Source organism: Microcebus murinus, chromosome 10 (assembly GCF_040939455.1).
Source record: "Microcebus murinus isolate Inina chromosome 10, M.murinus_Inina_mat1.0, whole genome shotgun sequence".
Lineage (NCBI taxonomy): Eukaryota > Metazoa > Chordata > Mammalia > Primates > Cheirogaleidae > Microcebus > Microcebus murinus.
The window spans coordinates 86,336,715-86,480,893 of record NC_134113.1 but is presented as its reverse complement, the minus strand read 5'-3'; the positions used below and the strand labels follow the sequence as shown (position 1 = coordinate 86,480,893).

The window sequence follows — 144,179 nt, the reverse complement described above, 5'->3', positions numbered from 1 at the left end:
ATTAAAAATTCCCAGTTGGAAACAAACAAGCAGTCACCGGTTCATGTCGTGATGAATCCTGCTAGGTAGGAATTGGTTCAGTGCTCTACTCTGGCAGTGGAGTGACTTGATTAGACACTGGTTCTGCTTTCTGGTTGGAATTTCCTGTGTATTTTCCTCCTGGAAAATATCCAAAGTGCCCTCTTTGGGGACCGCGCCACTTTTGTAGTTTGCTTCTCACTGGTGCAAATTTAGTGATCCCAACTTTGTTTTAAAGCACAAATAGTCACAGATATTTCTGCAGATCAGCCTTTGATTTCTTTGGAAATACATTCCTCAGAGCTCTCAAAAACAAAGTAGATTTCTGCTATATTTGCTCCCAGTCTCATTTGGCTGTGGCCAAATCCAGGGTTTTTTTCCTATCCATAGTGTTTCCACTTGTTTTATGTCTTTGCTACCTAGCTACCATCCTCTCCCACCCCCATGCTACCTTGCAGCTCTGTGAAACAATGGGCTTGGATGGGAAGGCAAATTAAGAATCTTTATGTCTGGGTTCTGTGACCAAATGGCTTTTTTAGCCTTCAGACCCTAATGTCCCAATTCTTTCTATTCTCTTCCATCTGTGTTTACAAACAGGTTAATTCTTACCTGAGTTTATCACTTCTTTGTTATAACTTGTAAGCTGTAAGGAGCAGTGCTTTCCAGACATTTCTCCTAAACCTACTGTTTCAGTAGGCAAGTGGTCTGCCTTCCAACTTTTTCAGGCAACTGTTTACAAAATGTTTTGCCAGGGCATACCAGGCATATGTGGCTTTCCCATCTCTAGCAGTTTTTTTTTTTTTTTTCCTGTTGCCCTACTGCTAAACCAGTATCACAGATTTTAGGTATTATAACGGTAGCACCCTGCATATGGTAGTTCTTTCTGCATTAGGTTAAAGATAGCAGCTATACAAAAGAGTCTAAAAATTACAATGGTTAAAACAGGCTATTCTTTGCTTAATCAGGGGTCCTCAAACCACGGCCCGCAGGCCACATGCGGCCCGCCGAGTACATTTATCCAGCCCGCCAGGTGTTTTTGCTGCCGCTGCCTGTCCTGCTTAGCAGCCGACTCCCGGACCCACAGTGCACATGTGAGGAATGTGCGCCACACTCTCCAAGGGCCCTCCAACGGTCTGAGGGACAGTGAACTGGCCCTCTGTTTAAAAAGTTTGAGGATCCCTGATATATCATCATCTGGATTCCAGCTTGGTAGATAGCTCCTCATGTATAAAATAAGGGACTTAGTTTCCTCTATGTTATTTTCTTACCACTTCATAGGTTATTGTTTTCATTTGCAGGATTAAAGCTATACCTCAGGGATGTAAGAGATTACGAAGGAGGCATGCCTAAAAGTGGGCACAATCACCTTCTGCTCACATTCTAATGGTGAAAACAAAGCCACTTCTAACTTAAAGGGAGTCTGATGGATGCGGTGTAGATGAGCAGCCTTTGTACAAATCTTTAATTGTATTACTGTGGAAGAGGTGAGAATGGATTCTGGTAGGTGGCTAGCCGCCTCTGCTAAGACTAGAAGAAGGGACCCCAGTTAAAAGCCTGCTGCAGTAATCAAGGTATCTGATGATCAGGTCCTTGCAGAATAGTGGTAGTAAAAGTGTTGAGAAGGTGTTAGACTTTAGATATATTTTGAAAGCCAAGCTAGTAAAATACACTGATGGATTGGATATGGGTATGAGAGAAGGAGATGACTCTGAGGTTTTTGGTTTGTGCAACTGAGCAGTGACATGTACTGAGTGGGGGAAGACTATAAGAAGAACAGGATTTAGATGGAGAAAATAATGAATTAGATTTTTGGACCGATTAGATATCCATGTAAATAGATCATGTAAGATATATGCATTTGGAGTTCAGGAAAATTATTGGAGATATAAATTTTGGGGCCCTCAGTGTGTAGATGGTATGTAAAGCCACACTCTGGATGATACCACCTAGAGAGTGAGTGAAGCTAAAAAATCAAAGAGGTCTAAGAACTGAGTCTTAGGGCTCCAGTGTTTAGAGGTCAAGAAGATAGAGAGAAACCCCATCTTCTCTGTTAGAAGATATACAAGGGGAGGCCATGGAGGTCGGGAGACAACTAAGAGTTAACATTTCCCTAAATACGAGAGACAAAAGTATTTCAGGAAGGAAAAAGTGGTGGACTCTGTCAACTGTTGGTATTTCAATGAAGTTGAAACCAACAATCACCCGGCAATGTGGAGCTCACTGGTGACCTTGGGATAGTTGTCACAGTACACTGGAGTGAATTGAGGTGAGAATGCAAGAAGAGGAAGAAAAGACCAAACATGAGCACATTTCCGAGGAGTTTGAATATCAAAGAGAATAGTGAAATGTAGCAGTAACTTGGGGGAGCCTGTGGGAACATGAGAGGATTCTTTTGATATGAATGATATTAAAACGGGTTTTATATTAACAGGAATGATGCAGTAGAAAAGGAAAAATACCATGATCTTAAGAGAGAGAGAAAATTGTTGGAATGGCCCCAAGAGATGAGATCCAGAGTTCAAGTGTGACTCTTGATCTTCAATAGGAATGTGCTTTGTCCACTGTCACGAGGGAAGGTGGGGTGAATGGGGGTAGATGCAAGCAGGTTAGTAGACACAACAGCACAAGTGTTGGGAGATTCCCTTCTGTTGGGTTCTGCTTTGTCAACCACATAAGAAGCAGGGTCATCAGCTAAGAGAGAGGACGAGGAGGAGGGATTGCAGGTTTGAGAAGAGACGAGAAGATGTGAAGTTGTGGTGCAAAAGAAGAGGGAAGCAAATGCAGTCTGCAAGTACGGAACTGTGGCTTGGTTTCCTTGATTATGGATATAAAGTGAGACAGTCAGAAGAATTGAATGTTTTCCTCCAGCCTTGTTGAGCTTGGAGGTTGTCGGTGCTGAGCAGACGAGAGTTGGTTTAATCAGCACAGGGGTTAGTCAGCGTCCAGTCAGAAGACAGAAGGCACACCATTAACTAGAGCAGAGAAAATTTAAGGTAAATGGCAATACACACGTGGAAGATGGTTAATGACTAAACACAGGCAAAAGAGAATGCTAAGGTGCACAGAGGTAGCAACTGCAGAGAATGGCTGCATTTCTATGTGCCAATCCATTGTGTCACAGAAGGAGGAGGAGGACGAAGAGGAGGAGGAGAGAGAGAGGGAGGAGGAGACCTCTTTTATTCTCTTCCAGCCTTGCAGTCTCCCTCTCATGCTCCCCATGGGCAGAGCTTATCCTGGAGAAATGTGTACAGAATCCAGCTCCTGTATCACAAAGCACAGCAAAGAGGGATGGGTTTGGAGCTGAAAGGCAATACCTCAATAACTGGCACACCCAGGTGAGCACAAGGGGAGCAGAGTGAGCCAGAAAAGGGAGGCTATATGATAATAATCATGGAATCTTATCTGGGTAAAGAGACAGGGAAGCAAGAGAGAGGGGAAAGGGAGCAAGAGGCAGTAAAAAGAAGTAGGATTCCAGGCCACCGTACCCTGTAGCCTATTTGAATGGCACTGTATAGGGGGCGCAATATATGACCTGCACAAGGCTCTGGAATGCATTGCAAGACCCGGTGGGGCCCAGGAAAGCCTTGGAGGAGGGTTCTAGAAGTGAGCAAATTCAATCTTGCTATGCCAGTTTTCAAAACCATTGTAAAGATCTACCAGACAGATCCTGTTGAAGAAAGTAAGTGGATAAATGAATTCCCACTCAGGCACTAGCATTTACCATTAAGGACTACGGAGAAGGCAAATCTTCACCTGAACTATCATTATGCAACATTGCAAAACTCAGGCATCTTTCAATGCATTTCCACTTTATTTTCTAAGCTAAGAAAGGGAAAACTAAGAGATGTAGTTCCAGTAATTTGTACAGCCAAACAACGGATGTATTAAGCGTGTTTTCCGTACTGCATGAAAATTCTCATATTGCACTTCTCTTTCATTGCCTCCATCTCATCTCCCTCCCACCCTCTTAAGAATCATCCACCTACACATGTAAACGTCTAATAGAGGAATTTCAGGTATCAGCAAGAGGCCACACAGGAAGAATCTCAGGCGTGAAGCATTTTACCCCACTAAAATCATGCTAGTTACTGACAGCCAACTCTGCCTGCCAGTAATTATAGCCTGTCAGAGTTCACAGGCTCTTGCATTTCACACGGATGTGTGAATTGCACATGTCTTACATTTCTTAGTAGGGGCCCACGCTGCGGCGATATTTTTACAAAATGACAGTTTTCAGGAAGGTATGGGATCTTATTTAAGTGAAAAAATAAATAATAATAATAGTTATTCTTCACTATAGGGCTACAAATGAGGCTGTAATTAATGAATTTCCAGAATCAGGGACACAGCTAATGGCATTAACTCAAGTTTGATTTTGAGCTGTTCGTTTACTAGTCATTAGAAGATCGCAGACCCATTTGGGGCAACAGGTAGTGTGGTCTTAATTCCTTTAACTGTTTTTTTTTTTTTACTTCCTTAAACTAATTTTTTTCTTATTTTGGTAAGATATACATAACATAAAAATTACTATTTTAGTCTACTCGTCTAGATATCTCAAGGGTAAGCTGCCTCTTTTTAATCTACCTATGCAATATGAAATTAAGAGCCAATTACACCATCATCAAATAGAGGAGGGCTTTTAAAAGATAACTGGAGAGTGATATCCAAGGTTTCCTAATCACTACACCTAATTGCAAAGAGGAGTAAAGAATTTTTCATCAGTATCTGAACAATAATTAAATACAAATAATCAACTACGAACTTTCCATTATTTTAGCAGTGTGTTCTCTGAGGCAACCGAATTTTCCCCAGGAGGAAATAGATTAGTGTTTGCTGTAAATCCAATATGTGTGGAAAAAAAAAAAAGAGTATTTAACAAGGTGGGAAATAAGAGCGATAAGACTACAGGCAAGTAGCTGCAGGAATTCCTGAGTCAGGAAGAGGCAGGAGAACTTTTGGAGGCCAAATGGAGAATTAAATAAAAGAAAAACCTAAATAAACATGAGGTTGGAGGGACAGGTAGGAGAAACAGGATAAAAAGGTGACATAGGGATCAGATATGTTAAACTGCTGGGGAAGTCTGGACTTCATTCAACAGGGACAAATTCAGCTTCTATTTTTTTTTTTTTTTTTTACTTAGAGCGAGTTGATCACGCTCAGAGTGGGCTTCTTCTCTGTCGTGGGAGTAAAGATTCCAGAAGGAAGGTTGTGCATTGGGGGTGAACGTGGGAAGTGGGAAAGTGTCCTTGCCCTTCTAAGTTCAGGAAATTAAGTCTCACTCATTCCTTACGTAAACATTTCTCTGACATTTCCTATGTTCTAGGCAAAAACACTTTTTCACGGCTGTGAGCAAGACCAACAAGTTTGTTCCTTTCGTGGTCCTTACTATTTGGCTAAAGAGAAAGACAATACATACACAGGCAAACAAGAAAATATCAGGTAATAACATCTGCAATGAAAAAATTACAGAATAATGGTGGGGGCCTACATATTCTTGTAGGAATGAATTAGTAGACACTTGTATCTTTCCTCCCTCCCTCTTTCCTGCTGTCCTTTTCTTCCTTCTCTCCTTCCTTCACACAGTGTATAGAGTCCACATTATATGCCAGGCAAATCTGGTTCATATTCTTATATTTCTCACCCAAGAGAAAAAGTACAGTATTTTGCACATAATAGGCCTTCAGTAAATTATTGAAAAGATTCAGTTGTTCACAAACTTAGACTATATGAAATGAAGAAGAACATAAGATATCAAAAGAGGAAAGAAAAAAAAATATAAGTGTAATTAGCACAGAAACAGGTTAAAATTAGATGACAGTGAGCCTTATTGGCACAAATAATGACTACATCAATATGGCATTTGAAATAGCAGGACGCCATCATTTATCTCACTTTTGTGTCTCATCTGTCTTATGAATTTGGAGAAAGCAAGGCATTTTGCCAAATTTAGAAGCAATTCAAATTTTATGTATTAAGGCTTTCGACTGAAACTTGTACATGTCTGTATTTGAGCTCTGATTGCTGGCAAGATAAAATTTCCTAGTTAAAAGAAAATCAGTTCTTAAGATTATGAGAGAGAGGGGGGGAGAGAGAGAGAGAGACCCAATGTGCAGAGTTAATTGTAAAGAATCAGAAACAGATGGACTGATGTCTTCTTAAGAGGTGGAAGGGAAAACAGAGGGGAAACGGTGAGTGGCAGAATGCAATTTGGAGGTCATTGCTTTTGATCACAGAGCCTTAGTATGTTGGGTAACTAACAAGCTTAGGCCGATTTTCCCTGGTAAAGAAGCTTCGGATGACATAAGCCAAATATTTTTTCCTCTTAATTCTCCTGGTAATAGCAATTTATCTTTTTCAAGCAGTGGTGGAAATGGAGGAGTGCACATGAATGCAGATGCTGGACCTCTCTGCCCACCTCATATGTAAATGTTGTAATAGGATTTACCTGACTTAGCAGTACAGTACAGTGGAGGCTCCCAGAATTCATTTTGATTCCTACCCTTGCTCACAAAGGATATATAGGTTTGTAGAAAAGATCAGCATTAAGCAGAAAAAGTCACAGCCACACTAACACTTTTGGGAAGTGTGGGTTTACCATAAAATACAAACTGATCTAAAATCCTAGTAAAGTTACGGGTGTCTTAGGGTGGCAGTGGCTTATCCACAATTGACTTAGGCAGATGTTGCAACTGGTATTATCTTCGTTTCAACACTCATGAATAAATTCCCTCAACCTAAGGCATATAAGTAAACACGCGTTCATGAAGGAACCCACACGACTCTCTTTATTTTTAGGAGATTACATAAAATATTTATGTCCCACTGTCCCCCCCCCCCCCCCCCCCCGACCAATTACTTGCCCTAAGGAAAAAAAAATAATACACATGAAATGTGATTAGAAATTTACCTTGTAACAAATAACTTGCAGTTAACTCATTCATTTCCACATTTCTTCGTTCTCGGTCACAGTTGGGATGTATTGTAAAATAACTATCACTTTTGAACCTTTCAAACTGGAAATACACCATATCCATGGTGGCAGGCAAGTCAAAACACAATGTAGATTTCGTATCAATCAGAATGTCAAATGATCTCATTAGAGTTTCAGGTCTATATGTGGGAGCATTTCAACTACTCCGCTCTTCCTGCATGGAAGTTTAGCAAAGATTAAGTCATTTACCAGAGACAGTTGGCTAAGGCAGCTGAGTGGAGGCTTTGATGAAATGTGTCAGTCATTTTCCAGCAACTCTGCCTTAGACAGTAGGCTATCGGGAGTAACCGCTGTCACAGAGCTATTGCCAACGCAGTTACAATTCTTTTGACAGAATATTTCTCCTCTAAATTTTGTCTTGAACTTGTTTGTGAGCCATTTCCCTTTATGGCTGTATTTACCATTAAAATTAACTTTCTGACCATCATAGTCTGGAATTACTTTTAGAAAAAAAACTGGGGGGAGTAATAAGCTGAAGATGAGCTTTAAAATTTGTATATTACAGCATAGTTTACTGAATAAAAAAAAAAAAAGAAAAAAAAATAAAATTTGTATAAAGATATAGCAATACATAAACAGTATATAGTTAAACAACGAATGTCACACAGTATCCTATTTATATAATATTTTGTCCCAAGTTCGAGTTAAATTTAACTACCTACTCTTAATTAGCTTAATACAGAAAATCAAATATTGTTTCTGTTCTTGTCCCTCTCATTAGCCTGAAGTTTATCCAAATGTCTGGTGGTGCTGTGACACAGTGTAAACTCTAAATAACTGCTTGTGGCACATTTATTTCAAGCAGAAAAATCGTGACCTTCCAAGGGTCTTGTTAATAGATCACTCCAGGAACTAACTATTCCAGCTATTTCAGATATTGAACTTTCAAATACAGCTACTTCTCTTTTTCTGGAAAATTGATAGTGATCAGATCCTAATAAAATTCGGAGTCTTTGAGCATAGGTACACAAGTATCACATAAAACGACAAGCAAATTTAACATGTAAGAAAATCAATTTGAAGTAATACCGTTTATTATTAAAACACTGATTTTACACAACCTTTAATTATTTTCCTTCTATTAAAAAAAAACTACTTTCAATTTATGTTATGTAAAAATCAGCACAAGGTCCATGATTTTTGTTTGAAAGTGCTTCATGGAATTCTTAGCCACACACACTGTTTTTAGCTAACACTTTGTTACAACTGAGTAGACTAATGAAACCCATTAACCTGGGCATCATTTCTGCCAAATGGCAGCAGAGGATCTTCCAGTTCAAAACCATCCTCTCAAATTATCTTGTGTGTATTTTCCAAAATTCATCTTAGGTTTTTAAATGTTGATTTAAGACTTTAGTGAAAGATATGTATTAAGGAAATGGAACCAAACAGTGGAAGCATTGTTAAATATTTTGCTTAATACAAAGGTACTTCATTTTGGGTTAATTTTTTTAGAGAGAAAACCTTACCTTAAAAAAATTTTAAGTTGTGTTTTGAGATCTTGCAAACTTTTTGTAGGTGAATTATCAAGTGGCATTGATTTAAGGAGGCAAAAGACATGTCAACAGATGATTATAATAAAATGTGATAAGTGCTATTATAAGGATTTGTGCCAAGTCCTCTGAGAGGGCTCCTCCCCTTCCATATGGGGTTTTGGCAATGACAGAATCAGGGTGTGGGTGAATTTGCTGAAGTGATTGCAATCAGGTCAAGGGATTAAAGAACTCTTGAAGTAGGGACTTAAAACAATCTTTCTACTGGTATGTTGAATATGAAGGAAATAATGTTAAATAAGTTTAAAAAAAAGGACATTATTAAGATTATCTAAGAACTCACTCTGGCATTCTAATTAAAATTAAAATTCCACCTAAAATGGAACACAGTTACAATGCTGAAAATTTATATAGCATTTTGTACTTTTCAGAGTAATTCCTCATTGTGTTAGCATTTGCTTTAAAAAGTAATTTCATTTTTAATATAGTCATTCATATACTATTCATTCATTCATTCATTCAACAAATATGCTCTGTGCCAGAAACTATGTCAGGAGTTGGCAATTCAAACATGAATAAGACATTGCTCCTGTGCTTACAGGATTGTATTCTTGCGAGACTGTGAGCATCCTTGGAGGGAAAGGTATTTGTAGCATCTAGGTACTCATTGTCTGTCCGTTGAATAAACATTTGAGTTCCTGAATAAAGGAATGCATGTTTTGATCAAGTTGGCAAATAAGGGATTCTTTTACCTAATAGAAGTTTGGGCAGGATAAAATAATAGGTACTGGAGCCAGAAGTCCTGGTTTTAAGTCTTAGCTTGGGTGTACCAGCATGACAGTAGAACATTTATTTAACCTTTTCCAGTCTCATTTTCCTCAGTTTGGGAATAAAATAACATCTCTCCCAAAAGGTCATTATGTGAAAGGGTGAATGTGAACCCGCTTTCTAGGAAATTGAACAAGAGCTAAGGAACTGGATGACTTTATAAATAAATGGGTATCATGGATGTTGCTTAAAATATGTGAAGACAGAAGTAATTGAAATGAGATGGGGCTTATAGGCAGTGGACTAGATGATGTGAATGATAATCACACTATTATTATTAGTACCTTCACTACCGCCAACACCAAAAATATGTTGATAGTTTACCAAACATTCTCCATAATCTCTGTTAATATTCATCAAAACTTGTAAAACACTCATTTTATTTTATATTCAGATGCATCAAGTGACTTGTCTAAAGCCATAGTGCAAGTAACTCGACTCAGCTCCTATGAAGCCAGGTCCACTGCTATTTCATACAAGAGGTCTGTTTCTTTATCCTCTGAAAGCCGGATGTCAGAGGGTGTTGTGCAGAGTGGACTGGGGGAACAGAAATTTTCCCTGGGTACTCAGCAGTATTTGCTACAGGATGCCTTACATTGTTTTTCACATATGTACATTTTCTCCCTTATGAAGTGAAAACTCCCTGAGAACAGTAAACACAATCTTATTCTCCCTTTTCATTCCATACACCTCCAAGGGCAGGAGACGTACCTAATAGACTGGATAAATACAATTTAGCGATTGCTAATGTTAATAATAAATAGCTATTAAAAAGTTTGCTTTCCATTCAAATAGCTTATTTCCCTCTTAGCCCATTTTTTTTTTTTTTTTTTTGAGACAGAGTCTCACTTTGTTGCCCAGGCTAGAGTGAGTGCCGTGGCATCAGCCTAGCTCACAGCAACCTCAAACTCCTGGCTCAAGCAATCCTCCTGCCTCAGCCTCTGGAGTAGCTGGGACTACTGGCATGTGCCACCATGCCCGGCTAATTTTTTCTATATATATTAGTTGGCCAATTAATTTATTTCTATTTATAGTAGAGATGGGGCTCTCACTCTTGCTCAGGCTGGTTTTGAACTCCTGACCTCGAGCAATCCGCCCTCCTCGGCGTCCCAGAGTGCTAGGATTACATGCGTGAGCCACCGTGCCCCACCTAGGGAGCCCATTTTTTTCCACATCCCTGCTGCTAGATCCCTCTGGCATACCCGTAACCAGAACATCGTGGCAGCCTCTTCGGGCAGGGCCGTTTCTGAGCATGCCTCCTTGCTACCATGCTGCCCACGACCGACCATGATCCTTTTTTCCATATACGTAGCACAAGGCACATCTAACCTGCAATGCATTATCTCATATTTTTTTTTCTTCTTGTTCTCCATTCTGCAAACTTCAATATTTGATTCAGCTTATTGAAGGAAGAAAAGACAGAAGGAAGAACAAAATAGGTTGACGTAGAAAGAGTGAAGAAAAAAAATTCTTAAATATATGTTGGACTTTAAAACACTATTTGTATTAGAAATTAATCAGTGTAGGTCAGTCTCCTTTAACAACTAGACTATGAGCTTGTTTATAGAATGGAAGCTTGGGTGAAGCCCAACTGTGGGAGAGATGCCCATTTTTGTTGTGTATGATGCTGCTTCTGCTAGTGTAAGATCTGTCTGGCTCTTATTAAATTTTATCATGCCAGGCTCTTTCTCTCCTGGTCTGATCTTCTTAGAAAGCAGCTGGCAAGGGCTTCAAAGCGTGGCCCGCTGAAACTAACCATACTGTAGGCTTCTGACTACAAAAAAATCTCTACCCAGTAGTTCTCAATCAGCAGGCTCTAAACAAAAGACCTTGGGAGCATCTTCAACTCTCTGGGCCCACTCATCCTCCCTCCAGTGAGGTTTTAGAATGTCTAGTGGGGCAATGGACATGTGAGATTTGGAAACGCTTCCTAGTTGGTTCAACTCCTCTCCTTATTTTGCTTGAGAATTGCTGGCCTAGTGGTTAAGAACATGGCCTTTTGATTCAGTCACTTCTGAATTCAAGTTCTGGCTCAGCTACTTGTTGGCCCTGTGACTTTGGGAGAATGACATAACCTCTCTGATGATCTTGTTCTCTCATTTGACAAATGTAGTTAATAATTCCTCAAATATTTAGGCACAAATTTATTGAAATATGCACAAGACCTGTACACTAAAAACTAAGAAACATTGCTAAGAGAAATTAAAGAAGATGTAAATATGTGAAAGGATATATTTCTATTTTGGAAGACTTAATATAGTTAAGGATAATTCTTCACGAATTGGTCTATAGAGCCAATCCAATGCCAATAAAAATCCTAGTATGAGTGTGATTTTTATAGAAAATGGCAAGTTGATTCTAAAATTTATAAAGAGACATAAGGGATCTAGAACAGACAAAAACAGTTTTGAAAAGGAGAAAAGAAGATGGAGAACTTACACCCCTGATCTCAAGACTTAACATAGTACTCAATATAGTATGATATTGGCATAATGAAAGGCATATAGATAGAAGAGAATAAAGTCCATACATATATTGTTAATTGATTTTTGATGAAGGTGCCAAGATAATTCAATAGGGAAAGAATAATATTTTTAACAAATGGTGCTGAAAAACTGGCTATTTGTATGGGAAAAAAAGAATCTCCACTGACTTCAGGACATACAATAAAATAAACTGGAGATGGATCAGAGGTCTAAAGACAAGTGATAAAATTATAAAACACCCAGAAGAAAAGATAGAAAAAAAAATCTTTTTAACATTGGGGTATACAAAAGTTTCTTAGGCCACAAAGCACTAATCATACAAGAAAATAGTTTATAAATGGATTGCATCAAAATGAAAAGTTTCTGTTCTTCAAAAGACACCACTTAGTAGATGAAAAGGAAAGCACCAAACTGAGGAAAAACTAACCAATGTCTAATAAAAACTTGAATCTAGAATAGATTAATAACTCTTATAATTTAATAAGAAGACAACCCATCAAAATGAGCAAAAGATTTGAACAGATAATTAAAGAAAACATTTAATGGCCAATAAATACATGAAAAGATACTCAATATCATTAGTCATTAGGGAAATTCAAATGAAAAACAAGATGAAATACTACTTTACATCCATTAGAATGGATGAAATGAACAAAGACTGACAATACCTAGTGCTGATGAGGACGTGGAACAATTAAAAATCATATTTTGCTGAGGGGGATGTAAAATAGTACGATCACTTTGGAAAACAGTTTGGCAGTTTCTTCTAAAATAAATATACACTTAACAATATACCCACAAATTCCACACCTAGGTATATATCCAAAATAAATGAAAACATATGTCCACCAAAGGGCTTGCACACAAATGTTCATAGCAGCTTTTTGAAAGTAACAGTCCCAAACTGGAAACAACTCAAATGTCTGCCAATAGATGAATGGATAGACAAATTGTTTCATAGACATACAATGGGATATTATCATTCTGCAATGAAAACGAACTTCTGATACAGCAACAGTGATGAATATCAAAACATAATGCTAAGAAAAAGAAACTAAACACAAAAGACTATGTTCTCTATAATTTCATTTTAGTGAAATTCTAGAACATGTAAAAGTAATCTCTTATAACAATAATAAGATCAGTGGTTGTCTGGATGTAGAAAGGGAGCAGGGTTGACCTGAAAAGGCATCCAAGGGAATCTTTTGGAAATGTTCTATATTTTGATTTCGATGGTATTTATATGATATATTCATTTTTCAAAACTCATCAAACTCTGCACTTACAATTGAGCGCATTTTATTGTTTAAAATTATACCTCAATATAGTTGACTTTAAAAAATCCAGCCTCCCATAACTGCTATGAAGAAAATAATTTATATGCAAGCACACATGATATATACATAAATGTGATTACTTGCTAAGGAATATATATATGTGTATACACACACATGTGCACACATACACATACAGTTGACACTTGAACAATGTGGGGATTAGGAGAACTGACTCCCAGTGTAGTCAAAAATCCACTTGTAACTTTTGACTCTCCCAAACTTAACTACCAATAGGCTACTGTTGACCACAAGCCTTACCAGTAACATAAACAGTGATTAACACATATTTTGTCTGTTATACATATTACATACTGTATTCTTACAATAAAGTAAGCTAGAGGAAAGAAAATATTATCAAGAAAATCATAAGGAGGACAAAAGTATATTTCCTATTCATTAAGTGGAAGTGGATCATCATAAAGATCTTCATCCTCATCATCTAGTTGAGTAGGCTGAGGAGGAGGATGAGGAAGAAGAGAGATTGGTTTCACTGTCTCAGGGGTGGCAGAACCAGAAGCTGCATATAAGTGGACTCACACAGTTCAAACCTGTGTTGTTTAAGAGTCAATGTGTGTGTATATATAATCCATGTATGCGTGTTATATATATATGTGTATATATACACACACACACACACATAAAATCTATATGCAAAATACTATACTTGCTAAGGAATGTGTGTGTGTGTGTGTATATATATATATATATATATATATATACACATATATATGTATATATATATATTTTTTTCTTTGTATCTCTAAAGCCTGGAAGTAAATCCAATGTGTAGAAATCACAATGTAGGAGATTCAGACTTGACCCATTATATTATGTGGTTTTTAAATGTTTTGCCTTTGCTGGAGTATTTCTGAGAAAAAGGGAGAACTCGCCTTACCACAAGGTAGCTCATTTCTTCAATGACTGGCTCTACCTGTTAACAGTGAGAAACCCCATCATAGTTAAGAGAAGACTCTATACTTTGAATTCCATCTCTGCCATGTACTAGCTACATGACTTTGGACATGTTGCTTAACCTCTCTGAGTTCATTTTCCCCAACTTTACAATGTTACTTGCCTCATACAGCTTTTGTGAAAAACTAATACATACATGATACTTAGAACAGGATCTAGTAATTAGTAAGTGTGCATTATACGTTAGCTACTACTTATAATTATTGCCTTTCAGGGAAATTGAGATACAGATTTCTTTTTTTTAAATTAAATTAAATTTAATTTAATTTTATCATATTATGGGGGTACAAATATTGTTAGGGTTACATATATTGCTCCTGCCATTCCTCCCCGCCTTACCAAAACATCCATCGTGTCCTACCCCCAGGTGGTGCGTATCGCACCTATTTTGTAAGTATAAATTCTTCCCTTCCTCCCCCTTCCCATCTGCCAACCACCCGATAAAAGTTTGTTTTTTTTTTCTTTTTTTATTTTTGGGTTACATTATATATCTTTGCCTTTCCCTAGGAAGGGTTAGAGGTATTCCCTCCTACCCCCTCCCCCAATGCTCACTACGACCCTAAGATGTGTACCTCCCCCTCCCCCAAACCCTGGTGGAGATTTCCGTGTGAAGTGAGAGGTTGGCCAAGATGATCTCTAAAATGTCATGCATTTATATGTTTCAGTAGGTTCAGCATATTGGGAAACACACTTCTTTTCAGAAATTTGCAGATCACTGAAAAGTGATCCCCAGCCTTGATTGTGGAATTATCTTCCATGCAAATTTCAAAATGGTAAACTTCATGTGGGTATGATTTCACATTAATTTTTTAGGCCAGTTAAAATGCTTGACGATGAGGCTGAATTTTCTTTCCAACAAGTCCTTTATCCATGTTCCTGGGTCACCTTTCATGCATGATACTCTCACTGAGAAAAAAAGAATGAGTCATATGTCATTTTCTGTTTTTTTCCCTTAAGCATTCTACTAAAGTGTGAAGGGCATATTCTGTGTTATGAGAGTTTATTAGAACATATTGTCTAACAGTCTGAAATAGGTAAATAAATCTCTACCCAGCTATACATCAATAAATATTTATTGAATACATACTGTGCTAAGCATTGGAAATCATATTCATCACTTAATGTCCAAATCAAACACTACTTAAAAAAATATCCGATCCACATAAGCATCATTACCCATTGCTGTGTAGCAAAACACCTCCCAAACTAATGATTTTTTGTGTTGGGCTCAGCCAGGCAGTTCTTCTCATCTTGGTTGTAGTCAGCTGCACCTTGGGCGGGCAGCTGTGCTTCTGGGAGTAGGTTGGATGTTGGCAGCAGTTATTGGGTGGCTGGGCCACATAGCTGTCATTTTTCATCAGGCTAGCCTGTGTTGTTTTTTTGCAGAGGTAGGAGTTTAAGAGAAAAAAGCTGAATGTACAAGGCCTTCAGAGCCTAGGTTTAGAACTGGCACACTATCCTTCTCACCAAATCCTGTTGACCAAAGCAAGTCACAAGCCTGTCCCAGATTCAAGAGGTGGGGAAAGAGGTTATACTACTTCATGGGAAAATCTGGAAATTCATATTGCGAAGAGCATGGAGACAGGGGAGACAATAATTGGGGCCATTGGTATAAGCGATCTACTGCAAGAGGCAATCTTCAAACAGATCGATTGATTATAAAGGCTAATGTAACCCTGTTATAGAGTCAGACACTCTGCAAGATGTTGTAAAAGATTAACCACATTTACTGTATAAAGCTTCTTGGAAGGAATGGCTGTGGTCAGTGCTGACATTTTTTTTCCATGTAGACAGTGTTCCCAACATATGTCCAATAAGCCGACAGTTGTATAAAATTTTTAAAAGAGCAGATAATATCAATTACAGCATTGTAGCACTCAGAGTAATTTAAGCAAAGGTACCAGAGTAAATAGCCAGCAATGTGAATGTTCTAGAGGTACGAAGATTAATGATACAGCGTGAGAACCAGGGACTTCTGTTTACAGACAAGGCATTAAACTCTCACAGCAGCTCTAGCGAAGACTTCGGAATTAATGGCTAATTTCAAACAAAGCATTTAATGTCACCACTTGAAATGTTTCAGTAATAATTCAAATGGTTTAATTCTAAGCCACTTATGATTAAATTTCAAATATGCTAAGGTATTATTAGACATTTATGGGAAAAATCATTTTTTCCCCCTGAAAATTAAATGTTCTTCTTTGACAATGATTCAAGTTATGATGGGGATTCTTGTTTCCTTTTAATTATAGCCCAAACACTTACACGGATAAAGCAGCAATACGATCACTATTTCATTTTGGAGCCATTATTACCGAAATGCAAAATATCTCCATCTCTAACCCTCTTCCCCCCGCCCCTCGGTTTTCTTTTTAATCCCATAAAAGCATCTGTCTTTGATTTCAAGTGGGGTACCTGCTGTGCAGGATGCAATGCAAATCCAATTTGTGTGTAACAAAACCAAATGGGCTGAAATGAACTCTGCATTTTAAAGATGTTTTTGTTTAATCATCACCATCACTCGTCTTTAATGAATGCATAATCAAGTTAAACTTCAGGCAAGAAATGGAATGGCTCTTCTTGAGACAGAGAAAGCAACTTCTCGTGCCATCTCTCATTGCTGATTTGCTTCCTATTCCTGTGTTGGCAGGAAAGAAAGCGGAAAGGTCTTCCAATGCATGCTATGGCAAGCTATTGAGAGCCATGCTATGAGCAGTATCACTGCTCATTTTTTTCTGCTTTCGTGGTGTTTAGAGCAGAAAGCGAGGATGCAGGATTCCTGGCTTCCTCCCTTTTCTGCATCTCACAGAAGACAGGAGGTATAAGACAGTAGTTTACGGGAGGACACACCATCAGGCATTTCTGTGCTACATATATTTAGTCTAAATGTTGGTATATAATTTCTTAAGTACAGAGGTTTGTTTTGAAAGTGAAACATCCGTGGTTCTTTCTTTTAGAAGGAGAGAATCTCTTACAGAGATCTCAGCGTGCTGGATGACTTTTTATATAGTCATAATGCTATTCAGATGGATCGATTACAAACAAGGAAATGAGATGAGAAAATATTTTATAATGATAGATCCTTATAGATCGCCTAATTTACTCATTTTCCAGATGAGAAAGCCAAGCACCAAATGAGCATCGACTAACAAGGGGTCAGACGGTCAACGAGTGGGAGAGTCTGAGCTGGAACACTGGTCTCTTGATCCTCAGTCTTTCCGAAGCTCTGTTAAAATGTATCATCCTGTTACTACAGAGATGTGTTACAACAGAGGTGGCAGAACTCAAAGGAAATATATTCTAGAAAAATCATTAGGGGATAAACTGTCTACATGAACTTTGTATTCAAGGTGAGTGTGGATGACAATTGGGTTAGGTACAATGCATGAAACTCAAAATACTGTTTTCAAGCAAAAAAATTTAGGGATTGATAAGGGTGTCAGAATGCAAGACTTTGTGTCTTCTGATTACTTTTAATGGATAAGAATTGAGATTGATTTTATTTATAGCTGAGTCCTCACTATGGGATTTGTAAAACTCTGAGATGGACAGCTTGCACACCTGCCTTTATGCCTGAAATTCCAACATTGCAAGTTATTTTTATGTACTATTCTACTCTGTTAGGAAAAAATTCCTCTGGAGAAATAACGCTGTGGACCAGCATCTGTCCTTTACCCTTTAATTTCAAAAGATTCATCAATTTCCTTTCTGAGTAGGAATATCTCTCTGGGAACAAGGTCTTGTGATTGCATAAGACTGTTAAGTCTTGATGATTGATGGAAAAGATAAAGAGGTTGGAGAAAGAGTTCCAGTACAGGCTTGGAGGTTCTGCAGTGAGATGGTGTAGGAGGCAAGAGGATGGACCCCAACTGAGAAAGCCTCAAAGCTAGATGCAACTTGTTTGACGGTGGCTGCCCCTGAGTTAATCAACTTGGAGAGTGATAGATCCATGTATGTTCCTTTGTCCTTAACCTGTTTAGCTTTAAAAATTTTTAATTTTAATTTGTGTTTTACCTTTGCCTGTCCTACACAGATAAGGATTTAAATGTTGGGTTTTAAATGGTTTTAAAATTTCCCATGTGATGGGGAAAAAATTACAAGCATAGTAATTAAATTGCATTCTAAGAGAATATCATTTATGTTTTATCTTACATTGACTAAATCATTTCATCTTAGAACGCCACCAAGTACCTTTCAGTAACATTATTCGAGAGAGATTAACAGACACACGTGTTCTTTCCACACTGAAAGATTGGAATTCCCAAATTGCACTAGGCAATGAGACCTCTTGACCTCTCAAACTTTTTCGCTTTTCTTCATATTGAAGAAAAGGAAGACTCCTTTCAATATTGGTGTATTCTGTGCACCCAAGGCCAAAAGGTCATTCATGTAAATGGACCAAGTCAAACAATCTATTATGTGCAGATTTTCTTTTTTGGAAGAAGTTAATGTCATTGGGTACTTTGCTTTAAGGTGGTAGATAATTTTCAACAGTGGACTATGACCTAGCTGTCCACAAATGAGATTATACTGGTTAAATGAACCCTAGATGCAAGTACAGTGGCTACCAAAGGGTTCCATTTACAATAATTAAAAAATTATTAAAACCTGATATCTTTTAGGACCCTTTGCAGTATAAGAGTCGCTATCAAAATCATAACATATCTTTGTACTGATAATTCAGTTGTTATCAACCTACATGGCCACTGGATGTCCCCACTCTTCCTCAAATGCAGCCACGGCATCACTTAACTGGCAGTTATAAAAACAATGCATTTTCCAGGGAACCTTCAGAAAAATCCTGCAAGAGTTCTGGGTGTGCTTAGCAGGATTGCTTGCTCCTGGCAATAGCAGGACAGATTAGAAACAGGTGACTTAAGAGACTGAGTTCAGTGGGAGGAATTCTTTGGCTCATGTCACTCTGTCATTGCATATTTACTTCCATAATTCTTTTCAATTCCCAGTTTTTCTAAAAAAGCTCTAAAAGGGGAGGAGGTCTGAGGATACTCCTATTGTAATTAGTGGACGTGAAAAAAGTATGAGTTGGGAAGGGTGACAACATGGGCGAATAAGAAGGCCAACTTTGCAAAACACATGAGAAATTGCCTCATGGGAGTGAAGGATTTAAGTATACAGTATTCTTTATCATGGTAAAAGGTCTGAATTTTGATCACTCATTTTTTTCTCAGAAGTTATACCTAACTGGTAATAGCTATGCAGCAATTGACTGAATGTTGGACTTAGAGTTAAAAGACTGAGATTTGAATCGTATTTCAATTACTTAGTTGCTTCATGACATTTGGACAAGCATACTTTGTGTCTCTGAACCTCAGGCTCTTGTCTGTAAAATGGGGTAATATAGCACTTTCCTTAGATTTGTCAAGAAGCCCAAATGATACTTTTTATATGAAAGGGCCTAGGACACAGGGGTTACAGAATAAATGTCAAATTTGTTAAGAATTTGGGAGGCAATTAAAAGTTAAAAAAGGATTTTAAATCTTCAGAAGATCTTTAGTCTAGTTAAAATGGAAAATGGATTTAGTATTACTCGTGATATATTTTATGATTCATTCAGAGTTAGTAAAAATTAATTAACTATATCAGCTCCCCCTTCTCAATTGTCCAAAAGGGAGAATTACACAAAGCTAATGAATATGTCACCTAAAAACAAAACAAAACAAAACAAAACACCCCAAAGCCTTGGAAAGCAGAACCTTCTTAAAAGAAGAGCGCTACAGATAATTAGTTAATTCTTAGGATTTATGGAGAAGGAAGGAGAGTTCAAATGAAATGAGTTTCTTAGCTGATGAGTGGCTCAAGCACAGAACTCCATGCAAAGTTGAGGCAAAGTGTGACTTTGCCCCATCAGTCATGTCATGCCAGTATTGACATCAAATTAATAGGACAAAGTGTGGTAGAATTTATGTCATGTGTTCTTTGCCTAGGGTCTGAAACAGTCAGAGGATATGGAAAACTGAGGATTTTCTTCTCTGAACAGGTTCGGTCAGGCTCCTAAACGAAGTCTCGTTGCTGTCATTCCATTCTACCACCAGACTATTTTATTTTCGTTTAGGGAAAAGAATAAAACTTGCTTGTAACTAAGGAGCATCTCAGCACTCAGTTCCTGCTGGGAAAACAGCACTGGAGCTTATCTGCTGGGAGAGTGCTCGTGCTCACTTCTAAGCACCGACTACAGCCTCCTAATTAGTATTTCTCAAAGGAGGAAGCCTACTTCATTTTTTGGCCATGTGTTCTCTACAATAGTACCAATGTCACTATACAGATGAGAAAAAAATTCAGATAGTACTTCTGGCATTGGTAACTTAAATAAAAGTTAACTCACGGATACAGCCTCACTTTAATGACTGAGAGTAAAATTCAAGGGTTTTTATTAGCTTTGGCTTGGCTGATTCAAAACTGCAGAGAGGGTTGGTAGTTCAGGAGTTGGGTGGATGAAGAAATCATCCAGTTGGGGTCTATGCCAAGGCATAACTCTCATAAATTGGCTTTGGCTGGCCTATCAAAAGCTATTACTGACCATATTTTGTAAAAAGAATGCACTTATGATGTAACATGCGAGGTTGTGCATGCAGCAGATTACAGGCCCGGCTGCCTTTATGATCTTTGGATTTAAGACATAGACATGAATTTACCAAGAACTGGGGTAAAGTCTCATTGATGTTTTCCTTCTTTGGAAACCAATCCTACACCTTGATTATAATTTAAGCACTTTTGCTCATTCAATAACTGCCAATGGGAGAGCAATATTGTCTACGGGGAATAAAAATGATGCAATTGAAATTAGTTTTTCAGTTTGGGTAATAGCTTGACTTTATCCAGACTGTTTCCCCATGCCCCCATGTGTTCTAGCTATTTTCAGTTTGGAAGATGGCTAAATAAATAAAGGGTCAGAGTGGAACTGCCAAGGATAGTTGGCTCTTCTGTTTGAGAATTGAACTGCAACCTAATTGGCTTTAACCAGCTGAGTTACCAATCACAAAAGTCTTACCTGAGTGTACCAGAATCATTCAGGCTTGTTTACAGCACAGAGTTTGGGCCTCATTCTTAGAGATTTTGATTCAGTAGATCTACGGTAGGACCCAAAAATCTTCATTTTATTTTTCTTTCTCTGGTCTTTTTTTTTTTTTTTTTTTTTTTGAGATAGTCTTGCTCTGTCACCCCAGGTAGAGTGCAGTGGCATCATCAGAGCTCACTGCAACCTCCAACTCCTGGGCTCAGAAGATCCTCCTGCCTCTGCCTCAGCTTCCTGAGTAGCTGGGAATACAGGCACATGCACCACCATGCCCAGTTAATTTTTTCTACTTTTAGTAGGGATTGGGTCTCACTCTTGCTCAGGCTGGCCTCGAACTCCGGAGCTCAAGCGATCCTCTTGCCTCTCCACCCAGAGTGTTAGGATTATAGGTGTGAGCCACTATGCCTAGAAAGAATCCATATTGTTAATGAGTTCTACTGGTGATTCATTCGCAGATGGTTCTTGGTCCAAACTTTAAGAAACACTGGTGAATGGTGCCTGAGTCATTTGAATTCACTGGAGGAGACTAGTTATGGTGCTGGAGGAAATAAAACTTTACCTTCCTCCTAAGGGAAGAGAGGTGATGTGGAATGGGGAAACTGAGGGTCAAGGGAGGCAGGCAGGACACAAAGTTGGGTAGGCGTCTGCAGTATTGACTGCAGGAGTCAAACTTAGGCTGGTCCCAGAGTCTGACTTTTGGCTCTGCCACTTATTAGCTGTGTAACTTGGGCAAAGGACTCTGTTTCTTCATCTGTAAAATGAGAATGGTAATAGTACTTATCCCATAGAGTTGTTGGGAAAATAGAATGAATGAATGTAAGTAAAAGTGCTCAGAGCAATGTCTGCCTAGTAAGTGCTAGTTACAGGTTAGCTGTTACTACTTCTACTTCAGTGCTTTTCTGGGAAGGACAGGGATACAGGTAGAGTTGGAAAATGAGGCAATAGAATGGGGTCATTTGGAACAGAAGGAAAAAATGCGGAGTTTGTGAGCCCTTAAACTGTGCCAAGCCACTTTGTGTCTAGACTTTAGTTATTATAAGATATCTCTATCTTATTAACTTGTCTATATTTGAACTTCTACATTTTCAGATTTAACTTTGGATTTTGGTTTGGTTTTGCTTCTTGGGAAAGCCTGTATGAAAAATTTCAGCATTGATATAAAGGAATTAATGCCCCTTAGCATTAATTCTTGGGCTTCAGGGGGTCTCTGAAATAAAATTTTGCCTATATTAGGTACTTAAGTGCATTTGTGGATCCCAGGTAAAATTCTATGACCCCAGGGGCTTGGTGCTCAACCAAGGGCAGTTTTGCCCCCTTCTCCTCCTGGGGCATTTGGCCATCTCTTGAGATATTTTTGGTTGTTATAAATAGGTAGTGCTAATGGCATCCGGTGGGTGGAGGTCAGGGCTGCTACAAAATATCCTATAATGCACAGGGAAGCCACCCACAACAATGGATTGATTCTCTAGTCTAAAATGTCAATGGTGTTGAGGTTGAAAATCTTGCCTTAGAGGTAAGAGGTAACATCTGCAGAAGCCCCACTGGGGACTGGAAGCAGGTCTGGTGAAACTGGGCACTTAGTGGGGAGAAGTGGCCAAGCTGGGGACAAGGGAAATCAACATTCCTTTCCTTCTGGGCTGTTCCTTTAGCAATGGTGTGGGCCTCCTGCCAGTGCTATGTCAGAGGCCAATGGCAATGAATCTTCCTTTCTGTGGAGATAGTCCTACCAATATTCTCTTTGGGTCTTCGTATCTTGGTAGTATGGGGGCACACTCCTGCCACGTTGAGTCTTACCACTTACTCCACTCATAGGTCAAGTAGTGGCCTCGCTTCAAATTTAGATGTTTGATTCAGAAGCAGCACATTTAAATTTCTTTTTCTATAGCATAGACTTTATCAGGGGAGACATTTCCTCACTTGGCTAATGGAGTCCCTATAATAATTAGCGCTAATTGAGATCCAGGTAGGCAGCTTAAGCAGAAAGGCTGACAACTAAATCACTCATGGTGGTGACCTAGGGGACTAATCTCACAGGTCCTCATTTAGTCACATGAATGGAGAAGAGGGAGGCAGAATTGAATGAGATTAGTGAGTTAGTTTTCAGGAAGCATTACATTTGTTATAAACAAACAGCAAGATATTTATTTGAGCTAAATGCTGTGGATGAAACACACACACACACAGACACACACACACACACACACACACATACACATACTCTTCTCTCAAGGAGAATCTGATCTCTCCATAATCATAGACAGGGATCACAGGGTCAGCAGGATTATTCTTTGAATAATATATAGGTTGAATAATATATAGGTTCCATCCAGCCGCCTGGGGACAAGATCACATGGGTCCCAGTTGTGTCCATAGAGTGTCTTTGTGTGACTCTCACTTAACTTTTCTTCAGTTTCTACATTATTAAAACAACCTAAACTTGTATTATTCTTTGTTCTGTGGAATCCTTTCCCTACCTCTCAATAAGTACATTTGTAGGTGAGGCCAAAAATCAGAGAGAGCTATGAAATGTACAGACATGTGAGTTCATTAACTTTCTAGAGTTATTTGCTAGTTTGTGGGGAAAATACAGTGGGTGTGAGAGAGCAAGTCATTTAGAAAGAAAACATCCCTTTTAGACAGTCATAGATGAGAAAAAATGCAATGAAAAAAACTGGAAGATTCTGGGTACCTGCTATGGAAAACAAGATGTGCTCTGTGAGACTTTGGCTTTGTTGTGTAGATCTAGGAAAGAGAAACCAACCAAAGTTCACAGGATTTTGACAGTTTGTCTCTAATCTTTCTCATAAGAGTACAAAATGAGAAGTGGTCTGGATTGTGAGGGCAAGTTTTCTATAATCCAAGACAAATATGGCAGATGCCAGATCTATAAGAGTGTTACCAATCTTTGCACTATTGTTCCTAGGGATTTTCCAAGAGGAGAGAAAAGAAAAAATCATCTGGACTCTACATCCAGCTTTGTCACTCACGGTCTGAAGGAAAGGTTTCTTCATATGCCACAGAGAAGGGATTGAACCAGACAACATTTAAGATCCCATTCAGAACTAAGTTTTTGTAAACTCAACTCCATGATGTTTCAAGAACATTAAATTCAATCCAAAACAATTTTCTATGACAGAAGTTTCTATGAGAAACAAAATAACATTTCTGTGATCTGGGTATAACCCTGAAACTCCTCAATCCTGAACAACAAGGATCTCAAATCTGACCTTATCTCAGCCAAATTCATCATTAGAATTAATTTACTACTAGTGAGTTCCAAGCTTGAGCCTACATTGCTGCCACCTCAGACAGTTGGACACATCTGCTCCTGTTGTAAAACCAAGCCAGTGAGGTCACCCACCAGGAGCCTATTTGCACAAGAGACCTGCCAACTGTATGTGTTCTCTGTCTTGGAAAGAAATCTTGTAGAAAAGTGTGCTAGGCACTCAAGCTTGCTCTAACTACTAGCCTTGGTAGTCAAAAGAGTTTGTGTTTTTTTTCAGAGTATGATGGGGGTACAAATGCTTTGGTTACATAAATTGCCTTTGCACCACCTGACAGGAGTGCCCATCCCCCAGACAGCACATATTGCATCTGTTAGGTGTGGATTTACCCATCCCCTCCTCCCCCCTCACGTGCCTGACACCCTATGAATGTTATTTTCCATATGTGTACATTAGTGTTGATCAATTAGCACCAATTTAATGGTGAGTACATATGGTGTTTGTTTTTCCATTCTTGTGATACTTCATTTAGGAGAACGGGCTCCAGCTCCATCCAGGATAATATAATAGGTAGTTAGTCATTTTTTTTTATTGCTGAGTAGTACTCCATAATATACATATATCACATTTTATTAATCCACTCATGGATTGGTGGGCACTTGGGTTGTTCCCACATCTTTGCAATTGTGAATTGTGCTGCTATAAACATTCTAGTGCAGATGTCTTTTTTATAGAATGTGATATTTTCCTTTGGGTAGATGCCCAATGGGATTATTGGATCAAGTGGTAGTTCTACTTGCAGCTCTTTTAGGTATCGCCATATTACAGAGGTTTTATTAGTTTGCAGTCTCACCAGCAGTGTATGAGTGTTCCTATTTCTCTGAATCTATACCAACATTTGTTGTTTTGGGATTTTTTGATAAAAGCCATTCTCACTGGAGTTAAGTGATATCTGTGGTTTTGATTTGCATTTCCCTGGTGATTAGAGATGTTGAGCATTTTTTCATATGTTTGTTGGCCATTATTCTGTCTTCCTTTGAAAAGTTTCTGCTCGTGTCCTTTGCCCACTTTTTAATGGTGCTGTTTGATTTTTTTCTTGCAACAAAAATAAATAAATGGGAACTGATTAATTTAAAAAGTTTCTTCACAGCCAAAGAAACTATCACTAGAGCAAAGAGACAACCTATAGAATGGGAGAAAATATTTGCATGCTACACATCTGATAAAGGGCTGCAAACTAAAATCTATATAGAACTCAGGAAAATTAGTCAAAGAGTTTTGCATATGTACACAGTGGTGTCCATTATTTCTAGTTTACTGTTTCCGCTAATACCTCCACAAGACCTGAGAATGCTTGGCTACTTTGCTTTGGCACTTGGGTGGCAGAGTGGAGGACAAAATGGGGAAATCCTTCAATTAGGGAGAAAAAGTATGGCTTCAGCAAATTGAAGGCTTCAAAATACAGGATGTAAAAGACTCTAGCAGAGTAACAATGCCCAGAGCAGTCAAGGCTCTGACAAGGTTGTCTGGTAATGGCAGTACATGATGGGGTGGTCTTGGGATCCCTGGGAAGCAGGACCCTTATAGTTTGTGGCCTTTTCATTGGGGGGGGGGTTGTGCTTGCTGCAGCTGTGCTAATAGGACCCTCTTAAGTGGCTTTTTAGGGAGTGTGTGTTTTGTGGAGGCAGAGGAGGTGTGATACAATGGTGGTGTGCTTCATATAGAGTGGAGAAAATTATTCCATGGGAACTTATGAGCCAGCTCTGGGTGAGATATTGAATAGTGCAAAAGGTCCACTACAGCATGTCCAGGGGAGAATCTGACAGACATAGTGCATAACTATGAAGGGGCCCCCTGTTTTCACTCTCCCTTCTCTACCTCTAACCCCCAACCTCCTTCCACTAACCACCCCTACTCCTAGGCTGGTATCCTGAAAACCTCTCTGTCAGAGGTGAAATCTCATGGGAAATCTGAATAGAACAGAGCTAAAACAGTTGCACTACTGGGTACTGCAATGTTTGACAGCGATTCTTATATATAAGTAAGAAATAGTAATGATTTGGGGGATCCAGGATAATTTGATGGTAAATTTGAAACAATAATGGCTAGAATGCATGGAAAATGCTCAAAGAAGCACCCAAATGGACTGTCTTGGAGCAGAATTTGTACACAGATCATAACTTCTTGGAAAAGAGCCATAGCATATGTTATGCTACACAACCTTACTTAGTGGTCCTGGCTTGGAATAGAAAAATAATCAACATGAAGTTCTATGACTTTTTTCAGCTCCAAAATCAAATACAGTTGCTTAATTGCACTAAGCCTCCTATTCTGACATTCCCGATCAGAACCTCTGTAATGGTTTCCAATGTGTATTTTATTTTGTGTCCTGGCATCCATTTACCCTGCTTTTGGAAACTGTTCTCCAGTGTTCCTCTGGTAGACTACTCTGTTACTCTACTCAACTTTCTGTTCACGTTCTTCCTTCCTGTGGACTAGTCTCCAACTCCAGCTTTGCAGACGGGCACTGGGATGGAGCCCTGGGTAATTAGAGAATTATATTGCTCTGTTCACAGTCATTAGTTCAGACATGAGCTTATGACCCACGGGAATCTGTGAGATGCCCATGACAATTGCTGGAACTTCTACGAAAGGAGCTCTATCTAGCTTGTTTTTCTGCAGCCGTTTGGTGACCATGAAATGTAAGAGCCTGGCTGAGAGTACAGCCAATGTGGGGGAGGGTAGGGCAGATAATAAAAAAAGAGGGACCAGGCTCAAGATGTTATCATGAGCTTTCCATAACCCCATATCAAGGGGCCAGGACTGGCCTCATGGTCACATGTCCTGTGCAGTTACACAGGCCCTGGTGATCAGAAGTTCTGCTGTTGCTGCTGTGTTGAAAATCTTAATACATCTTATCTTTGAACTTGTGTAAGTGAAGTACAATGGGACCATGTCTCATGTGTGTGAACAGAGGAGTACATGTATAAGCATGTCTGCCATTACTTGCCACACCATATGCATTTAGCATTCATAGTAACCCATGAGCACAAAAATTCAGGGGACTCCACAATGTACAGAGATTCATTGAGACTCAAAGTCAGTGCAAGGTAAGCCAGTTATGTCTGTAACTGGGTATGGGGGTTACTGACAGCCCTGAAAGCCATGCTTTCCCCTTGAGTCAGAACTTGCTTTGAATGCAGAAAGAAGACAATGATATTCTAAAGTCTACAGTGGCCAAGATCCTTTCTTGCATATTAGTACTCTGTGTTGGTGAACCATTTGCACTGAAAATGATAACATAGAAAAAAAGGGAAATAAAGGACAACCCAGAGTTGCTTTTCCTTTTAGTTTTTCCTTAGCAATAAATCTAGGATAGAGAGTGTTGGTAGAATGTGTGTGTATCAAGAAGTGAAATAAAAAGTCGAGTTAGTTTTTGCAGCTTTTTCACCATTTTTGGTAAGAATACTATACGTATATGGAATACATATATGAGGTATAAAATACGAACTGTGGAATTTTGGTGTTCTGCATGTGAATTAAGAGCTCTTATGTTTGCGTTTAAAACTGGCATTATACAATATAGGGATGAATGCTAAAGTTCATGTTAATAATTTAAATTTAAATTTTTCTTTGCTTAGGATTATTTAAATAACAAAAAATCAAAACCAAAATATCCAAGCCCCAGAAAACCCAAACAACAAATTCACCATGACAAATCAGAGGGAGCCCACAGAAGGAGGGAAAAAAGCCTTATATTTTAGAACATGGTTGCACTTTTCCTCTGCTTTCTGAACTAGGAAAACCACCTTTTCATTTTTCACTGCACTTTGCAAATTATCTAGCCAGCCCTACAAGGGATTTGTATTAGTTTGATGGGGCTGCCATAAAAATATACCATAGATTAGGTGGTTTGAACAACAGATACGTATTTTTCCACAGTTCAGGAGGCTGGGAAGTCCAAGATCAAGGTGCTGGCAGGGTTAGTTTCCTCTGAGGCCTCTTTCCTTGGCTTGCAGGCGGTCACCTTCTTGCTGCTTCTCAGCGTGGTCATTCTTCTGTTTGTGAGACCCGATGTCTCTTTGTGTGTCCACATTTCCTCTTCTTAAAGGTCACCAGTGGGATTGGATTGGGGCCCATCTGTCCGTATAAGCTCATTTAACCTTTACTATCTCTTTAAAAACCTTATCTTCAAATACAGTCACATTTTTTGTGAATGAAGTGCTGGGAATTAGGGCTTCAACTTATAAATTTTAGGGGGCGACACAACTCAACCCATAGTAGTACTTTTCAATGGCGTGAACCAATAAATCCTCTTTTTCTTTATGTCAGGTTAGGGTGGAGCTTTTTTGTCACATAGAACTTAAAGGAGCCTGATTGAAGCAGCTTCCCAGTGTGACCCCTTCAGCATCTACTCCTAGGTATTGTGCTACCCATGGACAGAATATTTTAAACACTCTTAAGTAGCTTGGAAATGAGGGAAAAGAGACAGCTAAAGTTGTCATGAAATGGAACCAGATGCCTGTGAAAATATATCTTCTCACTTTATCCATGAAACTCACAAAGTATCAGTGCTGGTGGAGATTGGGTGTCAACCCCTTCTTTTTCCCAGATAATAGCACGAGGGCCTGGAGAAGTCAAATGAAATCCACAGAGCTCAGAAAGCAAATACTAAAACCCACAGCCCCTCCTGGCTATCTCAGGATTCTTTCCAACCTACCTCGTGGAACTTACCTCAATTTTCCATAATACAAAGATGAAGGGCATAATTTTGATTTCTGAGTTGGTTCATCTGTTTGATTAAAAGCTCACATCTCAAGTTGTCTTTGTGTCTTTTTTAAACAGAGGATCATTTGATTGAAATATGCATCAGGATACCAAGATCCTTGCTAAGTCCAAACTAGCAAAATAAGTGCTGTAAAAGAATGTTTTCTTATTTAAACAACCTTTAAAAAAATAAATAAAAGTAATGCAAATAAATGCATTTCTCATTCAGGAAAAAAATCACAAATGCTGCAATCTAAACTGAGATCTTTGTAGATGTGACTTCAATTACAGTATGTACGAGGTAATCAATAATTATAGAAGGCAACTTCTCTAAGGCAGTAACAGGCCTCAGAACTAGGATCGGGATTTGAAATTTAGAACACCCTCTACCATTCCCTAGAGTTAATTCCACATGCAGGGCATAAACTTTTGGTCTCAAGAACTAACAAGGAGCAGAAATAACACTATTTTACTTGCACAATTTTCTAAAGCGGAATCACGTACGGGGTGGCTGGATATTTTTTATTTATCGAATGTTCTCAGCATTTCTCATTGGTGTCTCTAAGCAGCAGAACTAAGATCAATAGGAAGGCATAAAGTTGCAAGATAGGAATGAAAAATGAGATTAAGAGTAATGCTTGTAAAAATGCAAAGATACTTGCTTGAGAGACAGTGGGGGCTGCGTGACCCAGGCTCTCTTAAGCTCTCCTTGCTTCTTGCGTGACAGTACCAATGCTGCAGCCCCTTGGAAAAGGCTCTTTTCAAAGTAAGAAGAAACAGAAGGTGCAGTGGAGATAGAGACAGTGACAGAGAGCATGGCACTTCAAGGCAAATGACTGTTCAGAGATGAGATATTTGCCATGGTCTATTACATACACACAAGTGTAAAGTCATGTGGCTGTTTTCGAGTTGTTTCTTATTTTCCAACAAATATTATATACAAATGAATGTTTTCATTCAAAATAGTTACCATGACAATGCATGTATTGCAACACACTAGCCATTGCTTAAAACATCTTTGGGATTGCCTTTATTCTTTTAATATATTTAGAGCCAATAAACATTTGTCCATCGAGTTTTGGAAACTACCAGAAGCCTGCAAGTGCCAAGTTCAGTGGATGAAGCCATGATTTAAGTGGATCCTTCCTTCCTCCCTTCCTTCCTCCCTTCCTCCCTTCCTTTCTTCTTTCCTTCATACCTTTTGTAATTGGTAATCAAAAATGGAGACTCAATATAAACTAATGGAATCGATTTTCTTGTATGGTTTATAAAATGATGCTGAAGGCTTCAGAAAGAGTTTGAACAATGACAACATCATAAATAGAGCCTCCCAGGGTGACTATTCTGAAGGCTCCAATATTCAAGTACATTTGATTATGTTTGTAAAACACACACACAGAGCTTGTGTACATGTTGCAGCATTTTCAAGCATCTTTGTTGTGTGAAAAAGGTAACTTTATTTTATATAATTCAACTAAATGTACATTCAGAGCACTGTTACTCTGTGGTCATAAACAACACAAGCCAAGTCAATTCTGAGTTTTCTCTATTTCTGATCTAAACTCCACCAAGTCATAATTTCTCCTTTTTCCTGGGGCTAATCTAAACTGTGAGGTTTGTGCAGTCTCACGGCAACAGTGAAGAGAGAGATGCTATCTAGTCCTGCCTTGGGCTCTCCTGAGACTTACAATTCTCCCATTTGCTCCCCTGTGCTGCTTTCTGCTGCGGGGCCCTGCATCAGGACTGCACCTCCATTTGGGGGGCATTTCTTCTCTTTCTCTCATGCTGTTGCTCTTATTCCTACTCTTCTCTCTTTTAAAAGAGCTTATTTCTGTGTCATGTAAATGTGGGGAAAAGGGTTAGGGTCAATGTGTCACTCATGCATTTTAGAGCTGCTGGAGAATTGGGAACATCTTGGACTCTCTGCCCCAGACAACTCACAAAGCCATTTGGCTCCATTGCTGCTTTGCTTTGGTGGTGTAGGAAAAAACACCAACATCAACCCTATAAAGGCATGCCTAGCACACAAGAGAATCTCTATGAACGTTCACTGATTGGCTGGATGAATGAATGCAGATAGCATTTCTCAGTGTTCCAGAAGAGAAGTAGGCTGCATGTTTTCTCTTCTTTTGGATATTATGCAAGGATTGTATTCTCTTCTCCACTCTCTTTGAAACTAATCCTGGATGGGAGTAGAGAAAAGAGGGTAAGGCCCCTTCTAAGAGACCCTGCAGGAATAATTGCAGATCTCTGAGTGACTTTCAGTAGTTATTCAAGGAGGCTGCCACATATCCCACTTTGGTTAAATTCTCCTCTTTCAGGTGTCAGATGAGACCTACTCTTTTATTTCTCTTTAGAGTATATGCTCCATGAGGAGTCTTTTATGTCTCTATCACCTTTGAATTACTAGATATTATATTTGGCATATCAGGTAGTCAATACTTATCTTTAATATACTTAATGTGAATATTAATAATTGAACTTTTTTTTTTTTTTTTTTGAGACAAAGTCTCGCTTTGTTGCCCAGGCTAGAGTGAGTGCCGTGGCGTCAGCCTGGCTCACAGCAACCTCAAACTCCTGGGCTCAAGCAATCCTGCCGCCTCAGCCTCCCGAGTAGCTGGGACTACAGGCATGCGTCACCATGCCCAGCTAATTTTTTCTATATATATTAGTTGGCCAATTAATTTCTTTCTATTTATAGTAGAGACAGGGTCTCGCTCTTGCTCAGGCTGGTTTCGAACTCCTGACCTCGAGCAATCCACCCGCCTCGGCCTCCCAGAGTGCTAGGATTATAGGCGTGAGCTACCACGCCCGGCAATAATTGAACTTTTTGAGCCAGACTATTTTGACATTTGTGAATATCACTGGTATTTTCTAGATTTTGCTAGGTTAGTTATCTCAGAAGACTGGAAATATTGTTTCAGGACTGGCTGCATCTTTGCAAACCTGGAGACAATAGGTCAAGAGAGGTTACAATCCCAAGTAAAAATCTCTTATACAGTCCAAAAGTTAAGGGTATGATCTGGTTTTAAGATGTCATTTATCTAACTTTTCAGATAGTTGCTTAAATTTTTTTCCCACATATTTAAGGTCCTATTAGGGTGCTTTGGGACAGCTTGAGATCTTATAGAGTCAGTAATCATATGTAAATTTTTGGTTGTATAACCAACAATCCATTTCTTATAGTTCAGATTCCTTGGTGACCATAAATGACTTTGAAAGGAAGAGTACTCCTCACCAACTAGTACAGAGAAATCTCTAATGGACACTTTGCACAGTGAAGATTAGGAATGGCTGGTAAATCTTTAATGGACAATTGGCTCCATTCTTCATGGGTTTATGAGAACAGCTGCACCAAACTTTCTAAATTGAAATGTTCTGCATTCTGCTGGGAAGGGTTGGCTTTTCTTTTCCCTCCCTCCCTTCCTCCTCCCTTCTTTCCCTCTTGCCTTCCTTTCCTTTCCTTCTTTCTCTTTATTTTCCTGATTATGTTTCTAGCCACTGTGTCTTAACCTAGTTAACTAGATTTGCACAGAAGTAATTGTACTTAGGATTGACACGTGGGGGTGAGCAGAGTACCTATTTCCAGCTGTTAAACCTTATCCATATACAATTATCCATATCCATATCCAATTCAGCTATACATAGGAGCTAAATATTTTAGGGAGAATAAAATCCAAGGAAGATGCTAATAGTCTGGGACTTCCTCTGGGTACATGTCTTCTTTTCATCTGATACCAAAAAGTTATTTGTGTTCATCACAGCGTGGTAGCATAGTCAATAGAAAGTATGGGAGTTAGAAAATATTGGTTCTTTATCTTAGATTTGGGGCACGTTATTTAACTATAGTTTTGAAATATGGGGCAAATATACATTAAATTTGTTTTTATTTCTTCTTCCCTTTCCCATAATTTTTTTTGTTTCAGCATATTATGGGGGTACAAAATGTTAAGGTTACGTATATTGCCCTTGCCCCCCCTCCTCCCTCGGGTCAAAGCTTGAAGGGTGTCCATCCCCTAAATGATGCACATTGCACTCATTATGTGTGTATTATACCCATCCCCTCTTCCCCCTCCTACCTCCCCGATACCTTTCCCATAATTTTGAAAGTGGATCTTACAAATACTAGATTAGAAAATTGAATTATCAAGAAAGAAGAATCTGTTAAGTAGTTTCTAATTGTATATATCATTAACATAATGATATATAACATTTATAGCATATTAAAAAAGTTTTTATTATGGAATATTAAAACATACACAAAACTAATGAGAATGGCATAATGAACTTCTATGTGCCCAAATCATAACTTCAATATTTATTAAGTCATAGCCAATTTTGATTTATCTAAACTTTCACCCACTTCCCTTTACTCTAAATTATTTTGAGGCAAATCCTAGACATCATGACATGTCATCCATCAGTGTTTCCATGTGGATGACCAAAAGATAAGGATTCTTTAAGTAAACACACAAAATAACCATTGTATTATTATTACACTTAATAATTAGCAATAATTGTTTAGTATTATCACATATGTTATCACTGTTCAAATTTACCCCATTTTTTAAACATTTATTATTATTTTCTCTTTTTGAGTATTAGTTTTTAAATTTTTATTGCAGAGTATTATCGGGGAACATTTGTTTATTGAATGAAGATCTAAATAAGTCCAAGTATTAGAATTGATTGATATGATTTTTAACTTTCTTTTACTCTAGAGATGACCTCTCTTTTTTTATTTCAATAAATTTGTGATCAGAGATTGAGTTTTTCATCCTGTGAGTCTCCCTGAGACTTGATTTTGCTGACTGCATCCCCGTGGTGTCATTTAACATGTTCCCACATCCCCTGTGTTTTCTGTAAATTGATAATGAGATTTGGAGGCTTAATCTACTTCAGAGATAGTGATGTGTGCTTCTATTAGGTGACGCCTAATGTCTAGTTCTCTTTCATTTTAGATAGCATACATTTTAACACTTGATCATGCAGCTTATTTTTTATTCATTTTATTCGTGAATATCCTATCTGCCAAAAGAGGTTTTAAGTGCCTTTAGAGTGAGATTGGCTTCTTACATATCCTGTTTTAGTGCTTCTCCAAGGCTATACTCACAGCACGTGGCCTAGGCACTTTATTGACTTGCTCCCTGCCTTCCAAACAAGCATGTAGGGCATGAACATTGGCACACATGGCAGACAAGTGGACCTGATGTCACTTGTTATTAAGAGGCTTAGGCAGGAGGACAGATGAGGACAGAACAACTGCTGATCATTAAAGAGGAAAATAAGTTAACTCTACCAAGGGTTGCATTATTTTTAAAGAACAACTCTTTTCCAAACACTTAATGTGCAATTGAGACCTTATTTATTTTTTTGCATTTTATATGGTGATTATCTGTATGATGCTGTAACTCCATTTTTAATTCAATTATGAGTACCAAGGAAGAAGAGATCTGTTAATTGTATATCTAGAGAATTTCTAAATTTCATAGTGTGAAGACTTGTTATGATGACTTGATAGGGACTTTTTATTCTGATAAATGAGATTTTTACTTCTTCATTTCTTCTAGCCCCCAAATCAGATGCATTTAGGATCTGGTATCAAGGTGGTTGGTATTAATGGATAAAAATTTTGTTTGCAATAAAATAAATAGGAAAGATGGATGCTTTTAAATAATGGCGAGGAATGTGATATTAATTAATATATATTCATGAATGGGTTGGGTGCATAGAAGATATACAATAAATATTTGCTGATTGAGGAGGAGAAAATATAGTGACTAATTTGTATTGACCATATCCACGTCTGAGGGTCTTTGCCCCATGTGTTATATATGTTAATGTACAGAGTGCTGTGATGAATATATTCTTACAGCATATATATTTAGATATATTTTGGAGATGTGGAATCTTAAGCTTAGAGAGGTTAAATAACATGCCAAAGGCTTCCCAGCTACTACCTGGTGGAAATATTAGTTCAAGTCCAGTCCTGTCTGATTCCTGAGCCTATGCACTTTCCAACTACCGGCTTTTCTAGTGACGACTAGTGCTGATAACGTGCTCCATGAGTAAAGGATTACGCGTGGCCCTATGAATTTAGAAGACTCTGAATACCAAATCTCCTTTTTAAAACAATTTCCAAAGTACATAATAAAGTTTATGAGAAGTCCTATAGAAATCAAACTAAATTAAGTTTGTGAAATCTGGCATTTGATTATTGATACTTTTCTTTTTCTCTGATAACTCTTTGGGAAATGAATACTGAGCTGGACCGAGAGTCAGGAAACTTCCAGCACTATGAAGTCCTGGAAACTTTACACGAGCTATATAGGTGTTTACTTACGGATAAGTCACATTAGGACCTGTATTTCCTAATTCATAAAATAAAAATGTGGCTATTTGTTTCTTAAGGTCCTTTTTAAGTATAAATGCTTGATGGCTCCAATCCATTTCTCTATGAACCCATTATGCCTCATTTAGATCACCAACAGGGTATAAGGAGTCCCCACTCAATTTCCTACAGACACCACAAATTCATTATGTACGGACACGTTCTTCTTCTTTCCTTTCCATGTCCTCATCCTCCTGTAATTCTTTATCTCTAGCACATTAACAGCCACTTAGTTGTTTAGTCCAGAAACCTGGTAATGACCTGGATGTCTTTTCCCACGTCTCCACCACATCTGATCAGTATAGCTTAGTAATTAAATGTGTGGGCTTTGGTGTTGGACTCCATGAATCTTGGCTCTACCCATGGGAAAGTAAGCAAGTAGCTTGACTTTTCAGTGTCTCAGTTTCCTTATATATAAAATTGGGACAATAATAATTGCAAGATATAGATTTATTATGAAAATTACATGAGATAATTAAATGCAATGTGGGTATTCAGTAAATGCTTTCTTACCATTATTCTACCTTTGAGTCTCTCATGCTCTTAACGCTTGTCCCTGCTGAGAGCTGCCACCCTAACCCAGGCCTTGTTATCTCCCACTGACATTGCAATGGTCACCTATTCGGGCTTTCTAAGGCTAGCTTAGTCTTGCCACTTTATCCTTTACATTTCTGATTGAGTGACCTTTCTGAAATAAAATCTGTCGTATTACCCTGCCACATTTGGGTGCAGTCACGCCAGATGATTTGAGTTCCCAGAAAAAGCTGTGCTGTTTTTCACACTTTGGTATTTTGCTTGGGCTACTTCCTAAGGTTACCTGAGATGCTCCTGCCACTGCCCTGCGTTTGTCTTGCTGATATCTATCTACCTGTCTTTCAATTTAAGATGTCCACAGCAACATTTCTGGTCCCGGATAAACTTCTAGAAACTTGCTACTTCTCTGAAGAGTTGGAGCCTAACCCCACCCTTCCACTCCTTTAAATCTAGACAGAACTTTCTGATTGTTTCAACAAATCGAATGTGGTGGGAGTAGTGATACTGCATGGCCCCTGAAGCTAAGGCATAAAAGGCAATGGAATTTCTGCCTACTTGCTTTCTTTTTTGGGATGCTTGCCCTTGGCTAGCAGCCACTGAACTCCGAAGAAGCTTCAAAGTAGCCCATGTAGGGAGACAACATGAAGAGTCCCATGTGGAGAGTCTCCTAGCTGATAGCCGGCATCAACTGCTGGCTGGGACTACATATGTGTGTGTGCGTGCATGTATATGAATATATGTATGTGTATATATATGAATATGCATATATGTATATGTGTATGTGTACATATATGAATATGTATATAAATGTGTGTATATGAATATACGTATGTATATAGATATATGTATATGTGTGTATGTGTACACATATGAATATGTATATAAATGTGTGTTTGTATTTATATGAATATATGTATGTGTGTATGTATGTGAATATGTATATGTATGTGTACATAAATGAATATGTATATAAATGTGTGTTTGTATGTATATGAATGTATGTATGTATATATGTATATGTATGTGTACATATATGAATATGTACATAAATGTGTGTTTATATATATATGAATATATGTATGTGTGTATGTAGGTGAATATGTATATATGTATATGCATGCATACATATATGAGTGTATATATAAATGTGTGTTTGTATGTATATGAATATGTGCATGTGTATATGTATGTGAGTATGTATATATGTATATGTATGTGTACATATATGAATATATATAAATGTGTGTTTGTATTTATATGAATATATGTATGTGCGTATGTATATAGATATATGTGTATGTGTGTGTGTGTACATATGTGAATATGTATATAAGTATGTGTATGTGTGTATCTTCACAAAAGTCTCTGCCTTCATGGATCCCATATTCTCTGTAACCTTGTGGCCACGTGTAGGAAATGAGGCTACTGTAGTGAAAAAGACGTTTCTGATGAGGCAAGAAGAGCCAACTCAGGAAAGTATCCTGTTAGACTTACTAATGTGGAAATCCATTTACCATTTTAGCATGAATTAGAAGAGAAAGCTTGAAAGAGAGAATCCCTTTGAATTTCTCCACCTGATCATGGAGGCCAGTGAACTTCACGGTCAATTCCACATTCAAGCTTTCCTGCAGTTTAAACATTCTCTCCGCGTCGCATGTGGCAGTCTGGGCCGGCTGGGACGCGACTCCTGCTTCCAGAGTAAGGATAAAGTTTCTAGCACTCGCTGCCGCCGTTGTGGGAAGCAGACTGTTGTCGAAGTGTTGTTATTAATGAGAATGACTGCTGGACAGCTTGAACTGGAGGATAATTTATTCTCCGTGAACTTCTAATTGCAGTAAAGCGGTTCATTCACTGCCACGCTTGTCCATCTTGCTTGTGCCTGTCTTTCAGGCACGGTTGGCTGCAAGGAAATAAAGCAGAACCCTGCAAGCCAGGCTAGACACAGAAGCCGCATTTCTGGACACACCTTGGAAACTGGTTAGACAGGTTTACCTTGAGCAAGAGAGGCTTGGGAAAAAGCAGTCCCGCGTGCTCAAGCGGGGCCATAATCAACTCGTGCGAATCAAGACGCCTACTGTGCGCTGGGCGTGATGCCAAAAGGGAGATCAGCGTTTCCAGATGGCCACGCGCTGCTCTCACTTTTGCAGTTCACACTTCCCCTCTGGCATTTCTGATACAGAGCTTTGCCCCTTATTTTAAAATTCAGCATGCCCACCCTTCCTCATTCTCCTTCTCATTTTGCTTTAATTGATAGTTCTGGGAAAATGAAAACCATCCGTGGGGATGAAGTGATGTCTCCTTGAGCATATCTTTGATGGTTTGGTGTCTACCCCTGATTTTTGCCCAAGCTCCCCTTGATGCCGTTCTTCTCCATCTTTATCTGCCTGGTAGAGCCCTCGCCTTGCTGTCTGCATAAATGTCACTAAATGTGCTCCTGACTTGCTGCAGCCATGGCAATAGACACTTGTCATAGGCCAGGGGACCTCAAACGTTTTAAACAGGGGGCCAGTTCACTGTCCCTCAGACCACTGGAGGGCCATTGGAGAGTGCGGGGTGCACATTCCACACATGCGCACTGTGGGCTAGGATGAGTCGGCTGCTAAGCAGGACAGTCAGCGGCAGCAAAAACACCTGTCGGGCCGATAAATGTCCTCGGGCGGGACGCATGTGGCCCGCAGGCCGTAGTTTGAGGACGCCTGTCACAGACTATTGATTCATTACTGTGTTTGTATGAGATTTGGTCCCTTGTGGTTTAGGACATTTAGGAAACAAACTGATTCCCACTAGGAAATGTATTCAAACTTATCTGTGATGGATGATAGATTAGGGTTTAGGTGCTATTATTAGTTAATAAAGTGTCTGTGTGGACTAGTGACAGTGCATCACCTGGGGAAATGATCCCAGCAGTTGAATAGCATCCATTCTACTGTCAATGGCCTTAGTTGGACACACAGCCAGAAAGAGAGAGAGAGAGGTGGAGACAGAGAGGAAGAGACAGTCTGGTCATCACTATCTCTTTGATTATCTTTGATAATTTTACATTCACCGGAGAACAGGGCTGGAGGAATCCCAGGAAATGTCTAGAATGTCTATGTAGATGTTAGGGAAGCAGAAAGCCTAGCTACCCTATGGTTCCCATCTTGATCTAACTATGACTGCTTAATATAAGAAACAGATGGCTTACATTGTGATTTGAGAAACACTGGAAAAGTACCCCTACAACCATTTTTAAATAGATGTGACCACTCACCGCCACAGAACCTGAAATTTTGCCCTGAGAGCCATACCTTTGGGTCCCTTCCCTCACTTCTTCACTGTTCACACCATTAACAAACTCTTTTCCTTGCCTTATCATAACAATTGCTGCCTCAAATTACCCAACTGCCTGTCTCCTCTCATCTTCCTGGGTGTTGCTGGTAAAATATTTATTCTTTTCATAACATCTGTCTACTTTCACCTGTAAGCAGGATATAGTAATTGTTCACAAAAGGAGAGTGAGGACACAATGTAGGGATGTTGAGAATCAATGTTGTTTCAATCCAGTAATTACTGATGGAAGGAGTTGTGTTCTTGTGTATTGAGACAGAAAAAGACTGCAGTTGATTGGGCTAAGGCATTGTCTTCCTTGGAATTCCCCTGGGAACAAAGAAAAACCTGCTGTAGGTAACATCTGCACAGAGAGGCAGTTATACAGAGAGAGCCACCCCCAGATGGTGCAGCCGGACTCCCTGGGGCCAAATCTCGACTCTGCCCATGCTGCCGTGTAACTTTTGGAAAGTTATTCACTCCTCTGTCCTTCATGTTCTTAGCTATAAAATGGAGTTAACCATTGTACTTAACTTACAGGGTTGTTGTGATGATTAAATGAGCTAATATACCAGCAAAAAAAAAAAAACAACAACAAAAACTTAGAACAATGCCTTGCACTTAGCAAGTACTACAGGAGTCTTCACAATTTTTAACAATATTTTTTGAGTAAAATTCTTTTTCTCAAATAGCTTTTTTTTCTAAGGCAGTTTGATATTGACTGTAGCACCTCCAGGTCATTTTGATGAAAGGAGAAGGAAAGGATGGGTTTGAGATTGAGACCCCCTTCCCTGCCAAGGTGTTCAGTCTGGGTAGGTGCTTCTGATTGCCTGAGGTCCACGCGAGGACAGTGCGTGGCCCCACAGGGACAGCTGAGCCAGGGAGAAGAGATGTTAGAAAAGTTCTTGCTTTTGTTAACCATTTTGTCCGGGTTTCTAACCCTGACATAATCTTCACTCTGATTCTCGTTTCCTTTTGGATGATGTAGAGAGGGTTTTGCCTAAGTAGTTGGGGATGACCCGTTCTTGGTGACATTATGAGTGCTGTTTGTAGAAGGAGCTGGTACTTCAGTGACAGGCAGACCAACATTCAAGTCTTGTCTGTGCCACCTACTATCTCTGTGACTCTTGAGATAAGTCACTTCATGTTTCTAAAGAGTTGCAATTCCTCATTTACAAAATGGGTGTGCTAAAGTGTGCCTACCTCCCAGCATGGTAGTGCTAATCAAATGTGATGATGTGTGTGACAGCAACTTGAGAACGTGTAAAAGGTGACATAGATATGAGTTGTTACTATTAATTGTTTAACTTCCCAGCTTTCTACAAGCAGACCTGAATTTTAGCAGCACCTGTGTGCTGTCATCGCTTGGCTGCTGATTGTATTTGAGGGCTTTCCCCGTAAAATTGTGACCGGTAACTAACTATATGCTGGCTTCTCTTACAGTGGAGAAGGGAGATGCCCAGTTGCCACACCGGTTCACGGTACCAATGCAGAAGTTCTGTTTCCATAGAAGAAGAGATCTTAATAGTTTTCAAAAGAGATTATTCTCTCTCCTTCCATTTGTAAATCACACAATTTTAATAGGAAACTTTCTGGAATCATGAGCTGTTATTTGGTGATGCTGTTACTCTGCTAGTTGATAAAACGCTTTCGGAAACCATGAGAATTAGAGGTTGGCCAGGGTGGAATGAATGCTATAAATCAAGATTACCTTGAAGGGGATGTGAGAGATACAGGATTAAGCCAAGTAAAGAGAAAAAAAGGAAAAATTTCTAAGGAGCTTGGAAAAATGTACTCACTTCCAGGAGCAGATAGCTGAATGTTACTGTGTGCTATTAAAAAAAAAGTCACTCTAATGAAAACATTTTCATTTGTAAATTCATGTAATAAAAATATGGTTTTCTAAATTTTGTGTACAGGCTCAATGTAGTGACTTTTGGCTGCACTGGATTGAAGTGTTACAAGAAAAAAAGAAAGAGAAAAGAGATGTCGCAGTCAGTTGTGGACAGAATCAGATGGGGTCAGACCTGTGTTCTCTGGGTCACAGAAAACGTTTTCAAATACCTTGCCTTTCAGGCCTTGATCATGGACAGGAAACAGAACACAGAAGGCGCTTCTTAGGGAAGACTTCACTTTCCCAACCTTTCACCACCAGTGAAAAATGGAGCAAATGAGTGGCTGGGTATAGACCCTTGGCACCAAGTGACTGGAGTAAATGGAACACGGCAGGGACCCAGAACTTTGCCTGCCACTGAGCATATTACCAGAGAAATACAGTACGGAACCCAGCAGGCTTCTGCAAACAACGCATCCCTTTAAGTTAATTGGTGTTATATGGAAGCTGAAATGCTCTGCTTATTTACAAAGCTACAGATTTATGTAAAGCAAAACCAATTACACTTAATGCCTAAACTATTCCAGGTGCTCAATGATAATGTTGCTAGGCACTAGAGAAGAAACTGCTGTGTGAATGCCTCCTGTTCCGAATGGAAACCTGCATAGTTACTGCAATTTAGCTAATCGCGAGTGTCAACGCCAATGTGAGAATTCTAAGCTCCTTTGGTGTTCGCTTTGGGTCAACTTTGTAATTCTGTACATCTTTCTTCTCTAAGGACAAGGGAAAGCATAATGAGCACCTTTTCCTATTATGATGTAGAAATTAGGCAGATGAAGGCAAATTGGGGGTGGAGGAGAAGACAATGAAACAGACTCTTTTTTTCTAACAGGGAGAGAGACCGTTTCCCACTTGTTCTGATTTGAGGTGTTTAGAGGTTTCTTGATCTTTTGGGTGTTATTTATAAACCCAAATTGCAAACTTGGCATTTGACCTTTGCATCGAGGAAAGCTTCTCAGGCATACCAGGGATCTGCCTTTGCTGTTTTTCCCGGGGAACAAATGCTAAAACAAAGGCGGATTTGCAAAAGTTGTAGGCAAAGAATTTATGCCTGGTAAGAGCTAGTCTTTTCATTTGTCCTTAAACAAAAAATAGTTTGAGTAAGAGAAACACCTGGTGCTTTACAGCTGCTCTTTTGCAATTAAAAATGCATATCATACCTAATCAAGTTGAATAAATCTTTTATTCTACAGATCTAAAATATTTTATGTATACACAAGGGAGGTGCTTAATTGCAGAGTCATTTGCAGTCAACTGATAAACCCACCTATCCTATCTAGCATGATTTGTCCCAGAAAGCAGTGGTTCTCAAACTTTAGGGAACATAAGAATGATTTGGGTGTGCTTGTTAAAACCATCAATTCCTGGGCCCCAATCTGGGAAAAGATTTGGGTTAAGGCAGTCTGTGTAGGGGCCAGAAAGATTCACCCAATGCAGATGGTCCTCAATCAAATGTTGATGAACGCTGCTATAAAGGTACAGACGTTAGTTTTACTTGATTATTTTAAAAATTGAATTTATACATTTCTTTGCTTATAACAAAGAAACTCTTTTAGAAGCTGATTTTTTGAGTGTGTCTGAATTGGTGGTAGAGACCAAAAGATGTCATTTGTATAATTCCTTTAAACATTTCTATTTGGTTGGGTCACTTACCTTCTCGTCCTTTCAGAACTCAGTTTATCTTCCTTAATTTTATCCTTTCCTTTTATCTCAGCAATCCCATCATTATAATAACTTTTCATCTTTTTCAGTATGTGGATATTCTCTTATGCTCTTTGTTAAGGACATCTGTCTTAATAACATTGCTTCTTAATTCAGAGACAATTTCCTTAAGTCATATCTTGATGGTGTAATATCAAGATTAAATATAACAAAATCATATAAATGTTTATTATTTACTCAGATGTGTACAGTATATGGTCACAATGCCTAGCATGTAATGAGGATTCAATAAAGGTATTGAAAGAAAGAATATTAACATATTGTTATTTATTTATTTATTTTTTTGAGACAGAGTCTCGCTTTATTGTCCAGGCTAGAGTGAGTGCCATGGCATCAGCCTAGCTCACAGCAACCTCAAACTCCTGGGCTCAAGCGATCCTACTGCCTCAGCCTCCCAAGTAGCTGGGACTACAGGCATGTGCCACCATGCCCGGCTAATTTCTCTCTCTCTCTCTGTCTCTCTCTCTCTCTCTCTCTCTATATATATATATATATATATTAGTTGGCCAATTAATTTCTTTCTATTTATAGTAGAGACGGGGTCTCGCTCTTGCTCAGGCTGGTTTCGAACTCCTGACCTCGAGGAATCCGTCCACTTCGGCCTCTCAGAGTGCTAGGATTACAGGCGTGAGCCACCTTGCCCGGCCTACATACTATTATTTTGGTTCTAATGACTCATAAAACTGAAAAAAAAAGTCATATATGTTGTTTTTAACAGCGAACCATTGTAAAAGTTTAAAAATACCATTGGTGTATAGAAAATCATCATTTTTCTTGTCATAATCACTTAGATTTTGAAATTGCTTTATTAATTCTAATGCTTGTGGTGTTAATGCAAAAGTATAACAGAATACTAGAAAGGCCATCATTAGTTTTCGTAAATAAAGTACACAGATAATATTCATAAAGTCATGCCCATATACTTTGGCTCTTACACTAAAACACAGAGAGTGTTCACCCAAAGAAGAAAAGGAAGAATACTGTGCTCAAAAGACAGGTAGACTCAAATATCATTTCATAGGGCTGTCTCCCAAAGATCAATACTTGAAAAAAATTCCTGTATACTGCCATAAAATTTCAGAGACTTTTCGTGGAGGAGAAGTGTTTCTTCAAGATTACTTCCACTGATGTTCTGGGCATTAAAATGATTTACATTACAATATCTAAAAAAGAAAGAAAGAAAGCTTTTCTTAGGACCAGATGCAGATGACTTGATAAATCATTTGGTCTCTCCCTGGGCTTGTCTACATTTTATGATGGGCTCATAGATACTGGCACAACACTGATGATTATTTAAGAGCGCTGCTCACTGAAACAGTCTTTATAACAGGACAAAGGAGTGTTCCTTTTATAGAGTATAGAACAAGGTGTCTCACAAAGACCTTTAGGGGGCGCCCTTTTGCAAGCTGCATGGAGACTGCTTCACAGAGTTCATGGCGGCCAGGATTCATGAAAGGTTTATCAGATACACTGGGGATTTGTACATTCAGTGCCAAGACTAGGTGTAAAACACCATTGTCAAAGAATGAATCCATGAATATATTTCTAGAATGTGCATTCTCCACCCTCAACCCTCAGATAAACCTACTTTCCTGTCTTCTAAGTACCAGGCACCATGCTAGGGTGGGATGGAATCATCCCATTTCACGGATTGGGAAACTTCCAAGAGGTTAAATAACTTCCTTAAGGTTCATATAAACAGTGGTTGGTAGAGCCTGGATTTGGAACCAGAACTCAATTATTCTGAATCTCGGTCTTTTTCATCTGTGGCACGCTGACTCGAAAGGCACTGATTTTCTTGAACGCTTTGGAGTAAGCTCCATGAGGATAACATTTGAGACTGCTTTAGTCACTGCTCTATTTGCAGTGCCTAGACCAGTGCCTGATATATAATAGATGTTTAATAGATATTTTTTGAATGAACCAATGAATATGGGCTATATGTTCAATTTTATCATATACACATAAGTCTCTGGGGTCAGCCATCTATTTTTGATTTGTGAAGGTTTCAGAGCTAATTTTGCCCTCTTTTCCTTCTCAATATATTGCTAAAAATAACTGTTAGTGTAAGAGAATGAATACTACCTGAATAACTCCGGTCATTTGTCTCTGATTTATGTCACTTTCAATAATTGTTACAGCTTATGCACAAAAGATTACTGGTATCTTTGACAAAATACGTGCAATGATATTAACTTTTTAAGATATGTTTTATAACATTGGAGGGACAACAGTGCCAAGTTATAAAAACAAACATTCTCCTGCTCCCTCCCTCCCGAAACACCTATAATTACTTTTTATTTTAGTATCCAGTGTGGGATACATATTTATATTAAGCACTGTAGACATATTTACTCAATCCCTTTTAGCAAGGAAAAGACATTTCATCTGCCTACTTCCTTCACTCCTAAACTGAAGAGCCTCGGGTATGACATGTCACCATTGCGCTATTTCAGATTTGATCATGGAGGCTCCAATACAGACAATGGCAAGGCTGGGGTTTTTTCGTTTGTTGTTTTTGTTTTTGTTTTTTTGGTACATGTGAGAAGTAAATCTGGTTTGACCTTTATGGATAATTGCTAACTGTACTCAGCTGGGCATCTGAGGTGATGTTACAGTAACCCTGACAAGGTTGGTTTGGTTCTAGGACTTACGCTGGGATTGCGTTATCACCCTAATATGAGCCTGGTGGGGGGAGGGGTGCTTTGGGTGCTAACAGAGACCTAAATCTATCGGTACATTGGTGAAAATGTTGTTTCTCAGTGAATCCACTGTCCTTGGAGACAAGAATATGTCGGCACTCCCCTGTTCTTGATAGATTTGCCACCATTACCTGGCTCTGAACAGATAAAACTTTGGGTTTGATGAAGATTGGATTGTGATTAGATGTGTACTAAGATTAAATACTATTTGACTTTTAAATAGTATGTTTTAATAATCTGTCCTGGGGACACTGGTGCTTTCTCCTATTTTCTTTGCATGCTTGCTGTTCATTATTGCTTGACAATAACAGTCAATATATTATAGAAATAAATTGGAATCACGCACTCCTCATTGCAGACGCTGATCTTTCTCCCCCAGGTTCCATACTGTTTCTTGCTGAGCGTTTCTGACTTGGCCTGTCCAATCCCAGTGGCCAATAGATCCCCAAGGCAACATGTGCCTTTGCACTGATGTCATTGGTGCTAGTTAATCTCTGGAGGCAGATTTTCCTTTCTTCTGACATGTGACACCCATTCTTTTCCTGTGGGGTTCTTGATCAACAGTTGGTAGTGGGTGTAGTTACTTTAACTAAAGAGACTAGTCTTCTCCCAACCCACCAGAGTTATGGATTGTCAGAGAGCAAGAAGAGGGCTCTTCTCAGGCATTTAAAAGCAACACGGTATAGACGAATGGGAGCATGAGCTTTGGAGATAACCAAATCTGGCTTTGAATCCTAGTCATGTGAACTTGGTCAATTTACTTAACTAGCTTTGCATTTTAGTTTTCTTATTTATAAAGGAGAGTGATAAGGTCTGTGTAACAGAGAGGTGGTAGTGATGAAATGTGGTTATTTGTGTGTGCAGAGCATGCTGCCCAAGGCACAAAAGGTGCTCAACATGTGGGAAATTAATTTCTTTCGTTCTTGCTTTGGTTCTTCCTCTCTTTTTTCCTTCCCTAAGAAAGTATGTAGGAGAAAAGAAAGTAGACAAGAGATGGAGAAGATTTGGTAAGAATCAGATTTATTTCTGAATAAGCCCTATATTTTCACTTCATCCCTTCTCATCTATGGGTCCTTGAATCTCTGGTGCTTTGTATATTTTTATTCTTACCTCCTTCTCTGTACCTCATACCACATCTTTCACTTCTTTATAGGAACTCCCTTGTTCCATGATCACAGAGAAAGAATCACACTGGAATATTTTAATTTGGGCCCTAGATGTTAACTCCATGTAGGACTGGCACTTTGCTTGGTCCAACTCTATGTTTGTAGTGCCTGGAACAATGTTTTAGCAGGCTGGTCCAATGAGTGCATGAATGAATGAATGAATGAATCCCTGAGCTAATAGATTCTTGTTCCAGTCTAGTTCTACCTGAGCTCTGTCCATGGTCATGATCATCTTGGCCACACCTCAGCAGAAGTCCAGGAGGAGAAGAGAGCATAAGGCTAAGTATGAGACCATTATTATTGCTATTATTGCTAACATTTTGGAGCAATTATTCATCCTCACAACAACTTTATGATGCAGTTACTATTCTTACTGCTTCCATTTTACAAGCAAACAGGCTTAGCAAGGTAAAACAGCTCACTGAAGTTTGCAATGCTAGTGAGTTGTGGAACTGGATTCAGCTGGCCTGACTCTAAAGACTGCCTTTCAATAACTTCATGAAAGACAAGGGTCAAACCTTACAGGAGGATACAAAGTAAAAATTGAGAGACAGTACGGGGTCTGTGAGAATTGGCAGGTGGCCATCACTTATATGTCTGGGGGCAGTGGATAGAGTCGGGAGAGGCCTTGCCTTCAGCTTCGGTATTCATTGCCAAATCCATTTTCCTGCAAAGCTGAGGAAATTCCTATTGGATCTTCCTGCAAGACTCTCTGATCCCTTAATTTGATTTTCAATCTAAGAATGAGTCCAGCATTTAGGACAATTATACATTGTGGAGGATCAATCTGATATTTTGGAGGGTAGGAAATGTAAACATTCAGGGAGTCATTAAGGCTTTTTATATTGCCATCAATTCTGTCTTGCATGGGGTTTAATCCTCCCTCCTCTGCTGGACTGTAAGCCCTATGAGAGCACGAGCATTCGTGGCACTAAACATTTACTGACTTAATGGCTGTGCATCCTTCTACTTCATGGTGCTACCTAGTACATGGCTGATGCTCAAAAAGAGATTCGTTAGATGAACAAAATAAATAGTGATTAGGCAAGGGAGAAGTGACCATATATGACTAAATGACTGAAGAGATAAATGGATGCAAGGAAGTAAGGAAAATGAAAATCTGTTTAGTTCCTGCTGCGTGACAGACATCGTGCTTAGTGCTTTATCAAAATTCATCCCATACATGGTTGGTACTACTGCCTTTATTTTACATGTGTAAAAACAGAGGCTTAGAAAGACTAGACAATCTTCTCAAAAGCACATAGCCCTCCAGGAATATGTCAGGGTGGAATAGGGAGAGAAAGAGAGAGAAGGGGAGAGAGAGAGAGAGAGAGAGACAGAGAGAGAGAGAGAGAGGCTGGCAATGGATGGATGGTAGATGATACGTATTAAGCCACTGATGGTCTCAGGTGACAAGCTAAGGGATTTTGCACAGTTTGTTATTGACCTTGAAGTGGTCACTGCTGATTTAAAAGACCTGAATGGGATTCGAATATCAAGCATCATTAGATCCCTAGCTATTTGTTTAATGATATTTGCTTTTAATGGTAATGACTCATTCATTCTTATTATTAATATGGTTATTTCTAACTCTAAAGTGGTATTATATGGTGGAGAAAAAACTCTTGTTTTAGAACATGTTTTAGAATTGAGTAAAGTACTATTTTATTATGAGAATCGATGGGAAATGTGGAGTCTAAATTGAAATTTCTTGCTCCGAATAATCTGTTAAATTTCTGTAATATGCTCATTTGTCCAGTCATGGCATATGAAATTCCCGGTGGCTCAGTGATGGTTCCCAGACCAATATTTCATGAACTCAGAAATTGTTCATCTTACCATACACCTACCTTTGTGAAACACTCCAGAATCCCAAGACGTTCAACAATGTTAATGATGCCAGGAAGAAGAAGAAGCTTTCTAAATTGCCTTTGTTTAATGTGTTTGGAAACCAATTGCCTGTTTGGAACAAATGTAATTGTTATTCAACTGCAGAGTTGTAAGTTTCTGTGAATATTTTATCATTCCACAATTCATAGAGCTTTATTCGCTTCAATAATATCTACAAAGCAAAAAAGCTCATCTGAAACCTCATTGTCAAAATTCATTTAATTCTGTAAAAAGTAAAATAATAAGCAAAGCACCCCAACTATTTTGAAGGTCAACAAAACTCCCTTAATTTGCGTCGTGCAATTTAGATGGTGTCAGAAGAGCTGAGTTGTAATCGTGATTGTGCTAGTATTTGCAGCCACTATATCTGTCTTATTTATCATTATACTTCTAGTATCTAGAACAGTGCCTGGAACACAGGGATTATTTGGCAAATATATATTGAATGAATGAAAACATTTTCCATGACCAGATAGTCTGTTGCATATGCTAATTGTAAGGCTAGTGAGATAATATATGGAGGTAACAGATGTTACATTATTTTGACAACTGTAATAAATCCAGGGTTACCTTATAATAATATCTATTGGTCTCTGTTGGTCAAATTAATTGCAAATGTTGATATGTAGATTTTCTTTTGAACTGACAAGTAATTCCTTCATTTTAATACCACCAAATAGAGTATCCCCCACTTCCTTATGTTGTCATGCTGAGTATATATGAAACTATTCAGCATTCAAGGTAATTGGCTTAATTTGCTCCTAAATTTTGACTTTTGCTTTGAATCTTTGCTATAATTTCCTTTCTTTCTTTTCTTTCTCCCCTCTTTCCATGCCTATACCTATATCTACCTATATCTACACACACACTCAATTTTTCTTCAGTGGGTTTTGAGGTACTATTTAATATCTTATATAAAATATAATGCATTATATTATATATTTATATATGTAACACTTTTTAGGCAATACTTTAAAAACAGCAATGAGATCTAGTACTGCCAAATTATATTACAGATATATAATATTACAGAATGTTTAAAAGGGAAAATCTATCTTTACAGAGAGAATTTAATTTCATTGTTGCTCTGAATGGGTAGAATATTTTCTACAAATGTTAGGCATTATGAGGACAGGAACTGATCATGTTTGAAGATTCAAATGCCAAGGTTTTGGCATTTCCTTGCCTTTTGATAGGAACAACCCCTACAATGGGTGGTGAAGAGCAATGGGTGGGGCCACAGCAGTCAGTCAATGTGCCAATAGAGTTGATCTTCAGTGCTATCTGTGGCACATGGATTGTGGGTTGCTTTCTGAACTAGAAAGTGGTTCTTGGCCTCTTTCTTGACTTTTGAATGGGATTTGAATTAAACACTCTGTTCAAGGTTGATAGCCAGCAAGTGCATACTATGGCAGTTGTGATTAATTGTGCCATTTCCATTTAAAGCTGTTTCTCTTCTGTCATTTAACTGCCCAATGACCATTATTACAGATCAGCTATGAAAATTAGCTGCGCCCATTATAGTCTTAGACCCATACTTGGAAGCTAGTACTGAATTTACAGCTATTTTATAAGTTTCACTTCCACATTATATTTATATTCCACTCCAATGGAAATTTATAGTTTTACCGCTATATTGATATGATGCCTTCATCTGGTGTTTAGATGAGTAGATGATATTCACTGAACGTTTCTCTATATGTCTGTCTATTGGATATTGTGTAGCTCTCTTACTATGTGTGTATGATGTGTATGAACTACACATTTGATTGTACTTGAATGGGGGAAGTTGAGGTGGAATCCAAGATAAGGTAAGATAACATCCCACTTACTTTCAGGAATAACTAAACCATCTTGCTAAGCCCATTCAAACAGTCCTATTTTCTTTTTCTCTTGAATTAGTATCCCAGTCGTATTTCTGCCCTTTCCATTTCACATCAGCGCTTTGCATGCCATGCGACTATGCCATTTTATCATCGTGTTTCTCTGGCCAGAGGAAGAGGAGTTTGCACAGAGTATGTGGAGCCTCAGAATTAACATGATGTTAATAATTCTTGGAGCATGAATTTTGGTCTATAATAAGTAATGGAAAAGACAATCTTTATATTATAAAAGTGTCAGATGAGGGATAAGAATATACATTTTATAGTATCTTTAAAGGTAAAACATAACATTTCTAAAAAAATGTGCCATTACAACAAATGCCAGCATTTTGGGAGACAGCATGCTCCCCCTGGGTATGGTCAGCAAACTTGTGTTTGTCATTGGGGCACCAATGGTGCCCTGTGACTTGTTAGGGGATGTGGGGTGACAGAACAGGAGGATGTTGTACTAGAAAAGTTAGAGAAAGGTAGTGGAAATTTCCTGGTATACAAAACACATTTTGTGAGTGGGGTTATTTAAAAAACAAAACTAAAGATTGTCATGTCACCTATTCAAACTCTTCATAATGCTCCTGTAATCCTTCTTTTTTAGATACCATTTTTAGTGTTTGGTTTTCTTTCTAATGCTGATCTTCATTCTAGTCCCATATTTTTTCCTTATTGAGATATAATTTAATATCCTCTGCAGAGCTAATTTACATGGTGAGCTCCATGGTAAAGAGAACCATCACCTGTGTCGGTAGCATGAAACAAACGTGAGCGTCAAGTGGCACAGAAAGAGTCTTCTTAAAACCTAAAATTGCTTTATTTATATAGAGATTATTTGTCTATGCCAAGAGACAGCCTTTGCTATAAAAAGATACAGAAAAAGTGTGGGCTTTGGAGCCAGACAGACTTTTGAAGCCAAATCTTGCCTCTTATTTAAGAATTTTTTTGTTGGGCAGATAACTGGGCCATGTGAGCCTCAGTTTCTCCTCTCTGAAATGATGACAATGGTACTTCCGTCCCCCACTGAGTTGTTATGAGACGTGAAAGAGATAGCAGCTGTCCAGGGTGGGACACAGAGGAGGCACTCCACGAACCTTAGATTCTCACCTCCTCCTGCTCCCTTTATAGGTAGCTCACACAAAATCATGTTCCCCGAGCTTGATCACGGGCCTGTTTCCCATCAGATATTTCCTCAGGTTCCATGTACCGTTTTTTTTTTTTTATCGTTATCCCAGGACTGGTTGTAAAATGTTCCATTTAACATTGTCAGTTGACTCAGCTCTTAGGTACTATAACTTTATTTTAGTAGCTTATAAACTTTTATTGTCATAATTCACATTTGTGCCGTTTTTCACCTGACATTTCTAGTAGCTGATTGAAGTCAAGAGCATCCTTGCAAAAGGAGACAAAGTGAAGGCTTTAGGTCTAGAATGGGACTAACTAAACATCTCTAGATCTCAGCTTAGGTGAACAGGAACACGAGAAAAAACATGCCACATAAAGTGGCTGGTGGGTCATTCATGACATGCCTTTTGTTAATGCCCACTGTGAACCCTAGTTATGTACTTTACTACTGTAACCAGCTAGTTAGTAATGGTGCTAGATTGTTGAAGTAATAGAGCACTCGTAAAAAATTTGGCATTTTTCAGAATTCTCCCACGTATCTCTTGCTCGGCTAGATTTATTCGTTCACTTGAAAATCATTCTTTAGAAGTTTTCATGTACCAGAAAGTGAGCACTCCAGGTTGCTTAAGGAAAAGAGTTCATAGAGTAGTAGGGGACATATAATTTCATAGTAATTACTATGGAGTCTTAGACCTTATAGATACTAAATAAAATATTTCTATTTATCTTAAATTATCACAGTCATTTTAGAGACAAAAGGACTGTAGAATCATCTGGACTATTCTTTTATTTCACAGATTAAAGACTGTAGGCACAGAGAGGTAGAGTGACATATCACTCAGTAGAACCCTCACCCTCTTGCCCTTACAACAAATGCATGTGTGTAGCTCCACTGTTGGTGTTAATGGAACTACCACTTTCGTGACTCTCCTTAACATCTTCACAACAGTTTAAAAACATCTAGTTAGCAGTCTTTGAAAGAGCTTATCCCTGTTTTTTTTCTAAAATACCGAAGACAACATTTCTACCCAAATCCTGGGACTGACATCCCAACCTAAGTATGGGATTCTTAGAGTAATTTACACTCAATTTAAGATTTTTGAAACTGGATTGAGAAACATATATGATGACCCACACACGCTATAATACTATAAGAAGCACAAATTTGCTAGTAGAAAAGAGAAATGCACAAGCTTTTATTTCTCTCTGATCTAAAGCCTGTATTGTAGGGCTCGGCATTTCATTTGCCCCACTGGTGTCTTTGAGCCTCACAGAGCTGCAAAGGCCTAAGCGTGTGTTTCCCTGCTCTCATTAGATATACTCCCCACCCAGAGGGAAGGGCTAACTGCCTGGCCAGTTCCCCTGCTAGCCGGAGCAGCTGCACTCCATACCCAGACCTCAGCCTAGCAAGTTTCACTTCCCTGCCAGCCCTCAACCTTATTCAAGCAAACCAATCACACCCTCCTATGGGGACAGGGGGTCACCTCAACTCTTTGTTACAACAAAGCCTGTCCTCCACAGACCCTGCTTGTTCAGTCTGTTTCCAAGTGGAGCCCTGCATGACATGCTGTATCCTCCTCTCCCGGGCTGTGAGTGTGTGGAGCTGATAAACCGTTGTCAGTCTCAGCTGTCCAGGGTCAGGTGCATGCTTTCTACAGTCTCATACTATCTAGGGTAAGGAGTCCCTCCCTTACTAATGGGGTGAACAGAAGATGACCAGAACATGCCCTCAACACAGAGATCAAAACCAATTCTAGACAGAATATTAGTAATTGCTTCTCTAATGCATAATCACTGTTTATTTGGAGGTGGAGGGAATCCTCCCATATATTCCTCTGTCTAGACCACTACCCAGAATCAAGCACCTCTGTTTCTAAACTACATCAGGGAATGAAACACCCACAAAATCACAGGACAAGAAATAATGGGAACAGATATTTAAGGTGATGGATATCTCAATTACCCTGATTTGATTATATTTAATGTATCAAATTATCACATGTACCCCCAAAATATGTACATCTAATAGATATCAATTAAAAAAACTGAAAAAAAGAAGTAATAGAAACAAGACACAGGCAGGTTACATTGCATCCAGGAAGTGCTGTCACCAGAAGTAAAACATTATAGGTGAGTATGAGTTCATTTTTTTTTTTTCTCTATATAGAGAACCCATAGTTCAGTTTTATTCAGAGCAAAAAGAAACTTTCGATCATACTAGAAGAAAGTCAACCATAGGTTTGGAATCTGTACTCAAACTACACATGCGATGAGTATGAGTTCTGAGGAGTACCACAAAGCCATGTATGTTTGAGACTTCAGTCTATAGTCCCTCCATCTGACCAGAGTGTTAGAAAACTTAGAAATTGTATAATTTTCTCACTTCACCCCAGCAGTGTTCTTGTTGCAGTAACTTGGGTTTAATGGGGCACTTTAACTGTAGACTTTAGCAAAAATATGTACACACACTTAGTTGGTAAACATTGTCTCTCAGTAAATCTGTTCTTTAGAGGATGAGTAAATAGAAAAAAGGCCAATGGGAGAAGGGAAAGTGACTATAATACATATTATAACTATTACTTATAGGAAACAGTCTTAATCCAGAATGACAAAGCTTAATATTGTAATAATAACAACAATAATAATAGTGATAATAAAGAGTGAGGAACTCATAAGACAAAGACAAAAATAAAATAGTGGAAAATACTAATGCCAAGGCAAGTTGAATTCAAGGGAAAAACCATTCAAAGGGAGAATGATTTTTTTATATTGATAAACACACAATCCAAATCAAGGATATGCCAATGGACATCCCTTAAGTAATAAAAACATGACAGAATCTGTTAGAAATAGAGGTAGATAAGTAATTATTTTGAATGATTATATCACACTTTGGTCAGTTTTTTATCAAATAGGCAAAAAAGAAAATGATGTGGAAAATTGAAAAATGTAATTAGTAAGGGGTAATAAAGATTACAACATTATTTAGTACAGGGAAGGAATCTATTCTCTTATGGAAGTTTAAATAACATCAGTAACAAATCAAACCTCCTAAAACTGAACATACTGCTCCTAAATAACTAATTGATCAAGAAGGAAATGAAACCCACAGTCATGGAGTATTTAGAAATGAAGAAAATGAGAAAATTGCATTTATACATTTAGGGATACAGAAAAAACTCTACTCTGAGGCATATTTAAGGGCACACATGTTTTCACTTTTAAAATAAGAATTAAAATAAACGAACTAAATATTCAAGATAGAAAATTTAAGAAATGAATAAAACAAATCTAAGGTAAGTAGGAGTAAGAAAATAACACAGATGAGAACAAAAATTCAATATATTAAAGTATATTAAATTTAATAGTTTTAAGAGCTGAGTCATTGGAGAAAAATATAACACAATAAATAAATGAAGCAAATCCAATCAGAATATATAACAAAAATACAGAGAAGATAACAATGTTTAGTTATAAGTATGCTATTATAGTATCAAAAAACATGTGGAAATGAGATGATTATTTAGGAAAACATTAATTGCCAAAATTGAATCAAGAATAAATGGAAATATTTAATGGCCAATAATAGTGTGTAAAAGTTACAAAGAATGAGCTTTAAAAGAGAAATTATAATCCAATTAAAAATTCCAATGACATTTTCACAGAAATAAAAAAAAAATCCTAAAATTCATATGGAATCACAAAACACCTCAAATAGCCAAAGCAATCTTGAGCAAATAACAAAGATGGAGGCACCACACTACTTGGCTTCAAAGTATACTATAAAACTACAGTAATCAAAATAGCATGGCATAAAAACAGACACACAGACCAATGGAACAGAATAGAAAGCATGATAAATAAATCTATGCATTTACAGACAACTGATTTTTGACAAAGCTTCCAAGAACTGGGAAGAGGAGAGTCTCTTCAATAAATGGTGCTGGGAAAACTGGATATCTATATTTCATTAAATTGAATCCTTATATCACACCATATACAAAAAAATCAACTCAACATAGAGGAAAGGCTTAACTGTAAGATCTGAAACTATAAAATTACTAGAAGAAAACACAGGGGGAAAACTCCATGACATTGGTTTGGGCAATGACTTCTTGAATATGACCAAAAAAGCAAAAATAGACAAATGGGATTGCATCACACTAAAATGTTCCTGCACAACAAAGGAAACAACAGAGTGGAGAGACAACCCACAGATTGGGAGAAGATATTTGCAAATGATTCATCAGGTTAAGGGGCTAGTATCCAAAAAATATAAGAAATTCAAACTACTCATTAATAAGAAAGCAAATAACCTGATTAAAGGACCTGAATAGACATTTCTTAAAAGAAGACATAAATGGTCAATAGATATATGAAAAAATGCTTGACATCACTAATTTTCAGTGACATGCAAATTAAAACCACAATGAGATATCTCCTCATACTTGTTACCATGGCTATTATGAAAAAAAAGAAAGTGTTGGTGAGGATGTGGAGAAAAGGAAATCCTAGTACAGTATTGGTGCAAATGTAAATTAGTACAGCTATTATGGAAAACAGCACGGAGGTGCCTCAAAAACTAAAAATAGTACTACCATATGATTCTGAAATGCCACTACTGGGTCTAGATCCAAAGAAATTAAAATCACTATATTGATTGAAAAGATGTCTGTATTCTCATATTTATTGCAGTATTTATCACAATGGCCAAGACATGGAAACAACTGAAGTGACCATTAATGGATGAATGGATAAAAAGAGGTGTCAATGCACAATGGAATAGCATTCAGCCTTAAAAAAGAAAGAATTTCTTTCATTTGTAACAATGCAGATGAATATAGAGGACATTATGCTAAGTGAAATGTCAGGCACAGAAAAACAAATACTTTATCATCTCATTCATATATGGAGTCTAAAAAAGTTAAACTTATAGAAGCAGAGAGTAGTATGGTGGTTACCAAAGGCTGAGGGGTAGAAGGTGGATGGAGAAAGGGGAGATGTTGGCCAAAGGATACAAAAGTTTATTAGATAGGAGGAATTAGTTCTGGTGATATATTGCACAGCACGGTGACTATGGTTAATAATAATGTATATCTCAAAATTGGAAGAGTGGATTTTAAATGTTCTCAACACTAAGAAATGATAAGTACGTAAGGTGATGGATATGTTAATTAGACTGATTTGACCATTCCACAACGTATACATGTGTTGAAACATCACATTGTAGACATAGACATATCCAATTACTATTTGTGAATTAAAAATGAAATGAAATTTTGTTTTTATTTATTTATTTTTTCTTCCCCCACCCCAAAAATGAAATTTTAAAATGGAGAGACATTAGACACCTTTTAATTTTCACAGAAGAAATGGATCTTTCCAGAAGATTATCATTGCTACCAAGTATTGTTTATCACATGTACATAAAGATGGCTTAACATTGAAAAATTTATTAATTAAATATGTCTTAGTGATAGGTCCAGAAGAAAAATCATAAGATGTTAGTTAACTTAAGAAGCATCTAATAAAATTTAACCTGATTTGTTTAAATCTTAGAAAACAAGAAAAATTTTTCTTATGACAAAGAGTGTCTTTTAAGATTGCCTTTATGAGCCTACAAATATACTTAGAAAAATAAGAGATGTCCATATTAAGATCAAAAGCAAGATAAAAGGTGATGGTTTTCTGACATTAATATTGCCTTATAAGTCAGTGTCCTGAGAAAGGTGCAGAGCATAGGAGTAAATATTGGAAAAAAGGATAAAAAATTGTATTTATTTGAAGATCAGATAATTTTGCTGAAAACTTAAAAGGATCAATTCAAATACTCTTACTAGCTTATTAAGAGAATTTAAGAAATTGGATGCAGATGAAGACATAAATATTAATAAATAAATATTGACAGTCTCCCTATAGAATGCTGATAAACTCAGTGAGTTGTAATGAGGGAGAATGATTCAGTTCTTAACAGCAAAAAGAAGAAGTAGCATAAAATGTCTATAATAATTTCAACAAGAAATGTTCAGGATTTACATGAAGAAGAGAAAATCTTATTGAATTGAATTTTGAAATATTAAATTTTAAAAGCTATGTTATGCACTTAGATGGACCACTAAGTATTGCAAAAACTTCAGTTTTTCTAAAATTAGCTTATAAGTTTTACTTATTTTATTAAAATAAAAATAGGATTGGGGAAGAATGATAAAAATTCATCTGGAAGTGTAAACCATAGAGAATATGGTTGTTATAAATGAAGAATAGTCATAAGGAAAAATGTGATTAGTGATAACTGATATATCTATCATACAATTAAATTATAATAATTTAAAGGATGATCCTAAGCTAAAATAAAGAGGAAGCTGAAAGGAATAGGACACAAAGATAGCCCTGAAACAGTCCCAAGGTCATCTAAGAGCTAAGAATATGTTATAATATGTAAAACTAATTAGTTTCATTCCATTTATGCTACGGTTGTGGAATATTTGTGGTTTAACCAACTTTTCACAACATATATCAAGTTATGTTGTGAAAATTGTTATTTGACTCAAGTGTTTTCTTTTATAACATCAAGATGGAATCTATATGGATGAGAAACTAAATTCAAAATTTTAAATCATTAAAGTTCTACGACCATAGAAAAATGGAGTGAAATTAATCACTATGAAAAAGGCTGATAGATTTGATTACATGTATCAGCAAAACTTGTATAAAACAAAGTCATTTATAAAATAATATGTTGAGTTAAACCTGGGAAAATATTACCAATAAATATGACTAAAGGTTATTATTTTTAAAGTTATAATGAGCATATGTAAATTGACAAAAAAAAATCATGAATAGACCAAAAGAAAAACAAGCCAAGAACATGACTAAGCATATCATAAAAAAAGATAAAAATGTTCTATAAACATTAAAGATTTCAATTTTACATTCTGAAAAATACAAATTAAAGTAACAATAGAATACACTTTTTTCCAATTAGATTGACACAGATCAAAATATTATCATGCTTGGAGCTGAAATTAATAACTTGATTAAGTATTATCCTTTCACAATGGTTGTATAATTGATGCAGTCTTTTAGAAAACAATTTTGCTGTACTTCCCAATAGTCTTTAAAATATTTATCCTCATTGAAAGAATAATCCTATTTCCAGGATTCTATTCTAACAAGAGAATAAGTGATGTACCTAGAGATTTATTAAAAAATGCTCACCTTAGTAATATTTATAGCATGGAAAAATTGGAAACAACTAAAACATTACATAAGAAAGGAAAGGAACATTATATATGTGTGTGTGTGCATGTGCGTTTGTGTGTGTGCAATGAAATATACAATATAATCGTTAAAAGTGAGATTTTTTTTTTATTCCAAATGATACAGACATATGCTCACAATATTATTGAAAGCAGCAGTCCCCAACCTTTTGACACCAGGGACCGGTTTCATGGAAGAAAAAATTTCCACAGACTGAGGGTGAGGGGATGGTTTGGGGATGATTCAATCACATTACCTTCATTGTGCACTTTATTTCTATTATTATTACATTGTAATGTATAATGAAATAATTATGCAGCTCACCATAATGCAGAATCACAGGGAGCCCTGAGCTTGTTTTCCTGCTAATAGATAGTCCCATCCGGGGGTGATGGGAGACAGTTGATTTATTGTGGTCTCTGTTATCTCTGCTAATGATAAACTGTGTTTGCAGCTGCTGCCCAACGCTAGCATCACCACCGCAGCTCCACCTCGGATCATCAGGCACTGGATTCTCACACGGAGCACGCAACCTAGATCCCTCACGTGCACAGTTTACAGTAGGGTTCCTGCTCCTGTGAGAATCTAATGTCACTGATCTGAAGGGGGCGGAGTTCAGGCGGTGATGCGAGCCATGGGGAGGAGCTGTAAATACATAGGGAGCCTCCCTTGCTCATCGGCTGCTCACCTCCTGCTGTGTGGCCCAGTTCCAACAGGCCACTGACTGGCCTGGGGTGGTCCATGGCCCTGGGGATTGGGTACCGCAGATTTAAGGGAAGAAGAAAAAGATGAGGACTTCATACACATTCTTGGTTGAGCATTCAGCAGGGTTTCTTCAGACTCTAATTTTGTTTAACATCTACATATTCATATATAAATTTAATAAATACACACACATGCACATGCCCACAAACAGAAAAATACTGGAAGAAAATTTACCCAAATAATATTTGCAAAGTCTTTCTCTTTCTCTTTTGTCATTTGGATTTATTTGATTATGTATTACCTTTACTACGACAACAACAACAAAAATTTAAAACCGCTTCATCAAAAATCCTGGAAAAATTTGACTTCCAAAAATTATTTCTGATTAATGGTAAAATGACAGAATGGGGTGGTTTTCTACTACCACCGACTCTTCCGCAATTGAAGTACTGGAGAACAGGCTTGTTATTAGCAGTCTTGATACTGTAACTTGGAAGGTATGTGCTATTTATAAAGCTGTCCTAAGACATTATTCTAGAAATCATAATTCCCCAAATAGCAAGAACTAGTCAATTCTGCATCCTAAGATTCACTCACTTCAGTGATATGTCACTTCTATTTCTGACTGAAATCACACATTTACCAGATACCTCAAGGATGCAGGGCACTCTGTGCTATAGCATATTGCTTTTGATTCGAGGCAGATTTCTGCTTTCTCTTTTTAGAGGAAGATGCAATATTTCCCCCTTTTTACTAACTACTGTTTTATTTTGAATGTAATGGAACTTTGAAAATCTTAAAATGTACCTTATGGAATTGCTTCAAAAGATAGTTGGACACAGTGAGCAGACTACGTTAGATTTTAGAGTTTTTTATTTTAAAGATATTTTGTAGTGCTGGTAATCTAGCAAGAGTCCAAAATTGTTGAGACAAAACTAAAATGGGTTTCATCGTCTGCTTTATTTTAGGCACACCTTTCACTTCACTATGTGCTTTCGGCTTGGGAGTGAAGAAGTTTGCAATGAAAAGATATAACAGTTGATCTCCAGGGTGGATGTGCTTTTGTACCACGGGAAATAAACCCAGTGTAGTAAAAAGAACTTTGGAATCAAGAATCCACCCTTACTATATGATTTGGTCAACTTATATAACTTTCTGAGCTCATTTTCCTCTTATATATGATGGGACTACAAATATCTAACCCCAAAGAATTGTTGTGAAGATTTAATGAAATAATATCTTTGTGAAATGCATATAGCAAGGTCTGCGTATAACTGACACTTAATAAATGTTAATTTCTTTCCTTCCTCCTTTCAGTAACCTGATTTAAATGCTTCATTTGAGATTCATAGCTCTCCTACCTGATTTAATTTTTAAAACACATTAATTTTCATGATACCTGAAGGAAATAATACCTAACAACTGTATTCTAACTTTGAGTTTTCTACCATTTTTTCATATTTTTCTAATAAGGACTCAAATTATTATTACTCTCAATTTACAGATAAGGAAACAGAGGCATAGAGTGGCTGAACTGTTTGCCTAAAGTCATCTAAAGGGGACAGATGCAACTTGCTCATTGGGACGAAAAAAAAAAATAAATAAAAATAAAGGGGACAGAATTAATATTTGTTGAATGAATGGTTGAACAGAGATTGCGCCCCACATCCACGCATGCTCCATGCTTTGCTCTAGATAATAATGCCTGCATAGAAACTTTAATTTGCATTTCCAGATCTTGGGAATTGTGGATAAAAATGAAGTCAGGTTGCTGTTTCCAAGAAGGGACACTGTGTCTTTCAAAACTGTAGAGAAATTGCTAGGCATTGTTCACTTGAATAGCTCAGAGAGCAGGCATGGGTGATATTTGGCATAACCAGCTTTCTTATAAGGGTGAGTTCATTCTCTTGAGGAGCACTGGGAGGTAAAAACCCATCAAGATAGTGTGTTCTCATGATGATTTCAATGAATTATCATGGAAATGAGTTTTAGAAGAGAGGTAATGCTTTGTGATAATAGCCCGATAATGCCATTAGCTATGAACTGTAATTGTAATAGCATTAGTCAAATGAATATATCTGATATTAATTTGAGTGTCAAATATTTCTATAAGGTTCTTCTTGTTAATTAAACATCAGCCTTGGTATTAATAATTTAGCATCTAGCCAGTGCATGCACATAGTAGGAACCCAATATGTATTTGTGGACTGAATTAATAAATCCATCTCTAAGTGGAATTATTTAAAATAGTAAAATATTGAATTTAAATAATTCCATGTATATAACAGGAACTGATTTTTACCCAGCATCATCTTATTTGTACAGTCTGGTCTTCATTTGCAACTCCAGTTGCAATGATGTAGATTTACCAATTTCAGAATTTTCGAAGAAAGCTTTTCACATTTTTTTGCATATTTGGAGGCAAACAGCCTTTTACTCCAAATTATTTTAATTCAAGAGTAGAGTTTGTGCCTTTCATCCTGTATTTTGTAGTCTTCACACCATTTTAAAATCTACTGGCCATCTTCATGTCTGCATTGAGTTTCTGAATCTCACTGACCAAAGTCATGCTTTAGATGGCTTGGTGTCACTTTTCATAATCAACAACATCAACTGGGCTGTCCCCACGGCCAGCAGTCTTAACACTTGTCTTCTAACCCATCTTTTCCTGTTCTCACAATAACAAGTTCTGATATCTCTGCTTTTCCTACTCCTCATTCTCATCCTACTCCCCTTTGCTCTCACAGATGGCTTGCTGCATACCTGATAAAGAAAACGGGGGTGCCAAAGGGAGGCTCCAGTATTAGAACTACATATCCTGTGCCCATCCTCTCCTTTCTCTCTTGTTTCAGTGCAGGAAAGAAGTGCCCACCTGCCAATAAGAAGTCTGTCTCTCTGGGTTAGTGCCTGACTGAGTCTCCCACTCCTTTCCCTAGGACTTTAGCTCTATCAGTTCTCCCTTCTTTCTCTTGCATGTTTAACTTCTCCCTTAAAGCAGATGTTCTCATCAATCTCTTAAAAAAACTCTTAAAAATAAATACACTCAAAAATCTCTTAAAAAATAAATACACTCAAAAATCTCTTACACACGCACCTAAACTTCCCAGATAAAAATACAGAGTTCTTAGTAAAATTTGAATTTCAGAACAATGAATGATTTGTTAGGATAAGCGTGTGTAAAGCATGTATATGTTCCCAATATTGCACGGGACAGACTTAAATAGCAAAAAAAATTGTTTGTTGTTCATCTGAAATTCAAATTTAACTGGGAATCATGTATTTTTATTTGCTAAATCTGGCAACTCCACCCCCTTTCAGGCATCACTCTATCTCTTAAATCTTCTTCAGTCCCAAGTTTTTCAAAAGAGTTATTTAAACATGATGCTTTTGTTTCTTTACTTACTAGATATTCGCTACTCCAATTGGTTGTCATCTCACTACTGAAGTGGCTCCTATTAAAGTTATCAGTGAACATAATATTGCTTAGGGACACTTTCCACTCTTCATCCTACTTGATTTCATGGCAGCATTTGACACAGTTTACCATTCCCTGCTGGAAATAATCTTCTCTCTTACCTTCAGTGACCATATACATGCACATACATATATATACATGCATATTTACATATACATACATATGTGTGTATACATATATTAATTCCCTCTCTCCACCTCTGTGGTAGCTCTGTGTCTCCTTAGACAGGCTATTTCTTCTCTATCCAACCTCTAATATTGGGGCTTCTTAGGTCTAAGCCTTGGGTTTCTTTTTCTTCTCATTCTCAATATTTGCACTAGGTAATTTCATTCAGTTCTAGGATTTCAAATGTTATTTTTGTGCCAAAGAGTTTCATATTTATATATCTAATCAAGGTCTTTTTTCCCCTCTGTTCCAGATACTTCTATTTGGATGTCTCACAGGTATGTCAAATTTAACGTGTTAAAAAGTGAATGAGTGACAAATTTTAAAATCTGTTCTTCCAGTCTTTTCCATTTAGTAAATGGAATCTTTGCCCACTCAGTTTCTCATGGCAGAAGCTAGGATTCTTCTTTGATACCACCTTCCTTTTCCTGTATCCTACTGCCTCCTGACATTTTTTTTTTTAGACAGGGTCTTACTCTCTTGCCTGGCCTAGAGTGCAGTGGCATTATCATGACTACAGTAGCTCACTACAGTCTCAAACTCCTGGGCTCAAGCAATACTCCTGCCTCAGCCTCCTGAGTAGCTGGGACTACAGGTGGGCACCACCATACCCAGCTAATTTTTCTATTTTTTTGTAGCAAGAGAGTCTCACTATATTGTCCAGGCTGGTCTCAAACTCCTGGTCTCAAGCAATCCTCTCACTTTGGCCTCCCAAAGTGCTGGGATTACAGATACGTGCCAACCATGCCTAGCCTGCCTCCTGACTTTACCAAAACTAAGTACTATTGATTCTACCTCTAAAATATAGCTTATCCATTCACTTCTCTCCATCTGCCGACTTCCTCTCTAGTTCATCACTATTCTAGACTTGCTTGGATTAATTCAACTGTGCCTTCCTGTTTCTCCCAAATCATTTTCTCCCCTTCCAAATTGTACTGCATTCACAGTGACCTTCTTAAAACACCAATAGATCATGTCATTCACCTGATATCTTTATGATTTCTTATTATATTAAAGTAAAAATATATCTCTGTAGTAAGCCAAAGGTTCTTCATGATTTGCCTCTGTCCAACTTTGCAACTTGACTTCATCTCATTTTCTCCTTTTCTGAATATTTTCAGCTTACTGGCTTTCTCTGGGTTCCTCTTATGCACCTATCAATCCTCTACTTCTGGGCTTTGGTATATGTGCTTTCTGCCAGAAATTCTTCATTCTTTTGCTCACCAAGATCAATACCACTAATCCTTCTAGTTTCAGCTTCAATACTATTTCCAGGAACCCTTGGTATGAACATGCGTAAGTCTACCTAGACTTATAATTTGCCATGCCTAGGAAGCTCCACTAATGACCTGGGTCTATGAGGACAAGAAGAATCTCAGGGTGCTGCTTCATTTCATCTCATCCCAATCTGGACCTGGAATTGATGTTGAACAGTTCCACTGAGCTCTGCAAAGAATACATTCTTTTCTGGAGAATTATGAAAGTGCCATACCAAAACATCATATCCATGATACTCCTAGTCCATTTGGAAGATGTTAAGATCCCACTCAAATTACAGTAACAACAAAATCATTATTTGGGGGCACCTACATTTATCTGGTGATTTATATGCATTTCCTTTAGCCCTTATAAAAATCTTGGAAGGTAAGTTACCAGTGAAGAAGAAAAGGAGAAACGAACTCCATTTTAGAGAAGGAAAAATTGAGACTCAGAAAGGCTAAGTGATGAGCTCAAGATCTTATAGCTCATTAAGGGCTGAGCTGAGTTTGAATTAAGGTTTGCTGACTCAAATGTCTGCCCTTTCTACTTCTTGTGAGCCAACATTAATGGATAGTTGCTTTCCATACTGAAGAGGATAATTTTGGCTCTGCCCCAATACTGTTATGAACACAGAGACCTCTGCACAGCTCCTGGGGTTTCTGTGGAGTTAATGGTTGAGGCTACAAAATAAGTTGTATCTGGGATACATAACACTATCAATGAGGAAGACTCGGCATCTAATTCTGACTGAGGACCATGAGCAGGGTTTAGCTATGACAGCTGTTGGCACCCTGCTGAGTCAGTCATGGGAACAATGGCAGGAAAACAGTAGACAAACTAGTAGAGTACAGGCTTGGCTGGAGATGGATTATGGTAGTAAGCCACTACTTTTCCCTCTGGGTCCAAAAATCTGTAACCTCAAAACCCATATGAAGTTGGACCTGAGGCATAGATCTGAACTCGAGGAAATAATCTTTTAGAAAATAGGCGTGGGCTCGTGAAACCCAGTTTGAATACTTATCCAGATGCATAAATATTGTCTTCTTTCAAGTGTACTGCAACTGCAAATTCCTGTTTAAAGAGCAACTCAGTGATTCATACTGACATGGCTGTCAGCGGCTCCAATAATCATAGACATTTAAATGAGAATTTTAGAAGATCTCATTTTTAATTTAAAATGATCTTGATGGGAATTAAACAGCTAAATTCTTTGCTCCTTTCTTGAATTCTGAGGAGGAGGGACTAAAAGGGACAAGAGGACGTACAGCTCGACCTCTTGATTCTGCCCAATTATCCTTTTTCTCTTAGACATTTTGCTTTGGATCTTTCAATCACCTGCTCGTCCATAACTAAGATGTCATTTTTCACCGCGATTTTTGTTATTTTTGTCAAAAGGTAAGTTTGAACTCATGAGTGTGAGAAAATTGATCTTGTCGCTAATGGGATATAGTTGAAATAAGCAGTTTGACTGACTTCTTCACTCCCTTATATTAGCATTGCTACTTTTAGATAAACTATTCCTGAAATGATTAGTGTAGGAGGATGGGTTTAGTCTTGTACTTCTCCTTTAAAGCACTCAGAGTTAGAGATCCCAGAAGGATCAGTTTTCTCACTTGTACTGAAAATGTCACTCTAACAGTTATCTGTCTGCACAGTCAAGTTTTGAGAAATCTTTTGAATTTACCCCATTCACACCATTCTCCATCATGGTGCTAAAAATGACTAATGCAGCTTGGAGACTGGGAGACTGTGATAGCTGATCTTCTTTTCCAATCATACACTAACACTCTCACACACTCACATGCACACATGCTCAGCTGACATGAATCCTTAAAGGTTGAAAATATCCTATATGCTAAATGAAATGCTGAAAGATGTAAGGTGCCTGCCTAAATGTATAGTTATAGTGTTGGTTGGTTCTGTCGATAAAAACCCTGGTCTGGTTGTTTGATTGAATAGACTGATCTTGTTTTTAGCCAAGTAAGTCATTATAATGTGTGTGACTTAACCTTATATTTAAAAATAATCCCCGGCATTGAAATTTTCAAATACCTTATTTAATTTTATCCTCTCATCATCGTTGAGAAAAGTGAAATGCATCATTTCCTTTTAAATTAGGAGAAAACAGTATTAGAGAGACACTGACTGCACCCCAAGTCATGCTTATGGTCACTTTCTTTTAGAGCCCCCTGACTAGCCATTATTAGCCAGCAAAGGATCACTAGAACCAAATCACCTAAATGAATCTCATCTCCTTTCTTGAGGACTGCTAGTATGAAGGCTAAAGGGACTGTCAAAACACGGACTTATCCTATTCCCAGAAAACATATGATAAAGTCTCCTGTGATGTCATTTAGGGAATGATGGAGAAAGCGTGTGGATTGAATGACAGTATTTAGGTGAATTAGGAGGTGATTACATCCAAAGGGATAGGATTAACGAAGTAATTGTCACTAACTTGCCATGAGATCTAGGAATTTTCCATAAGGCTCTGTTTCTGGTCCTGTCCAATTCAACGATTTTATCAATTACCTGAAAGAAGTCTAGGAACTTGCTGGCCAATTTACAGTTGACAGAATCTTTACTTCTAGTAAAGAAGTAAAGATTAGTAATTCACTAGGTGACATAGAATCAAGTTTCAAGCATGTCTATTTTTTAGGATGATGGATTGACATTTATTAAGGATAAAGATAATGCCCTGCATTTAATTAGAAAAAAATGAGATGAGTGGAAGTGAACTGAGAGCAACTGCTGGAAGTAAAAAAAAAAAAAAAAAATCAAGTTTTAATTGACCATAAGCATAATGGAACTACTGAAAAAGTCCACATAATCCTTTCTGGCATTCAGAGAGAGACAGAAAGAGAGAAAGAGAGAGAGGCCAGGTTGATAAAAGTGATCTACCTATCCTAGTTGTGCCCATCTTGAGTATTATGTTCAATTTTGGAAACCATATTTTAAGACAAATACTGACAAGTTGTTGTTTGTTTAATGGATGGAGGGGCCTTCATAGTGAAAAGTCAGGGAAGGAATTGGGCTGATTTGTCTATAAAATAGAAGGGGATCATGATTGCTATCTTTATTGAATACTTACTGTGTATATCGATTACTTAATCCTCAGAACAAAATGATAAATTATGTATCATGGTTGGCATGACTGACATAGAAACTAAGCACACAGCTAGACTATTTGGATTCAAATTCAGGTGGTCTGACTCCAGAACCTATTCTCTTAACCATTATAGCATGTTATTTCTCTGAGTATTTATTAAATGTTTGAGGAGTTGTTATGTGAATGGAAAATTAGACCTAGCCTGTAGAACGTAGTTATCAATAGATGGGAACACTTGGGTTATATCTCAAAGTAGAAAATTTTTCTGGACACTGGATTATGCTAGTACATCTTCTATTATTCTAATATTTTGTGGTATAATGTCAGACTAGATGATCTCTAAGGCAACATCCACCTGTAAGATTCTAATTTACTGAGATATGATTTTATGTGACAAAACATTATTACAAATAGAAAAAAAAACCCTTAAAAGAAGTAACTTAAATTGATTAGTGGTGTTTTAAATGGGATTCTCTTGAGCATAAGTTTAGAAAGTACCCTACCCCACATCCCATCTTGCTAAGATAATCCTTACCATGTGTCCTTGGTAACTTTTCTTGTGATGGGCACCAGAGTTTACCAAAATTATATAACTTTTTGTTTCTCCATCTTTGTACTATATCTAAAATATTACCAATATTATCTTATATGCAGACCTCCAACCAAAGAGGTTATATTGCAACAGTAACAAATGTGTAATTTCATTAAAATGTCCTTACATTCGAGGACTCCCGGGTCAGTAGTTGCTTGGTGAATTGTATTGTGAATTGTATTGAAATCAATGTTAGAATTCATTTCAGAATGCTAAGAGGATTAGAACTCTATTAGATACTAATTGTGATAACTGGAATACTTTATTTTTTATGCTTTAGGTATTTCATGTAAAAAATAAGGATAACAATATTATCACCTTTACATCATTGCAATAAATTCAATAATGCATGTAAAAGCTCCTACCATACTACTCCGACTTTCAATAAAAATTTTAAGTTTTCAGTGAATTGTTTTTACAAGAATAGCCGTGTGTAAATAAAAAAATTGCCTGGCCTGGTTCCTGGGTGTAAATTCTAAATCCTTTGAATTTTATGAGTGATTGTATTTTTGTTATTTATGGTGGGACCCTTAGACTCCTCCTGACAGTTTATGCTAATGAGATGACTCTGAATGTGGGGTGGCCAAGAAGGAAGTCCAACCATGTGTTAGAGGATTGAGGCTTTGAGCCACTGATATTAGCCCAACTTCTGGGGGGAAAGGGAGACTGGAGATTTAGTTCAACTATACAGCCAATGATTCAGTCAATAGTGCCTATGTAAAAAAGCCTCAATAAAAACGCTGAACACTGAAGCTCAGGTGAGCTTTCCTGGTTGACAGTATTTATATTGTCATACACTGATGTGTTTGGCAGGTATTGCATTTTTCTGAGGATGAAGGAAGCTTTACTTTTGGGATGCTCCTAGACCTTACTCTGTGTGCCTCTCCCCTTGGCTTATTCTGAGTTGCATTTTTTTCTTTTGCTATATAATAAAGATATAATCATAAGTATTGTACTTTCCTGAGTTCTGTGAGTCATTCTAGCACATTATCAAAACTGAGAGAGTTTGATAATTTGGGGGCTATAAATCCCAAATTTATAGCCAAATTGTCAGAAGTGATGACAGCTTGAGAACCTCCAAACTTGTGGCCAGTGTCTAAAGTGGGGGCAATCTTGGGGAGAACTTAACCTAAGAAGTTCGGTCTAACTCTCAGTAAGTTGCCTAAGCATTCATATGAAAACTTTAGAATTATATAAAAGATGAACTGGTAGTGATATTTGACTTTGAAATTCTTCATGCATATATCCAATGTGATTTGATGATAGAATTTTTATTTTTAGCAAAATTGTAGAAACATCTTCACTGAAGAATGTGAAGAAAGGAAGCTTGTTCAACACCTAAAATGCTTTAGGTACAGATGTGAGTAAGACTCTTCCAGATTATATTATAAAATCTTGATGCCAGTGCTTTGTCTGTTGTTGACATACAAAGAATCTGATCACCAGAGAAGTCAGCTAATTGCAGCAGTTCAGTTAGTTATGGCAAGTTGGATTTAAGTTCTTGGAAAACTTGAACCATATCTCACATAATTCTGTGCAGTACACGGCATAGTATATAGTAAATATTTAATACATACTTTATCTTAACTTTCTCAGATAACTAAGGAAAGGATAGGGTTCGAACTTGTCAACCATCAATCAAGTATTGGTAGGTTTGTTCCCTGGAACTCCATTATACCTGACATTGTGTTTTTCACTTATAATGTTATTGCTTCCTGTACCCCTGGAAATTCCATGAGGGCTCAGAAGTTTATTTTGCTTGCTATGGTATCCCCAATGCCCAATATGGTACCTGAAACAGAGTGGGCCCTTGATAAATATTTTTTTGAATGGAGCCGTGGTGTTAAGAAGAGTTTCTTGTTCATAGAAGTTAATTTTTTCATAGTTAGAAAACAGGTAAATTAAATTTGTTTGTTATAAGAGAACACAAACCAACACTGTCTTTACATATTTTTAAGTGTACAACTATAAGTGCTTTTGAAAGCAGCAAAAAATAAGCTTGTGATATTTTCTGCAAAATAAGCAAATTAAAATAAAATTTAAGCATTTAAGTGGCATTTTAGAACAAATAAAGGAAAAAGTCTGAGGAATTAAAATACAGCCAGAGACATTTCACTGGGACAGCTAATCATTATTGTCATCTTGTCTGATTTTTTTCACTAATATATGTAACTAATGGATAGTACTTTAATATTTGCATCTGAATTTTTCAGTTTTTTTTTTTTCCTTCTGACCAAAATCTTCACTGGGAAAACTTTTCAAGATTGTTTGTTATTCAACTCACAATTTCTCTTTGGTTGCATAGACAATATTTGTGGTGAATGATGAGGAATAAAGATCCTCCAGGTACCCAACCTTCTTATATTTACACAAGTCTTACCTTTTCTGAGGATTACCTATGCCAGCTATGGGGCATTACTAAATACGGCCTCATTGAAAGAACTAATAAGAATATAATGACTAGTTTGCTTTAAAATACACTAAAGAAAGACAGTAAGACAGAATCTCATGAGAAGTGACATTCTGTAATTACCTCCTCCCATCAAAAGAAACACTATTTCTAGAAATTAATGAATACAGCAAGAGTCTATTTCCTATCTTACTTCTATCTTAATTACAAAAGTGGATCAATTAGAAAAAAAGACTACACTGGCAAAGCCCCTCTCTTAAGGTTTGGTCTCCCAGTTCCCCAGTCATCAAATCAATGCACATAAGAATGCCGTGAACCTATTTTTACCTTCTGAGATGAGATACAGCAACTCCACCAACAGTGCCCCTGTGAAACACCCAAATCCATTGAACAGTGTCAAAAAATTCATAAACGTTCCTCTGATGGTGCTTGGCACAAATCTGTATGATATCATAGAGACTGAGAGAAAAAGAGAAGGTCAGAATTTAGAACATTTTCCCTAATATACTTTCATAGATACTGTTCAAATTAATGTTGATCATACATCAAAGAAAATTTACTGATCCAGTTAAAATTTGGGTTAGACTTGTTGAATTTACCATAGTAAGATATATTCTGATACAATTTACAGATGTCTTCAAGGAATAAAATATGGCAAAATACACCCTTGTACAGCTACAAGGAGAATTTGATTACTTGATTGTTGAGTGTCCTAATATATTCACCTAAATTTGACTTTAATTTGAATACTTCTGATGAATTTTGGATGGAGGTGAGGCCTGTGCTAGGTAATATCATGTCAATCTATCAATTCTGTTTTTGTGTGTAAAAGATTGGGTTCCTTATGGAAAACTTGAAAATATGATATAAAATTTGCATAGAGGTTAAGAGCATGGGCTCTGGAATTAGACAAGATGTGCTAACATCCCATCAGCCCTTTATTATTTCTGTGATTTGGGGTAAGTTACTCGTACTTTCCAAACCTCAATGTCCTCCTCTATGAAATGGAGATAATATTACTACTCACTTGCAGAGGTGCTGGGACATTTACCTACTATGACATATGTAAGGTGTTTAGTGCAATGCTGACTTGTAGATCCTGAATGGAGGTTAGGTGTTTTTAACACTATTAATCTTACCAATCAAAGAGCTCCTATTTGTGTAAGGCACTATACAAAGCCTTTTATATGTATTATCCCATTTAAAGAGAGGGCAACTAAAGTGAGAGACAATAGCTAAAGCACTGGGTCTACAATCTTTTCTTTCCACGTTAATGTGGGGGGTCTTGGTATTGATGGTGGCAATAGGTTGAAAAAAAGCCATAGGGGAAAATTTTTAAAAATTTTCAATTTAAAAAACTTTTTTTGAAATCTGAAATAGATGAAAATAGGTATATGTGATGTTGTATATGCCATATTAACATCACTATATTAAAATATGCAGGGCAATCTTAGAGATACTTGTTAAATATTTGATTATTTATTATGATATCTGGGATTTGCTTCAAAATTATACCATAGGGAGGAAGAAGGTATGTGAGTAAGGGTAGAGTTAAAACAAATTTGGCCTTGAGTTGAAAATTGTTGAAGCTGGATACATGGGAGTTTATTATACTAATCTCTATATTGTATATGTGTGACAAAAATTGTTAGGAAATACATGAAATGATATTGACAGTCTTAGCTTTGGGTGGTTGAATGATTGGATTTCTAGTTTTCATCTTGCTCTTTTGCGCTTTGTGAAATCTTTCTGCAATGAGATCGCAAATACATTAAAACTCATTTGCAAAAGGAATGTGATAATGGAGTACAGTCATGGTGTCGCTGAACAACATGGATAAGCGCTGAGAAATGCATCCTTTGGCGATTTTGTCATTGTGCACATGTCATGGGGTGTGCTTATGCAAACCTAGATAGTACAGCCTACTACACACCTGGGCTCCGTGGTGTAGCCTATTGCTTCTAGGCCACCAACCTGCACAGCATGTTACTGTACTGAATACTCCAGGCAATTGTAACACAATGGTAAGTATTGTATATCTAAACACAGAAAAGGTACGGTAAACAATATGGTATTATAATATTGTGGGACCCCTGTGGTGTACGTGGTCTTTTATCGATGGAAACGTCATTATGTGGCACATGATGGTATAGCAAACACTAAACTTTTAGTTTCCTTCTCTATAAGAAGAAAGAGGTCATATCATCTCCTCCTTTCTCTCTCAGGAATATTTCACTCCTGGCTTTCTTGTACTTTACTCCAATAAAACTCTGTGTTTGCCCAGCACTTTCACATGAACTTACTAATGCATCCGCGTTCCTTCCTGCATTAATTTAACATTTCTGTTTTACTGTCTGTGTATCTTGCACATATTTTTTAAACATTTAAAGGAGTCTCTATTTGTGTTCCAGGAAAGTCCCTATTTGTGCTTCTGAGTGCTGGAGCTGAGAGATGGGAAAAGGTCTCGGTTTATCTTTCTTGGACTGTCAGCTCTGGAAGGGCAGAGAGCAGAAATATGTGCATTACACAGGGCAGTGCTAAACAGGCACTTAATACTGACTGGTGATGAAGATAATAATAATAATAGTGATAAGTAAAATACTGTGGAGAAGAGCTTCAAATCTTGGTGGCAAGGCACCGATCACCAGCAGGAGCCTGAGGCCACGCCTTTTGAGTACCTCCAGGAAGGTCCAAATGAGAGTAATTTTGAAGAGGCTTTAGGAAAAAATGATTCCTAGTTATAAAAAGGATTCCAGGCCTGGCTCTGTGGTTCACGTCTGTAATACCAGCACTTCGGGAGACTGAGGCAGAAGGATCTCTTGAGGTCAAGAGTTCAAGACCAGCCTGAGCAAGAGTGAAACCCCATCTCTAGTAAGAATAGAAAAACTTAGTCGGGCATGGTGGCATTCGCCTGTAAGTCCCAGCACTCAGGATGCTGAGGCAGGCTCATCCCTTGAGCCCAGGAGTTCGAGGCTGTAGTGACCTATGATCACGCCATTGTACTCAAGGCTGAGCAACAGAGAGACACCCTATCTCAAAAATAAACAAACAAACAAATAAAAAGGATTTGGCTTATAAACCTTCCTCTCTATAAATATGAGGAAACAAACAACGGGCAGAGAGAGTAAGTAGGCCTGTTTCTTTCACTAAGAAAAAGCAGAATGTACAAGCCCATTATTACTCTGCTAGTTAATTATTAATCCTACGCTTTTCTCTTGCTAGAACTTCTGGTATGGTATATAATTCATGAACATACTTTGCCAGCTCTCTGCCTGCTGGTTAATTTCTCTTTGGTGTCATTTTAGTCGTTTTTGAAAGCCTCCAGTTCCCTTTTATAGGACTTAGCTTTTCAAGTCCTCAAATCTCTTTTTTCAGGTATCTACTTGCATGTTCTGATCTTTTTTCAACTTTAGTGATCATCAACATGATTTTTTTAGGCTCCAAGATACTTCTTTTAGCCCATTATATAGTATAGATATCATCAACAAGTCTGTCACTATTCTAAAATTCCCATTTTACTATGAAGACACAATAAAAAATATTTAACGTGTATGTGAAAGCTGGTCTTCTTGCCAACGAGAGCTAAAAATGTGCCCCCAGGTAGTAGCTGGTTAGCGTTTGCAAAGATGCCACATCACAGCTTATGTGGAATCTACAAAATATGGGGCCATAACCACCTTCCTAAGGCACCTGGTACTGGGGACTCATTGCTGGCATTTTAAAAAAAATTTTTATTCCAGTTGTTCTTAAACAGAGAAATGTGTTTATTGTGTTTGGTGAAAAGTTATTTTGCACATGCGGAGAAGAAGAATCACAGTCCTAGGAAGTGAAACCTTATCCCGGTGCCACTTTTAGACCATCATTCCTCCCTTCTCCCAAAACAACCTCAGCTTCGAATCTCATGTTATCAGGTTATGTCATCTGTTACTTCGCTTTTGTGCTGTCATCTGTCAATCTCTGGGATAGTTTCTTCTATTTCTCACAGTTGGCAGCTCCTCTCTCATTGTTAGGCTGTCTAGTGCTACTCCTGCCTTAAGCCTCAATTCTTGGCAATTTTTAACATATAACGTAGATCATCCTTCCCACTTTCCATCTTTCCAAATCTTGGTTTCTTAGTTCCTTGACCTCCCATGTTCTTCTTCTCCACTCTCCGCTCATGCCCATGGGCCCGGTCTGTACCTTGCACCCTAGACCAAGGGTGGGCCAACTACGGCCAGATAATGTCCAGCCCACCACCTGTGTTTTATTGGAACTCAGCCACACCCATTCATTAGATGTTATCAATGGCTCTTTTTTGCACCACAGTGACATAGTTGAGTTATTATAGCAGCAAGTGGCCTGAAAAGCCTATTTACCATCAGACACTTTACAGAAAAATTTGCCAACCCATGTTCTGGATCAGTAACTGTAACTATTACATAATTATAATTTTGTCTACCGTCCTCTGACTACCCCCTTCCATCTTCCCAACTTACTCTGTTCTACTCAAGCACAAAAATTCTGTAAGTTCTACAGTGAGAGAAATATTTGTCTTTTTTTTTAAAACCTGATATGTCTAAAACTCTCAGAGCAGTGTTAGGCACAATGAAAACACCCACAGTGTTTTGGGAATAAACAAACACAAGTTATGAGATGGCTGGGGTATACACTGCTACAATTAAAACAGGTTAAAAAGTTTTCCATTTTTTTTTCTTTTTTTCTAGCTTATCTCCAATGTACAACATGGTTTATTAGGGTAGAAAATATCCCCTGACATTTGCAGAGTGATCCACTGAGCTTCCTTGCTTAATGCCATCCATGTAGGACATTGGCAATAATTTGCATAATATATTTTTATTGTGATGTATAGAAATAGCTATAGATTTCATTCATTCACTTGTTTATTCAATCAGAATATATTTATTGATCACTTACTCTGTACATGCACTTTTCAGGAAGGAAGAACACTGAAAAATATAGGGATGAGCAAGGAAGACAAAAAGTCCTGACTTCAGGGAGAAAGGTGAAATGCAGGCAATACACATACAAATATAAATAAGGTAATTTCAGATTCTGACAAGCGATATTTAAAAAAAAAAAAAGAATAGGATAATGGAATGGAAAGTGATAGAATGATTAGGAAAGCCTCTATAACGAGATGACCTTTGAGAAAACTCAATTATGACAAAAAGCCAGTCATTCAAAAAAACAGAGGAAAAAGAGTTCCAGATAAAGAGAAGAGTAAGTGCAAACACCTTGGGATAGAAATAAGCTTGGCACCTTAGAAACAGAAAAATGTCCAGCAAATTGGTCAAGGGGCAGAATAAAACAACATATCTCTGGAACAGTATGCGGAGGCCAAATCACGTGCAGTCTTGTTTACCACGGTAAGGAACTTATCTCTAAAACCCTATTGGGAAATTTTAAGCAGGGGAATGACAGGCCTCATGTTTTGGAAAGAGCATTATAGCTGTTTTGAAGAGAATGGACTCATGGGGCAGGAGAGGAGCCAGAGAGACAAGTTTGGAGGCCTTGGTCGAGCTGGGGCTGGAGATGATGGTGCTGTAGACCCGGAGGATAGCAGAGGAGGTGGGGAGACATGGCCAGGTTTAGCTTTTATTTCAGAGTAAAGACTAAGACTTTCTGTTGGATTGCCGGAGAGAAGTAAGGGGAAAGAGAGGGATCTAGGATGACCCATGTGGGGAAGACAATTTTGCTCATACCAGGTCTCCTGGCTGTTCGAGTTGTTTGTGATAAAGAGCTGGGACACCCGTGCCCTCGTCTGGCACTGTTAGTTGACGTGAAAGAAGATGATATTAATAATAACAACATGCATTATAACTGCTAATTTTTGAATGCTGTATATATACCAGGCACTTTGCTTTTTGCTTTACATAAAGTATTTCCCTTAGTCCTTTGAACAATTCTTTTCCATTTTATAGATGATGTGAAAAGCCCAGAAATGCAGCATAATTTTCCCAGGGTCACATAGCTACTCAGTGGCAGAACTAGGTTTGAACTCAGTTATCTCTGATTTTAAGACCATCGATCTTAACTACTGTGCTGTACTGCCTCCCAGAAGAGTAATGCTTGATTTTGCAGTTCAACACACCCTGTCACATTTTGTGGCATTTGATTTTCAAGGAGTAGTCTCTCATTCCCATTGATTCTTACCCTAATGCTGTGGTATAAGAAAGATGTGCTCACTTATAGCTTGACTCAAGCGATTCATGTAGCCAAAAACATTTGTATACCCATAAGATTTTGAAATTAAATACAACAACAACAACAAAAAAGTGAAATAATAATCATTGTTTCAATTTTAAAGATCAGAAAAGTGAAGTTTGGAGGTTAAATATGTTCCCAAGTTCACATAGGTAGTAAGTGAAAAGCTGGAAATCAAACCAAAATCTTCTGGTCCTTAGTCAATGACCCCTATAGCAGATGAGTCAATTAACTACTAGTTTGACCTCAGTTTCCCAATCAGTTAATCAAGGAGAGGTGGACTAAGTGATTTATATTACATGATCTACCTTTTTAACAGTCAATTATAAATACCTCTCCAGCTTCTGTATGTTGAACCACTGTTGGTAAGTTGGCCGGGAATTTTCTCCCTGTATTCACTCATTATCTTCACTCATTACTTTACATCTAGCTCAGGAAATGTTGGCTGACTACTTCCAAAAGTTTTCTGGAAACAACATCAGGGAAGATCACAAACGTTTGTGTAGTGGCATACAGTTACTCATCTTTTGTATTCCTCACAGCGTTCAACAATGGTGTTCCCATCATAGAATCTTATACGATAATTTATTCATGCAAAATATGTAGAATGAAGTGATTTAAAAGTATAATAAAAGAAGTGTGACACACATATATATGATTATAACTACCCAATTTTATTTTTCCCTTTTTAATGTATTGCTTTGGTATGATATATGTGTATATATATATGTGTGTGTAAATACATATTTATTAAGTATATATAAGAAATTTGGAAATAACTTTGAAAATAGTAGGATTATTGAAGATTTTAGACACAAGAGAATGAATTTGAATTGTCACTTAGGATAATTACTGTAAAGGTTATGGGCAGGTTGATGGAATGGGAAAGATATTAGAGGTATGAAGATAGAAGTTATAAAAATATTATCAATAAGGTATAATAGAGGCTTGAGTTACAATCAGGGTTCCGACTATAGGAAAATATAAGGAGGGTAAAAACATAAGATGTGAGAGATTACACTGATTAATGTAGGCATACACACACTACTATATTGCAGGAAGTTACTGAAATATTGTGATACATTTTAAAGTGGTTACTTTAATTAATATAAGCAATCTAGACAATTCAGAAGCCCTTGATATTCAATAAACTTATTTTGAACCTGTCTTATGAAACACTAGTGATTACATTTAATCTAGTGTCATTTAATTTAAAGACATTGAGTTATCTGGAAAATTGGTGGAAATTTTCATTTCATTTGCATGTTTATACACTGTCAGAGCACATCAAATGTCGTTTTTTGGAGGGAGTCTATATGTGAGTTTGTGAATGATAGGAACGGAGGAGGAAAGGGAAGAGAGAAGAGGAGAGATTTCATCTGAGTGTTTTAGAGTTGTCTTCTAGGTTTAAGCAGTTTCTTTCCCCTCCTGTTGTGTATCTGACCAAATAGTTATTGCCTTTAACCAGTTAGTAAATCTTTTATACCATCTACATCCAGGCAGAATTAATAATTGTTCTGTATGTGGTAGAGGAAAGAAGAGAAATGAAGCGTTTTCAAAAATGAGAGTGATGAATAGGCTTTCTGGAAGCATTGGGGAAATCTCCAGGTGGTGATGAGGTCACCTATTACTTTAATTGTTCTCGTCGAGTTGATGTGTTCTGTCTAAAGAATGCATATTCTAACGTTAGTTTAAAAAAATTAGTTACTCACAAGCTGAGTTGACCAGTGTTTCAGCCACTCCAAGTAAAATGTACTGAAGAACCAGGTAGGAACAAGGCATGGAGGAAACAGTGAGCACTTTGCCTAAAAGAAGCTGCTCCACTGGAGGGAAGCGTTTCCTTTGTATTTCAAAGAAGCCGGCTACCATCACAGAAAATGCAGCAGAAAGATTGCCGGTAACTGAAGGAAAGGAATGCAAAAGAAAAAAAATTAAAGAAAGAGCTAGAAATCGGTGTAATAGGCCATAGCATTTCTTATACATTGATATTAGGGGATGTTTCCTCAACATTTTTTTGCTCATGTAATATCCAGACACTGGTTGGCTGTGGTGTATAGACAGGCCACCCAGTGGGCTGAATTGACTCCAACAAGGCCTGATGTATTGGCTATGTGACCTCAAGCCAGTAACTTAAGCTCATTATCATTTTCCTCAGCTCTAAACTGGGCTTCGTAACACTTACTTGGTAAGGTGGTTGTGAGATTGAAATAAGACAACTAGTATCTATGGGGAGTTGGTTCCAGGACCCACCAAGGACACCAAAACATGGGGTGCCCAAGTCCCTGATATAAAACGACATAGTATTTGAAATGTAATCCCTGCACATCCTTCCATATACTTCAAATCATCTCTAAATTACTTATAATCCCTAGTACAACATTCATGCTATGTAAATAGTTGTTATACTGGATTATTTAGGGAATAATGACAAGATAAAAAAGTTTGTACATATACAGTACAGAAATAACCATTCATTTCTTTCTCTGAATATTTTTTTTGATGTGAGGTTGATTGAATCTGCAGATGTGGAACCCTAGGATTTAGCAGCAATTATTATTGAATACGAAAAAGTGGTTTTGAACTTTTATCCTCAGAAACGATATATAATTCTAGATAACTTTTTTTAGATATATATGAATCAAAAATGATTTGTGGAAAGTTTAAAATAAAATTATCTCTTCATATAATTTTAATTATTATTTTAAAAATGGTTCTGGCATAACCTTAAGGGATTATCAGTCCTTGGTTTTCTGTCATTTCTCTAATCATATCAGAAAAAGTAAAGCAGCTATTATAGAATTAAAGACTAGAAACTTTTGTTTAGGAAAGTATGTTTTAAAGAGTTGTATTAGCTAGGTATAAATAAGAGTATAAAAGCAAACAATTATAGTGGTCAAACTCTTCCTTTTACTTTTAAGGAATTATCTAAGAAGTTTTTGAGTCAGGATTTTTGTTACAGAGTCTATATCTACTGTAACCATTCCACTTCTTAATTTATCATTCATATTACTAAACTTAATCCTATCGTTAGAACTGAGGCAAACTTTAGCTTGATGGAATTTACTTGAAATTTAGAGATAGTCACATTTTGCTAACTTGCATAAAATTTTAGATAAGGCAAAGCTTTCAATTCAGGAAAATCAATCTAATGTTTAAATAGCTTACTGTTTGTTTTGGTTGATGGAGAAACTGGTACGCAAATTTTTTGATTATATCTCAGCATTTAAATGTATCCATAAAGACTGCTCTTTACTGGGTCCCCAAGAAATGGAAAGTGTAAAAAAATGAGTAAATCTGAATAACTGTTCAAAAATTTCAGGAATTTTTAAATGTATTACTATTTTAAATTAAGTTCTATAAAGGCCCATTCAGAGTGAAGTAGAGATTTTGGTTCCGTAAACAGCTCATATAAAAAAATATGAATTTCATATATCTGCTTTTAAGATCACATTTATCTAAATTACTTGGCACATTATAAACTCATCAGGAAGAGTGCTAATATGTCAATTCAATTTAATGTTTACTGTGTTCCCAATGTATGCAAGGGAGTATGCTAAGCCCAGCAGGAGACAGAAGATTAAAAAGGTCTGTTCTCAGTCACTGCACACTCTAATTCTATTGGGGAATATAAGAAGAATTTATTGCTAGTTGGAGAGAGGAAAGACAGCATTTTATACTTTAAAGAAAGAAGGGTTTCAGTAAGAAAAGGTGAAGGCGGCACAGATGGTGTGAGCAAAGGCACAGAATTGTGAAAACATCAAACAAATTTTCAGGATGGCTAGAAGCTCAAGGTATTTGGGAATCAAGGGAAAAGATAGATTGGGGTCAGATCTTAAGTGGCATTTAATACACTCTTGAGGGAATTTGGAAATTACTTTGAAGATAATAGAATCATTGAAGATTTTAGGCACAAGTGAAATGATTAGAATTGTCATTTAGGATGATTATTTTAAATGTCATATATTGGTTGATAGAATGGGAAAGATATTGGAGATAGGAAGATAGGAAGTTATAGAAATAATATCGGTAAAGTATAATGGGGTTTTAAGTTACAATCAGGGCTTCCACTTCAGGGAAATATAAGGAAGATGGAAACATAAGATGCTATAGAGTCCTCTGGTAAAACCATAGTAACAGAAGCAAAGAGCAAGGAAGAAGCAGGTGCCAATGATGCATATGAGTCTAGGTGACCAATAAAATTGTAGTGATAATAATGTAAATAAGACCCATAGTAGACATGGAGAACAAAAATTTAATTTTGAGTTGAGTTGGAGGTACAAAGGAGTCATCTAAAGAAAAGTGATCCCAAAACAATTGAAAATGTGAGTCATAGCTCAGGAGATTGGTTGAATCAAGAAAGAATAATGAACTATCTGCTTAGAGTTGGAGTTTGGATCAGGTGAAATTGAAGGAGACTTGAAGAGGGAAAGAAGAGAATGCCTAGGCCATGTCTTGAAGCATGTTTGCATTTAGGACAAGAAAAAGAAGTAAAATCACTGAAAGGTCAGAAAGAGAGTGTTTAAGGAAAGGTTTTAAGGAAGAGAATACACATAGCAGAACTTTTTATCTTTTCCTTTAATTCTCCTTCACTCTTCAAATCTCTTCCAAATGTGGGGTCCTCTCTCTTCCTGCTATGCCTCCAAATGTACCGTTAAATTCTGCAGATTCTATTTCCAAAATATAGTTGACCCTTGAACAACAGGGTCTGAACCGCACAGGTCCTCTTATATTTGGATTTTTCTTCCACCTTTGTCACCCCTGAGACGGCAAGACCAACCCCTCTTCCTCCTCAGCCTACTCAACATGAAGATGAAGATGAGAATAAAGACCTTTGTAATGATCCACTCACACTTAATGAATAACAAATATACTTTTTCTTATGCTTTTCTTAATAACATTTTCTGTTGTATACCTTACTTTATTGTAAGACTACAGTATTTAATACATACAACCTACAAATTATGTGTTAATCAGCCATATATCAGAAAGGCTTCTGGTCAACATTAGGCTATTAGTAGTTAAGTTTTTGAAGAGTAAAAGGTTACACGCAAATTTTTGACCGTGCAGGGGTACAGGTTGTCTGTCCCCCTAACCCTTGCATTGTTCAAGAGTCAACTGTATATTATAAATCAATTTGCTTCTTTCCATAGCCACTACTGTCGTTCTAAGGCAAGCCATTCTCATTTTTAACCCAGACTATGCGCAACAGCATGTTAAATGGTTTTCCTGTTCCCACTCTTGTCCACCTCTAACCTATTAAGCACCCAGCAGTCAGAGTGATCTTATGTAAATGCAAATTGAATGTTACTCTTCAGCTTAAATTCCTTCTATGGGTTTCCATGCAGTTAAGGGGAAATTCTTAACATGGCCTGTATGATCTTCCTTGTGCTTGTTACTTCACTGTAATTGCTTGCTACTTTCTCCTCTCTGCCCATGTTTCAGCCACATTGATCTTTGTCTTTCTTGAACATCTTAACTCTTTCGCACCTTAGGGACTTCAATTTGCTCTTCCCTCTATCCAAAGCATTATTCCCTACTCTACCTGCCTATGTGTCCTTCAGGAAGCACTTCATAATCTAAATTAGATCCTGCCTGATATCTTCCCCATAATATTCATTTCTGTACCATACTTGCCAAAATTTTAAATGAAAATTTTAGTGTATTTATTTTGTACCATGTATGTTTCAAATATTTGATTGGAAGCTTCATACAATTTGGAACCAAAATTGTTTTATTTACCACTCTTACTACCCAGAAAAGTGCTTAGGTTCACAGTAAGCGAGACACACACACACACACACACACACACACACACACACACACACACGCACATATGAATAAATGAATAAATGAAGATAGAATTGAATATTTTAAGAGAGAGAGAGGATAATGAAACATGTGACAAGTCAACTATACTGATGAATAGATTGTCAGTTACCTTTTACAGTTAACAGGACTCCCATGACGGAATCAGAAAGCAAGTGTTTTAAGTATGATTGGGCGGTGAGTATGTGTAAGTAGCTTCATCTAATCTTCTAAGAAGTTTGGTGTGTAGGAAAAGAGAGAGTGAAACAAATTGTTTAAGAAGTTAGCAGGATCACAGGAAGCTGTTTTATAAGAAAGGTTTGGTCATGTTAGTATGAAGAGGAGGGGAGCCAATGGAGATGAGAAACATGAAAGAAATAAATAATATAGAAATATCCTGACCTAGGTAAGAGAGGGGAAAGCTTTGAGGGCCCAAGTTTAATCATAACCAGAAAGGAAAAAAGTCATCCTTTAGAGGAAAAGAAATGTACATAATGTTTAGAATACAGAGAATATTGGGAAATGGAAAAGTGAATTTGAGGATATATATGTATGTATATATACCATATGACCTTGACCTTGCAACTTACAGAGGATAGTCACTTCTTGAGAGCAAGTGGATGGAAAAGAAATTGAGGGGAGAGAGGGAAACAGTTTCAACAACCACTATTGATGAGTTTAGCTAGAGAATAGAGTCATTTGTAAAATTCGGCCTGGTGGCTGTGATTTGCAGAGTATTTTATTGGAACCCCCTCTTTTTTTTCCTGAAATCATAACAGCTGAACAATCTCAGACAATAAATGCATAGTGTAGTACTTTTCCTATTATGCTTTGCTTTTGACATTATAGTAAATAATTAGAATGATATTGAATTATTCAATTTGCTGACTGAATTTAGATGAATTTTTAAAATGTTTTCACCAAGAGAATAAGGTTCTTCAGGATTCTTATTTTTTAATTCGTAAAAAAGGACAAAAATTCTTCAAACAATTGTATATTTAATTTATGATTAATCAGGATTAGGACCTAGAAAATGTCTGTCTTCCGAATTGAACAGTCTCTACCAACAGGGCTAAGCATGGCTCTAACTAGTTATGTGGCTGTGGGCAAGTCACTTTGCCTTAAAAAGTCCCAGTTACCTTTTATACAAAATTTGGTGTTAGCTAATGCATAAAGGTGAAAGTTCTTTGCAAATGGGAAAAAAACTGTGAAATTTAGGATGATTTTAAGATCCTATTATACAATAAAAGTTGATTTTTATCTATATTCTAACTTCTAAGGTGGTATAGAGACTTCTGGTTAAGACTGTGGATTGACCACATGATTTTATTTCTCTTCTCCCCATGCTTCCAGTTAAATGATAGCAAGAAATTTTAAAAAGGTAAAAAGCCAGAGAAAAGGAAAACACTGGTAGAGGAAAAAATTGGAAAAAATATTTAAAAATTAGAAAGAGAACAGGAAACTGATTTGGGGGGTGAGTAAAAAAGAAGAGGGAGCTAAAACCTAAACTGACTGCAGAGAAACTGCAGACTGAAGAGGCATGACCCTAGTCACCCTGAAGAATCATTTAGAATGATTAGACTCTCCAATCATTAGACTTGAAGGCACCAGGTATTTCAGATATTGGAAATAAGTCTCAGAAAGAACACTGGTTTCCAAACTGATTGAAAGTCTGTACCCTGAGCAGTGAGATTGTCGTCTCCACTTCTACCCCTCGATGGGTGAGTACCCATGTTCCATCCTTTCCTCTCACAAGAGACTTGGGATTACTCTGCAGAATTTAAATATGTGTGACTTTGGGCTCAGGGAGGAAGGGCAAGGCTGAAAATAGAAAACAGGTAAAAATTGGGATTCTGAATGATGACACACACACCCTCCCCTTCCCCAATATGCACCTCACTCTCAGCACTAGGGAATATACCTCAAAGCAGAAAATTGAAAGCATCTTCTCTTAATGAGCTAAACAGCTCCATTAACAGATCTGTCTATATAATATTTGGGAGGATGTCCAATAACATGGCTGCTTCCCTGCCAAATGATTTTATAGAGGAGCCGACATTTTGAAAAGTCCCACTTAGACATATAGCCATACTATCCTCAGTAATACTGTTCTTTTATAGTCTATATGAATAGAAAGCCAAAGACCTCTAGAAATTTGAGAATAGCTTCCAGTATGAAAAACAGGGAGACAAACGAAGAGCTAATCTATAGTTAATAGCCTCAGAGAGGTGAGTGAAGCTATTGCGTCTGCAAAATATAAATAAGCTGCTGTGAAAAGGGAATAATAAGACTTCTTAGAAACCAAATATGATTGCTGAAATTCAAAAATTGGTAGAGAAGTTGGAGGATAAAGTCAAAGAAATTTCTAAGAAATTAGAGCAACAACCATGAAAGGAAAAAAAAAAGTAAAACTACCAACAAAAATTAAATAAATAAACAATATTATAGACATTTGAAGAGAAAACATTAAGAGACTTACTGGGTTATTTTAGGAAGGTGTAACATCTGACAAAGTTCAAAAAGGAAATACAAAGAAATTGGAAGAGAGGAAATTATTTTTTAAAAATAAAATTTTTTAATTGAAAGAATTCACCTGAGTCAACAGTAAAATGGTTGAAGAAGACCTTTACCAAGGCACAATAACATAAAATTTTAGAGTATTATAGATATAGAGAAGGGCATTCCATTTAGGAAAAGAAGTCAAGAGTGAGATCAGAAGAGCCTTGGACTTCTCAAATGGTAATTTGACTTGCTTTACTTGATTATCTTGTAGAATTTGAACTTGATGAATATCTTCTTAGACACTCCTTAATTCTAACAAATATAAGGTAGTCTAGATTTTTAAAAGTCATGCATTTTTGGTTTTTTTGATTATTACCTGTGCTATGTAAAACAGGCTTATATTTTATCCAAGAAAATTTATGGCATTATAGATAATAGTTTAGACCAAGGTCAGCAATTTTTATTTCTGTAATAGCATCAGGGAAGATGGCTGACTAGGGACACCAGCTGCCAGATCATCTCAGAAAGAAGGAAAATTTTAGATGAAAAGAAAAAACAAACTAACCTAATCATAGATCCAGTGTAATTTTGAGAGAAAAGTGCCAGAGCCTACAAGAGATTCCATGGGAAGAAGTTGTGGAGGAGAATATATTGGCAGAGGACAACCCTGGAGAGGCTTAGAGTCCAGCAAAAATGGTAGGTGGAGCAGTTTGCTTCTCTCTCCCTCACATCTCTGGCAGTCAGCAGGCTCCCAAGCTGCTAACGAGCCCTTCTACCATGATGAGCCCAAAAGCTGCTGCTACCAGTCACCTGGGAGCTTCTTGAGGCCAAAGCACCAAGCTGCCAGTCCCCTTAGGGTGCATCCTGCCACCATAGACCTGAGCTGGGAAGGCAGACACCATATTGCTTCTCCACCCCCCGTGCACCTTTGTCCTTCCCATGGGGCTTCAGCCCCTCAGTTTTTATCTTGCTCATTCCCACACTCACATTTCCCCCAATCCAGCCTAGATTGCAGGATCCCAGGGGGCTTGTGGGTCCTGAGGAACCTGTGTGATCCCAGAGCCCAGACATTCCACATGAACTGCTTTCTGGAGAGAGGGATAGCTCTCTTCCATTCACACTCTTTTCCTCTCCTTTCCCTACACTGTCCATGGCTGCTGAGAGAGACACTTGAGCTGGGGCTCTCAGGAGCTACTGCTTCACCTCCGTTGGGGCTCAGCTTCCTCTGAAAGCTCAGCTTCCTCTGAAAGCTCTACAGAGGACTAAGTGGTGTTCAGACTGTGCACTCTCTGGCCCTCCCCAGTGCTACTTGCCTGGTTACTCCATCAGAGGAGGGCACACCCAGAAGCAGCGGGACAGCAAACCTGCTTGAGCACTCCACAGGCAATTGGGGACCAGTATGCTCCTCCCTGGCAAGATCAAGAATTCATCTTCAGGGACCCAGTGACAGGCCTGCAAGCCAGATCCCGTACCCACCAGGACTTGATCATGTTCTGTGGAGGCCTGGAGGGGAGATCTGTGAACTAATTTTAGGAGGCAAGGGAGCCTGGCTGGGCAGAACTGAAAAGAGAATGCAATGTGGGTCCCAGCCACACACATTCCTGGAGCACCACTCCCCCCATAGGAAAGTCACATCTCAGCCCAGGGTTGGCAGGGTTGGATCCTGGACAAGGAAGCACCCAGCCTGCAGTGCCATTGCTGGGGAGCTTAGCTAGTCTGAATCCCTGCCTACTGAGAGGCACCCAAGGGAGTCCCTGGTGCAGGGGATGGGAGAGAAAAACAAGACCTGTTCCTGACAGCCAGATTGTGGATCTCAGGTAGCCCCCGCCTCCATACACAGACTTGACTTTCTGGCTGGGTAGGACCATCTCAGCCCCTCCATGGTGGCTTTCCCCAAAAGGCTAGGAGTGGACTTTTGATCCCAGTTGAAGTGGCTACCTTATCAGCTTTTGTGGAGCCTGAGAGCAGGCTCACCCAACCCAGACCCACCCAGCCTCACTGCCCCACCTGCTGTGGTGGAGAATAAGGATGTACATTGAAGTTCCAGGGCCCTACCAACTACCTGGGGCATTCAAGTGCTTCTCCATATTCAATAAATGGTGCTAGGAAAATTGGATAGCCACATGCAGAAGAATGAAACAAGATCCATATCTCTCACCACTCATAAAAAGTAATTCAAGATGGCTGGTCCAAAGGTAGTGAGTTATCTCACTTGATTATTCACAATCAGTTACAGATTGGACTCTTTGTTCTACTACATTTTCCCCTTCTTACTACTGCACTTGACTAGTCTTAAAAAAAATCGAATTCAAGATGGATAAAGGACTTAAATATAAGACACAAAATCACAAAAATCTCAGAAGGAAGTATTGGAAAACCTCTTGTAGATATCAGCCTAGGCAAAGAATCTTATGAAAAAGATCCCAATGGCAACCATACCAACAACAAAAATAAATTAATGGGACTTGATTAAATTAAAAAGCTTCTGCAAAGCTAAAGAAATAGTCAACCGAGCAAATAGACAACCAACGGAATGGGCAAAAATATTCGCAAGCTATATATCCAATAAAGAGCTAATAACCAGAATCTACAAAGAACTCAAGCAAATCAGCAAGAAAAAAACAAACAGCCCCATTAAAAAATGGGCAAAAGACATGAATAGGTTCTCAAAATGTTCTCAAGATAGACAAATAGCCAATAAACATATGAAAAAATGCCCAACATCACTAATTACAGGAAAATGCAAATTAAAAACCATAGTGAGGTATCTCTTTACTCCAGTTAGAAAGGCTTTTATTGAAAAGTCCAAAAACAATAGATACTGGCATGGATGCAGAGAGAAAGGAATGCTTATACACTATTGGTGGGATTGTGAATTAGTACAACTTCTATGGAAAAAAGTATGGAGATTCCTCAAAGAACTAAACGTAGACCTACCATTTGATCTAGCAATCCCACTACTGGGTATTTACCCAAAGGAAAAGAAGTCATTTTATCAAAGAGACACCTGCACTAGAGTGTTTATGGCAACTCAATTCACAATTGCAAAGATGTAGAATCAAGTGTCCATCAGTTCATGAGTGGGTTAACAAAATGTGGTATATGTATACTACTCAGCCATGCAGAAGGATGACTTAATGCCTTTTGCAACAATTTGAATGGAACTGGAGACCATCATCCATCTAAAGGATGGAAAAGAAAAATATCACGTGTACTCGCTATTAAACTGGAACTAACCTATGAGCACACATGTGCACAAAGGCAAGTAAAACTCAGTGGAAAACATGTGGGAGGAGGGGGGAGAAGGCGATGGCGGAAAACCTACCTAATCAGTACGATGAACAAATTGGGTGAGGTGCACACTTATAGCCCTGACTCAAGCATAACAAAATCGATATATATAACCAAAAGCATTTGTACCCCCCGTAATATTTTGAAATTAAAAGAAGTCTGGTAATAAATATTTCAGATTTTGTGGGCCAAAAGGCAAAATTGAGGATATGTAGGTAAATATGTAATAAGGAGAAAATAAATTCCTACAATTTTTTAATGGATAAAATTCAGAATAATATCTTTTGGGAGAGTGATGAAATTTCACTTAATTGGGGCTCAATTTTAGTATTTCTTATTATTAAGTTAATTGCAAATGTTCATCTGTGAAAAACATTCTTACATCACTGGTCATACAAAAACAGATAATGAGCCAGATTTTTGACTCACGAGCTACAGTGATTGGCCCACCCTGGTTTTGTCATCAGCTTTTATTGCCTGTTCTTGAATTTTGGCTCTGGTCTAATAAGAAATTGTAGCATTTTACTTGGGCCACTGCTCCTTGTACACATGAATGAAATCTGGCAGAGCAACTTTTGGCCACTTCTTCTGTCCTTGATACCCAAAGTGTTACTCCTGACCAGTAGTGTAGTTGTCACCTGGAAACTTGCCAGACATGCAGAATCCCCGGCTCTGCCCTAGAACAACTGCATCAGAATCTGAATTTAAACTAGATCCCTCGATGATTCCTGTGCACATTAAAATTTGAGAAGCAACTGCTTTAACACAGAGCACTGTCAGGCCTCATCTAGCAAAATCCAATGAAAGAGAGTTCTCCAGACAATTTCAAGCAAAGCAAACATATTTGCCTCATTCTTTGTAGTTCATTTGTGCTTCCATAACAAAATATCTGAGACTAGGTAATCTATAAAGAACAGAAATTTATTTTCTTACAGTTCTGGAAGCTGGAAAATTCAAGATCAAGGGCTGCTCTTGGCACCTAAGATGTTGCCTTGAACACTGTATCCTTCAGAGAGGAGGAATGGTGTGTCCTCACCTGGTAGAAAGCAGGAGGGCACAAGGGACAAGCTCCCTTTGTCAAGGCCTTTATAAAGGCACCTAATCCCATTCAGGAGGGCAGAGCCCTCATGACTCAATCACCTCCGAAGGCCACACCTCCCAATACTGTTGCATTGGAGATTAAGTTTCAACGTAAATTTTAAAAAGGATAAAAACATTCAAACCATAGCATGCATTTACCCAGATATTTTCAGGCAAAGCATATTTTACCTGAAGGATCTAGATAACTATGTTCACTTTTTATTTGCTACTGCACTTTGGTGTCAATGAAAAATGGCTTTTTAAGATTCAAAGCAAAGTTTGATTCCAACCTAAATTGAATCCACTCCACTTTTAATTCTTAACTTGTTTGAGATCATAACACACCTAAAGCAGAGTGTAGTTTATCAGAATGCACACATTTTAAACCTCTAGCAGATCTGTATTTATAAGATAAAGCACGATGGTTCCAAAGGAGATGTTATATTCAGATAAATAATGTATGTTTTAATGGTTGTTGTGTGGCTGCAGACAAGTCTATAATCATCTTGAAGCTCTTATAGTTTATTCTATTATCCTACCATGTAATAATTTTCCAAATTAGACCACAATGAAATACAGTCAGAATTTATTCAAATACTAAGGTTGTACTTTCTATTTATATTGAAGCAAAATCTAATGCTTAAAAAATGCATGTGTTCAGATTCTTTAGGCATTGGCTAAATTTATTCACTGACAAAACTATAAGGTTTCTATAGGTAGTAAGATGTATGACTCTCTCATATGTAAGCTTGCAATGAGACATATAAAATTCTACCAAGTCCTTGAGAAATTCCCCATGGATCGATCCATGATTTTGGCGAATTCCCAGAATAAGAAATTTGCTCATGTGAGAACATACTGGTGTCTATGAACCACTCTCACAGGCATATAATTTTATTGCCAGGTATATCCTCTGCCATTGGTAAAGATATTTTTCACTCACTATTAGAATGACATATATTTTTTATTTTTATCGTTTCTTCTGTTAGCAGTATGTTGCTATATTTGATGTGAGCTATCCGTCTTTTATCTTTTGTTTCTCTTTACACCATTGAAACTCATTTCGGGAGGTTCAGCTTTAGTTTGTGCTTTAATTTCTGAATATAGAACAGGTAACTCATTTACATAGAGATCAGATCCACAAATGCATGTCTATAAGGCATCAATTATTGCTTCAGATGGTATATTAGATGATCTACTTCACCTTAAATTTAATTTCAATTTGATGTTAACTTTAAGAATAAAGAACAGTAATGTACTTTTATCAAATAAATGAGCAACTGAATGAGTGACTTATTCAGGCTAGATATTTAAAAGTTACTTCTCTTGGAATTTACACAGTTTCTCCTATCAAGTACTTTGTGATGGGTGTACAGTTTTTTTTTTTTTTTATGGGAAAATTTATATTTGAAAACCACACAGAAAAAAGAAATTTTGCCTGATATACTCCTACTTTCAATAAAAGAGACTGGATCCCTGATTCTATTTTTAATTTATTGACCACTTTGGTTTGAACCAAAAAGAAAGAGAGAAATTTATATGTCTACCAATTATTAGAACTAGTAGAAGTCACCAGTTATGTATAAAGGGACCAACACTTTGGCCATACCTGTATCATAAAAAAAAAACTTTTCATAAGCATTTCAATTTTCAGGTTTTTGTTTTAAAGAGGAAGGTCTTGCAGATATTTGAATTTACTTCGTCTGCATTTCAATGTAAATGTTATTTAAAAGCCAAGATAATTGCTACCTACTGTGTTGTACACTTCTGCTTTGTGTAAGACTTAGTAACAATCTTAATTAGGCTAATTTTAGTCAGATTAATACTTGTGTGTGTCAGCACTAACTATTGAATGCCACATACTGCAGGATCTTAATTAATGCTAAGAAAAAGAAACACTCATGGTGTAAACACTTTTGAACTGAAAAAGCTAAAATGAAAATGAAGTATGCCCAATTATGACAGAAGATAAATTACAATATCACTAGCTCTAGATTTTTAGTGAATTAAGGTTGACTTTTGAATAGATAAATCCTCTCAAATGTAATATTAACAAAATACAGTCATGATAACTATTGAGCATATCAAGTATTTGCCTTTCACAGCCCTGGAAGTTTTATAGACTTTTTTTTATAGTTGATTTCCTGATATACTTCTTGATTGCATTAGGCAATGAACTCAGGAATGTCATATCTTGAACTAGAAACCCTTCTTTCATTGCACTGTTTATGAACTAGATAAAGAAAATAAGTTATTTTTTTCTTATTAAATTTCTAGTTTGACCAACTGGGTGAGATTTCCCCATATCTCACTCTCGGTCTGGGTTATGATTTTGCATGTCACATATTAGCATGGTCATCACCATCTGACTCCTTTAACATGACAGTCCCTGGCCTCTTGGAGAAATTATTATTGTTGAAATAATGAAATGAAGTAATAATTTCATTTCCTTCATAGTGCTAATTGGAAATAGCAGTGAGGATTCCAAGGTAACACTGATAATTTATTAATAACTCTTTAACAGCTATGTATAGCTGATAAGTAGAATAATAATAACAATAATTAATTTCCTTAGAATCAGAAGATTTGAATTTAAATGACACTATCTTTGTGACACTTATTATCTTGGTCTATTAAATATGGTTTATCAGGAGGTTAAATGTAATATGTATATAAAGGCTCCAAAGTTCAAATTAGGAACTCATAATGTATGTTCATTCATAATTCATATACTTATATACTTTACCCACATTTTCAGGCATTTGAGTTCAAAGTGAAAGGAAATTTTAATATTAGACAAATTCAATTATGTGAATTAATATCAAAAAGTACCCTAGGTTTCTACTTTTATGTCTTGATAAAACTTGTTAATCTTCCATAATCATAACCAGAATGTGGAAAACTTAAGTAAATATCTGGCATAAAAGATGCATACCATCACACTTTTGTATTCCCATAGCAAAATATTATGCAAATAAATGAACAACTATGCAAATGAATGAATGAATGGAGTCTGATTCAGAAACAACTGAATTCAGTATTCTGTACCCAGTGGAACATATAGCTTAGTTTCTTTTGAAGTGAGTCTAGTTTTTCTTTTTTCTTGTGCAACAGGTCTTGTTACCAATCTTGAAGGAGAATATTTAATTCATTAACAACATCAAACAATATACTAGATAACTCTATCTAACTTTTCTCTATCCAGAAAGAAAATATTCTTCTTTACGACTAGACATTATTTCAAATATGCAGGAGTGGAGAATTGTCCAAGAGAAAGTTGCTCATATTGAAAGTGAATTTTAAGGTTTCTTATTCTCAGCAAGGCTTTCTAATGTGATTCTTTAAGCCATGTTGTGTAGTATATTTTCTTGAAGTAGCCCAGATTTTTACATTTGTAGTAAATAAACTTGAATAAACTTGAATAAACTTGATTAAACTTGATTAAACTTGAATAAACTTGAATAAACTTGATTTGGAAACCCAGATGGGGATGTTTCATGATACTATATAAGATTGCCAAGATTTTTGACATTTTGCAATATAAATTTACCCCCATTTTGTCCTGCATTCATTCTGTTTCAGTTGTGTATTTGCTGAGGGTATATACATACAATATCTTACTTTCCTTTTGTATCTTTAAAATGTCCAAGATAATGCTGAGCATTTCACTAAATACTTACTGGTTTTTGGATTTCTACAGTGGCAGACAAAAAAAGAGCAATTTTTAAAATTTAGTGATTGTTAAAAGTTATTAAGATTTATAGTTTGCTAAAGCCTATTACAATAAATAAAGATGGGGTTACTGGCTTACAACATAAATCAAAAAATGTTATGAACTAAAGGTCTTTATAATTGAACATTATAAAAAAAAGAACCTACCATGAGTTTAGTCACTTTTAGTTCTAATCAAAAACAAACCCATCCCACGGTGTGATGTGGAGTGATCTTGTGGCTTTGATAAATAACCGGAAGCACACACACCAAAATGTAACTTCTATAAACACAGAAGCAGCAAAAAATGTGACTAGAGGACTGTATGGTCTCTATAGATATTCCAAAAGGAGAGGTTAAGAATAAGAACAGGTTATACAAGAGAAAAGAATCTTGACTATTTCAATGGAATTATTTCTCAAGTAGAGCATAAGACATTAGGTTACCATTGCATGATATCTCCTAGGAGTTTCAAACTCCCTGTATTTTCTGTTATGCTCACAGAACAATTAGTCATGTTCCTTGCTATTTAACTCATAATAATAGCCAACATTTACAGAGCTTTCATTATGTGTCAGGATTATGTTCTGGGCACTGATCTCATCCTGAGTAATTTCAAAACTTTTGTAGAACAAAGGGACCCAAGATGTATCTAGGGTATTGAAAAAAATAAGCAAACTAAAGAGAAAAAAGGTTAGGTGCCTTGTCCAAAGTCACCAAGGAGCATTTCAGTGGCAGAGCAGGGGCTAAGACCAAGATCTCTCATTCTTAGATTGAGACTTATTTTCCTACACTTGTTCGCTTGTTCCTGAGGGTGTCTGCAGGAATACAGTCTCGATCAGAGTGGATTTCAGTTCCTTCTCTCCCATTTTAATCAGAGAAATTTCATTTTATGACCTATTTATTGTGTTCTGAATAAGATAATCCTAAATCGTTTCGTTTTAAGAAATGTTCGGAAATCATTAGTGCTATATATTTGAAAAGGTACCACTATATTGAAGCTGTGAATCAGAATACTAATTTTGAATACATTTTACTACCGGTTCAGAAATTAAAATTATTTTGGGGGGTTCATTACCTGTATTTATTTTTAAGAAGATATTTAACATTGACTTGGGAGCAAGGACGGCCTCACTTGCAGAAGGATAGGCTATTTGGTGGTGCTGGGAATTTCGCCATCTCTTTATATTAGATGTGTGTTCTGCGGAGGCATGAAAGGAAGGGAAGAAGACTGGACACTGATCTCTGGGTAGAGATTTGGGAAGCTGGATGTTATCATTCACAATATCACCTTTTTTTCCAATTTGTCAAAATCTGACACTACTCAGGAGCATAGAGCTAGTTTAGATCTTAGCAGAGTGTTTTGTTTCTTTTTTTTTTTTTTTTTTTTAAGTTGTGAACAATTCACTCAAAATGGTAAGTTGTACTTACTAATGCATGCCAACAGAAGTGGTCCATCTCTCTTAGAGGGAAATAGGCAGGTGCTGAAATACTCCATGAAAGGAGCCAGAATTAGTAATGGTAGGATGCTGATGGCACTCATTACTGCAATTGGCAGAAGAAATCCATCCAAATTCAGGTTGGAATTCATGGTCTGCAGGTAATATCCTGAAGGAATCTGTATTCGAAGGGAAAGCAGCCATGCATTAAGACAGTGGTTTAACTTTGAAGAAAGCATCCTGGCCCGATGCCTTCCTCCTTGCACCAACTCTCTGATAGATGAGTTTGATGTTCCCCAGCTTCCCAAGGCCCCAATTATGACCTGATAAAGGGTCTTCATCTGAGGCAGTAGGAGCTATTTAGTCTATTGACAATACTACTTATTCTTTATGGAAGACTCTTTGGCCATTTAGTCTCTCTTAATTTTTCTATGGAAAGGAATAGTGTTCCTAATTTTATGCTCAGGATGATGCACCAGAAATCAAATAACTTAAGTTCTACACATAAGCAAAATGACTTTTCTTCTTGAACATTAATGCAAAACCAGGATGAAGTATTAACGACATCTGTTTTTACCCTGATTAAAAAAGTTGGAGCTAGAATAAATTATTTAAATAGCAGATAGTTTGGTGGCAAAATAGATAATAATAATTTTTTTTTTCTTAAGAAGAGGGCCCAGTGTGGATACATAGTACTTGTTATAGGCTGTCTTTGTGGGCTACCTTGATAGGCCTTGTTTCTAATGTGAACCAAGTAACATGAGGAAAAAAGAAAGAAAACCTTCCTGTGTCTATGCCTTCCTTTTAAACTAACTGTGTTATACAAGTGTTCCACAAAGGGAACTACATGAAAATGGTTTGCATGGTAAAGTAAAAGATAAATTAAAAAAAAATCCCGTTCTCTGCCCCAAACTCTCAATATACTGTTAGAATTTCTTAATTTTTTAAAATAACCCCAATACTAACTAAAATCCTAACACTATCTTGGAGCCCCTTCATGTATTCCAAGCCTCCTGGTAGGTTATGATATCGGAAACAAGGCATGGTTCTCTTCTAGGTCATGACCTTTATTACTAATCATTACATCTTCATCATGAGCATTCGTAGCATATGGTATTTCTTTAATTCTCAGTGACACCCAAAGCTAGTGGCTGATGTGTAGGGAAAGTCAAACAAGTCTTCTCCTTGAGGAAGGGATTCTCCAAACCATTTCTCTCACAGTGCAAGAACTGCATTAGGATTCCTGCCTCACCATCACCCAGGGACAGCAACCCTGCTCAAGCATCAGATGATAACTTCTCATTTGAATCCTTCACTGACTCCTTCTCTATACTCAATTATACAATTTCAGAGGGTATAAGAAGAATCAGAGTCATAGAGTCAGGACAGCTGTTAAGGATCCACCAGTGGTAAAATGAGCCTATTGCTGTGTTAATTGCCCAAACACGGGAAAGGACCACATTTGCATTGCAATTCTTTACATCTATATAAAACATGTCCTAGTGATCATTTATCTTGAATTTGACCCTTAGAGCAGTAAACAAGGACTGTTTTGGTTGGGTACAGATGGCAAAGGTGAAGGGGACATTAGCTAGTTCTGCCCTACTTCAGGAAAATTATTAAGCTCGTATCCCCCAATCAGAGGAAAATGAGTGATGTGTTTTAACAAAAAGTGCTGGCAGCGGAACAACTCGAAGACTGAAAGGCTCCCAGCACAACTTGGAAGTTTCTGTTACTGATTTCAAATGAGAATTATTGTTAATAGGAATAAAGTTATTATCGGCATGAATCACAGACACAGAAATCTGTTAACTTAATAATGTGGCAAATGTACTATTAATCTTTAGTAGGCAATATTAATATATTGCCTAATCTAAGAAAAGCCTCCAGTGTCTTGAAAGCTTGAAATCATTTCTGCTTCTGCCTCAAGTTCTGAAATCATCCCCTTTTAAAATTTTAAATACTTTTATTTCATACAAGCCTCTGAATATTTAGAAATAATTGCCGTCAATAGAGATTCATTTTCACCTTTGAGTGGCCAGTAATGTCAAATGGCAACCTCATCAGCCTTAATATCAACATATTTTAAGTGTATGTCTTGGAAGTGAAGGTCGATAATGGCTACTAAATTTAAAATATGGAATTCTATGATGTTTTATTCTTGGTACTTTGATCGCCTTTGTACTGGTGATTATTTCATCTGGGGACAAAAATCTAATCTCAGTCTATCCCTCTGGAAGTTTCCTCTGCCTCCCTGGAGAAGTACAGTCTAACCATTTTCTTGGAGGTTTCTAGCACAATATTACTGTGTATAATTTTGGAATCTATATGGTCTGTATCAGGAGTTTTTAACCAAGTGCAAGAGAGGTATGTGGGTCATAACAAAGCATGTGCCTTGATACCAGCCCTGAGTTGGGATGATCACTCTGTCACAGACTAGCAGGATGACTGGGAGCAGGTTGCAAGTTACTTAATGTCTCTGAGCCCTATGGGGATAAATTAGATACTGTGAAGCCATCTCTTAAAAGCACACACAGTAGGTGTGTGACACACAATAGGTGATCAGTTAAGTATTAATTTTTGTTCTTTATACAAATAAACTGGGCATCTAGATTTGGCAAGATGCATAAAAATTAGACTATCAAAATTCATTGTAATTTGTGTCAAATTTTAAAATATATGTCAGTTTCCAGAGAAAGCTCAAAGTTAGTGGAACGCAATATCAGGTGTCATTGCATTATGAAGAGAAGGACTAGGTCATTTGTGCCAATTTGCGCAGAAGGTTTTGAGGCCAACTGTGGACCACTTAGTAATTTTGTACTCGTTATTAATTTCTCCGTTCTAAGACGTTTTATGATATTAATGCTCACATACATGGGTAATACTTCTGTTGTGTTCAGTGTTTTGCTGCTCCTATTGTAGAGTCAGGAGGGAAGTTGACTTTCTTAAATTAGAATAGCTTTCATGTATTATTTAGACTACGGGGTGGTGAACTTTTCTATAAAGGGCCAGATAGTAAAGCTGTCCACATAGGGGTTCTGTGGCAATGACTCAATTTCCCTATTTTCGTGCTAAGCAGACATAGATATGACAAACTGATGAGCATGGCTATGTTCTATTAAAACTTCATTTATGGACACTGAAATTTAAATTTCATATAATTTTCATGTGCCATAAGATACTATTTTTCTTTTTATTTTTTTTTGACCACATAAAAATGTAAAAACCTTCTTAGCTTGCAGGAGGTGCAAAAATAGGCAATGGACTGCATTTGGCTGCAGGCAGCGGCTTGCTAACCCCTGGCTTGAAGGAACAGGAGTTGCCCTGAGAGATGGAGGGGAGATTCTGCTTTTCCTTGCACTACTATGAACTGTGACCTACTGCCATGACCCACTGACGCTTCCCTCTAAAAATTACTTAATTCTTTTGAGCCTAAGATGAAGTAGTTGAATAAGCTAACCTCTAAATTTCTTTACAGCTCTGTTGTCCTATGATTTATGAATATAACCCATTCATTAGCCTTCTAAATTGCAAACTAGGGGTTAGCAATGAACAAAGTCCCAAATTTGTTCAAAGATTTTTATAATCATTTATTTTTCTCTATAAATATGTTACTCTTTAACAACAACCACATTAACATTTCTTTAAAATCACAGATATCTATAAAAAATACTTTGGACTTAGTGGTTTTTTTTGTTTGTTTGTTTGTTTTTGTTTTTTGAGACAGAGTCTTGCTTGGTTGCCCAGGCTAGAGTGAGTGCCATGGCGTCAGCTTAGCTCACAGCAACCTCAAACTCCTGGGCTCAAGCAATCCTCATGCCTCAGCCTCCCGAGTAGCTGGGACTACAGGCATGCTCCACCATGCCCGGCTAATTTTTTCTATATATATTAGTTGGCCAATTAATTTCTTTCTATTTATAGTAGAGACGGGGTCTCACTCTTGCTCAGGCTGGTTTCGAACTTCTGACCTCGAGCAATCCGCCAGCCTCGGCCTCTCAGAGTGCTAGGATTACAGGCGTGAGCCACCTCGCCCTGCCTGGACTTATTGTTTCCCCTTGATTTCCTCACATAGGGACTGATTCTCCTAGGAATTAATAGAGTGGGTGGGGAGAGAATCACTTGCTCATTAGTACTTACACTTAACAGTGCAGTGAAGGTGGTACTCAAATCAGTCAATTTAGCTCCTTGTTAATACCACTTTTTACAAGTTTAATGAGTAAAAAGCTTTGGCTAAACAGAGGTTTGGTAATAGCCTATAGATCTGATATTTTCAGTCACTGCTGTTGCGTCTTATGACCACGCACTCTGATTGTCTGCGCCTACTGACAGGCATTTATCATTCCACAAAGGAAACATGTGCCCAGTGGCTCCTCAGGTATGCCTCCACCTGACCCTGCTTAGCTCCTGAAATCAGAACCTGTAATGATTAGAAGCTCTGATTTTTGTAGGATAACTGCCTGATGAAGTATACGGATGTGCTTGTGGGAGTGGACATCCGTGTTTCCTTGTACCGTCAGCATGCAATCACCTTAATGCTGTTGGGGTAGCATTCATCACCCATCCTTACCTGCATAATGCACATTCTGTATAGGAGCTGAGAAACGAAGAGAGGGAGAAGGGTGAAGAAAAATTTTGTGTCTTCCACGTGGGACTCACTATAGCAGCCACCATGCTTTTCTTTGGCATGGTCTAACCAGCTGGTCGCATCTCTGCCGAGATGGCAGTATTGCAGGCAGCCCGTTTTCAGTGCATTAAAAAACACCCCAATGGTTGTCAGGAGGGAGCAACCTGCAAATAATTGAAGATATTATGTGTTAGTATAGGAATTGTCCTCCCAGTTTTCCCAAATGCCATTCAGAAAGATGACAATTGTGAGCGTGCAGGGCAGTGCAGTGACTGAGAGGGTTTTAGTATCCAAGGGGGTGAATTCAAAAGAACAAGCTTCTGACAAAGATTCTGGCATCCTGAGGACCAGCCCAGGGTAGCCCCAGACAGCTGATGTAAAAATTGCAAAAAGTAACCTCAGTGGGAACATGTTTAAAAGAGAGAAGAAAGGTGACAATAAAACACCAAAGTAAGGGATTTCAGAATCTCTCAGAAGTCTCTGACTTTAACTCATTACTGAATAAGATAACCTGAACTTTCTTTTCTGTCCTTAACACAAAGAACTAGTACTATTTTTTAATATAAATTGTTATATAAATAACACTCATTTTACCTGGCAGGTAGAGGGTGGTTTCTTATTTTGACATGGAGATGAAGGGAAATGTATTCTCTGCTTTGACTTTATCCTTGAATTTCAGACATAAGGTTAAACTTTGAACTCTTTAAATGACTTTATGCATGTTGATAGTGTCACTAAAAGTTCAGATTGGATTAGTTAGCTTTTGACTTTTCCAGTAGTTTTCTCTGGGTTTATATGGATGTCGCTTTTAGCATCAGAAGCATTTTATTGCTTCAGATGTTAGCAGTCACTTACTGCTGGTGATTTGCTATCTCATTGTTGCTTCTTTTATGACCTTTCAGATTCTACCTTTTCTTTGAGTCCATTAGGACTTCCTGATACAATGACAGATAAGAGACCCCTGTTTAGGTAGCAGTTCAGCTGCGCCATCATGATTGTTACAATTTTTCATAGCATTCCCTTTGACTAGATAAATCCCTCCACAAATTACATAGACACCAAACTATTGTTGAAGGATAAATGGTATCATAAATGTGAAAATATTTGAGTTCCTCCAATGGAGGCTGCTGTAGAAACACAAAGTATAGCTTGATTGTCATTTTGATCGTGTTCAAATTTCCTAAAATAAGATTCTAGTCTAAATGCATTCTAACCAAATTCACGTAGATGCTGTAGGGTATTGGTTTTCATGTTTAAATAAAGACTATTTATTAACATTTCTTTTTATGGTTATATTGATTTGATCTGGTCTTTTCTTTAAGAGTTGTAATAGACCCATTATGTCAGCCTTTGATTAATTGGGGAAGCTGGGGGCCTGGTAATTGAATATGGAGCCTTTAACCTCTAAGTCACTGAATCAAATCCAGCCCAAATTGGTAGTGACCAAGAATGATTATAGATGTGGCTCTTTGGTGGCCTTTGTGAAGTGTGTTTAGGTCATGTGGAAGTGTGTTGGGATATTTGCTGACAGGAGATAGGCTTGTAGCTCTAATCACTGTTGCCTCTTCTTAGTTACTACTGCCAGACCCAGATGAAGGCCCAGGGACTTATAAGGCCAGGAAGACAGTAGCACCTGTGACAGGCCAAGATTTGTGTCTCTTAGGAATGAAGTAATAGGGATAGCTCTTTATTATTACAGAAGGAACTGCTCTATCACGAGACTTTTCTAGCTATTTCAACGAGTTTACTTAAGGTTTAAGTAAGATGAGAACTGAGAATGTGTTGATGAAGAGTCTAGAGACTGGATTTGAACAGGCCTGGGCTAGGAGGCTTAACTTCCTGACATTTCCTTACAATCTTGTCTCTCTTACTCATCAACCTGTTCTCTGCTCAACTTTTGCAAAAGGCGCTATGTAGATAGTAGGGTTACTATGAATATCGATCCAAATTACTCTATGATTTCAAATAGGCTTTACTATTAAATGATAACTACTTTCAGGATGAAAGACTATTTCTAAAGACATTTTCCCCGAATTTTTGAATTTAGGAACTTGCACTGAATACAATGTATTTTATACTCACTATTCCTTTATTTGTATAAAGAAATCGCTATCTGTTGCAAGACAAATTTAGATCTGATTCTAAGGCATGATAAATTGATGCCTTTAATGTTATTAAATAGTTAAATATTGCTATTATCTTATTTCCAAAGAGAAGTAGCTTAGATTAGTATTCTCAAACTATTAAAAACTCAGTTTTTAAAAAATTTCTCGACTATCATGGTCAATACATTTATGAAATACAATAAAAATCAAATACCTAAACATAAAATAAAATAGAGACATATGGAATATAAGCCCTGATGTTTTTGTTATTAGATTCAACAGACACAAAATGCAACTTTCCGTAAATATTCCTATATGTTTTGTCTCGGTGTTTGTATTTCTATTGCTGCATACCAGTAACAAAGATTACCCCTGCTCCATGGACCAGGCTTTGAGTAGGACTGGCTTCAACTGAATATACACTTTGAAAAATAAATTTATTTAAACAAATAAAATTGTATCTGATATAATGATACACATGAAGCAACAAAAGCAAAATGATTAAGAAACGAGAAAGGATATGGTGTGAATGAGGTCTAAAACTCTAGCTAGTATAGCAAGCACACATAATTAATGCCAGAGAAATGTGAATGTAATCATTAATTCATTCAACATATCTATTGAGTATCTACCATGAGCCAGGGACTGCTTTACCCTTGGGAATATAGCAGTGAACAAGACCTGCAAACTCCTGAGTCTTCTTTGTTGTGGGGGAGGCATTACAAGCAGGAAAATATTAGGCAGGTCCTACCATGAAAACACAATGTGCTGATGTGATAGGGACCCATCGTGGAGTTGAGTATAGAGGAGAGCTCCTAAAAAGTTGACATATGAATTGAGGATTAAAGGACTGGAAGTAGGCAAAAAGAACTGGAAGAAACATATGCCAGACATATCACAAGGTACAAATGAGCTGGGAATGGCTCAGAAAGCATAAAGGTCAATGAGACAGTAGCTCAGTTAGTGAGAAGGCTGAGAAGAGTGGAGGTCCAAGATGTAGCCTGGGGTCAGACTACCCAGGCCCAGGTAAGGAACCTGACATTTACCTTCAGTATTACAGGAAACCATTAAATAGTTTTAACAGAGTAGAGATATCATATGATGTATATATTTTTAAAGTTACTCTGGAACCCTGGTAGCTGTGTGGATAATGAATTTTAGGGGACAATAGAGGCGGTATTGGTGGAGGTAGTGATGACTTGGACTAGAATAGTAGCAGCAACAAAGAGGTGAACAGAATGGGATGTGTTTCTGAACAATAAATAAAATTTTCCTATGTGAGAAGAGGGTGAAGAGATGAGAACATGGAAGAGATGAGAACATGGACTCATCTGGAGATGAGTCCTTTTTTCTCCCTTAAACAACTGAGTGTGGTGACTTACATTAAGAGGGAGAAAACAAGAAAGGAGCTTGTTTGCAGTTGGGTGAATCAGGAGTTGAGTGTTGGTCAAGTTAAGTTTGAGAAATTATTAGATAACCAAGTCAAAATGCCAAATAGGGAGTAGAACATATGCTTTTCAAGGTGAGGAGACAGCCCTAAATGAAACTGAGTATTTGGTGTATAGATGGCTCTAATAGCCACTGGACTAGAGATTACTTAAGGAAAGAGGGTGGGCAGAGAAGATTCATGGTCCCTGGAATAAATCTTAGGGTTCCACATCGGTTTGGAAATTATCATAAGAGAAAGGTTAGTCAAGGAGACTGAGAAGAGGTACATGATATGCTACGTAAATTATAAGAAAAGGAAAATGGGGAAGTAATAAACCTAAAGTGATCTGCTGGACTGAGAGGGAGCCAATAAGCCAGTTACAGAATGCCAGAAAAGAAACTCTACAGTAATCCATCTACAAAAGTGGAGTGGCAGTCACCCCATGAAACCATAGCTATTATCACTGAATGTTAGGATGGATATTCTGTTGAAAACATCTACATCTAAACATCACAAAACCTCCTTGGATTAATCCATTAGACTTTAATAGAAAACTCATATTTTCTATACAAATACTTTTGAGTATCATGTAGCCTCAGTCTTAAAAAAAAATCCATTATCATTATAATTCTTGAATTGCTTTTCTGCACGAGGAGCAGAAATGGGAAGTTGAAAAAAAAAAAAAACTGAAATGAAAAATTCAACTGAGACTTCAAGCTCTGGTTTAAACGTTCATAGCAAACACGCCAGGCGTGCACATTTTAAAATAAAACAGATGAGCTATTTTAAATGTTTTATTGTAAAACTTAAATATTGTAGTTATTACGACTTAAAAAAATCTTTCAGAAAGCAATTTTCCTATTCTTTGTACCTTTAAGTCCTTGGCTCTGATGTTCTACTCTTCTGACCTTGATCTAATCATGAATATCTATGCTACTTAATTATAATAAAAAAAAAAAGCCTACATTGCACTCTAGATGGGAGATGCACATTTTTTCTTCTTTGGTCACCTGCCAGTTCTCAAAATTATAGCAGTGGGAAGAAATGCAAATGAAGGCCATGCTTGACAGCTAAACATAATGGAATGCATGGTCCACATTTGAAAAGTTACCTTAAAATAAAAGGTAGCATATAAAAAATCATTTCTTTAAGGTCACCTATGGCTTTTTGAATTACAGCTTTGAGAAATTTCCAATTTAGTCATCAGAGAAGAAGGAGCCAAAATAAGGATTATATACTTTGCTAGAGGGAAGAAAGAGTTTTACTTCATCATAGCTGGGTGATCTTATAACTGAGAAATAGTAAACAAAACAAACAAAACAAAAAACAACCTCCAAATATTCATTTTACAGAGCCTTGTGTAAAGTAAGCCACTGGCGAACATTTTCTATGCTAATTATACTGGTAGCTGATAAAGTTTTGTCTTGTTAATGTCCCCCAAAAGGGTTACCTTATCATACATTAAAAATGTACTATGTGGACTACAATAGGATGGCAGTAAACAGAGTTGGTTATATCGATCCGTATCACTTGAAAAAGAATTGTATTTCTTTATTCAGATGAATATATTTTCAAATAGGAGATTGGGAAGCAGATGCATGGATGCTGAATAGTTATTTAGAAAATTTGAATCTAACAATAATATGTATATATATACACACATATGTGTGTATTTGTGTGTATTCACAAAAACCCAACATTATTTGATAATTAGACACTCTAGAAAATGCCAAAGCGATTTTTCAACAAAAAGCATATACTCTGCATTTTCCTCTTTGTTGCTATTTGGGACCGACAGAGACACCTTTTTGCATATTGCCCCCGTTGTATAAATGACCAGGCGGACAGGTACTGCTAAGCTGTGACCCTCAGACCACAGAGTTCTGAGAAACAGGGGCAGGAACTTCTGTGGATGGTATTTTCAGTGCTTCACCACCTCAGTATGTGGTGTAGTAGAATGAACTCCAGACTGATAAAAAAAATAAGGCTTGGGTTCTTGCTCCACTTCAGTTATGTTCTGTGAGGTCTTGGGCAAGTCGTTTAATTGAATTATGTCTCAGTTTCTACACTTATTTAACAACAATAAACACTGAGCATTTATCATATTCCAAGTTTTTATAAGACAGAGGAATTTCTAATTGTATTCATAAATAGATATTAGTAATTTCAACATATGTGGTAAATCTAGCGGTAAAGAGACACTCAGGTGCTGCAGAAGCAGAGGGAAAGTTTATGAAGTCTAGTCTGCAAAAGAATACAAGGGTGCCCTTCCTGTCTACTTTACAGGTATGTGGAAGAAATAAAGTAACATTGGTGAAAGTGCTTAATTTTTAAAAATACAACTCATTGCATTGTTATTGGTAGTAATTGTATGATAACTAGTAGAGATAGGAGAAGTCGGAAAAGGAAAATGTGTTAGAAATTAAAATCAGAGTTAAGCAACATGAACAGAGAGACAGACCAATGGAACAAAACAGAAACTCTGGAAATGCAAGTGAAAGCATAAAATAAAGATGGCATCAAATCAGTAGGAAAAGATGGACTTTTTGATAAGTGAGGTTGGGATAACTGGATAGGAGTGTGGAAAAAAAGATACAAATGGGCTTATTTTAAAAATCTATTAATCTAATTTCTAAGTGGGTCAGAGATGTAGAGAAAAAAGGAAATAATATGATTACAAAAGGAAACTGTGAATGAATTCTTTTATAATCTGAAAGTGAGTAAAATTTTTTCCACAATAACTCAAAATCTAGAAGCAATAGGGAGAAGATTGATAAATTTTATTATAAACATAAACCCCAACAAAGGACAAAATAAACAAACAAATGTAAAAAAACTTATGCATAGAAATAACACAAGAAATAAATTAAAAAGGTATATGATAAATGAGGGATAATATTTGCAACTTATATTGTAAACAAATGGCTAATATCCCCCAAATAGAAAGGTCTTCTAATAATTGGCAAGAAAGAGAACACAAAACAACCTACTTTTAACAATCAGTCAAAGAAGAAATCACAAGATCTTGAATTAATAGCATAACCTTATACCGCAAGAACTAGAGAAAGAAGAACATTTTAAACCCAAAGTCAGAAGAAGAAAAGAAATAATAAAGATTAGAGCAGAGATAAAACAGACAATAGAAAAGCAATAGAAAGGAGAAATACAAATTAGTCTAAAGCAATGAAAAGATGCTCAACTTTTCTCAAAATAAGAGAAATATAAAAACTACAGTGAGATACCATTTGGCAAAAATCCCAAAGTTTGACGATACTTTGTTGGAGAGACTGTGAGGAAACAGGCATTTTCATATATTTTTTTGTAGAAACACAAAATAGTGGTAACTCAAGGAATCCAAGTGTTGGTTTTTTGAAAAGACCAACAAAATTGACAAACCCTTATCTAGATTGAGAAAAAAAGAGAGAAGCCTCAACATAACTAAAATTGGAAAGACATCTGGTAAGATATAACAAAATTATATATGGACTTACTTTTTGATTTAGCAATCCTACTTCTGGGAATCTATCCTAAAGATATACTGGTAAAAAAAAAAAAAGAAAATGCTAAGAGAGGTGTGCACCAGTCTATTTTTTAGAACCTACTTAACACAGTAAATGTAAAGAAACACCCCAAATGTCTATCCTTATAGGACTGGTAAAATATGGTTCATCACACAATGGAGTACTATACAGCTATAAAAAGGAATGAGGAAATTTTTTAATTTACAATTATAAAATAATACCAGGGTAATATTAAATGAAAAATATAGGTGAGAGAAGTGTGAATAATATGTTACTGCTTATATCAGAAGGGAGGAAAATATACATACATATATGTACACACATATTTTGATATTTCCCCTTATTAAAGAAATGGAAGAATGATCCATAAAAAAAAAAATCAAGGAAGTAAAGACAGCAAGAAGCTTGTCAAAATGACCCAGGCATCATCAGAAACAGGACCTCACTGACCAAATATGGAAAAATTTGACCATTACTAACTGTAGTAGATTGAAACATGTCAAAATGTTTAAGTCCGTGAATTCATAATAAATAATAGTCACCTAATAGGTCACTTTTGCAGGATGTTGAAGTTTCAACTCACTAATTTAAAAATGTGTAGATAGAGGGGAAAATATTTATCTTCTTTTTCTTACCTAAGCTATACCTCTAAATATTTGACAAGGAGTTACTTCTCTTTATAGAATTATTTCAGCTAATAAAAGATCAAGAAATATAGACTATCAACACCTTGCAACGTCCAGTAGAGTACTGGATTTAGGCAAAAATCATCAGCGGATGCTAACACTGCAAAGCAAAGGCACTGTGTCTTTTGATTGAAGTACAGAATGCCATCTATGTAGAAATTTTGCCAAAAAAAAGAAAAAAGTCTGAATCTGATCAAGTACCTAGGTCTATTAAAATATAAAAGGGAAAACTTTGTTCCATGGTACCATGTGAATACAATCAAGAAAATCCAGACTATGTTAAATGCTCTATAAAATGTTCAGATTTTTTTTAAAAAAATGATAAATTAAACAGAGAGAGCTAGAGAGGCATGAGGAATATATATGGCTTAAGGCTGTGGTCCCCAACCCCTGACTGTGGACCAGTACCAGTCTGCGGCCTATTAGGGACTGGGCCACAGAGCTCTGCTGCCCACCCCTCCACCACCCATGGAAAAATTGTCTTCCATGCTTCCATGAAACCTAGGAAAGGCGAGGCACAGTTGGAGGCGAACTGCAGGCAAGCGAGCAAAGCATCGTCTGTATTTACAGCCGCTCCCCATGGCTGGCATCACCACTTGATCTCTGCCTGCCTCTTCCCACCCTTGGAAAAATTGTCTTCCATGAAACTGGTGCCTGGTGCCAAAAAGGTTGGGGACCACTGGGCTTAAGGGACATATCAAGTATTTGGAATATATATAAGCTTTATTTGGATTTGATTGGAACAAACTATAAAATAAAACAAGATAAACAAAAAATGAAAATAATCAGGGAGATTTTTAACAGTGATCAGATATTTAATGGTGTTAAGAAATTCTCTTCCTTTGCAAGCACGTGTGAGTGACAATGACATTGTGATTATGTTTTTCAAAAGATATTTTTATGTATACATAAACTCACATAATATATATTAAAATATATATTTATAAATATACATATAACTAAATATGCTAATGAAATGCAATAATATTTAGTTTTTGCTTCAAAATTACCAGGATAGGATGGAAGAAAAGTAAGTGAAGATGAATTGATAATTGCTGAAGCCGAAAGCTACATAGGTGAGGTTTGTTTATGCTTGAAATATTTCACTGCTAAAAATTTTTCAACAAGGGAAAAATAAAAGAAGGTAGAGAATATGGGTATTCTTATAGACTCTGTTGCCATCAAGGGTAATAATGGGCAGAATCTCCAAATTCTGTGAGTAGAAAGGGAAGTTATAGGGGATGTAAGAGGAAGGAGACAGGTCAAGAAAAACAATAACAACCAAAAAATTAATGTAAAGTATAATTTACTCACATTTTTCTGGCTGATAAATCAGGTTACAGTACATCATATGAAGAGTTATCAGAGCCATAAGCGTAGACATAAAAGGAATAAGTAAAACAAAGGCCCAGGCCCCCAAGTGCTGGATGCAAGATATTCCCAGAAAGATGATGGTTGCATTTAGGTTCATGAGCCAACAAAACCTAGGGTATACAGACAGACAAAAATAAAATCATCATTGAGGTACTTTAGATAATAATTGCTAATTTTAATGCTTTTATTCAAATGTAACTTATGAAGTGGTGGCGTGTTATCTGAACCAGATTTTGCAAATATTGTTTACTAGATTTCTTAATAAATATACACATATCAGCCACGTCGTATCAATTTCATTATCTTTGTTTCATTTCTGTTTAGAATAGATGTAGAAAGAGTGTGCTCTCTTTTATGTAAATCACTAAACTTTTTCCGTAAAGGGCCTGATAGTAAATATTTTAGGCTTTGTAGCAACTGCTCCACTCTCTTGTGCTAACGAAGACATAGACAATATCTAGTCATTCAAATACCCTTACTGAAGTTAAAGAGTTGAATATTCTCATATGGTCCAGTTTTCAAAGTACAGGAAAACACAGAAAACTCAGGAATACTTGGGTTACACCTAGAGTAGGGATTAAATCAAAGAAATGAGTGACATTTGAATAAAACCTTTGGTTTCTCTTCTCAATGATTAGTATCACAAATAAATACCTACCCCAATAGTCTGGGTTGCAAGTTCTGGAAAAGTAAACTCTACCTTTCAACCTTTTCTTGAGTCTAAATTCTGCTATTAGAATCCTATTGCAAAGGAGGGGTCTTAACATTAATTAAAAAAAAATTATTGAGGTAAAGTTAAATACCACAGAAGTTACTCATTTTCATATGTAGTTTACATATATGAGTTCTAATAATTGTTTCAGTGGTGCAAACACTAACAGACTTAAGTTTTATTAGACTTAAATTCTCACTAAAATTTAAAGGGCACACCTGATTAGATCAGACTCATCCATAATAATCTCTCCTTTGATTAACTTGAAATCAACTGATTAGGGACCTTACTTACCTCTGCAAAAACCCTTCACTTCTGCCATATAACATAGTCAGGGGAGTGATGTTCCATTATCTTTGCTACGTTCTGTTGGTTAGAATCAGGTCACAGTTTGTGCCCACACTCTGGGAGATGGGTCTATACAAGAGCGTGATCCAGTAGAGGTAAACCTATGGCATGTCCACCACATCTTCTAATTAATCCCTCCTTCCTTCTCTCCCTTCCTTCCTTCCTTCCTTCCTTCCTTCCTTCCTTCCTTCCTTCCTTCCTTCCTTCCTTCCTTCCTTCCTTCCTTCCTTCCTTCCTTCTTCCTTCCTTCCCTCCTTCATTCCTTCCTTCCCTTCTTTTCTTCCTTCTTTTGTTTCTAAGTGAGTGAAGAAGTGAAGTCAACAGGTAAAAGTGGCTATGGGAAGGGGATATTGAAAGTTTGAGAAGAAAGAAAAGGCTTAATAATAGTCATCTAAAAGAGAAGGAGGGAGATTGAACTGCGTATTGCATACTTGCTAGGCAATGGTAAGAAGACACTTTACTGGTCATGGACTTAATGTGAACACAGTCAGCATGATTTTGCATTTTTCTCCAGAAGTGTTTGCACGTGTGAATACAAAAATGGAATAGGTGGAGAGTTGAATTGTAACTAGATGTTTTCCTCCCTTGCACAGGGGGGTACAACAACGTGAGGGGAGGGGAAAAGAGGGATAGAGGATATGGAATTAGATTGTTAATTAATTGAAGCCTTTCCCCGCCACTTGCTGGCTGCAGGTGGAGACAGTGCTCCCTGCTTGGCCCAGCTGACACCACCCAGGAGGGTGAATTAGAGCACTGCCAGTTTCTGCTGGGCAGAAAGTGAGGATTAAGTTCCTCACTTGGTCCTACTAATGCTACTCAAGCTGGGAATCAGAGTGTCCTTGCCTGTGTCTGCTGGTGTGTGTGTGTGTGAAGAGTATTAGATTCTTGCTCAGCTCTGCTGAAACTATGGGGCCAGCAGTCTGTGGAGGTGGGGGTGGGGGTGAGTTAGTTTTTTCATAGATTTTGGTTGCAGAAGAGCAGATATTGTCAAAAGGATTTCCTCCTATGCTAGACCAACTTTTCCTAGTCCTTTGGCTAAAGGGAGCAAGGCTTTGCTTGGAGCTTCCTGTTCCCTGCCACAGCTGGGCTCTCTCATCCCTGTCTGTGCCTGCTGTCGACGATTCTAAGGTATCAGGCTTCTCCACTGCTCAGCTGGTAACAAAAAGAAAACCAGGAAACTCATTTTTGTCCTTCTTCAGGTTCCAAGGTCCCTGGACACAGTCTGTCTCTTCTTTCCATCTTTCAGAATCTCTCAGTGTTTGTTTGTTGCGTCGTGTCCAGGCTTTCCAGATGTGGGAGGGAGTATTTGGAAGAAATGGGGCTACTCTGTCTTGACCAATACTGGAAATCCTCCATTAAAAAAAAATATTGGGTAGTTTGTCTTTCCTATTATTGATTTTTCAAAGGTCTTCATGTATTCTGGATGCATGTCTTTTGTCAGAAATATGTTCTTCAGATATTTTCTCACATCCTGTGGCTTGCCTTTTCATTTTCTCAAAGATATCTTTTGATAAAGATTTTTAATTTTAATAAATTATAATTTACCAATTTTTTAATTTATTGGTTCATACTTTTTGTGTCCTATAAAGAATACTTTCTAAACTTAGATTGCAATTATTTTTCCCTAGGATTTTTTTTTATCAGTTTTATGGTTTTAGATCTTATATAATAAGGTCAATAATCCAATTTGAATTAATTTTTCAGTAGGGTGTCATGGGTAATTTTGTCCTATATGGATATTCAGTTAGTCTAGCACAGTTTATTGAGAAGATGATCTTTTCCTCATTGATTTTTTTGACACCTTTGTTGAAAATCAATTGACCATACAAATGTAGTTCTGTTTTCTGACTCTCAATTCTGTTCCACTAATCTATCCTTATGTCAATACCATACTATCTTGATTTCTGTTACTTTTTTTCTCATTTTTTAACAGCTTTATTGAGATATAATTGAGATACAATAAGCCATGTTATTTAAAATGTACAATTTGATTAAGTTTTGAATATGTAGGTACTCATGGAACCACCACCACATTCAAGTTAATGAATGTGTCCATTACTTCTAAAAGTTCTCTCATGTCCCTTGGTAATCCCAACCTCTTGCCCTTCATATGACCCCTTCCCAATCTTTAGGCAAGCATGATCATCTTTTTGTCACTATAGTTTGTAGTTCTTAGATTTTTAAAAATAAATGAAATTATCCATATCTTTTCATCTGGTTTCTTTCACTTAGCATAATTGTTTTGAGATTTATTCATCAGTAGTTCATTCCTGTTTATTTGCAAGCAGTATTTCATTATGTAACTATACCACCATTTGTTTATTCATTTATGTGTTGATAGATATTTTCCAGCATATAGCTATTCCAACTAATGCAGTTATGAATATTCATGTATTAATGTTAGTCTTATATCGACATAGAAATTCATTTATCTTGGGTGAAAATGTAGGGAGTGGAACGGTTGGGTGATATGATAGACGTATATTTAACATTTTAAGAAATTTCTCAATAGTTTTTAAGTAATTGTGACATTTTATAGTACCACCAAATGTGTATGAGAGTTCTAATCCTTCCACATTTTGGCCAATACTTGGCATAGGAGATACTTGGTATCTCATTGTGGTTTTATTTTACATTCAGCTACTGACTAATGATGTTAAACATCTTTTCATATGCTTATTGGTGATCTGTATATCTTCTTTGGTGAAGTTTCTGTTCAAATCTTTTGCCTATTAAAAAAAAAAAAAACTGGGTTTGCTTTCTTACTATTGAGTTTTAAGAGTTCTTTATATACTCCGGATATGAGTTCTTTATCAATGATGTGATTTGCAAATATTTTCTCCCAGTCTGTATCCTGTTTTTTCATTCTTTTAACAGTATCTTTTGAAAAGCTGAAATTCTTAACTTTGATGAAGTCCAATTTTCAATTTTATTATCTCATAGATCATACTTATAGGGTTGGTTGTTTCCCAGAAATTATTGCTTAATTCAAGATCACAAAAGTTTTCTCCCTCTCTTTCAGACTGAGACTTGCAAAATTGAAGTGACTCATCCAAATTCACATGGCGGTGTTGCAATGCCATAGTCCTGGCACAGCCTCCAAGGGGGGCCCAACTGGGCTAAATGTCCTTTTAATATTCCAAGGCTTTGCAGCTACCAATTTCATGCCACTATCATTTCCTTATTGATCTAGGCTTTAACATTTGAAATTAACTTTCACTCATCTCTCTCATCATGTTTCATATATCATTAATTATTAATATTGTCCTCTACCACCTCAGAATGTTGGTCAAAAGACCATGAGTTTGAGTTACAACTCTGATAATCTCATGATCTGTGATCTTACACTCTCTGGAATTCAGATTAAAAATGGGCATCATACCCTGCAAAGAAGCTTTTTGTAACAAGTGAACGAAGAACACAGCTGTCTGGTGCTAAGCAAATATTGTCATTACTCTTCATTTCTCTTCCATCCTGATTTCAGGAACACAAAGAGCAGTGAAGTTGGATGAGCAAGGGTTAGAATGTTAGAAGAAAAGATGAAGCAGTCAAGGGTTAGAATGTTAGAAGAAAAGATGAAGCAGGTAAGTGGGGTCCAGATCATTTAGGGTCCAGATCATTGAAATCCATGGTAAGACATTTGAGGTTTATTCTCAGTGCATTGGGAAGATATTTGCAGGGAATTGAGCAAAAGGCTCGTAATGATCTGGTTTTAAATGAAAAAAAGAATAAGAGATTCTTGTGTCAGCTCAATGAATTGTAGACAGGGCATAGTAAGGAGAAAAATCACAGCTATTGTAGTAATCTGCCTGAGAGTTAAGAAGGAACTGGCCCAGGGTGCTAGCAAAGGAAAGGGATAGAAGTGGATAGATACGTAATATATTTGGAATGGAGACACATGTCAAATCAGGCTAGTCTACTCGCTGTGCCAGAAACACACCTACTCATTCTCTTCTCACAACTTTTCATGTCCCTTGGCTGGCCCTGTCTCACTTTCAAAGTCCCATATCAAGTCGCTTTCCCTTCATTCAACACTGTCTTGAATATTCGACTCGTTCTCTTCTCTGAACTTCTAAAGCAAATATTCATTCTCTAATTATTTCACTTTTGTCTGTTTTGCCTTTCATTCTTAGACTGTGAAGCTCTATGATGGCAATGCCTTATTCTTTATCTCCCCTTTCTTACCTCCATGGGCTCTAGCACAGTACCGGGTCCACAATAATGGTTGGCAAGTAACAAATTGATTAACAATCTGGTATCTCTTATCAAAAATCAATGAAAAACAACACAAAAAAACCAAAACAGAACAAAAACCTCTCAATAATTGACCCAGAAAAGTAATAGAATGTCAAGCATGGCCACTCTAAGCAAATAGATTTATTGTGACCCACTAGTAGAAATTTCTTTATCACAATGTAGGTAAAGTACAAAGTTAGAATTTTCTAGGACAACTGGAAAGAGTCCTTAGGCTCAGCCTCAGGTTATCCTTTCATGCTGTTGCAAGCTGTATGCTGGAACTGTAGCTGCAGGAGCCGAGAGAAGCTGGAGCCAAAAGCAATATTACAGTTCTTTCAATCTTTAGGATACCTTTTTAAAAAGGTTAAGCATTGTTGAGAAAATCTAAGGGGACACTGTGTGACTCTTCAGTACACCACATGGTGATGTCAACTGAATTGCTCTAAAGAGGGTCAAGGAAAATTACAATTATTCCAACACTTAAATCTTGTGAAAGGTAGTTAGAAACTAAAGAATTATAGCGTGGAATATCTCTGTGTAGGAAGAGATTTCCCATAAGTACTAAATGTATTTTTAACAAATGCCAGCCAACCTATTTGATTGTGTAATTTTCTGAAAGAATTACCTAGTACAGGCATGTTTTATATATGTCTTTGTTGATCCATGGACAGGACAAGCCATAGAAAATTAAGGGTGAAATTGTATATGTATCATCTGTAAAAGAATAAAAGAAATAAAAATCCACAGTCTTCAAACTCACCATTAAGACTCCTTTCATCTCATAGCTCACTAGCAAATTGAATATATAAAGTACCTCTCACACAGAAAGTCAGAGAGCAAAGCACTAAAGCAAAACAAATACCAGTGATTAAGGGAAATTGAAAGCAGCAGTAAAAATATGTTTCTTTAGTCTACTTTTAAATACAGACTGGGAACTGCAAATAACTGGGAGTAGATACAAGTGGTAATTTTTTTTTTTTTGGTCTTTATGATTCTATGGTATTGAATACAAATAAGAAAGAAATTTTGCTGCTGTAAAACTCAGCAATCTTTTTGAAATGATTTTAAATATTCACTTTATTTTGTAATAATTTCAAAGTTACTCAAATATTTTGTCATTTCTTAGACTGACCCATGTTGACATGCTTCACGTTTATTTTCAGTGATTTCAAGAGAAATGATTTAAAGTGGTCTTTCCTAACCTGAGAAGGTATCAAAGAGGGGAGACAACCTTTCTGCAAGTTTCAGGTCTTCATAGTATTAGTGGACAATTTAAAGACTCCAGAGAAAGTATTTTATTCTGCATTGAGCAACATTGAGATAATTCACCAGGGGATTTATGACCCTTCAATGGAATAAAACTGAATTGTTTAGAAGAGTCAAGAAAATACTTGGGCTCTGATTTCATCGTGGATTGCTGCTGTCACTCGTTGCTTCTTTTAGCATGACCCTTGGCTCACTGACGTACCTCAAAGAATATTCTGGCAGCCATGTATATGGAGAAATGAAGGAGCAAGTAGAAATTTTATAGTTCTCCCTTTTTATCTGTAAATGTATTTTTTCAGTACAGCTGTTAAAGGTAGGTGAATAAAAGGTTGATTTTAGTGACTAGTCAGCAGGATTTAAAAAGTTATACTTTTGATTAAGAAATTTTGGGGACTGCTTCACCCTCTTTTCTGCTCTACCTCTTTCAACTTGTAACCTGTTTTCATCCCTTTCTCTCCTTGTTCCCCGTTCTTTTGTCAACACTCCAATTTTTAAAGTGGTTTATTTGTAGAGTTTTCTTATTTTTTTTGTATTTGGGATCTTTGAACCACCACATGTCTTAGAGTTTACTGATGAAAATAAGCCCTGACTCATGTACCTTTCAGGCTTAAAGAAGACTAGGCAGGGCTTAAGAAGAAGCAGGAGGCAACGTAAATGACAAATACAGAGAACTTTTCCTTCTTTTTCTTTCTCTTCAATATTTTTTGGTTTCTACAGTTACGTATGTTTGGAGAGGAATTCTGAGTGTATTTCTGAAAGCTTACCATTTTGGCAGAGATGAAGAAGGAGCTGCCTGTTGTTATTGGAGTGAGAAGGTAGCATTTATTAAACTTCACTAGAGCCCATGCATTAGAATTTTGGAAGATCTGGTGATTTTTTTTTCAAAGCGATGTACAGGCTACTACTTACTCCTCAGTAGGCGGCTCAGAGAATATTTTGAGTATTAATAAGGTTATTCCATGAACTGCTTTGATTTTGTTGGCTGAAATGTATCTTATAAATTATTATTTTACTATTGAAGAATATATGTAAATTTATATTTTGTTTCTCTCTCTTCTCAGGATTTTGTAGAAATTCTCAGTTGGGTAGATTTTTAGGTATGGTGAAAATTGCTATAAATCATCAAAACTTTTCAAAGCAGCCTGGCACACATTGGGTATGTTCAATCAATGTTTAGCTCCATTTCTTTTCAAAGATATCACTGAACTGAGTTTGAAATCCCCTTCCTTTAGGGCTCTAAAATTGTTTCCAAAATACGTTTGATCTTCTGAATTGCATGAGGTATACTTGATATAATATGAATGTTTGTGCCATCACCCCCAAATTCATATATTGAAATCTTAATCCCAAGTTGATGGTAATAGGAGGTAAGTCTTTTGATCATGGGGGTGGAACCCTCCTAAATGGAGCTAATTCCCTTATAAAAGAGGCCCAAAAAAGCCCCTTTGCCCCTTGCACTATGTGAAGACAAAGGAACAAGCCATTAGTCTGCAACTGGGAACAGGGCCTCACCGGAACCCAATGATGTTTGACACCCTGATCTTAGAATTCCAGCTCCCAGAACTGTGAAAAATAAATCTCTATTTATAACCACCCAATCTATTATAATTTATTATAGCTGTTGTATTTATTATACTAGTTAGTTAGTATAAACTAACACAGTACTTGTTAAAAATATGTATTCCTCACCTGTCATACCTGGAAATTGTAATCTGGGAGGTTTGGGGTGGAGCCTTGGAAACATTTTTAACAAGGCCCTCACGTGATTATTAAAATCAGCAACACTGCTTTAGAGCAGTGGTTCTCAACTCGGGCTACTTAGGCAGCTTAAAGAAAAAGTCCTCATCTCTGGGTCCCACCTTGAACCAACATAGTCAGAATGTCTGGTAGCAGGGCCCAGGCATCAGTATGTTTTTAAAAGAATCCTCAGGTAGCTTTAATGTGTATCTAGAATTGACAATCACTGCCCCCAGTACTCTGGTTAATATTAAAACAGCTTCTGGAAAAATACTGTGGGATAATAAATTTTTACCTCTGGTGTTTCCTTAAGATAAAAGCTATGAAACTTGAGTAAGTATTAAAATAGGAATATTTCAGTATGAGACAACCTATCATGCCAGGTCAATTTGAGTACCAGATATTCAAAATTCCTAGGTTGGAATAAGTCAGTCTCCAGACTTTCTCAATAACTTTACCGACTTTGGGCTTTTAATCATGTTTCAGTCACTCTTGTAACCCCTTAGCAACAGACTGTGATATGTAGATAGGATGCAAATTGTCAGGTGAAATAAGCGCAAAGAGATGCAGAAGCAAGATTTGAGATTAATTGTGGTAGAATTTAAAACCATGAACACACTGAATTATCCACCTTCTTTTATGCTTCCAGAAAAGAATCTGCACAGTGTATTCACTTAGATGATCTCCAGCATGGTGATTCTTAATTGTCTACCTCAGATTTTGAAATATGTTGGAAGAACCAGGTTCTGATTGAGATCATGGCACAAGGATGTTGGCAAATTATGATGCCTCTTGATTTCAGGGAGTTTAGCTTTAGTTTTTTCAATGAGGTGCGTAGTTGAGGAAAATCCAGTACCAGATGGTAATGTTGGCTTGGAGTGGTTTTCTCACCTACGTCTGGCAGCTTTTCTCGGAAGTGGTGTTTTCAGTGTCTGAGACTTCCAGTCTATGCTGCTTAACATGATCACTCGGAAGCTTTAGGCGGTATAGATGCAATGACACATCTCATTAAAGGTCCCTTAACTATGAACATCTGACATCTGTGCTGCAAATAGGACTGAATGCAGACTTCAAGTGGTTGTAGATTCAAGTGGTATGTTATTTTTCAAAGGCACTAGTGAACTTCCTTATATTTACCAGGCTTGTAATTTCTAGAGGCAATTTTGACTTGGAGAAATAGAGTATGAATCAATAATCTGTCCATTTTAAGGATGACCTCCTTTCCCAGCATTTAGGCAATGGTTTTTGCTAGCAACAATAATAATAATTGCTATCATGATTTGAATACCTATAATGTGCTAGGATACTTTATGTATAAACAATACAATAGCACTCCAAGCTATTTCCATTTTGTGGATGAAGAATCGAGGACCCTAAAAGGTTAAGGAACTTGCCAAAGGCCATAGTCACCTAAGTGACCTAAGTGACAGTGTCACCTAAGTGACAGAGCCAGGACTCTGCCAGCCATCAGGCTGCTGGGTGGGGTGTCTGCCCATTTTGCTATCAAGTTTTGCAGTGTGTATAGGAATAGAATTAGCATTCATTTCTATAAACTGCAATAAACTAAGTGAATGTTCATAAAAGTCATTCTATAGTTTAGTATTCAAACTGAAAAATAAAGCTAAAACAACTAGATTCAGCCTACAAGGAGCTTACCATCCAAATACTCTTTTCTCACATTAAAGAATAACGCCCTGATTTTCTATATACATTTCTACATGCTTTAACTTTAAATTTTTTAAACACTATCAGAGATTTTAATGAAATTAGAAAATAAGTTTTAAAACCTAAATGTGTTCATCCTAAATTTGGCCTGGCTCCTCACAGCTGCAGAAATCCATTTTACCCCATTCCCCAACCCCCTTCCCAAAGCCCTAAAGCACAAACCCGTTGGGAGCCCCCTCTGTTTCCCAAAGGAAATATTTCATTCATATAATGTCTCCTTTGTAATCAACACTGAGAAATGTCACTTTGATTAAACACAACTCTGAATGACTAAGACCACAGTACAATAAATTCTCCAGAGCTATCTTTCAGAACAACTGATTGCTCTCCAGTCTTAATCCTCCAGAGTCTTATTTAATCAAAATGATGTTGCTAATTAAGGATTAAAACCTCCGAATAGAATAAAAAAGAAGGATTTTTCTTTCTCCTTTGGGCAGGTCAAGGAGGCAGAATTTGCTGTAAGGAAGTAAAGAGTCTCCACTTTTGGTAAAACTGCATTGTTCCCTGACATTAGGACTTAATCCAAAATAGGCCTGAGTGCTTTGTAATATTAATATAATTGGAGTAAAAAAAGAGAGAGAGGAAGAAAGAAAGCAAGCAAGAAAGAAAGCAAGAAAGAAAGAAAGCAAGAAAGAAAGAAAGCAAGAAAGAAAGAGAAAGAAAGAAAGCAGAAGAAAGAGAGAGAAAATAGAAATTGCCTGGGATAGCTCCATATACCAAGCCAATATGCATTCTGAAATGTTTTCATTTAGTGCTTTTAATATGAATTTTCTTTAAGCATTTTTGTCTGAGGCTGTCTGTGCATTGCTTTTATCCATTGCAAACATTCATGGAAAGACAGAATATTTTAGAAAAATGTTGGCAACCCATTCCATAGAAAAGAGGGAACAAAGGACAGTGTATCTCACATATGTTTGCTATCCACTAATGAATAACAATATCAAAAAAGAAATTTTATATTAAATGCTGACTGCTATCCCTTAAGATCTAAATTTTAGGTTTTTTTGAATTTGTATTTAGTACTAGAAATTGGTTCCTTAAAAACCACACAAACTGATAAATTGTCTAAGAACTCACTGGGAAGGATGAAGATTCCCAGAAAGGCAGTTTTGTTTTCATGGAATATAAACTCTTTCAGGTATTGGAGGTGAAGTGGGTGAGAAACAGAGGTGCTGGGTGATGTTTTAACATATTGTGAAATACTTCTTTCATCTTTGCCATCTTCTATTTGCATTGGACTGTAAATTTATATTAAAAATTCCTGCCAAATTAGTCTATTACAATATAGATATAACTAATAATAATAATGATGGCTATTGCTTTTTGATCACTATTTGCCAAGTTCTTTGCCACCATATTACCTCTAATAATACATGAGAAGTAGTATTATGCCCCATCAGAAATAAACTGAAGTGGAGAATAAAGGACTTGATCAAGGTCAGTTGGCTTGAGGGAGGCAGAGTTGAGACTTCTACCCAGGCATCATTGGTTGCAAAGCCATATCCTATTCAATATGACAAGCCACTTCTCATCTTTTTTACTGGGAGGATAAATTTATCACCTTGTCTCCGGAAGGTTCTGGTAAGCTGTATTAGTCTGCATTTGACTTCTAATATACCATGATTACTGACGGAATCATCATCACATCCTCACTCACCCAGCCCAATCAATGACAAACACAGAACAACGACTATCAAAATGAGACCAGAAAGCAAACAGTGAGAAATTCCGAAATCGAGGGGAATGTCATAATAGACCCGGGTTCCCTCGGAGCAAGTGCTACCTACCAGTTAAAAAAAGATGTTCGTTTCTTTGAGCTACACTCCCCAAGGCCGTAAGCACCCAGTGGACAAACGATGGCCCTTACTCCTCCTGTGCCAAGGCAGATGGTCAGCAGCGCTACATAAAACAGCCTGTTCTGTTCCTTTTTCGGTATGTTGTTAATCACATGGTAAGCGCCCAGATAGAAATCTTCCAAGGGAAAAGCAACCGCAGATAGCAAAGCAGTACCTGCAGGTAGAGAAAAAGGAAGAATAAATATAGCATAGACCAGTTGAACCACCAAATCACATCATAAATGTTTTTCCTCTGACGGCAGCATCATTATGTCACTGTATCATTAAAATATTTATGTTAATCATTGCAATTTGGGAGATAGGCTGATATTTCTAAGTGTGAACATTTCCTGCAATATGTGTCTTATCTAATCCAGAGTTTTAGGGCATTTTTGTTTTTCCCCTCAAGCTTGAACTATGTTTTTTCTCAGAATGTGTAAGCAAATCATGTCCATTGTAACAAAGTTAAAATAATTTAGAAATGCATCATGTAAAAAACTAAGTTGTTTGTATTCTGCCCCCAGAGAATATCACTGTTAACGAGGCTTATTTGTTCTTAATCAACAAGAGTGATAGAAAACACCATGATGTCAGATAGCTCAGAAATCTGTTAAATGAAAATTGTTAAGAACAATATTATCATAGTTTGAGGAGAAAGCAGCCTTTTTTTTTTTCCTTTCGTACTTCTTTTTCTCATTTTTAATGGCCTTCTTACTTCTTTTATTTTGCATGCAGCTGGATGGGACTTCTTTGGCCAGGCACAGAGATGAGAAGGGTGGGAGAAAAAAATGGGAGTGGTGATGCCCATGTTGGAAGGAGGAAGGACCGAGAGTGACAAAGGAGGGTCGAGCGTCCTCATTTCCACCCCACAGGGACCACACTTGATGGCTTTCCTTGTCTACTAAAAATTATGATACAATTCTATGCTTTTGCTAAGCTCTTTATATTTTGCAAAACATTTTAACGTACTAAATTGTTTCACCTCAGAAAAACTTTGTGATGTCAGAGGATAGATTTTTGTATTCTGATTTTTCAAAAATAAAGAAAGAAAGAGAAAAAAGAAGAAAAGAAATGGTTCAGTGAAGTTATGACTTTCCCAATGTTATAGAGTAAACCAGATATAATCTCTCTCTTCTTGGACCTCCTGCTGTCAAGTGGTCAAATCATTTTTTTTTTAAATAGCATTTTCCTCCCATCAGATTATAAAAGTAATATATTCTTACTTCAGAAAATTTGAAAAACATAGGAAAGCACCCGGAATAATACAAAAGGCCCATAATCTCATAGCCCAGAGATAATCTTTACCATATATTATACTTTTATGAATATCTTTTACTTAAATAGAGATTACAGTGTTGATTCCTTTTAACATAACCAAATAATATGAACAATTTTTAATATCTTTATATATTCTTTTTCAACATGATTTCTAGTGATGATGTGAGATTCTAACCATAATTTGTTTTAAAATCTCTTTTCAGTTATTGTGAATGAACACTGCAAAACTACCTTTACCGTGACAATTTTTATGCACATCTTTGATTATTCTTAGCCTGAGTCCTCAGTCAAAGGCATTCACATTTTCATGGCTTTTTAATACCATTGACAGATGTTCTTTAGCAATGTAACAATTTAATCTCCTAGCACCATTGCATGGGTGGCCTTCATCAACACTAGCTACCATCATTAATTTTTGCTTTGTCAATTTGATTAGTGAAAAAAGGCTCTCCCCCACGTCAATTTTGTTCTCCATTTTATTAATTTGGCACAAATATTTTGGTATGCATTTTTATATAGTTGTTTTTTGTGGTTAGTTTTCTCAATTAGACTATCATAAGTCAACTTGCAGATAAAAATTGGGTCTAATGTTTCCATCTCTCCTACAGAGACTTTCACAATGCGAAGCTTTTTGGCAACAGGTTGATTTACCATGAGGTGGGCCCTTTCAATTATTGAGTTTGAAATGTTTCCTTTCAAGGTTAGCCAGATGCAGAACTAACTGTTCTCTCTCCATCACTCAATCCTCTCTTCTGGAAGTGTGATGTTAAGGCCTGGCTAGATAAAGGGATATCCAAAGAGAATGAGCAGAGAAATTATTTCATTCAACAACCATTTCTTTAAGGACAAGACCCTTTTAGTTTACATAGTACCTTTGTGTAAATTTGAAAGGCGCTTTACTTCCATCTTTTAAGAAAATGTTATACTGATTTTGTTAGATCAAAACTTTATTTCTATCTACTGTAAAATTAATGTAATAAAAATGCAAATCTATGACATATGTGATAATGTGTGCTAGTTTGTATCTCATAATTAGCATACCTGTATTTGGTAGCTCTGCACAAAGCTCCATGATGTGTCATATCCCATACAGGGGGTGAGAGTCCTCCTCTCTCTAGGAACTAATGAGTTTGTCAGAGAAGTCAGACATGTAAGTGGACAATTATATTATGAAGTGGTAAATGCAATCATATAGGTACCATCGGGATGCGTTTGAACACAAAGAAGCTAGCAATAAACATTATATGGGTCTTGGAAGAATGGAGTTTTCCAGTGTTGGATATGGGTGAAAGATAAGGGGAGATGACAATTTCAGGCAGAGAGATGATCATTTGTAAGATTAGAAAGCTAGAAAAGCAGAGAAGGAGAAGTTCAGCATAGTTAAGGTTGCATATTAAACAAGAAGTCTGGAGACATAAGGATGGAATAGATTGTAAAGGTTGTTGTATGCTAAATTAATAAATTTAGGTTTTATTTATATATATATAAATATATAGAGAGATATAGATATATTTATATAATATAGCCAATATATAGATTTATTTTTTCAGGAAGTTAGTGTTGCCAATAGAAGGGTGTATGGACTGGAGACTGATTGATAACTGGCAGCCCAGTACATGGGCCATTGTAGTGGTCAAGAAAAAGCTGCATGTTTGAGCTAAGCTGGTAGCAATTCACACAGAAGAGATATTTCTGTTAGAACCTCTGATATTAAGTGACTGGTTGGGATTGATGGCAACTGTGAGTGGAGAATACAATCAAATAACTTTTACTAAGAAAATGAATGTATATAGAGTTGATATAGGTCTTTTGTTTGCCAAATTCCAAAGGCAGGATTTCCATCCTGGTCTGATGACTGACTGACCTCAGAATTTAGACTGATGGGAATTACCATGTTAAACAAGAAGCTACCAAATGCTACTGGTGTGGGCCTATTACCAAGCAGAGCAGATTATTCAGGTATTTGCTAAAATGTCTCCTTATCAGAAAGCATTCTCTGATTCCAGGTAGCAACCCTGCCACTGTCCATTCCAGCCTGTCTCCGTACCCAGCTCTATTTTTCATCCTAACACTTATTACCACCTGGCACCATACCTACCTACTTGTTTCTTTTTTTCTCTCCCTGCACCAAAAAGTCACCTTCGGCAGGAACAGACTACTTTCTTCTCTGTTGCCCTCTCAGACACTGGAACAATGCCTGGCACAGACTAGTTGATAAGAAATATTTGTTGAGTGTTGAGTGAGTTTTTTCCATGCAGAAGCTTAGTTTTTATTTCACAGGACTTCAGCAATGAAATGTACAGGTATGAATCACACTCTAATCGATTCCCTGAATGGTAATTTACCACCTGCCTGAAGTTGTGTGGTGTGTTGAGTAACTGATACGTATCCATCCCTTCCTCATTCAGCCCCCACCAACTTGCATTCCAGCTGTACTTCTCACTACTGGTGAACAGCACACTACCTTCCCAAGTTCCTCAGCTCGGAACCTTGGACTTAATTTCTTTTCCTCCATCGTATTTGTGCCTTAATTTAGTTGCCGAGTTTTTATAGTCTTTCACATGTTCTGTCCTGAATGGGCATTTTTCTACTGCTTAGACCATGATCCTGAGATTTTCTAGTTTCTCTCTATTAACCCCTCACTGTGCTTGTTCGTCCTGTTTATTGAAGAAAGGCATTTCTCACATCTTGTTTTCATTGTATCTTCAGAGACTTTTTGTTGTCTGAGAAGAATAACTTGAACTTTTCAGCCTAAAATTCTATTTTTTTTTTTTTTTCTGAGACAGAGTCTCACTTTGTTGCCCAGGCTAGAGTGAGTGCCGTGGTGTCGGCCTAGCTCACAGCAACCTCAAACTCCTGGGCGCAAGCAATCCTGCTGCCTCAGCCTCCCAAGTAGCTGGGACTACAGGCATGCGCCACCATGCCTGGCTAATTTTTTCTATATATATTAATTGGCCAATTAATTTCTTTGTATTTATAGTAGAGACAGGGTCTTGTTCTTGCTCAGGTTGGTTTCGAACTCCTGAGCTCAAACGATCTGCCCGCCTTGGCTTCCTAGAGAGCTAGGATTACAGGTGTGAGCCACCTTGCCCGGCCTAAAATTCTAGACTATTCATCAACTTGCTGTCTATACCTTATTAAACTCTTTTGATATTTCTCCAGCATTTCTTACAAGCACTTCACTTCCAAACTTTTGTAGATGTTTATTATATTTTTCTATGTTAAAGAAGCGCAGAGTGTCTGAATTCACTTATTTTTAAAAGCATATAACTATAGTTAATAATGTAGAAGTCATGCCTTCATAAGCAATCTTAATTAACATGACTAATTAAAAGACCACCATTTGATAAAAACATTTCTCAATTATTCTACATGAACTTTGAAAACCTTTTTAGCACATTTCATTTTAGTTGTGAAGCAAATAAATTTACATTTCACAGGGAATTTGTCACGATTTGGGCTTGGGGTAAAAAGGGGGAAATAGGAGTATTCTAGGGAGTACAGAAGATAGACATGTACAGAAATAATTATTGCAAAATATACTAAGTGTGATAATATAGGTATCAAAGCATTTTCTAACACACACACACAGGCATTCTTCAAATAATACAGAGAATGAAATAAATTGAAACAACATTCTTACTTCATTTATCACAGTTTATACTAAGAGCAGGGTGGGAGTAATATAAACTAAAAATTCTAACAAAAACCTTTTCAATTAAGTTGCAAAACAATCCAGCCAGCAGAGGACACTCACCTAGAAAATGTAGAAATAAGCAAGTGTACACCAGTTTGTTTCTTCCCACATAGACATCAGTGAGCCATCCGGCAATCACGGGGGTAAGTATTGAAGTTCCAATAAAGCACAAGTTCAAAATGGCTGCCTGGTGATTGCGGTAGCCAAGCTTAACAGTGCAAAAGGGGATCATGTTGCAGACAACTTCAAAGAAAGTGAACCTCTCACACAGCTCCACCAGAAACAGGCAGATCCCAACCTGAATTTTTTTCACAGGGTATGAGGAAGAGAAAGAACCAAGGTGACTTACAGTTTTCTCCTTCTCAATGCTGTGATTTAAAGGTACTACCTCATCAGTTATTGTAAAGTCTGTGACAGACATGTCTTCCTTCCTTGGGTGCAACTTATGTTAGTAGTTTGAACTGGGTGATTTTTTTTTAACCCCCACCCTTCTAATGAAAAAAATAAGTAAGATCAGAGCTTTGAATTTCACATCTCCATGTCAAAATTTCATAAGGTTTTTTTTACACATTAATGTTGTTCATTTTGATGACCCAGGAGCACAGGAGAGGAGACATGAGTATTTAAACGTTCATAATAGCTCCGTGTAGCCCAAACTGATTTGTTTGTTTAATTACTTAGAGGCTAAATTAGGCTCTTCCTCCAAAATTATATTGAATTACACGAAGCCAGTTGCATACATGTGGAAACTCATCTGCCTCATACTGATAAAGGTTTAAATACTGAGGCAGAAGAAGCAGTTTTTCAGGAGAATTTGAGCACTAGATCAAGAAATAATTTGAGTCTATTAATTTCTGATACTTTAATTAAACAAGCCAGAACAGTACCAAGAGATAAAGCGCTAAAGGAAATCTGTTTTGAGGGGGCAGGAAACCTTATCATTATTACATTTCTTGTTATTTTTGGTTGGAATTCTGATAAGAAAGTTAATTAGGTAACAAAAGTGCTAGTACATTTAGGTAACAAGCAGAGTTTACAAGAAAGTAATTTAAGTGCACTAATGAAAGGAGAAAATATTAAACAAAACCCTGCTTCCTTTAAGTTGACCCCATGCTTGTAGAACAGCCTCTCAGGAAATAAGAATCAAAAGGCGCTATTTGACTCCCTTATGTTAATCAGCAGTCAGGGATACAGCAACCAGCCTACACATGCTTTCGGGAGTATTGGATCTGGTATCACCCTAGCCCTCCAGCTGGGTGAATGGTTGTTAGCATTGTATTCTGGAAAGCAGGAGGGCACCAATTAAGCTAAAACAGCAGCAGTGAGAGACAATACCTTCACATTTAGTGGTTTAGCTGCAAGGACATGGAAGACAAGGGACTGGAACTATTGGGTCAAAGTTATAATAATTCAACACATGAGTATAGGAATGCTATTTTCATACTGGAGTCAAAACCAAAAGACTGACAAGGGCTATAACTCTGATTCTCATCTTTTGTCCTGAGAGATTGGGAACAAAACACTGTTTTGACCCCTTGTAATAGTCTCATTGTAATGGGAGCCATTTGTATCTGCTCAGCATCACTTATTCCATCTTTGGTAACAATGCCCTATTTTTCCTTTATGTAGATTGATCATGCAACTTTTTATCCAGACTTGGACAATTTAGTAAGTGAAAAGCGATGCTATTTATAGTTATTCCTAAAAATGGGTATATAATGGGACTGTCCCTGGCCAACTCCCACCTGTGGTCACTTTCCCTTTGGGGAATGACTCCCATCTAGTACCTGAGATCATGGGGCAGGGGGTGTTAATCAGGATATCTCCTTTATTCTGTCCAAAGGGTGTCAACACACAGCCTAAGACAGTCCTTTTGCCTTTATCCTCTAGCATTTTAATCTTGAGTGGAATAACTCAAGAATGGACATGATGGAAGCTGAGTCGGTCAGATGGCAGTACCCTAAAGGGATTGCCCATGAGGCCCTGATAGAGAGAACTCAGTGCCTACGCTGTTCTTACCCTGCAGGAGAGATTAGTTGTTCCTTCTGTAAAAGGCTCAAAACATTCCAATGGGTTTTGAGTTTTGTTAAGTTAGGTATATTTTGCTTCTGTGGCTTCCAAAGAACCCTAAGTGATATTTTATTTTTTTTTAAGGGAAAGTTGTTCCCTAGCCACTGGCTGACACATTTAGTCCCTGACAAAGTGCTCCTGCAATGTCATTCCCTGAGCCACTTCCCAGGGCCTGATGTTGACCAGGTCTGAAGTTTTGGGCTCCTTTGTGTATCCCTGAACAGGCCACAGGTGGTAGGAGTCTGTGGGCTGGTGGGTAGTCGAGTCAAGAAGAGCAACAGCATTTGCCTTCTTTGAAGGGGATATTTGGTAACTCTCCACAAGAGCCACTTACTCAGAAATAAATTTTATTTTAGTTATCTGTAAGGGGAAAATATCTGACTTTAATTTTATAACAAGGTTCAAAATAGTTGTCAAAAAGGATGTTTATTGACTTGGGAGTTAGAGAACTGAGTTATATTCCTGCCCCTTTATCACTGAAGGTGAATTTCTTTTTGTCTATGAGCCCATTACATCAACTGCAAAATACAAACAGTAAAGCCTGTCTCAGAAGATTATTTCTGTGGTTCGGTTTAGAAAATGACTGATGACATGTCAAGGATTGTGTGTGGAAACAGGTTTGTTATTCCTTGCTGCTGTATGCCTGTGTTTTCTAGCTACTTGGAGCAATGAGCCATAGAGAAACGTTATGGAACCATTGCCAAATTCCAGTTTACACAAAAAACAGAAGTTAGAAGGGTGAGATTCTGCTGAATAATGTTGAAGTAATGGGAAAACACCTCCTTTTTAATTGTCACTTCCCTATGAGTTCTCAATACTGTGTTCAGAGTGATCTCAAAGGACAAGTATCAATTCCACTTGAGAATAATACTTGGCAGGGAACATTGAATGTCATCATTTTTATCAACAATCTAGAGCCTTTGAGTGGGAATTTGTGCATACTTTAGTTTTACGTAACCCTTTCCCCAATCCCAGTCCAGGCTTGTCCTTTGTTTCCTGCACCTCACTCTATGTAATGAAGTGATATTTTTCCTCCACTATAGAAGCAAGGTACACAATATATGTACATTGGGTAGAATTTGGAAAATGCTTAAATATGAAAGAAAAACCAATGAAAGTTTTTGAAGCCTTCCTTTTGATGTTTTCTCTCCATGGCTATTTTTCATTAGTATATTTAAAATATTTAAATTGTATAATCATGTACAGTTATTGTATAATATATTTTCTACCCCATTTGTAAGCACTGTTATAAACATTTTAACATACCATTATGAACTCTTTGTAGACATAAATTTTATGATTGCATTAACACTTAACTATTCTTCCATTGTTGGTTAATTTTGTTCATCACAGATCAGTTCTAAACCAGTTTTGCTCAAATTTTTGACCATGAACCAACAACTAAAAGAAAACATCACCTTTATAAATTATACCAGAATGAATATTCATGCATAAAGCTTCCTTTATTCCCAGATTATATCCTTAGGCTGTTTTTTTTTTTTTTTAGAAGCACTATTACTGGTTAAAAGTATGAGAAAGTTTTTAGGCTTCTTGATATATAACATTAAACTACAATATAAACTTCAGGGAATATTTTTTAATTGGAAACTATTGTTTTTGAAATGCTGATCAGGTCTGAAGACTATACTTATCATTAGAATTCTTCATTGGAAAGACAAACGTGATAAGTCAAACATAAGGAGTAATAATGTTGACCATACTTGTATGTATTGGAAAATGGATTTTATTTAATGGATAAGATTAGTCAGAGGCTCATTGGATGAACTAATGACCATGCATGCTTTTTCTTGACCATTCAGAGCCTGCATGCTTCAGATCCTGGAAGGGTTGTTTAGGAAGCATACCCAAATGCAAACCCTGCTTTTAGGGATTAAAAGCAGGATTAAAAAGCATCCCTATGAGATATCTCCAGGATGTTTATGAGTTTTGAGAAAACTGTAGTACCTTCTAAAGCGCTTTTATAGCGTGTTACTGCAACACTCTTCCTTTTTTCTATGTATTTTTGGAATAACTTTTTATAGGTTCTCTAAACACCAAGTAAGTATTTTTAAAGGAAGAGCTTTTCTAGCTCAATAATTCTCTGTAAATGGTGTACACAAAGGTCAGTTGAAGATATTTATTCTTTTAGGCCTATTGATTCCATTTAATTCCATTGACTGTGAGGTTTGACAGTGGGTTTGAAAGCATTGTCAAGAACATGAGGATTGGGCTCACTACAATTTAATTATTAAAAATGTTACATCAAAGACTTGGAGTGAAATTTTTTGCTAGGTTGTTCAAGGTCTAAAGTGAAATGGAAAGATAACATATTGGGCTTTACTTTTTGTTTTGTGAAAAAGACATTCTCTGTATAAACTTCTTTCCTATTATAAAGAGGCTGTGGCAATTGTATGACATCTACACTTTGATCCTTCTGTCCGGTGTGAAAGAGAATTACTTCAGCCCCTAGCAGATTGTAATTCACACAGTCCCAAGAATATAAAAAATATTCTTCTCCAATATAGTGTGTTTTCGTATCTTTCTGGGGACAACTAAGAATGAAGGTATTGTATCCCTATAGGTGTTTTTTTTTTTTTTTCATTTCATGCAATGACAATTATGAATCTTGCTATTATGTTGAATTCTCCATAGAGGGTATATCTGTATAAAGTAAATAAGGCGGGAATGAGTTATCATATGGAAACTATGATGGTTAATTTTATGTGTCAACTTGCCTGGGCAACAGTGCCTAGATATTTGTTCAAATATTATTCTGGATGTTTTTGTGTGGGTGTTTTTGGATAAAATTTGCGTTTAACTCAGTGGACATTTAGGAAGGCAGATTGCTCCCTCCAATCAATTGAAGGCCTGAATAGAACAAAAAGCTGCCTGCCTCCGAGCATGAGGGAATCCTCCAACAGGCTGTGGACTTCATCTGCAATGTAGGCTCGTCCTGGTTTTCCTGCAGACTGCCTTTGGATTCGAACCACCACTCTTCCCTAAGTCTCCAGCCTGCCAGCCTCCCTCATCATATTTTGGACTTGCCAAGCCTCCACAACCATGTGAACTAATTCCCTAAAGTCCCTTCCTGTATGTATACACACACACACACACACACACACACACACACACACACACACACACACACACACACTCTACTACTCCACTGGTTGTTTCATTGGAGAACACTGACTAATACGAACACCGCCCATATTGTCCCCATTTTTTCATTCTTTTTTTCTTTTCCATCTGATTATGAAGGAAAAAGAAAGTCGAGCTTCTATACAGAACTGATGGCTTCCAAATAGATGTGCTGAACTGAGACATCCCTCCTGCGTTCTCAGTGAATTGGTGGACACGCCCATTGAGCCTCTCAGTGAAAATTCAAACTCATCCTGTCCCAAACTTAACTCATTATCTCTTTCCAGATCCCACTCCCCTTACTCCCTTTCTTGATGATTCATGAAACCACCGCTTACCCACATATCCAAGGGAAAAAACTGTGAGATGTCCTTGACACATTCTTCTCTTCTTCCTCATCTCTTATATCTACCTTTTTCCAGAAAATATTTATTGAGTACCTAATATGTGCCAGGAACTATGGTAGACATTGGCGGGGTCAGGGTTGGGGATAAGTACTATCAATTCAACCTTCTGAATATTTCACAAACCCATCCTTTTTGTTTGCTTTGTCTTCTCTGCCTTAGTTTGAGCGCTTTTGGATGTCTCCCTCACATTGCTGCCTCCAGCCTCGCTTCCTTCCATCTCAAACTCAGTCATTTGTGTATTGTTTTCATCTATTTGCCATGGCTGTCTACCTCTTGTTTCACTGACTGGCCTGATTTTTGCCATATCTTATGTTATTTTATTCATAGCCTTATTTAAAATGACTTAAGTTTTAAAAATCAAATAAGTCTATTTAAGAAGAACATTTTAAACATGTGAAAAAATGCTCAACATCTCTAACCATCAGGGAAATGCAAATCAAAACCACAATGACATATCACTTAACTCCAGTGAGAATGGCCTTTATCAGAAAGTCCCCAAACAATAAATGCTGGCGTGGATGCAGAGAGAGAGGAACACTCCTACACTGCTGGTGGGACTGCAAACTAGTTCAACCTCTGTGGAAAGCAATATGGAGATACCTCAAAGTGATACAAGTGGATCTCTCATTTGATCCAGCAATCCCACTACTGGGCATCTACCCAAAAGATCCAATGACACTCTACAAAAAAGACACCTGCACTCGAATGTTTATAGCAGCGCAATTCACAATTGTAAAGCTGTGGAAACAACCCAAGTGCCCATCAATTCATGAGTGGATTAATAAAATGTGGTATACACATACCATGGAGTACTACTCAGCTTTAAGAATCAATGGTGATATAGCACCTCTTGCATATTCCTGGATAGAGCTGGAACCCATTCTACTAAGTGAAGTATCTCAAGAATGGAAAAACCAGCACCATACGTACTCACCAGAAAATTGGTAGTAACAAATCAACACCTAAATGGACATATAGGAGTAACATTTATCTGGTGTTGGGAGGGTGGGAGGGGGGGAGGAGGGGATGGATATATACAACCAAATGAGTAAGATGTGCAACGTTTGGGGGATGGACACACTTGAAGCTCTGACTTGAGGGCAAGGGGGGGCATGGGCAATATACGTAACCTTAACACTTGTACCCCCATAATACGCTAAAATAAAAAAAGAACATTTTAAGTTACTACCATAAATAAAATCACTTGCCATAAATAGAAGATAAAAGTAAGTATAATATACTGATTGAAAATAATAGATAACATTCTCTAAGAGCTTTTTGGGGGGAGTCAGGCTCTGTTTGGGGGGAGTCAGGCTCTGTTCATCAATAAGTAGCAGAGCAGGGACTTAGGTGGCCTCATGCCGGAGCCTACAGTCAAAAGATGCTTTTTCCTTTGTATAATAAAAAAGATTGAAAGATAATGCATAACAACCACTTTTTCACTGCAGGATTCCACATTATATAATGCACATATCACCTAAAATTATTTCAATTTCTAAGATATTGGGACACATTTTCTATTTAATCTTCCCTAAACCTCCTGACATTATTTTTTAAAACCTAAATTTGTTCCATTTGCTTCCTTGCTTAAAGCCTGTAAACAGTCCCTTTAGACTATGGGATCAAGTTAGAAAGGAACAAAAGGCCCTTTATGATCAAGTTCCTGCCTTGTGATATGTCTTCCCTTGCTGTTCTACCGTGAGCTGTGTAACATGCCTACAGTTCCATGACTCTGCCATGTTCTTTTACCTCTTCTGCTTGGGACACTTTCATTTTCCATTCACTTTGGGAGCTTCTCTGCCTTCTTTAAATCTCAGGATAAGTATCACATCCTCAATAAAGTTTCCTCTGATTTTCAAAGATAGTCTTCTCTGTGTTCTTAAAACACTGTATATTTCTCTCTTTTAACACATATTTTTATTATATTATATTGATTAGTTTGCATGCTCATTTTCCTTGCTGACCATGAGCTTTTTGAGAACAGGAACACTTTCATACTTACCATTTTCCCCCCTGCCTACTACAGTGCCTAGAATGTTCTAGTTATTTCAGTATGTGCCTAGTGGCGTACAGTTGGCTGTGCCATGTGACACAACCAGACAAATAACCTTTATTCCGATAGAGTTCTGCAAGAAGTGCTCCTTACTAAATTTCTCTCAGTCTGCTACCGGATCTTGACTCTGATAACTTGGTAAAAATTCTTTGCTACCTTTATATTAAAACATTTTGAATGAATGAATGATTGATTGATTTTCTGAATGAATAAATGAAAGAGTGATTTAGGCTTACATTACTAGGATATTAGAAGGAAGCAAAAGTATTAAAATGTAGCAAGTAGACTGTATCTGACTACCAACGAATATTTATTGAGCACCTAATAGAAGCCACGCACCAGAATTCCATGTTGACAAAATACTTACCTTGATTTTATAAAGCTTACAATCTAGTGAGGGGTTCCAACCATTAAGCAAGAACTGCAGTCTAGTGAGCTATGTGTTATGATCAGGGAAGAAGAAAATGCTATAGAGGCATATAGCAGGGCTTGTATCCCAAACTCAAAAAGTCCACAAAAGGGTTTACATGGAAATAATATCCATGCCTAGATCTGAAGGAGGGATAGAATTCAGCTTGGGGAAGATGTGTAAGGTGAGGATTATTCCTAACAGAAAGTATGCTCTCTGTAATAAAGAGCATGTTACTCTCTAAGAGCCTAAAGAAGTTTTTTATGATTTACGTCAGAAGCAATTTTGGAAGGCATGAGTCAGGGAGATACAGGAGTATGGAGAGAAATGAAGAGATAAGAAAAAGCTAAATCATAAATAGCTTTGTAAGATGGGATTTTGATTCATTGAAGTCATTCTTCTTGTACATGCTGGACCTGTCCAAACAGAGTGAATTTCTACAATAGAACAGAGTATAAAGGACTGAAGTCTTTTGTACAAAATAATTTTTTCTACTTAAGATCAGAAGTATGGCGATAAGTTAAGAGGTACTTACGAGACTTGACAATTCTTAGCTACTTCTTTTACTACCATCATCATTAGTAGCGTCATATCTAGGCAAAACATGAATGAAAAAAAGAAGTACCAGGATTTGGTACAAGTGCCAGAATTTGCTAGAAATTTGGAGGTGGAATACTTAGGACAGAGCAAGGGCATCAAAATTGCTGTGCAGGTTTCTAACATATATACCTTAGTGGACAGTGGTGCTAGTCAGTACAAGGGAACAGAATTGGGATGAAGGAAGATGACTTTACCATATATGACAGTGTGAGTTGGAGGCACCTGGGGCATATATAATAGTTGAGAAAAGAAAGGAGTCAAATTTCTGTTTTTTTTTTCTTTGTAGCAGGTCACTTTTTTTTGAGTGGAGGTGAAACATATCCCTCATGATACAGAAAGAACACAATGACACTTTATGTAACAGTGTTAAACATTCCCAAGGCAAAGGCAGCTTAGAACATTACTATTTAATCACCCTCTACTGAATACCATTCAGATTTCATGAAAATTTATTGGGGCACTGTGCTGTTCCTTTGCAAAGCCCCTAGAGAAGTCTAGGCAATGCTAAACATAAACTGTAGAGTATTAATACATTTGAGAAAAAGGTGAAGTTTTTATTAACATAGGAAAATGGACAAGTTTTAGTATTTTTAAAATTAATTGCAAAATGCTAATCTAAATTTAATTTCTTTGGGTTACCTTTTTATTTCTTGAAGTAAATTAAATAATTCAGCTATTATTTTAATACTAGATTATATTTTCATTAAAAGTAAAACATAAGCAGTTGGATCATGAACTGTATTAATCAATGTTCAGATTTGGATTTTGCCTGCCTCAATTTTAGGGAAGATGTGTAGGAGGAAATAACCTCTATGGTACTGGTCTTGGAAAATTTAAAGTGTTGATGAATGTTGAAGCCCCCACTTTTAAATCTATCATTTGCTTAGAATATGAGTTAACAGACATGTTCTGAGTAAATGATGTCTCTTTTTAGGAAGGTATCTTCCCATGAAAGGAGGGAGGCTTAGCAATAGTGGGATAGAGTTAGGACTGGTGACAATCTGATTTTAAAAGTACCTCATTTTATATGAATCACTTCCTAATTTCAAAATTATACAATGTTATATTTGGAAGATGGCACTTTGGCCAAGCCCCTTATTTTAGTGTTTTATAATTGAAGATCTGAAAGGTGAACTGACTGGTCTAAGCTAACTCAACTAATTAATAGCTTGTCTTGCTATAAAATTCATGCCCCTTTGCTGCCAGTCCAATTTTATTTCTTCAACATTGTAATTGGATAAAAATCTGTCCTGGAGCTTTGAAGTTTGAGGATCTTGAAAAATAGAAATTGACCTGGATCGAGCCTAATCAAATCCATAATATTGTACAAATGCTTTTAGACCCAATTCTCCCACTATCTGTACAAATTTGAGCAATAAATGTAACTTCTTAGGGCCTTAGTTTTTTATACAGTGACTAAGAGTTTTGGATTAGATGATATTTAAAACCCTTTCTAGTTCTCTAAGTTTAATTTCCCCTTGCTAAAGACCCTGGACATTTACAAGAAATATATCTTTTTCACAGTAGTAATAGAATTGTCTTCCTATAAATTTTACTTTTCCTATATGTAAACTATGCACAGGGCATAAGTAAGATTTAACTATTTTTAAAGATGCAATTACCATGGTTATGGCTAGATTTCTATCTTTGTAGTACCCTCCCTGTGGATCCAATTTGAGAGATGAGATGATGGGAAGCAAAGGAAGAGCTACTTTATCTTTCTCTCCCCCTGTACCCTAGAGTTAAAAAATTATCCCTGGCCTTTCACAATTTATACAGGAGAAAAACACAGAACATTTAAAAACATATATTTATAAATAGCTCTTTGGTTCTGACTTCATTGTTTCTTCAAACTCTGCAAATTTTATACTGGAGACTTTATTCAAACACATGTAATTACCTAAGCTAAGCAGTTTTTCATACTTTTAAGGCTCTTGCATTATTGCACCTGTACGGCGGCTTTACAATTCAGTGGTAATTGAACAGCAATTATTTTTCATGATGCATGTACATTTTTATATCAGATTGTTGGCAGATATTCTTTATGATGATGTCGTTTTTGCTAATGAAGAAATTAGAGTAAGTTATCTCATGGAGTGAGATGTTTTTTTCTAACTCATTTCCTAGCTCATGACATGGATTTTAGAAAAGTTTTTGTATTGTAAAACAGCATATACAAATGGGAACAATGTTATCTCTGAATACATAGGGCTTGGGGGGTGGTGAGCTACTTTATACCTCTAGTAAGGTCTTGTCTGTTCTGTCCATATGATAGACTCTGATAGTAAATTTAACATGTGCATTTATGTATATATTTAGATTGTAAAATTCTAAGAGAACAATGACCAAGTCTTGTACCACTTTTAAACTTTTCATAGAGCTCTGCCCGAAAGAGCTCCTCAAATGACTGACTGACTTAATAGTTTGGCAGTGGACAAGAGAGCAGAGAGGGCTGGCATGATTATCCAAAAAACTCAGGCACCAAGTCAAGTCAATGTAGACCATTTAGAGCCAATCAAAATTCAACATTTTTTGAGAACTTGCTGTATGCCAGGCACACTTCTTGATGCTAGAGATTCAAAGGTGAATAAGGCCTCATCTTTAACTTTCAATTCACTCCAATAAGTACGTTATGTATTTTATATATACCATATGTAACCATATAATTGTGATAAGGTTACTTCATTTGTTCAAGAAACATTTATTTTATTTCACACCTGTTGTGTGCTAGAAAACTGTATGAAGTAGGGAGGACCCGAAGAAAAAGACACAGATTTTTAGCCACCAAGGAATTCATAGTCTGAAGGTTGAGACAGAAATAAATACATAAAAATACAATTAGAAACCAGTGACGATTTTTCTCACAGAGGTGTGCGCAGTGCATCATGGGATAATGGAGGAAGTGAGACTTAATGAGACTGTACAATAAAGGCTTTCTGGGAAGTGATGCCTGGGTGGAATCTCCATGAGGGACAAAGGGTCATCTAGGCCAACAAGGTAGCGAAGTGCCTTCTGGGAAGAGGGGAGAGAGAGCCAAAGACAATGAAAATTATGTGCGGCCCAGTGGAGCTGACAACTGTGGATGCTCTTTGATAGTCAAAAAGCATAAAGAGCACAATGTGAGGTGGAGGACTGGTGAGAGATGAGTTAGACAGGGTAAAATTATGGAGCCTTGTCTGTCATGATGAGGGCTTCAAATCTTATTCTCAACTCATTTGGCAGCCATTCACCGTTTCCGGCTGAGGATTGATGGGATCAGAACTACCATCCAGAGAGCAAAGAGGAAGATTGTTCTAGCAGCAGTGGGAAGAATGGACAGGAGGTCAGAGGAACCGGGTAGGATAGGACTAATCTTAGTGAAAAATGATGAGAGCCTATTAACAGGCATTATAATGGGAATAGAAAACAGGGTACAGATTACTGAGTCATCAAGAAGGGAAAATTTACAAAAATTCTGACTAATTTAAATACATGTGCTAGGGGAGGGAAAACCAATCTCAACTCCAAGGTTTCTGGCTGGTGAAATTTCACAGTGCTATTCCCCAAGATTAGTGGAAAGGCTGAGGAGTGGGAGATTGGCTGGGATGAGGGAAAGAAGGAGCTAGGTTTCCATATGTTGCCTTGGAGCAGCCCATGGGATGTACAGAACGAGGTGCCCAGACTATTCCTATCTGAAGTTGAGGAGACCAACCTGGGCCAGAGATATAAATTAAGGGTTATCTATTTACTGATTGCAGAGGGAGCTGGAGGAGTGGTTGAGGCCACTCTGGGAGGGGAGGAAGAGTGAAACAAAGGCAAAATGAGATATCTTAGAGGATTTCAATATTTAAGACAGAAAAATCATTGCTTATGTGGGAGTGTGGAAAGAAAACCAGAGTGGTGAGGGTGAGGTTGCCTGGTAGATTTAGGAAGAATAATCAAATGTCAAGTCAATAAGAAATAAAACGTACCCATTGTTTTAATAAGAACCAAGATACTGATGTCTTCCATGAGTGAGTAGTTTCACTGGTACATTAAATGCTATACTGAAGGTATTTTCATGTTGCTGAGGAAGAGGGAGGGATTAATTCCCCTGAGATGAGACGATCATCAGATAATATTTGAGCTGGGCATGAAGAAAGTGGGAAGTTGGTGTGTGTAGAAGGTAAAAAAGTGAATTCCACCCAGAGAAACATCATGGAGGCAAAACCTCAGAGGCCTGAAAAACATGGAGGATTTGGGGCACAGAGTGGCTGGAAATTACCTGACTCCCTCTTTCCCCCAGGCCTCCAGTTTTCCATGAGTGTACCCCACTGATCAAAGCAAAGCAGAAACCAACAGGAAAGGGGCTTCAGAAACAGGGTTTGCAGAGGTCTTCCCCCCCAAGTGACAGACAGCAAAGTAGGGGAAAGGCCAGAAATGGACCTCAGAGAAAGTGATAGTGGAAATGGACAGAAAGTGATAAACTCAACAGACACTTCATAGGCATCGATGTCTACATAATTCTACTTGGGTGGCAGTGCCTAGAGATAGCAGCCAAGAGAGATGTATAAATAGTGACTTCGTTTCCCTCTGTCTCCCTGTTCCCCACCACCCTGCACACATTTGGGTGAATGGTGTTTAACTGGGGTGGAGAATACAGAGGAAAAAGCAGCTTGGGTTGGACATTTAGCTTGGATTTGGGCAAACTGTCCAAGTTACTGGGAAAGATTGAGATAATGTTAAAAATATGGGCCTGGGGCATAAGAATATGAGTGATAATGTCGTTCATTTGGGAGTCATCAAAGCATAGAAATCATTACAGCCAGAGGAATAGATGAGGTCATTCAGGAAAGGTGTGTACAGTAAGAAACAAAATATCATCAACAAAAAACCCTATGGGAGACCCCAAAATTCTGGAGTAGATATTTGTAACATCTGTTTCCATTTACTCACCCTTCTAGATTTTGATGTCATTGTGGCAATGGGTATCCACGGTACATAGGTAAAGGCAATGAGAAATTGAGGCTATTCTAATAATGCTAAGGGTTCCAACACTTCTTTTAACAAAAACTTCTACTACTGAGAGAAAGAAATGTTTAGATTATTTAATTCTTTGTTTGCTGTATTTTTATTTTTCTTACATAAAAACCACAGTGATGACTTGGGTTGACTTATATCATTTCATCATCTAATTTCGAGATACTTCCTTTTCTTGGCTGGGTATGACTACAATGTGTAGTCATATCCAGCTAATCTGCCTTAAAAATTTTACTTTGGGCCTTCCTTTGGCCACCTCTACTGAGAGAAATCAATGACTATTTCCTGAATCCCTTTGTGCTGTGCTGACAGTCTCCGTTTAACACCCAGAGAGCACAGAGCATTTAGTTGTTGCATTCCCTTACATTTGCAATTCATTTTCTGTGTCAATTCATGTGGTTGATATTATAAAAATCATTTTAAACCTAGTTTAACTTTTCTTTTTTAACGTTTGGCTTATTCATAATTTTATGAGCTATAAATTTTATTGCATTGTGAATTGCCTTTCCCATCTGCAGATAACTCTGAGGAAGTCCTTGGAGGAATTGCTTAGGATGTGGTAAAAAGTAAAAAGAAAGGGACTTCTGTTGTGATTTGGTGGTACATGTTAGGCCAAAATATATCCTTCGGTAGAGAAAATAACTACAGAGGGAAGATTTGGATTATGTAAATCTGATTTTATTTGAAGTATTCGCTCTAGCTGAACAGGTAAACTTTGTCTACAACATACAAAATGAATATGAAACTTAATACAATTGTATGGTTTACTGAAACAATAGCCCTAATTCAGATCAAGTCCTTCTCAGCTAAAGATTTTCTTTGGTGTGAATTATCCAGAGAAGCTGTCAATTCAATAAGAATTAAAATGTTGAGAAAATGCAAGATTCCATTTTTCTTGTGAAATGCTGACTTAGTTCTGGTGCAGATTAAGGCTGGGGTTATTAAGGTCATACCAAATATTTATTGAGTGTTTTAGGATTCTTCATGCCCATATTTTATCATTAAGGCAAGGCAGAAACTAAGTGCCAGAAATATGTAGAAGGAAAAATATTGATTGGTTTCATGTTGGGTTTATTTATATTGACAAAGTCTAAATGACTCAAAGGATATTGAAGAAAAACTACGATGAATTTTGGGTCCAAGTTCTTCTGGTTTGTTGATTCAATACAAATAAAGTTTTATCCAATCCCTTTTCATTCACTAACTATGTAAACCTGTTATTTTTATTATTCTCTATAATGTGTAATTATATTCCTAGAGAGTTTGAAGAGGTTCAATGTTAGATCCTAGATTCAAATATGACTCACACCTCACTTTTCATTTTGTTGTCTTTGGACAGAGTCTATGTGTAATATAGTGATATACTTTCACTACATATATTCACACTAAGCATTCTCCTACCTTAGGGCCTTTTATTTATCTCTTCCCTCTGTCCAGAAGTCTTTTAAGCCAGATAGCCACATGTCCAACTTCCTCACCTCCATCAAGACTTTGCTCCCATACTATCATCTCAATTAGGCCTATACTGAGCTTCCTCTTTTAAAATTGTTGATGCTTTCCCCACTCTAGATGGCCAACTTGTGCTAGTATGGTAGGAACTTTCCTGGTTTTAACAATGAAAGTCCCATATCCCAGGCTCTTCCTCCATCCAATATCCCTTTCTCTTCTCAAGTTTTTATCTTCTATCTATCTATCATCTATCTATTGATCCATGTATTGAGGTATTGCATTATCGAGCTATCTATCTATTGAGCTGCTGAGCTATTGATCTATCTATCTAGCATCTATCTATACACACACATACACACACATTTAATTGAATGTTTTCCTATACTAAAATTAAGTTCCATAACAGTAGGAATTGTTGCTGGTATTTTTTCTCCCACAGAAGCATTCTAAGGGCCCCCAAATAGTGCCCTATACGTATTTGTTAAACGAACAAAAAAAATCTGTTTGTCAGGGCAGATTAGCAAAAATTAGAATAGAAAGGCCCATGTTGACAATGTTCCTCTGTCCAAATAGCTACCAAAATTATGTTTTGATTTTTATCATTTTTCTTAACTCATACTTACAGGCAAACTCTGAAGAGCCAGAGATTCCAAATAGCAGAAAATGGAATGCCTCATATGCTAGTAGTTGGAACTGAAAATTGAGATTTATATAATGAAAATGCTGATTCATATCAGAATTGTGCTGCAGGATGATCAGATTGAACAGAAACTTTCAGTTGTGCCTCAGTCTGCTGGAGACGCTGATAGAAAAATAAAGAGAAGGAAATGATGGGCCTAAAAGAGCATTACGGAACTAGCTTGGCATCTGACTTTAAAGCAGGCATGGCATAGTACATCTCGCAGATTTAGATTGGAATTCAATCAACCAAAATGTACTTAGGCACTTTTATGTATAGCATACAGATATATGTTATCTAGTAAAAAAAAAAAATAAAAATCAGAAAACAAATATAATAGACTTGGATATGTTATTAGCAGACATCTAACCAAGTACTCCAAGTAAAAATGAGGATACTGGCTTAGGGAAATGGCATGGTTTACCAGCATTCCTCAGCGTCTCTGTCTCTGTGTCTTTATCACAATTTCTTTTAGCTTCTTTTGTCTGGCCCTATGGCCAAGTATTGCTACCTTTTGCTATCCCCTGCCCCTTTCTCATTTAAACTTCTGAGGTTTCAGATATTTGCCCTTCTCCCTCACCATCCTTTATATCCAATCAATCATCAGGCTGTGCTCATTTTATCTTGAAATATTTTTCAGACTGTCTCTTCTTTTCTACTACTGGGGCTCAGAAAGTGATACCCCAAAATGAAGGCCTCAGAGCAGCGTAAGAAGAAATTTTCCCCCAACCTTCTCCTGTCCTTTTGCCTTCTGGCCTTTGGCCCTGAGGCTAGCCATGGAAACCAGAAACCCTTTTCCCCAAAGCCAGCCATAAAACCTATAAATGATACTCTAACCTCCTTTCTCCTTCATGTCTTTCTCTGCACAAACTGGCTATAAAGAATTTATCTGACCTACTTTGTTTGACTGTAGGCCATACGAACCCCATTCCAGAGAGTGTCCTGCCCCACACCCAGAAGGAAGGAATGCTGCTCAGAGAGACCAAGAAGAACCCAGACAGACAGGCCTTGCTGGTTTTCCTCACTCAGTCTGTTAGCATTAGAGCATACCCTTTTTACCTAATTGCATTTCTATACAGCTGTCCATAGTTTCTTAAACCTAAACATAAAAATGGACATTTTTCCCTTGTATCTTTGGGTTTTCATTCTGAAGCCTCCTGTGTCATGTAAAATTATGACCAAGTAAATTTATATGCCTTTTCTCCTATTAATCTGCCTTTTGTCAGTGGTTTTCAGGGAAACTTTGGCAGATGAAGTTGAAGCTTATTCTTGATCCTTACACTACCCTTACTGTTCCTTGTTCAGGACCTCATCATCCCTTACCATAATTATTGCAAGAGACTTTGTACTAATCACCTGCACCACTTTGTGTCATCACAATCCCTTCTCAGCTGCCACAGACTTCTATTAGCCACCACACTTCCCAGAATGAAGCCCAGGCCCCTTGAGAAAACCGACATTGCCCACCATAATCTGGCTCCTCCTTGTTTCTCATCCCTCAGTATTCTCTCTGCTTCATCAACGCTGAACTGTTTGTAGTTCTCAACACAACTCTGGCGTTAGTTTCTTTCATTTGGCTCAGGCGGTCTCCTATTTCATAAATATCCTCTCCAGCTGGCTAAGTTTTATTCGTATTTCAAGATCTCTTTCAGGTGTCCTGTTCTCCAGCAAGATGTCCTCATGCCTTAGTCTGCAGCAGTGAGATATTCTTCCTCTGTGTTCCCGTAACACTTTGTGCTTCACAAATGTCACATTATAATTATCTGTGTATATCTTTTCTTCCACCTTTGTCTTCCTGTTTTGCACGTATGGACTGAGTCTTACTCTTCTTTGTATTGACAGCATCTGGCAAAGTACTTGGTGATAGACACCTAGGTTGATTCTGTATTTTGACTAATGTAAACACTGCTGCAATAAACGTGGCTGTGTAGATATCTTTTTGGCATACTGATTTCATTGGGGGGGGGGGCGGAGTATATACCTAGTGGTGGGATTGTTGGATCATATGGTAGTTCTGTCTAAGCTACGTGTTCATCAATGGATGAATGGATTTTAAAAAAAGGTGGTATGTGTACACAATGGAATGCTATCCAGACATTAAAAAGAATGAAATCATATCATTTGTGTCAACATAGATGAATATGGAGGACATTATGTTAAGTGAAATACGCCAGGAACAGAAAGACAAATACGGCATGATCTCACTCATATATAGAATCTAAAAAAATTGATCCCATAGAAGTAGAGAGTAGAATGGTGATTACCAGAGGCTGGGGACGGTAAGGTAGGGAAGGTTACAGGGTACAATGGGTACAAAGTTATAGTCAAATTGGAGAAATAAGTTCTGGTGTTCTATTGCACAGTAGGGTGGCTATAGATAACAATAATGCATTTTGTATTTTAAAATAGCTAAAAGAGAGGATTATGAATGTTCTTATCACAATGAAATGACAAGTGTTTGAGATGATGCATATGCTGATTTAGTCATTTAGTCATTACACAGTGTATACATGTAGCAAAACATGTCATACCCATAAAAATGCACAATTATTACATCAATTAAAAACAAAATAAAACTTAAAAAACAAAAAAAAGTACTCAGTGATAAAACAACTATTGATTAAATGATTGAATAAATAAATAAATGAATGAACATTTATATGACTTCACAGTTATCAACATTACATTCATGGGCCCATTCAAGTCATTCATTGATCAGCAAAGAATTTCCATTTACTCTTTTCAAAGGCATCTTTTTTGTTTCTCATGGAGAATCCTCTTTTACTTCAACACCTGACAAATGAGTCACACCTCAGCTGTAATGAAAATTTTCTTCTACTGCCAATTCTCTGTTCCTGATGGAAGGATCCATGTTAAAACTTTTTATTTTATTCCCTTTGGACTATTGCAGTGGTCTTTTGGCTGCTGTCCCAGCACACATAATGAACAGACTTCAGTTGGTATGAAATGTTGCCGCTAGAATCCAACCCAACACTCGAGCAAATAAGCACAAAACTCTGGTTTTTGGGTCATCAAAATTAG

General features: G+C 37.2%; 1 protein-coding gene across 1 annotated transcript; it reads right to left on the bottom strand.

Moving 5' to 3' along the window:
• Window positions 1-44,011: 44,011 nt before the first annotated feature.
• On the bottom strand, window positions 44,012-125,752 carry SLC15A5 (solute carrier family 15 member 5). Its single transcript, XM_012775837.2, has 9 exons — window positions 125,392-125,752; window positions 120,309-120,531; window positions 108,438-108,607; window positions 99,326-99,546; window positions 94,751-94,937; window positions 78,643-78,831; window positions 71,054-71,185; window positions 48,715-48,823; window positions 44,012-44,159 (listed from the first exon to the last, which is right to left on the bottom strand). Exons 1-9 carry the CDS (start codon window positions 125,750-125,752, stop codon window positions 44,012-44,014), a joined length of 1,740 nt encoding a protein of 579 aa, XP_012631291.2.
• Window positions 125,753-144,179: the final 18,427 nt, after the last annotated feature.

Coding starts and splice junctions, on each gene's coding strand:
- SLC15A5 (XM_012775837.2), bottom strand. CDS start 125,752: ATGTCTGTCACAGACTTTACAATAACTGATGAGGTAGTACCTTTAAAT. Junction 71,186..78,642: donor AACACTGGTCAACTCAGCTT/GTGAGTAACTAA, acceptor TTTTTCTCTCAG/TCTCTATGATATCATACAGA. Junction 48,824..71,053: donor GCTGTATCTCATCTCAGAAG/GTAAAAATAGGT, acceptor TGTTCCAAACAG/GCAATTGGTTTCCAAACACA.